The sequence below is a fragment of the Xiphophorus couchianus genome, chromosome 20 (assembly GCF_001444195.1).
Source record: "Xiphophorus couchianus chromosome 20, X_couchianus-1.0, whole genome shotgun sequence".
NCBI classification, from domain to species: Eukaryota; Metazoa; Chordata; class Actinopteri; order Cyprinodontiformes; family Poeciliidae; genus Xiphophorus; species Xiphophorus couchianus.
The window spans coordinates 4814987-4953565 of NC_040247.1; the positions used below are offsets into that span (position 1 = coordinate 4814987).

The following is a 138579-nucleotide window of genomic DNA, read 5'->3' on the forward strand; positions in this document are numbered from 1 at the left end:
ATTTTTAAGCAAAATGTACACAATTGTTTTATCCATATTTGAAAACATGGATATAATTTTGCAGATTTGGAGGTTGCAGACCACTGTCTCAGACTACGGTTTAAACATTTACTGTACGAAATTCCCTGAGCTTCAAAGTGGAATTAAACAACTAGGAAGATTTTATTATTTCTTTTATTTTGTTTTAAATCACTATCCTCTTAAAAATCCAACATGCGTTGCATGGCCGATGTTCCAGGATCCCAACATGTCTCCAGGGCTCCAATAAATTTCCAAACTGTGGTTTAAAATTTAATGGTGCACCTATGATTTTTTTTTAATTTTTGCTTTAAATGGTAACTAGTTATAATGGGTTGATGAAAGATGTAAAAGTTTGAAAACCGATTGATAGACTATCCGTTTCAGCTGTATGGTTTATTTTTAATCCAATGTGATTCAATCACACCTGAAGTTTAGTAATCATTCCCTGCAGATCATCAAAAGCATCAAAGCCTTTGTCTATAAATAAATGGGCTGTTCTGCATCTGGATCTCTAGACTGGCACTGCTGTTCCAGTGCAGAGCCGTGAGAGGCAACAGATCAGACCAACCATAAGGAGAGGGAGTGTCTGGTATAAACCCAGTCTGCTCCGGAGCTCAGTCCGTCCTCACAGCAGCAGCTGCAGGTCTCTCTCTCTGTGGGAACCCTTGGCACACGATGGCAGCGCCAAAGAAAGTCTGTGTGATCGGCTCCGGTAACTGGTGAGTGCAAGCGTTCAGTGTTGCTTTAGTGCAAAAATGTAAAGCTTAAACTGCAGGTGGTGGCTGTTGCTTCAGCACACAGTGAAACGTCTGGTGGAAACACTAAAAAGTGGGAGAACTTGTGCAACTTTAAGAGCCGATAAATCATTAATGAAGTTTATAAACCCACCCGCCTTTTTTCAAGGCTGCAGACTGGACGTTCTCTGAGACTGTTGCTGAGTCAAAGACTCCCCAGCTATAAAATATTTATTAAAGAAGCCACTTTATTAGTCTGCAGAGCATGCTGTATCAGCCGTATAGTGCTGGTGATGTCCCTCAGCCTGTGTGACATTTAGTCAGAGCTGGATGCAACTCTGGAGCTACTTCTTTGTTACAGTTGAAGGTTGAATGACTGTGTAGATATTTAATTTTTTATAACTTCTTTTTCTTAAATCTCACCCAGACTCTCTAAGCCAAACCTCAAATATCTATAATATTAATAATTTATGATCTTTAAATTCTTTAGATAATAAAATGTAGATATTGTAGTACATAAAACAGTTATTTTTCACAAATAGTAGTTTCTCTGTGTCCACTTCAAAGATACCTAATTATGATGTATAATTATTATAGTACACTTTTTAAAATGGTAATTCATTTGAAGTTAAAATGTTATCATTCATTAATAATTACCTCAAGACTCTCAGCTCATTTTCTGAAAGAAAAAAAACATTTAAAGCTTTTAAATTCAATTTACTTAGTTTTTTATTTCAACACATGAAACTAAAGAGGCAGGTGGAGTAGTAAATTATGTATTTATCTGTTGTGTCTTGGGCAGTTCTTCAAGTCAGTGTTGTTTGATGGCTTGAAGAGGAAATAAGTAGTTGTAGCTGTAATTTCCTATTTTAATAGGAACATTAAAAAATGCAAATCTGTTTATTAAAGAGGCTTTATAAAATGTTTTCCCTCTCTCCTGACCTCACCAAAATTTACCTTATGTTGTCTAATGTAAACATATGTCTGCATTTACACTGTTTTAAATTTTTTGAAAAATGAAAGGACAATGGAGTTTCTTTTCCCATCAGTTCATGGTGAAAGTGAAAAGGGGATAAAGCCAGTTAGGGACTAATTTTATTTCAGAAGAACAAAGTCCGCTCTATGGGCTTTAATTAAAACCAACAGTAACAACCGCTTCCACAGAGAAGAAACACGTGACGTGGTGCAGAATAAACATGCATGTGTAGTTTGACCCAGGTCTGAAGTGAGAATTCACTTTTAATTGATACTATGTATTTTATATTGTTTGTTAACTTTGGAAATTTTTATTTAAATGTATTACATTATGAGTTATTTGCTGGTCTGCATTATGGGGCATTTGGTAGCACTGCTGCCTTGAGGAAAGATGGTTCTGGGTTTGAATCTTGACCTGGGGGTTTTCTGCATGGAGTGTGCATGTTCTCCATGTGCTTGCATGGATTCTTCTGAGTACTCCTGCTTTCTATCACAACATCACTTTAGGTTAGTTAGGTTAACTGAAAATAACTTGGCCTTAGGTACACTTTTTAAAAATCCATTAAAAAAATGGGTAAATGTACCGTAGAAATGTAAAGAAAGTTTCTGCTAAGACTTTTAGCAAATTTTTTTCCTGTATTTTCTGCTTTGTCAATGTTTATGAGATGTTCTGTAAAAATAGGGAACATTTTAGTCATTGAACTTTCACCCTAAAAACATTTAGATGTAAGTCAATGAGTCTGTGAGGACACTGGTGTACTGATGACAATTAAAGGGTTTTAAATAACAGAAACGTTTGTGAATGTACTCAGAGATATACTGTAAAAATATCAGTTTTGGATTAACAGAAATGTGCATAAATTAAACATGATGAACGCTAAAAATACATTTTAGAGTCGATGGAAATGTTGGCACAATTAACAAAAAATGTCCTTTGTAATTTTTGAACCATAACCGCTGGAACTAGGCATCTGTCCCTGTAAATATAAATAGATTTAAAAAATAGACGGATGAATGTATACTTTGCTTTTGAAAGCCAATTTTCAAGTTGGAACTGTTTAAACTCCTACATATAACAGTAGGAAATCTCCTCACTACAAATAAACAACCTGAAGTAATTTACTGAATCAGAGTGAGCTATTTGTCTTTTATTCGTGCGCCTCATACAATAATTATTGACAGTTTATTTATACAAAAGCAATAAAATTCCATCAACAACATGATAATAGTGTCTTTTCATGTCAATAGGGGCTCTGCCATTGCCAAGATCGTCGGAGCCAACGCAGCCAAATATGACAAGTTTGACTCCACAGTGAACATGTGGGTGTTTGAGGAGGTGGTGAACGGCCGAAAGCTTTCAGAAATCATCAACACGGACCATGAAAATGTGAAGTACCTGCCTGGTCATAAGCTGCCTCATAATGTGGTGAGCATGACAGCCGACTGGCTAATTATGGGGGCGGGGGGCTAGTCAAAGGGATTTCTACATTTGTCTTCACTGTACAACTGAAATTCCCTCTCTATCCTTTACCAGGTGGCCGTTCCAGACTTGGCTGAAACTGTGAAAGGAGCCGATATCCTGATTTTCGTGGTTCCTCACCAGTTCATTGGAAAAGTGTGCGACACCATCAAAGAGCACATAAAAAAGGATTCTATTGGAATGTCTCTCATCAAGGTCTGTCAAACCTTTTAGAGCAAACGTTTTCACAGACGGGACTCTTAAGACTTGGTGCGCCTTTTTCTGCTACAATTCTGAATGACACAGAGATTATGAAGAGATTGTTCTTTTAAATTAAAGCTAAGTAATACCAAATATCAAGATGCCTTTTTTAACAAATTTTATTTGTTCATTGCTTGCCAATAAATGTCCCTAAAACTCACACATCTATGTCAAGAAGTGTAACATATATATATTTTTTTTATCACTTTAACTCTCTAGGCATTTTCTCAGTAAACACAGTAAAGATTCAGGCCTCCTCTCCATTTTATTTGCATGATGATTTTTTTTTGCTTCAGGGTGTAGACGCAGGCCCAGAGGGTCTGAAGCTGATCTCTGAGGTCATCCGGGAGAAACTCGGCATCACCATGACGGTCCTCATGGGTGCAAACCTCGCTAATGAGGTTGCTGATGAGAAGTTCTGTGAAACAACTATTGGTACTGATTTTATTATTTTAAACAGCCTGAATCAAGACGTTTACATTTTTGTTACACCCATTGTACTATTTCTTGTGTTTTATATGTTTTTTCTTATATCACCCGCTGTAAAAGCTCTTTGGTTAACCTAACTAATATTGTAAAGAGTTATACAAATAAATGTATTATTATTTTGTAACCAAAAATCTTGGGCACGTTAAAATTCAGCAATTCCACAAAGCAACATGAGTTGCTCCTGTATCATTACATATTTTTTTATCACCCTGGCACATGATTATTCAAATATTTTGTCGTTTTGATATTTCAAATTTCAAATGATTCTGAATAAAGAAGTTTGCTGAAACTTAATGCTGCATCTCTTACGTTGTCTGTGTTACTTCAGGGTGCAAAGACAAAGCATACGGACCACTGCTGAAGGAGCTGATGCAGACTAACAACTTCCGTGTGACTGTGGTGGAAGAGGCTGATGTGGTGGAGATCTGTGGTGCACTCAAGGTTAATCCTGTGGTAAAATACATTGTTTTATTTGACTGGTGCATAAAAGACACATTGGAGAGAAATCTCTTTTAAATCCTCCCAGAACATCGTGGCAGTAGGAGCGGGTTTCTGTGACGGCCTCGGGTTTGGCGACAACACCAAAGCTGCAGTGATCCGCCTCGGCCTGATGGAGATGATCTCCTTCGCAAAGGTCTTCTGCTCAAACTGCCCCGTCAAGCCTGCCATCTTCCTGGAGAGCTGCGGCGTCGCTGACCTCATCACCACCTGCTACGGGGGGCGCAATCGAAAGATCGGAGAGGCGTTTGCAAAAACGGGAAAAGTATGGAGCAGCTTTCTCAACTCTGATTGTCTTCTGACAATAAGATAATGCAACAATATGCTGTTTAGAGCTTGGAGCAGCTGGAGGTTGAGCTGCTGAACGGCCAGAAGCCTCAAGGTCCAGGAACAGCCATTGAAGTTAATGTAATATTGAAACAGAAGAACATGGTGGACAGGTAAGTTTGTCTTTAGAAGATGAGGTACTCACAGGGAAATTTAAAAGCTACAGAATCACAAGTAATGAAGGAATCAGCTAATTGCACTCAATGTGTGACTGTACAATACAGAGTTTAATAGAGAGCATGCATGAGACTTTACAGTAATATTTATGGAACAGAAATTGTGCTTTTTTGTTTCAGATGGAAAAACTCAGCTCAGTTCTTCTAGCATTAATATTTATGCCCAGTATTAATAAAAAACAACATACATTTTCCACAATTTTTTCAGTTCATATTGTGGTATATTAATTCCTTTTTTTTTAAAGAACAGCTAAAACATAGCAATAGCCTGCGCTGCATCCATTGTAATAATGTCAAACTGTTTCATCTCTATTAAAATAAAACTCCCTTCTGTTCTTTCACTTTCTCCATTCAGGTTTCCTCTTTTCACTGCTGTATATGAGATCTGCTTCAATGGCCAGCCAGTCACAGAGTTCATCAAGTGTTTGCAAAACCACCCCGAGCACATGTGAAAGACTCAAACCAGGACCCATGGATGGACTGATGTATGGACAGACTATAACCAAGGTGTTAACATGGTGTTGAAAAGTTTGGTCTGATTTTCCCTTCCAGCAATCGCTTCTTGGTCTACCACTAGAAAAACGAAAAGAGACAAATGGACTTCATTTGCCCTTTTCCTACCTGAACTGCTAACAGAAGCATTTTTCAGGTTTTGGTTTTAACTGATTGTTAAAATATTGTACGGAGGATTTGAGTCTTAAACGTTTTTTTTGTCTTATATTGGCAGATACACTAACAATAACCAGAGTTTTATAAAACATAACAAATATCCCTTTTCTTTATAAGCTTCCAATGATACAGAGACAAGAGGACACAAACCACTCACATTAAGTATTTTTCTCAATAACAAACAATGAAAGTGCCCAAAAATTTTGCATTGTGTATTTTAGAATAAATAATTTTAATCTTGATAGCTTTGTGTTTCTTGCTGGTGTGTGCCTGCAGGCATGATGCACTCGTACACACTGGAGGAGTAGCCTCACTGTAACCGGACCTGATTTCAGCCCTGCTGCCACTTTAAACTCTTCACCTTTACCATTTTCTTGAGCGTTGAGATCATGCCTTCGTTTAGTGCATGGTTAGTCTCAGTCTTAAGCCTCATAAGTGAATTTCTGCGCTGTTCACATTGCTAACCCTGAATCTCCTTGAGTATTTCAAGGGACAATTGTTCCTTGAGGTACCAATCAAAGTATCCTTCTTCTGTCTACACAAATCATTTGTCACTGGCAGCTCATTTCCTCTAACCTTGACGATGGCTCTTCACATAGCCTTTGTTGCAAGACTCCTAATTCATACATCGCCAGATAATTGGAAATGTATTTCAGCATGATTTGTGTTTTTTTTTATTATCATTCTATAATTTAGCATCTTTCTTGCTCACTGTGGTGGTGAAATCAGTTGCTACTTATTTAACGGTCTCTCTCTGTATGACCCCTCGAATAGTTACTGAGTCAAGTGCCCTGTGAGATCTCTAATAATAACCCAACCCAAAGGAGCAAATGTCCATCTATAATTAGAGCAGACAGCTGCCTCATGCACATTTGTTAACAGAAATAGAGGGATTTTCCCCTCATTGTTTCTCTCAAAACAATTTATGTACAATTTCAATATATGTGAGATTTCTATTTAAAAATAGCAATGTACTACTACACATTTGGCGGGAAATTTTACACTTTTTTTTTTAATGCAAACAGAATACGTTACAATTTCTGTCTGTAATACAATTCTTGACCACTTGGGGGTGCGAGCACATCAATCATAGTCTACGACAACCCATCGTCATCCTTTTATGACTTTAATGCAGTAGTTGCTAAGATAACTTATCAGGCGGATCAAAAAAACAGAAGTTGCTGACGCATATTTGAATAATTCAAAACTTAAAATATAACAACAGCTTGACTGCCGGAGCTAAAGTGAGGTGAGCTGAGAAGGAATCCATGCATGCACTGCGCCCAGCGGGGAGGAGAGACTCGCCTCACTTCCTCAATTCTTGTTCTGGTCTCCGGGCGGCAGCAAAAGATCCGGAAAGTTAGCCGCAAACACCCAAACACAACCGGAAGATAGGCGGTGGTAGCTTCAGAACTAAGAAAAATAATGCTTCTCTTTTGAGTATATTTAAGACCCGTGACAAAAATATAGGTAAAAATAAATATGGCTGCTGCCCAGTGCCAGCTTTATTATATGAGGCCTTGACCAGAATTTGAATCTGGGAGACCCACTTCCCACCAACTACCAGAGCACCACTGGGCTGCTTAATACTATCCATCTGTGAAAACAATACATTTAACATAATTTATATTACAGCTTACCAATGAGACAACAAATACTTAGCTTTGTATGCATTACTTCACTACACAATCGTTTTAATAATTGTTTAATTTACTATTTATAGCATATTGAATACATTTTCAGTTGAATAAAAGAGTAAAAGTTATTTCTCTAACTTCTCATTTGGGCTTGCAGTTGTACCTGGTATGTAATGTTTAAAAACAAATATGTTACAATTGAGAAGAAGAGGTTGAATTTAATTTATTATACTTTTAAAGAACTCAATATTAAAATGGTTATCTATTATTGAGATGTGTTTGTGGGGTCTGTACAGTGGTCAGGCACCTGCCCCATAAAATTACACTACAAGTAAATTTGTCATGATATGAATTTAAATATGAAACAGATTTACGTTTTTCATTTGAAACAATTAAAAAATACATAAAGTTTTTCAATATCAGAACAAATAAAAGTAGACTCTTTCTTTATAAAACATATAAACCTTTAATTGCCAGACCTATAAACATTCAGGAGCAGAATCTAGTTAAAATGAGTTTCTAATTATAACAACTTTTATATCTTCTTATAATGAGATCTCCATCTCATTAAATCAAAATAGGTTCTGGTTTAAATGACAAAGGGCGAAACAGCAAAACGGCAATTTATGGGATATTTGAGATTCGCCCTGAGAAGATGGAAAGCCCCTTTAAGCCTTTTTTGAAATCATAATCTATCAGTTTTTCAGCATGAGTTGTTACGAAGGTACTCATCTCGTTATAACAAGACATCCTGTATTTATTTTCTAGCTCTAGATGTGAAATGTTTTCATGAGATATACATAAACTGTGAGAAAATAACTTGTTTGGGGATCCTATGGTGCGTTCTATTTGTAGCCAGAACTCAGATATTCCTATTTCTAGGTAAATAAAAAAAATCAACTGGAATGTCTCCCCGAAGTTGAACTTCGGGAAAATTGCACAATTTTATTTTAACACTAACTTCGCGATCCAATATGCAGAGTTGTATCAACAATGTAGCTACTACGCCCCAGTTTTAGCCAGAAGTCGGTCGATAAAAAAACATCTGCAACACACCCCGCAAATCCTCCACTAACCAGACTTCCCACTCAGAGCCGTTAGCTGGGGTCTGACGTCATTTCCAGCTTCAAGTTCAAGTGTAAAGGTATCTGGAATTCACCATTAGCACCAGCTTTGTTTGATTTTACCTCAGGCGGGATAATTCTTTCATTTTCTTTATTAATGTAGTGTTTTTAACAGTTTTCTTTCACTCGCGACCTGTCGTGGCAATGAGTAAAATAAATGTGTTCGTATTTTAATGATCTCCAAACGCCCCCATCTTGATTTGAAAGTCCTCGCCGGAAGTTTGGGCGTACTGCGGCGGGCTTGATGTCGGTGCGGTAAAGTTGAGTGTAGCGAGTCAAACAAGTGGCGCTGGGAGGGAAGTGGAGACGTCCAACGCGGTTAACGTGCCGTCTCTTTCAGTTGAGAAACCACTTTCCTCCGAGCATCCGGGGACGGGAAGGCGGTGAAAAATGGCTGCTCTCTCAGCCTGGTTCTGGAACGAGAGGTTCTGGCTACCGCACAACGTAACCTGGGCGGATCTGGCGGACCCTGCTCCCGGGGTGGAGTATCCCAAAGCTGGACACTTGTTGGCTGCTTTACCGCTGGCTCTCGGGATTTTTATTGTCAGGATAATCTTCGAAAGGTTCGTATTGTCCAACACGACTTGTTGGAGTGAAAGTAAAGCTCTCCAATTGTTCTGTTGCGCGTTTTTTTGTCCATCAGCGGATGATGATGGATTAGCTAACTGGTGGGAGGATCAGTATCTTTCTGGAAGTTAAATAAGAGATTCTTTAATTATCTTAGGTAAAATAACAGCAGTTTTGTTGTCTCTAAATTATGTTTTTCACACTTTTTGAAGACTATCTTACGAGCGGTTGGCAATAAATAAGTAAAATAAAGTGTAATAATAGCTTTCTAGTTCGAAAGCTATTATTGATTATCACGTGTCTTAAGTTGATTCATATTAAAGGAAGTGCCAACGCTGGTCAGGTTTACATCACATGTGAAGTTAGAGAGCCTATAGAGAGTGTCCTCTATCCTGATTAGGATAAAGGACACCGTCCTTGTGACGGTCCAGCCTCGTGGATTCGTAAGACACTTTCTGTAACACACACACACACCACAATTTTCTACATATTTGAACGCCAGCCAGTTACTGAGTTTGCCAAAAAAACTTATTATAACCTGAAGGATTTTTTAATTTTAAAACCAAGGCTTGTATTGACTATAGCCCCACAAGTGACACGTTAACCATTTTATTGCCAACCAAGCCTTCTTTTAAGGCAAACTTTACTACTTTATTATAGTTAAGAAAACATTTCCCACATGCTTTTTGTGGGCTATCTACTGAATCTTTAGGTGTGTGTTGTAAACTCATTCAGTCTCAAAGCTGAAGGGAGCAGTTTCACCAGATGACAGAGGTCAAACTTAACAGCATCAAGTGTAAAAACTGAGGGTGATCGATGTTGATGGGAACTGACGCTCCCTAGCAGGAACAGGAAACCCACTAGTAACAGAAAATCTAAAACTGAATGCCCTGAACCTTTGGTTTCATTGGTGGTCATCAGCATGGTTAGTATCATTGTGCAAGAGTATCTGACAACTTGTTCACTTTCTTTTTATTTTTGAATGTGGTCAGGATTAGACCAATTTTTCATTCACTAGTTGAATGTTTTTTTTCCTTTGTCTGTATTCATGATGTAGCTTAAGCAGGTAAACTGTAGTTGACATTTTGTTAAGCAAATTATGGTAGCCTTTTGACCTAAAAAGGTGAGATATTTGTTTCACTCTGCTGGTTAGTGCAAGATACAAGAATAGCTCTGTGTAAAAGTCATAAATTCTCCATTATTTATTTGTTTTGCTCTCAAAATGCCAGGCATCACTGTAGACATTTAAAGGGGTCTTGGACACTGTTTATTCAGGCTTATTTGTGTTTTTTAGACACTGACTACTTTTTCAATCATTTTCAGCCTATTTCTGGACTACTTTTGAAAAATAACACAAATTCACAAATGTAAATTGCGTTTTACTAACCAAAAATGATTTCTGAAGCTTTCAGGCCCTGTCTCTGGTCTTCAGAATCATTATTGCTTTTCATATTCCTTTATTTAATCAGGTAAACCCCATTGAGATCTAGATCTCAGTTTCAAGAGGGACCTGAAACAAACTTCACACCCCGTCGGGGAATCGAACCCCGGTCTCCCGCGTGACAGGCGGGGATACTCACCACTATTCTAACGAGGAGATTATACCGCTTTTAGCGGTTCACTGATTGATGAGATTGATTTTCTTAATTTTGGGTGATCAGCGATCGGTCGATACTTACATGTGAAACAAATCTTATCTAATCTCTGCAATGGTCTGAAAATCAGCTGCTTTACAGACAGACAGGCCCGCCCACCAGGTCACATCTGCATTGTGTGGTTAACAATTATTATCCCACTGTTGCCAACTTAATGACTTTGTCACTTTTTTAGGCACCAAAAAGTTCAGTATTGGCCAAATTCAGAATTGGCAGTTCAGTTTGTTTTTTAAAAATCTGTGATCAGCTTCAAAGTTGCAGTCACTGCACCACCTCTAACTGTTTTTTTTTATTATTATTATTATTTTGATTAAAGACATGACGGATTTTCTGACGTTGTTTATCTGATGTGCATAATTTTTAAGCCTGACACTTTAACTTCTGTCCTTCATCTACATTTTTGAAGACTGAATAGCTACTGTTCAAGGTCCCTTTAAAGAGGACAATAAAGTCTCGGTCCTCAGAAGTAAAGTACGTAGAAATTAAATGACTAACAACTATAAGTGGCCCAGCTTCCAGAAATTCCTAGCATCCATAGAATGCGTCATATCTGACCGAACTGATGAAGGAGAAAACGCCACAACCCACAGCACTCCGTCATGCTGGTACAGGACACCATGAAGCAGCTTTAAAGTTTCTGACGCCATGCACAGTGAGTCAGAGGTCCTCTAGAAGAACAAAGGGGACAGTTCACCAAGATTAGGGCCAGTGATTTATTATTGCACTGTTTTGTTTTTGGCTTACTTCTATTGTATTTGATCGTAATTGTGACGCCTTAATTTTATTTTTTGACACGAGGTTTCAGAGTCAGACTCTGAATGAAAATATAGATTTTCACCCCCGCCATCAACCATTAAAGTGTACTTTGGGATACGTTGTAATGTTTTATGAAAACAAGATACAAGTTAGAGAAATATGATATGCTACATAATTTTGTGCTTAATTTCTGGTTGGATGCAAATGTCCTGCATATATAAAAGAAAACTAGGGATGCACCGATCCAATTTTTTCACTTCCGATGCTGATTTTTGAGGTTTAGTGCTGGTTCTAAAGGATTTTATAAAGAAAAATAGCTCTGAATTGACTGAAAGTATTTCTTTTTTTGAACACATACAAAATTGTACAAAATTAAACACTTATTTATAATTCTGCACCAGTACAACACACTTCAATGTTCCAATAACTTCACAAGCTTGGTCAAACATGTAAAAACGACTTTAATTTGTTCAGTCAGTGCGAGTAGGAATACAACAGTCAATGTAAAATAAATAGAGAAACTGAAACTGATGAAAACAATAGGTCCACTGTCTTTGTCAGATGTATAAACTACAACAGTCTTTCAAAAGGTTCAAATCTAAATATGATGTATAAAACGAGAAAGCTTGATGTTGCTCAGAGCATGAAGTGTAGAATTAAACTGAATAATTTTGCTTTTATGGATCGGACACATTTGGTTGAATATACGAGTATTGAAATAAGGAACAAACGTTTAAATGTTATGTAACTTTTGATCCAGTAGTTTCCTTCATTGCTCATTTTCCACTTCTTTCAAAATGCAAATTTTCCTGAACCAGTTCCCAGAGTCTTTGCTCTATTTCAAACCTCTGCTGGCATGTTGGTGGTCAAACCATTCATTCAGGTGGAAATGAAGATGATTGAACCAAAAACAATCTCAAAGGGTTTCTTGTTTCATAGTATTGAATTTCTGTTTTAACTAGTGGTGTGACAACCAACACCAGGAAGTCCTTTTCTGCTTTTGCAGATTACATGGAGAAACATCCAGGAACTAGCCTGAGCTTCTCGAAGCTTTTCAGAACAACAGGTAGGGCAGATTGACATGGTCCAGGTTTTTAAACATCGCTGTAATGCCGGTGTAGAGCCAACTACATTGTTTGTGCCTTTATCTGCTTTAATCCAGCTGTGGTCAAGTGACTGTAAATAAGAAGCAATCAGATATTAGAGGCGTAAAAGGACCGAGATGTTCAAGTGTTCAGTAAGATGCACTTGGCTGTTCGCCATCTGTCTCAGGTGCCAGACTCCTGATGTGAAGGTGTGTTCAAGGAGAATGTGGTCCGATGCTGGAGGGTGTTATCAGAGAGCGATCACTTTCTGTTGATGCCGACACCTCAGAGATCAAACTGACTCATTCATTCCTTCATTTATTTATTTATCAGCACAATACATGACAGCACAGCTTCGGTTGCTACACGACACTATACAGAGTACATAAGGCGTCCTGCTGTTGCCAGGATGTATACTCTTAGGGCTGCTACCAATTATTTTAACGATTAATCAATTTATTGGATGAAAAATGGCGCGATCCTCAGATTTTTCATTTAACCACGCAAGTCCTTATTTCTACAATAGACTAAATACATTAAAAATACAATAAACAAATTATTTCAGTTCCTTTTTAAATAGGAAATTAAACCTTTATAACATTTCATTAGTGTAGGCTTTATCAGTAGCACAGAATGCATCAGCAGCTAGAAAAAGTACTTCAAGCGTGTGAAAAGCTCAGACATTTCTGCTTGAATTAACATGAATGCAATGTTGGGCTTCAGCTAATGATTATTTTAGTAATCAATTATTCTTGCAATTATTCAAACAATTAATTAGATAAAAACCTGGCAAATTGTGCAGATTTTTTTTATTTAGCCACTTAAGCTTTTTTTTTATTATTTTTTACACAATTTCTTTTAAGTACATTAAAAATGCAAATAAATAATTGAGTTTCTTTTTTTTTTTTGAATGAACATTTCTACAGTGCAGGGCTTCAGCTAAAGAGTATTGTAGTAATTGATTATTTTTGATAAATTGATTAATCGGATTAAAAAACCCAGTGGAGATTTTTTTATTTAGCAATTTAAGCCTTTTTATAATGTTTGACATACATTAAAAAGGCAACAAGAGCAAAACAAGTAATTTAGTTCTTTTAGAAAAATAAAGATTTTATGCCTAAAATGCAATAAAATGGCATTCCTTTACCATTTGTAGCTAAGTATGCATCTGCAGCTAAAAAATATTTCTAACATCACCATGTGAAAAGCTCAGCCCTTTCTAATTTAATTAACATGCTACACTGTAGTGCTAATCTATATTTTTTTGACTGACCAAATATTTGACAGCAAAAGGTCCTTAATAGATTTTTTTTGTTACAGAATTTGAGTCAGGTGAAGGTAAAACTGCAAAATGTATATTTTTTGTGCAGTTTTGGCTTAATCACAGCTCTGACTGCGTTGTGCTTTCAGCAAATGCCATTTATTTTGAGTCTGTATACTCCAGTTAACAATTAATTGATCAGTTAACAATTATATAAATAATCTCTTAATCTGATTAATTGTTTCAGCCCTACATGCACACATACAAATCTGCTTATACACCTGCATTAATAGAGTGCAGAGCCTCTCTTTCAGTTATGTCAGGTTTTTGAACAGTTTTAGGAATCCAAGTTCCTTACACCGTAGTAATCATTATTCTTTCATCCGCCCAGTTCTCAGTATCTAACCTTTGAACAGCACACACAGCATCAACTGTGCATATAAATTTTATTGCATTCAGCAGCTTTGTCAAAGTAACACCCACAGTGAATTAACTGTCGGAAACAACACTTTGATTCCACCTCCTTTATTGTCTCTCATAGCACAGTATTTACTTTACCACCAGTCCTGCAGCAGTGAGCACACATAGTGTAAAAAGTTTTGTTTCTCTTCAGTATTGCTCTCAAAGCTCAGTTTTCCATCTTGTGGTTATGATGGCATTTCTCAAAGACGATACAATTCACTCTTGTCAGTGAGCCGTAAATGTAACATTAGACCCCTTGATGCAACTTGTTGGAGCCGAGTCAGTTGTGGACTTTCTGCTTGTAAAGCACAGTTTGCGAGGGTCAGGCTTGTTGCACCTATGAGCCGACAGCAGCGAGAGTCATGCCACTGAGTTGTCGGGCTCGGTGCATCAGAACAGGTTCGACTAGGCGGAGGCCTTTGAGTCTGCAATGTGTTCACCTTGCTGAAACAATGCAGCGAAACATGTTTATGAAAGAACAGCCAGGAAAACACAGGAAAGCAGTATCCATCTCCACCCGTGTGAAAGTGGTTGCACAACATGCAGTCATTACGTTGTTAAGAATTTGAATTTCACTTGGGCTGCAACTAATGATTATTTTAGTAGTCAATTACGGTATTCTGATGATTAATCAGAAACAAAAAGTGACATATTCTGCAGATTTTTCATTTAGCCACTTTTAAAAGCCATTTTAATAAAATATTAGAAATCCATTAAAAGATGCAAGTGAACAAATAATTCATTTTTAAAAATTGTGTTCCCCAAAATATAGCATTCCTTTAGTGAACGCTTGATCATTTGTAGCAAAGGATGCAGCTAAAACAATACTTCTGACATCAACATGTGAAAAGCTCATACCTTTCTGCCCGACTTAACATCAATACAATACAGTGTAGGGCTGATCTGTTGACTACTTTTTGGATTAACCAATTAATAACTGGATAGTAAAAGTTGCTGAATAGGATATTTTTATTACAGAATTTAAATCAGGTGAAGCTAAAACTATACATTTGAGTTCTGGGTCGAACAGATTTACAAAGGTTTTTTTTTTATATCTTAAATGCAGAATGTATATTTTTTGTACAACTTTAGCTTAAATGCTACTCTGAGTATGTTCTTTCTGTTTTTTGTGTCTGCAGACTTAATGATTAATCTATGACTGATTAACGATTATTACAATAATCGATTAATCCCTGATATTTATCCTTGATATGTATTGTCTTGGTTTATTAAGTGAATTCCCATTTTATGTGCAGGGATTTTGCTCCTTAAAAGATATCTCTGCGCAGAACCCCTTCCCCTCAGCCTGTTCATTCTTTTTTTATATATATACACTTTATTTTTATTTGTTTTTAAACATACAAGTACATGAAATCAAACATGAGGACTAGGGCAGGTAGCAGGCAGTCATACTGATGAACATTACAATTTCACAGATATTTCACTGTATGGAGTCACAAAGAGGGAAACTCCCAGGAGTCTGTCCGAGTGATGCGGAGTCACAAACATTAACTGTTATACACCTTTGGCAATAAAATGATCCCATTTTTCCCAAAGTTTCTCTCCTTTCTCCTTTTTGCGCCGTATTGTAACAGTCAACATTTCCATATTGTGGATCAGGTTTATGATATTCACAAGAAGCTAGGGGGTCTAGGTTGGAGCCAACAGCCAGTTCATTCTTGTTGATCTTAATCATTGCTTTGCTCCTGGCTCTGACTTTGTAGATGTGCGCAGCCAAGCTTCCTTGTGTGTACATACTCTAATAAGCCGTGTCACGGCTTTCAAGTGCCACAAACTGAGATTACACGTTTCCAGACTTCCTCATCCTTCAGCAGGTTTTTCACCTTATCCAGGAAGTGAGTGTATATACTTAAAACAGAATTCAATTGTTATGCATCTAAACACTTTTCCCATGCCTTGTTCAGTCACTTGTTTCAGTGTATTTTTTTATCTTCTGGAAATGTAGAATATGGGTAGAAATATTTTAAAATCAGATGAACTTGATTAAAAAATGAAGTTGTGGGATATGAGTTGAGCCAAGCTGTCAAACTGGAAACTGTCCCAGTGTCAGGGTAGGCTCCGTGTAAACAGACCACACCAAGCTTCTCGGTTGGTCACAGCCGTTGTGTATGTTGGTGGGGGTCAGTTTCTGAGAAGGAGCAGGGCTGTTTGGACATTTCACATAAATAGATTAACTTATGTCTTTTTCAGTTTCCTTCATCCTGTTGCTGTCTTCTACTTATTAGGGCTGCGTGCTTCAACTTTCATCGGATTTATGCTTAAGTCATCTTCGTTCCTTTCAGAAATGTGAAGGACCTGTCCAGACAAGAATCGAGGTTGTTGCCCATCCATGGGGTTGAGTAACAATTTAATAGAGATTGTTGGAAAGCTGACTTGTGGTGCCAGTTCAGGGTGAATCAGACTTGCACAACTCATCCCGTTCAGCACCTTATCGTTATGGAGCTTACAGGTGGATCAAAAAGTCAAGCGCGCTAGCTGCAGGGTGGACTGTGCTTCTTAAAGCTTTGAACAGTAAAACTTAGATTGCGCTGAGTAATGTTTAACATCATCATAACAGTGAAACCCATCTGTCCAACCTAAAAAAATGGTTTGGTTTTGTTTGCACCTTGAGTTATCGGTATGTTACACAGCTGAGGCATTTTATGTGTTGCATGGACTCAAACTGCAGTCAACATTAACTTGACTAACCAGGGGTCTGCTATATTTTAATCTTTTTTTATTGCATAGAAATCCCAAACAGGTGATTTGTAACCTTCAACTTTTAATGGTTATAGGTGGAATCCATACTGTCGATTGACATGTGTAACAATTACATAAAGCGCTGCATTTTATGGGCATGTTTGTCATTTTTGCTTTGAACGTTACCTCAAGATAAAACAAACAATGTCTGATAAAGTAAATTAAGTTCTTGTAAAGTGAGTGGCAGTGAAAACGGGAAGAACCAGAAGTGTAAAAAGTAACTTGACGTCATTTTAACGGCAAAGACTTTTGGTTCCCTCTGATTTTTCTCATTATGCAGCGCAGCCTGCTGCAGGTTTGCATTATACACATCAGGTGATGGAAAATTACAGCTGTAGCTAACAATTATTTTTGTGGTCAATTATTCTGGCGATTAATCAGATAAAAATTTTTCATGTTCTGCAGACTTTTCATTTAACCACTTAAGCTTATTTTATAAAATATTAGAAATATGTTTAAACATTCAAATAAATAATTGAGTTGCTCTTTTAAATAAGAAAAAAATATTTTCTTGGCTAAAATGCAATAGCACAGCATTCCTTTATTGTTTCCAACATCAAAAGCTGGACTCATAATCAGTACAGTGTAGGTCTAATCTGTTGATTAGTTTTTTCTATTAATAATTAATAAAACAGTGGTTAATAGGAGTTTTTTTTTTTTTTTTTTTTTACAAATTGTGAACCAAGTGAAGCTAAAAGTGCCACTCTCTGAGTTCTGTGTTGAACAAATTTACATGAATTTTTTTTTATCTTAAATATAAAATGTATGTCTTTTTGTGCGATTTTGGGCAAAGTCCTGCCCAAAATTGAGCGTTGCTCTTTCATCAAATTACCTTTTTTTTAATCTGCACACTGCAGTTAAAGATCAATCGATTGCTAAATTAGTTGGCTATGATTTTGATAAATGATTAATTATGATTAATCTGATTATTCCTTTCAACCCTAGACAATCAAAACGTAAATGTAACTGGTAGAATAAATGAGCACTATAATAGAACAAAATGTCAGTGTTCGGTGAACAAACTGGATCCCAAACTAAGTTTAAACCCAGCAGCATTTAGGAGTCACTTTTACAAACCACGTTATTGCAAAAAATGAAAAACCTGAACAATTAATTAAATTTATTTAATTTATTTCTCTTTTGAACGGTTACACATGCTACACAAATTAAGAGAGGAAAGAAAATCTCATTTTATGACTTTTTGTTTTGTCCTGTATAAAGTGATTTTCATTTGGTATCTTTTTTTCAGAGTCCTGTGGAAACGAAATGGAAAAACTCTGCTGTGCAAGCTTTAGTTTTCACTAAATTAAAATATTCTTTTGCATTTTTCAGAGACACGATTAGGCAAATCAATGACTGAGTACATTTTGACTATAACATGAGAGCGGCCTGAAAATAATTTGATTGTTAAATCAACCAACATCCTGCAGGAATAACCTCCAGAATAGTTCACACAAGTAAAATGTTTTCAAACGTTCGTCTTTTAACGTAAAAAGAGAAAAAAAAGATTTATTTTTGTGTCATTAAAATTAAGTCTCCACTTTATGGTTGTAAAGAAGTCTGATTGCAGATTGTGACATGAAAAGAGGTGAATATTGCAAATGTTGAAGTTTTTTAATGAATCTTGTTTTGCAGTGAAATTTGTTTTATTTCAGTTTTAACGAAGCTTGTTACGTCATCTGTCCTGCTTCATTATTAACTTGCACTTGCCCGTTTCTGGAGGGCCTGCACGCTGTTTTACTGCAAGAATTTCACTCCGAGACCAAAGTCTGTCTCTGTTTGACTTCTGTCGTTTACTGTGGAACTTTCCCATTACATTCAGCTTACAACAGTAACGTTATGATCAAAAATAAATATGATCGGCATTAAGCTTGGAAAGAATATCCAGCAGTAGTCCAGCTGCACATGAGCTCACCTGTTGAATGTTTATTTCAGGTTGTGTAGTCAAATCTTCAAAGCACAACTTCCCTGATTCAAGGCAAATTAACATCCCTTCCTCGTTGAATGAAAGTCAAGCAGTGATGCAGGTATTAAGTTCTGTTTGCATGTTTTACGATCAGCTAGTGACTTTTTCTTTCTGGTTAATGTCACAGATTTATCGCCAGTGTCTGCGCCCGAGGTCTCCACATTCAGCCAGGTGCTGGAAGGAGAGCTCAGCCCAACGCGGTGCTGGAGAAGGTGTTCACCTCCATCACAAAGGTTGGTTTCTGGATTCAAAAGAAGAGCCTGGTGCAATTTAAGCTCTCAAATCTGCAGTTCCCATTTATAATTTGTGTAATTTCCCTTTTCCCTTTACGCTCAGGAGGCCTTTGGTTTTAAATTGGTTATTTATCTTAGATTTTATTAATCAAATTACTTCCTACAGCATGCTCTTTTCAGTCTCAAGTTTTCTAAAATACATGGGTAAAATAAACAGAACATAAAAATAATATCTAGAAAACAAAAATAAAGTTTCATTCCAATAAGAAACTAAACTTAAACTAGCTGTAACACCACTGTTTCCTTGTTAGCTTAAAACAATATATATATATAAAAAAAACATAGTTATGGCTTTGCTATTTACTGATTACATTGAATTTAATCAGTTCAGAACATCTGTTTCAGATTGTTTGTTATTTTTAAAACCTTTTGGACTGCATAATCGGCATCATATTATGACAGCAACTAACAATTATTTTAGCAATTGATTATTCTGACGGTTAATTGGATGAAATATGGGCACATTCTGCAGATTTTTCATCGATCCACTGAAGCCTTTTTACACAACATAGAAATACATTGAAAGATGCAAGTACGCATATTAAAATAATTTTTCTGTAAAAAAAAAAGACACATTTCATTGTCTAAAATACAATAACATGGCATTCCTTGGGCAAATGCTTGATCATTTGTAGAAAAGGTGCATCTGCAGCTAGAAAAGTACTGTCTACTAATCTGTTTATTTTTTGATTAATAAAAACTGTATTTGTTTGCACAGTTTTAGTTTTATTACTGTTCCCACTGTACTGTTTTTTTTTCATCAAAGAAGCAATTATTAGAGTCTGAGTGCTCCAGTTAACTATTATTTCAATAATTGATAATCATGATTAATTTGATTCATCATTTCAGCCTTGGATCATAGATTTTTTGTGTATGTTTGTATACATATACTTTATACTTTATTATCTATTTTTAATGTGTGCCTCTATTTCCCCTTTACTTTGCTGCTGAAACACTAAAGGTTTTCCTCTGAGGAACAAAGAAAGGATTATTCTAATCTAATCTAAACTCTGAGGCACATTATGAACTACCAGTACATTCAGTAGTTCAATAATGTCCCTGGATTTTCCTTTCTTTGTTTCTTTCCTTTTTTTTTTTTGGCTCAAACTCCTCATTCCACACTAATTTGATTGTTGTTTTTTCCACCCTCTGGTGACAGAATCCAGACTCGCGGCATCTGGATGGCCTGTCCAAGCAGCTGGACTGGGAGGTGCGAAAAGTCCAGCGTTGGTTCAGGCACCGCAGGAATCAGGATAAACCCAGCACACACACTAAGTTCTGCGAGAGCATGTAGGTTTAACGTTAACTTGAGTGGAGGCTTGTTCCTGTTTAAATGCGTTGGTGGATTTTTAACGTTTTTTTTTCTCTGTTTTTGTTTCTAGGTGGAGGTTTTCATTTTATTTGGGGATATTTATTTATGGGTTCCAGTTTCTGTGGCAGGTAGCTCACCAACTTTGGATGTCACTATAAATCCATTGTTAATCCAGCATTACAAGCGTCTGTTTGCTGATGGGCCTTTAATTGTTTTTCTGTCTCCAGTGTCCGTGGATGTGGGATACGCGGCATTGTTGGTACAATTACCCCTATCAGGTATGATGCAGTACTCATATATTAACCATATTAGTCTAATATTTTGTAGGACCAGACATCAGCTGTGTTGTGACTCAGAGGTTTAGTTGCTGTTTACCCATGAAAAGATGTCTGGCTCAGTCTCTGGCTTCTGATGTCTACACAACATAGGAGGATAACAGGCCACATTTCCTCAGATACACACTGATTGTTGTTTTATTTTGGATATTTAAAATGTCTACCAGTAGCACTGTGGAGTTTTCTGTTCTAAATTAAAGTCTTTGAGGGGGTGAATTTGCATTATCATGACAACAATATATTATTTGAAAACGGTCTCAAAACAACATTATTTATTGGCTTATTGCCATAAGTTTTGGAACAATTTATCGTCCAGTAAAATGTATAATTGTGAGAAACCTAAGTGTGCTTGCATTATTATGCCATTATCATATTAGTTGAAAATTATCTCAAAACGACATAATAATGCAAGTACACATTGTCAAAATCAGTGTCCTTTAATTTTTAAAGGATACTGGAACTAGAAGACTTTTTAAATATCCCAAAAAAAAACAAATAAAGTCTCTTAACAAAATTGCCTTTCATAAAGCATTAATCATTAGGCTCAGACAGGGAAAATAAGCAAAAGTTCATGTAAACAAAAAGTGCAAACTAACAACAAAAACACTCCATTTAAATAACTCAACCAGCGTTTCTCTGGCCTGCTACTCGTCTTGGGACTCATAAAACACTCTTCAGTACGAGACGAATCCAGTGTCTCCGCACGTCTTTAAAAAGTCTTAAATTCATATTTTCTGCTAGGCTTAGTATTGACTTTTTTTCTCCTCCCATACCATTCTAAATAAAGTTTTACCGCTATCCTAACCAGCCATCAAACTGGGACAGCTTTATCTGCTTACCTTCATTCCACTGCCTCTCCTTGAATGCATGCCACTCTCATAAAATGCTGTAAGACAACTTTCAAATATGTTCTTGTTGTTTCCTTTTAGATGAGATTAAAACGGCTTGTTTATGTCTCGGGTAGGACGGACAAAACATGACCAGATTCTCGGTACTGAATCTGGTACTGGCCAGAAATCTCTCTTTCTTTGTGTTTTTGTGCTGAATCAACATCATCAGTGTTCGTGGCTGATGGTTGTGTTGCTGTTTGTCACTCAGTACGGCCATTAGGGTTGGGCTTTATGGCAATGTAAACCGCAAGTCGTCGGAAAAATGTTATTGTGCTGCGTTATCTGTCGCCTGGGGCATCTGCCGATGTTTAATGGCCGACCTTCACTCCTCTGAACTGAAATGAATCTGAACGAACCAGATTCATCTATTCGCTTCACAATAATGGTTTTATTTGGTTTGCTGCACTTTAAGCAAGAAGCTAGTTTTATTGTGAACGAGGGAGGAGTTAAATGGTAATAAATCCTTAGAAATGCAACGGTCAGGTTTTTCTGGGCCAATACTGATGACCTACTGGTTTCTCTCAGGCAGGGTTGTCAAACTCATTTTCATTTTGATCAATATTAAAATAAGAAATGTTCTTAAAAGGCTGCTTGTACCAGAATGTATTGATAAAACCTATTATCAAACTGTTAAAAATATTAATAAATTTCGGATTGCATTCGATATGCACTTTTGAAAATGAAATTGTTTTTGTGATTCTTTTGTTTTGCAATTAAAATCACCAATTTTGTGGTTAGAAATGTATCCAACATATTTTGCAATATGCTTGTGTACGACTGTAAATATGATTTTTTTGTGACTCACCTTATCGAGTGTAACTTTACTTCAAGTAAAACTGAGGCAGCAGTATAGTAGAAGTAATAAATACTGCCACCTACAGGTGGAAGTTAGTAACTGAAACCCGATGTTTTTGATGTTTTTGACTATTCTTGCGGAAAATTTGTAATAAACGCACAACTTTGGATGGCTGCAAAAAAACGCGAATATCTGATGATTTCGTGTTTAATTTTTGCAATCGCAAAATTATGAAAAGGGAATTAATGTAATTTAACAGCAAACAGATAAAAACGTCTGTGGTTTGATTGATAAAAATAATATTTAAGCTCACAACTGCTATTTTGAAGGTTCTAATACTTATAAAAGGCTACAGAAGGCCGAATTTGCTCTAGGGAATAAAATGTTTTTAGGGAATAAAACCAGGAAACTGTGCTGCAGGTTCTATTACAGAATTAGAAGTTTTAAAGGAATTGTCAGATTATCCTCTACATGTTTTGAAGCACTTATCCCTAACTATTTTTGTGATTTTACTAATTAGAAAAGGTGCATTGAGTGCAGTTTGTTTTTCTGCAGAACCCAGTAAAACCAGCTGAAGCTGCTTTCAGATCGGCTCTCTGATCTCTGATCTCTGTCTCTCCAGGTCATGACTCCAGGTCTTTATCACTACTACGTGACTGAGCTGGCCTTCTACTGGTCACTTATGTTTTCCCAGTTCACGGACATAAAACGGAAGGTGAGTGTAACTCAGATTGAGTTTCTGCCTGTTAGTCAGACTGCAGAAGATCCTCTCCAGGGCCACTCCCTTTTAGACATTTGTCAATATGTCTATTGTTCCTCATTTAGCTGGAGCAGAGAATGCATGAAAGAGTGCACATGATGCAACACTTTTTTTCTTCAGCTGTATATGTTAGCATTATGGTGTCCTGGGAGACTTCAAAGTGTGTTTTATAGTTTCTGTGTTAGGTTAGCTTTAGATGGGAGGTCACATGTGGGGGTTTTTCCCTCTAAAGGGGCGTGGTGTGACTCCTACCACTCAGTCTGTGAATGCTCTGTGTTTTCAGTGTGTCATGTGATTGCAGGATGGAGCAGGCCTGAGTCTGTCAGAATTGCAGAAATTCCTCAGAATGCCAGAGCTGTAGATGTTTTCTGCAGAAGATTACTGAATTGTGATTTTGTTTAACTTGGTCTTATTTGCTGTTTTTGCTGATTTAACTCTTGTTTGTTACTGGATGCTCAGAGGAGGCAGCTACAACGTCTGCTTAGGGAGCTTCTTGATTAGATGTTTATTTTTATGTCCACATCCTTTATCGTTGTGGGAAATTCTAAAATCCCGTCTTCACTATTTCTTTAACGTTTGTTTAAATCATAAATTTAATGTGCAGATATTAAACTAAGATATATTCCCATGCAAAATGATTCTGATATGAGTGACTTACAAACTCCAGGTAATAATGGGAATTATATTTCCAGTATTGTTTGTTAGTTTTGTCTAGGATTACTTGCCTAAACTTCCAAAATGTGCGTCCTTTGTTTAGGCCATGCTCTTAAATCACTGCTTGTGGGTGTAATAACAAGATTACTCAGCAGTTTTGTCAGAGGCATGAGTCTAAAAATAACATTTAATCACATTACGTTGTACCTTTCTCCTCTTCATCTTTGAAATGATTATGATGAAGACATTTGTAAAAAAAAATGTAATCACTTTAATCACAAAAAATATGAACAATGGATGCATTGATTGCTGTTTTGTGACTGATCACCGATCTTAGTAATAATAATAGTAGTAATAATTTTCTTCATATAATATGTAATAATAGTATATGATATATAATCAGCATATATGTAAATGTGTGTGTGTGTGTGAGTGTGTTCTGTGACCTTGAACACTGATCACTGTCTCCTCGCTGTTTTATTCTCAGGACTTCCTCATCATGTTCATCCATCACCTAGCAACAGTGAGCCTCATTAGCTTTTCCTACGCCAACAACATGGCTCGCGTGGGGAGCCTGGTGCTGTGTGTCCATGATGCCTCTGACTTCCTGCTGGAGGTCAGTAATGATCATAAACAATCTGGAAACACTCATGAGATTATAAATAATGGTCTCTGCTGTGCTTCATTTTACATCTAATCAGAAATAAGCATCATATGTGTAGTTTTAGTAACTACATGTAGTAAAAATATACCTTTTATTTTTTTTTATTTACCTTTGTAGCTCACTATAAGTGGTTTCTTTTGTATGATAATGTGATCATGCATATGACACGTGTGAATGTCATGGGAAAAATGAGACACTTCAATCCTCTGGAGTCCTGAAACATTTCCTGCATGTTTGCAAAAAATATGCCAGGAAAAAAAGGAATATAGGCAACAAATTACTGCACATTTACAAAGTTGCACTTGAAGAAACCACAAGTTGCACAATAACATCGTTTTGGTAGGTGGACCAAAGTAGAGGCTGTTTGTTTTAGATATTTCTGTATGTGGAGTCAGGTACAGCTTTTCAGCTTCCAATAACGACGAGTTCTGAGTTGTTTTTGTCTTGACTGGAATTCACCCTGACTGCATATTTTTAAAACCTCTTATATTTGGAGCAAACATTCCTTACCATCTTATCATAATGTTTGATTTCTGTTGTCTTTGTTCTCCAACAGGCAGCCAAGATGGCAAACTACTCCAAATACCAGCGGTTGTGTGACTCCCTCTTCATTGTGTTCAGTGTGGTGTTCTTTATCACACGGCTTATTATATTTCCAGTATGGTGAGTATTTTCAGCCAGTCAGACTTAATATTTGGTTTGGTTTTAGTGACACATTCATGAACTATGGTTTGGAGTTTCACCAGAACATGAAACACTTTTCGGGAAACCATTTTGGAGATTTTGTGTTTGATTTGAGCCTTTGGATTTCAGGGAACGATAAAATTTAAACCACATATCATTGAATTTCTTGGTCAGAACTCCAGTCCGTTGGCCTAGAAAGTCCAGTTTGTTTGAGGAGGTGTGAATGTGCAATCGATAAAAAAGTGAACCCTAGTCCACCAAAACATCTTGGTCTTGGTTGAGTTGAAGTGAACTCTGATGCGGTATGAATGCACATATGATTGCCAAGCCTCCAAAAGCAGGAAGTGGACTACAGCACAGGGCATTCTGGGTAAATGGAACCAAAACAAATTCAAGAGCCTATCGTTAGAAATGACTTGTGGTCTTTTAATAAATGCGATATTCTGCCCTCTAAAATATTACGACACTCATTACGATATTTTGATGGATGTTGAGCTCATGTTTTCTTCAGCAGTTCTTGGTGCAGCACCCCCATAGGCGAGGGGAGAGAACAGCACCAGCTGAAACTTTAACTAATACTGCAACTTCGGTCCCCTTTTGAAATACGTCTATTGAACTATCAGGAGTAAAAACACGCTTATATTCGGGTTGACCTTTAGCTACAAAGGCTTTTTAGGTGATTGCGTTTCTTTGACAGAGCACTAAAAGTTGCAGCTCTGCCTCCACAGAGAGGCCAACAATAGGGAACCTGTCATTGGCAGAAGTAACCTGAGCAGCTATATTCAATGTCTTGGTGTGAATGAATGAGTGGTGAAGCTACCTAGACTGAAATCCAAACCTTTCCGGGGGGGAGATGGGTCTGTCTTTGCTAGGTGTTCTTTTTCTGTATAATGGATTATCTTTCTGGGTTTCCAGGGTCCTGAACTCTACTATGTTTGAGAGCTGGGCCATCATTGGACCCTACCCGTCCTGGTGGGTCTTCAATGTCTTGCTGCTTCTCCTCCAAGTGATGCACATCTTCTGGGCTTACCTCATATTCCGCATAGCTTTCAAAGCTATTATGCGAGGAAAGGTGAGATCAGTCTCAAAAGTTTGATTTTTTTTTTTCTACGGTTTGTCAAATCCAAAGCAAAAGCAGTTTTTTGTGGCTTTGTTATGAAAATCTGAGTAACCAGGAGGTTGGTGGCATCTGTTGACCTTACATAGATTTGGTCCAGAACAGGGGTCTACAACCTACAGCTCTAGGGCCACAAGTGGACCTTCCAAAATGTCTCTTGATAACTTTGGCTAAAAATGAAAAAGAACCAGCTATTGTTTCTAAATTTTGATATAATAACAAACTTGGGTTTTTAACAGTTTTTCAGTTTATTCCTACAATATTCCACAAAGACTAACACTAAGCATACTAGTAATATGCTTTTATATATTTTTTTCTTGTCATTAGGTTGAAACCTGTTTTTTTTTTTTTTACATAAGTTTTTGTCCGACAGGAAATCCTATCCATCCTCTTTTTGCTAAATTTTATGTTTCTTTATCAAAACAGAAAAACAAGGTCTCTGCACATTCCTAAAGTCTTAAATTCACATATTTAAATGTAAGGCCTTAAATTGTCTTAAATTAATCAAAAAACAATAAGTTGGCCTTAAATATCACAGGTCTTAAATTGTGTTGTGGCAGGACTATTGAATTTTATTCTATCTAGTTTTGTTTTCTCTTGAGGATCTTTGTTGTTAAAACGCCAACATCTTTTCTGCTTTCTGTGACTCAACTCAGCGCTAACTAGCTGCTAATTGCTAGCTGGCGAAGGTAAAGCAAGCTAGCTTTTTTACGTCCATTAATTTTTTGTACATTTCTGTTGTAATATGGGTCTTAAATTCCATTAAAATGTTCTTAAAAAGTCTTATATTGAAGTTGGTAAAACTTGCAGAAAGCCTGAAAAAGCTTCAAAAATGACAAGTTTCCTATTGTAGATATTTATCTAAATAGGTTTTTCAAAAGAAAACATGTGACATTTGCTGCACTTGATGGTTTAGAGAACAAAATGGCTCTTTTGATTGTGAATTTTACAGACCCCTTCTCTAAACTCAGTACTTATGTTCTGACTTGTCACCACCTGTTAGTTTCACTTCACTGTATTTGACATGAAGTGTTTTGCAGATTTTTTTTGCTCCTGTAACAGTATCACAGATGAACAGATAAAAAGTCCCATCTGCGTTTTTCCACAGAAAGCTGATTGCTATTTTTGGTGATAGATTTGTTGCCTCCCCTTCTCTCTGAATTTTCCCATCTGCCCCTGACTCTCGTCTCGTTCTCCCTGCAGATGATCCCCCTCCCCCTCTCCAGAATCAGAGTGGGAGATCCCGTCTTTCTCTCTATCTTTGTCCAGTGACCCCCACCACTCCGCCCTCCTACTCCGCTGCTCTCACTTTTCTACATCTGCTCTGTCTGCTTGACAACTTTGCCATCTCTCTGTGTTTGGCTGTAAGTTTCCATCCACTTTCCCTGCCCTTTTCTCTCAAGTCTTAATCTCATCTCTCCTGTTTGTTCCAACAAGTTTAAGTGTGGCTGTAGTGTCGCTTGCAGTGGGAGGAGAGTTGTAAAATGATGAGTAATGTGGTTATGGTGTCATGAATGTCAGGTATGTCCAACTGTTTCCAATTAGTCAGGAGTGTGTTGTTGAAATTGTCCAACAACACCCTCCTGTGGCAATTAAGGGTGTTGTGAGCAGTTCAATCAAGAAGTCTTTTTCTTTTTTTTTTGTCCAGGCCAGTAAAAGATTTAGGGGGCACATCAATAAATATATTTCTAAATTATAAATTCTCCTCTTTTTTTTAATAGAAATGATACATTTAATTATTTGGAATTTTATACATTTATTTGCAGTTCTATAAATTTGTTATTATTATTTATAATATGTTTCTCTGGGGTGGCCAAAATGTTTTGGGAGGAGGGTGCCACTGCTCTGATGCTTTCTTAAGTAAAACTTAATGCAGCAAATAAAACAATAAGTCAGACCAATGGCTACCAGCGGGAAAATTCACATTGTAGTGATACTTAACCTATTTTTTTCATATTGGTTTTAATATTGGATTCTGCCTTCTGTCCCAAAGGTGTGTAATGATGTCCGTAGCGACATTGAGAGCAGCTCTGAAGAAGAATCTCACAGCCCAACTGAAGGCCTGAAGGCCTCCACTCACACCCCGAAGGGAGAAAACGGCACCAACGGCCATTGTGCTGCGGCCAGAGCCCGAACTCAGAACCACAGTAGCTGGTGACGAGGAACCCACAGCGCCCCCTGCAGCCTCCAAAGAGCTATGTCTGCCTGACCTGCGAGGCTCTCTCCCACTTTATATTAACACTGACAGCGCACAGATTTGAGAATCGGTGGATGGATGTGCAGACACTGACAGCGTTGTGCGGAAATCGAATCATGTGATTTGCGTAGCCTTATTTTTCCAGGCAGTGGGTTTAATGAGTTTGACTGCAGAGATTGGTTAGTTTCAACGTTCTCTCCCAGTTTTATTGGTCAGAGGAACTTAGTTATTTTTATCCTGAAGGGTTTATTCACAACAGTTTGCACAGAGCCACCATTCCACAGCAGGTATCACTCAAATAAAGATGAACATTTGTGACAGCTGAGCTTTTGTCAGCTCTGAAAAACAGAAAACCTGTTGAATGAGTAGCAGGAAGTTGGCAGTTCTGCAAAATGATGTGAACTTACTTTTCAACAATGTCTGGCTACTTTGTAACTGTTTTAACTACTTCTTCCAAGACCAATCGTGTATGAGATTTTCACAGCCAGGTGTGTGAATCTTGAAAAGGATGACTTGAGTGCTTTGTAGAAATGTATTTCCAAATATATTCTGTTGTTTGATGATGTCTCTTTTAATGCAGAACTGTGATAAATTGTCACACTTTTATTTAAGGCATTTTTATACAATACAAACTTGAAATTATGCTCTGCAGATGTGACAAAGGCCAAATATATTCTCTACCATTGTTTGGTTAAATTTTATACAACAAAAGAAAAACTAAATCTGTGTGGGAATAGATAAACATTCGGGGAGGAATCCTTCTCTTCACCATTGAGACGGATTAGAGGAACGGGAAACGTCCAGTAGGAGTAACAGTGCAGTCCAGGTGACGTCAGTCTTTGATGATTGCAGTGTCCTGGTTCTCTGCAGCCAGTTTCAGCTGTTTCTGCTTCACCCAGTATCGGTGTCCTCGCATCACACACAGGTAGCCTCCGTATGCCGTCAGCAGCATCATTGAGGTAGAAAAGGCGCGGTAACCGATATCAGCCAGACGCTTTGCCGTCACCATGATGATGATCCTGAAGGAGAGGAGAAGTTGGATCAGCTTCAGCAACTGGGTTTAACTCGACTGGTACATTCAGAGGCTGAAGTTTGGACATTTAAGATAATTACAAGTATGTTTTTATATGGAAATACTGGAAGCATCTATGTTTTATAAAAGTACACAACCTGGACTGAAAAGTAAAAAAATCAGTCATCTGTCAATAAAGATGACAAATTGATAAGTGGATTAGTTAGAGGCAAAAAGCTTATAACTGCTTAAATACTTATAACTATACACTTCATAAAATGATCAGAAACATTTTCTATATACACAAAATAATTTCTCTCAAACATTGTTCACAAACCTGTGATGTGTTTTAGATCTTAGAGTTCAGCTCAAGAAAAATGAGAGCAACGAAAGTGCTGCGTTAGGTTTCTGTTCAGTGTAGAATAATCAGACATTTTACAAATTACACACACGAAACTAGATTTAAAAAAAATACGTTTTCTTAAAAATAAAATTTCAGTGCTCTTTTAAAAGAAAGTGTGCTTTTTAAAATCTCTTATGTTTTTAAGTTATTTATTCCATTCACTTTACACCCAATTGAAATGCATTTTAGAAATTAAATTAAATTTTTCTACAGATATGTCGACTATCACAAAAAAATGGTGTTTAATAGTGAAATTACACAGATTATGGATCTGGTGACAGACGTATCCAAATCAAACAACATATTTACTCTTAAACGCTCACTGCTCAAGACTGTTTTTGGATAAATGGATAGAAAATCTTTGTGTTTTCTTACCTTTTTATCCAACAAAAAGTAAACGCAACAAACGGTAGTTTCTTTGCTTCAATGTCAACATAAGAATCCAGATATCTAGCCGTTTGCTAACTAACCTTCGTATTCCATAAAATGCGGAAACTGGTACTTGTCTTGTAAAAACTGGCAGACAGCAGAGCGCCACCACCCGGTCAGGAGGTCATATTACACTACTCGAACTATTTAACTCCCTACTTCTTCCCCTCAGAAAGCGGTTCTGAAGCACTCATTCAGCACTCGGGGGAGTTTTTAACATGACCTGGACGTCTGATGCCTTATATCAACATAAAACATATGCAGAAGTTATAATTTACAATTTTCTGCTTGAAAACAAAGCAACAAGGCAGAGCTATCGAGTAAAGTACAATCCGGTTTTCAAAATAAAACCACGTCATTCAAAATTTTGAATTTTAAATTTTAAAATCCCCTAAATTAAAATGTTAAGATTGGATATACTTACCAAAATCCGTGTTTAATTTTTTTCTTAACTTAGTGATAAAAAAATTTTTACAACTGAAAAATTGATAACAGAGCACGTTTGATCACATATAACACATAAAGTGCTAAAATTAATATATATTTACAAGAAAAACTAGATACACCCCAACAATAACACATTAATCATTTAAAGTCTAAGACTTAAAAATATTGCATTTATTTTCAATTTAATATTGGCCGTCTGGAGGTCATAAACAGTAATGACAAGTATAAAACTATCTTTATTGATATTGGAAAATCGGGTTCGGCTATTTAAAATAAAACAATGAAATGGACATTTCAGTTTATAAATAAAACATCTTGCATTTGAATTCTGATTAAAGTTAAAAAGTGATAAATGAAACTAACTCTACTAAGCATCAGATTTTAAAACTGTAAAAGTCGCTTTGAGTGTTTTGCACTCATTCACCTGTAGAATGAGTGAAAAGAAACACCATAGGTAAATATAACGGTGAATATTTTAGCTACCGTTTTCTTTACGTCTTCAAATGGCCGCGCCCACAGCAGGCGTGAAAATAAGAAGAAAAACTAGTGGAACCCATTTACGACATTTCCACCCGGAATCTTTTCTCAAGCACACACGTTACGATGGCAACATGTCCGAATCTTAAAGGTCCTGACAACGCAGTAAACGACCCCGGTGCTGCTCCGTACGGAAACTTTATAAACTATTACAGCTTTAACCCTCCGGAAAACCGCTTGAGTCTGATCCCAGCAACGCTCCTGCAGGATTTGGGCTACAGGGACGGAGGGGACGAGCCCACGCTCATCCTGGACGTGGGGTGCAACTCAGGGGTGCGAAATGACACACTTCCTGTTTATGTTACTTAAAATGCTCGTGGTGATAATAGCAGTCTTCTTGGAGTGACTAAATTATACGTGCGGTGCTATACTGCCTTTTTTTGAAGTTCCTGTTTCTACTTTGTCACTTTAGTGTATTTATGTTTGGTGCTGTAATGTAAAGTTAGACTAGTTGAATGTATATTTTTAATCTATACTGCAACGCCCCACCATGCTTCATAACATAGACCAATAACTAAAGCTGCAACCAACGATTATTGTAGTCTTAGATTAAGTTATCAATTATTCTGATTATTAATCAATTATTCGAGCAAAAACTAATTCTGCGGATTTTTCATTTAAGCGTATTCCATATATTAGGTTACATAAAAATGCAAGTAAATAATTCATTTCCTTTATTAATAAGAAAACAAACATTTTGGTGCCAGAATGCAGCACATTGCATTCATGCTTGATTATTTGTTGTAAAGAAAGCATCTGCAGCGGGGAAAAAATGTTTCTAACATCAACATGTGAAAAGTTCAGCTTTTTCTGCTTTGCTTAACATCAACGGTGTCATACTGATCTTTTGATTATTTTTTGGATTAACCGATGATTGGATTGCAAAAGGTGCTTAGTAGGAGTTTTTCTTTTCTTTTGCAGAATTTGAACCAGGTGAATCTAAAACTATGAAACATATTTACTAATAGTTTTTGTTTAATCTTAAATGCAAAATGTAAATATTTTTGTGCTATTTTGGCTTAATTACTCTTGAGTATTTTCTTTGAGGAAATTGCCTTTTTTATTAATCAAACAGAATTGACTAAATTTTGTTCTATTTTTTCCCCATGTTGATATCTAGAATTTCTTTTTAAAGTTTTGGATCTGTGATAATCTACACATTCCTTCCCAACAACATATCCGACTACTTTGTTTAATTAAAACATTGCATTCTTTGTTTATTGTTGAGTAGGTAAAATAATTTATTCTTTTTTGACCCTCTATTTCTTTTGACTTCATGATTTTGGCCTATGTGGCAAATAGTTACGACACCCCTGGTGTAAACTAAATTTTAAGCAGAAAAGGAAACCTCCTTTGATATTGTCTGAACAATAACTCAGTTCCTCCTGTGTGAACACCAGGACCTGAGTGTGGCCATCTACAAGCATCTTGTCCAGGAACCAGAGGAGAGCACAGTTCAGCTTCTGGGGTTTGACTTGGATGAAACTCTTATTGAGCGCGCAGAGCAGACCAACCCTCTCCACAGCAACATCTCCTTCATCCAGCTGGACATCACTGAGGAAACCAACCAGCTGCATGACTTCCTCAGCCAGCACAGCTGCTCCCACTTCCACCTGTGTCTGTGCCTGGCCGTCACCATGTGGGTCCACCTGAACCACGGAGACTCGGGCCTGCTGCAGCTGCTGTCGCGCCTCGCCGCCATCAGCACCCACCTCCTGCTGGAGGCTCAGCCCTGGAAGTGTTACCGCTCTGCAGCCCGCCGCCTCAGGAAGCTGGGCCGCTCGGACTTCGATCACTTTAAGACCCTGAAGATCCGCGGCGACGTTGCAGAACACGCCACGGCGCATTTGGAGAGACACTGCGGCATGGAGCTCATGCGGAGCTTCGGCAGCACCGCATGGGACCGGAAGCTGCTGCTTTTTAGACGCAGATGAGTTTTAAGGATTTTTTATGACTTTTAAAACCCCAGTTCTTTGAGATGTAAACAAACAAAACCAAGGTTAACAGTTTCCGCCTTAAACGCAACAAATTCTATGTAATTTAACAGAAAAAAAAAACAATCTTATTGGGGAACATTGAAAAAATGTGGTATAAGTGTACCATGTCGTTTTATGATGGGAGTAAGCAATGCAGAATTACTCACTACAATCAAGTGACTCTGACTGACTCCCAATACGTTTTTTGTCACATCTTCCAAAACCATACACTGATTTCATTATCAAGACATATCTGCCAGGGGATATATATAAATAATTTCAACGGTATTACTTAAAAATAGAACACAGTGAAGACGGTAATAAAAAACAATTAGAAAATATTTATTTCAAAAATACTTTGTTCATCCCAACAGTAAATTAAATGTAACTAATTTCATTAAGGAGTTGTGGTTGGTGATGCTGTGGGCAAGAAGGATCTCCTTTAGCAGTCAGTCTTCTAATAAATATGAAGAAACCAAAGACAAAATTAAATTCATTAATTTTTTAGAATGCTAGAGAGAAACTAAATGTTGGAACTCATGAAATTTACTTCAGAGTTGCTGCAGATGCCGACAAAGAATGTCCTGTAGAAAACAGTCTTACAGCGACTCTGAAGAATCCTCAATCGTGTATAATTTTCTAAACTTTATGAAGTCACTATATTCCCCAAAACAGAACCAGCCTTCTTATCCCATTGTTTAGTCTTAAGAAAAATAAAACCAATCTAGATGCTGTTCTGCATAAAAGCATATCAAATGATCTACTTTTATTAATGACAAACAGTTATTTTTCATCATTTTAATTACAGAATACTAAAAATAACATTACATAAAATGTCTTTTTAAAAGAAACCATTGAATATTACAAAGGTTGTAAATCTTGTAAAGTTAGGATATAAAATCTTTGAACTGTGGTGTATAATTGAAAAAGAAAAATAAATTTCATAAAATGTATATATTAACTGTTCTACTACATTAAAAAAAGATGAGATGGGGACACAAAATGCAGACAGACGAGATGAGTGGACACCGCCATTACTGCGGTGAGCTCTCCTTTCAAAGGAAGCAAGGACCAGAGATGCACAGCACAAACCACAACCGGCTCTAGTTCTCCAATTAAGCTCATTCAAGGGAAAAAAGGAAAGGGGAAACAATTTACAACACAACTGAGCTTGAAAGACGGCAAAAAAAAAAAAAGTGACTTGGTGACTGCTCCCATTATTCACACACATCTCGACTAAACTGGCCTTGGTTCCATTAAAATACTTTTTTTTTTCTGTCCTCGAAAGGTTCACACTGTACAGAAAAGAAAAAAAAAACAATCATCCCAATGAAGCAAGGGAATCTGATCAGGCATCTTTCAAGCTCTTTACACAACCAACACTATTTTCTACTGTACAAGCCACCAAGCAGATTCACCAAAAGCAATTATGACGTCAACATTGAAGGAAGTGAGAGACACTACGTGAGGGGAAACATGCATTATTCAACAGTGTGCTTTCTTTCTTGCTCTTCTATGGTGTCACTTTATCATCAGCCCTTGTTTTATTTCTGAAAAAGTAAGAAAAATGGACATTCAGAACCCGATTCCCCCCCTTCATGTCGGAGAAAAGCTGAGGGGAGGGTTTGCTTTTCCAAAACAAGTTTCAAAGTTTCAAGATATGGTTTTAAATTATGCTTTTCCTGTGAAGCAGTTAGTGGTTTCTGTGAGGGAACGTGATATGAGAAGGGAACAGATGACCAAAAAAACCAAACAAATATAATAAAAAACGGACATCTGAGACACACTTTAGGAGGAGGAGAGGCATGTTACCAGCAGAACTACTTGTTTTGGCTGGTCTGCTGCTCAAAGCTTCATAATGCTGTTCAGGTTCAGAAAAGTCCCCCTGAGTTAGTGCACAGAGTCTGGCGCCCGGAGGCCCGCTGGTTTAGAAACCCACATGAAGAAGAGTTGAGAAAAAAAAGGTATTTTGAATCAGACCAAGCTTAGAAATCGCTTTGGAGAAGGTAAGCCTGACTTGAGTTTGCGGTGGATGTTAGTGTGGAGGAACGGTCAGGCTTAGCTGCCCGAGTCCAGTTGTTTCTCCAAAAGCTCTGAGAAGTAGGTTTGTTTTCTTTTTTTTTTTTCAATAGATGTGCGCTTCGTATTGCCCAACCGGAAGACGGGCTTGCACCGTCCCTTCGAGTCTTGATCCGAACAGCGGTCCTGATTCAGGAAGTGGTCAGTTCTGCCCAACAGGCCAGTGGCTTGGGACCCGGTCGAGTGCTGGTGTAGTACGTTACGCCGGCTGTGCGTCGGTCGGTCGGTCAGGCAGACAGGTAAGACAGGCAGGTGGGCTGCAACGCGGCGGGGAAAGGGGCGGGGTTAGATCAAAGGAGCCGTGTCCATCAGGCCTTTGATTGGGTCCAGGCTGGCAAAGAACCGGACGTCCCGGTCCTTATCAGACTGCAGAGCCATAACGGTTTCTTCCAACTTGTCCGAGTAGGGACAGCCTGGTTCCTTAAAGTAAGCTGAACACAAAAACACTCGGTTAGTAGGAAGAAAAGCTGTAAAGGTGACCTGTTACGCTTCCTTGAACAGGTTAGGATCTGTCTATGTGAGATACAAAACATTCTTAATAATGAGATTTTAGTCTGGTCGCTGCTATAGAGCCTCCTGTCACTTTAAACCCAAATAAACTGCTGCCAGACACAACCCCCAACGCAACATTTACACTTGCATGAGAAAACAGCTGCAAACAAATGTGCAATTATATAACCATACATCTGTGAAAAGCATTAGTAGAGACTCCTGCACGACCAACAAGAATACAGTAAGTGGGTTGTGGATGGTTGGCCAACAACAAAACATTTTTGTTTTCTAGCAGCCATTAACTGTGTTCCCATCACCACATAATTGTGCAATTTGATGTTTTGAAAATAAATACTTAATGGGGATATGGAAATTTTGAAAAAAAAAAAATCTTGTTTTTTGATTAAGTAAAAGTTTTGTTGATAGGTTGAAGTGGTTTCTGTAGCCATATCAAAATTCAGTCATTGATCCAAAAAAATAAAAAATTAAATGTTGTTGTAGCTCATTAATTAAAAATTCTTTAAAATTGGCTTATTTTGCTAAATTGTAATGAAAACACTTTTCACATCTCATGATTAACAACCGAATGTTGCCGCGCCCGCAAACCACGAAAAAGAAGACAGGAAGTGGTTGGAGTATCATGGCGTGACATGTTTTTTTTATTTACATGAACAAACTTATTCATGTGTGATTTTAATCAAGTTTTTTTTTTAATTTAAAGGCAACACTGAAAATGTGGGATTCTTTTTTTTTTTTTATCATTTGTGGAATTTGAAAAAGTTTTGTTGGAGATCCATTTGGGTTGCTAGGTAACGGAGCAGAGACTCACTAATTGGAAGGTTTTTGAAATGGCTAATTTTCCAGACACCAAATAACAAATTTGTTGCCCAAAAATGGCCGGGTGTTTGTTTGTACCTCAAATGGAGGTGTAAAATGTGCAGAAAGTGAATTTTGCATAGTAGTTACTCTTTAAACTTATCGTTTGTCGAATCATTGAGCTCATCTTCAAGTTACCTTTCTCCATGATGCTCTGCCGTAAAGCCTTGGCCACCAGAACGCGGACGTTGGCCACCGGGTCGGCAGAGAGGCTCAGTAGGCTGGGCAGGAGGTGCTGGCTGAACTGATCCATGGGCATGCAGTCCTCCTCCACAATGGCCTTCAGCAAAAACACATAAACACTCAGACTGAGCTGCAACAAGCACCCAGGGAAAAGGTATTTATGACGCAAAGATGTGACAAGAACAGAAACAATCTAATCAGACCGGTTAATCGACAAATGGCTTTCTGCCAGAGTTTTACGGTCAAAACACATTCTCATCCGACTAGAGATTATACAACACTGACATGACATAAAACAACTATTATGGTGTAAAAAAATCAACTATTTTACAATAAAAAAAGGCAGCAAAAGTTATAGAAATATTAAAATAAGTGGAGAAATGTACAGACCTGGCAGATAAAAGCAAATGCCTGCCTGCCCACCCATTTGGGACAGTGGCAGAACCTGACTGAGAGTTCGTTGATGAAGGTCAGACCAAGTTCATCGGCCCCGCATGCATAAAGCTTCTGCAGGATCTCCACTACCTGAGAGCACAAAGCAAAAAACGAGCAGTCAGTCTACGCTTACCGGGAAGAAACAAGCATTTTATAGAAGAGAATTAGGAACACTGGAAGGAAAAAAAATGCTGAAGAGAAAAAAATAGCAAAAAAATTAATTCTGAAGAATTTTGAGAAAATAAGAATTTGAGAAGCAAGATTCAAGTCAGAATTTTGAGGGTTAAAATGGAAAAAACACAATTCTGAGGAAAACATACAGAAATCAATAGGGGAAAGTTAAAAGACAAACAGCAAAAAAACACAATTCCCAAAGGGGGGAAAACACAATTTCCATGTGAAACAAGAAATATTGAAAAATAACAGAACTTTGAGGAAAAAATAGAGAAAAAATACAGAAATCTCAGTTTTACAGTAAAAATAGAGAAAAAATAATTACTGAAGAGAAAAAAAATTATTCCACAGGAGAAAATTTAAAAAACACAAAAGAAAATCCAGATTTTCACAAAAAAAAAATCAGAAATTTTTTTGTCAATTATTTTTTTCAGAAGAAAATTTTGAGAACAAAATTCTAAAATAGAATTTGAAGAAAAAAAAAGTCTGAATTTTGAGGTTCAGAAACATAATTTGTTCCCACTAAATCTCATCTGTAGCTTTCCACAGATGAACGCTACAGATGCAAATTGTTAGAATTTGCAACGTAAAATCTGCTGCTCACATAACAAATATGACCAATATATCAATATCTGAACATTTTACATCTCAAATTTATTTTCTTCTAAAATACTTTTCAAACTCTTCTATGAACTCACCAGTTTATAGGAGATCCACCTGACCTCTGACACTTTGTCAGAGCAAAGCGTGAGTGCTATCTGTCTGAGGTAGTCGTAGACGTCGTAGTGGCTGTACAACTCTATGATTAGGATCAGCTGCCTGGACACAGACACAGACAAAAGGTAAATATAGTCAACTAAAAAGCAGAAAAGAACAGCACATTATGACAAATAATAAAACATAAATCAAAGCAAACTTACTCTGCCAACTCGTATCTGAATCTCCAGTTGCGGCTGTTGTCCGTCACCATGAACTCCTGCAACTGGTACAGATACTCCCTCCTCTTGTCTGCATGCAGCAGCTGCAGGAAGTACAAACCAGCTTCGTTAGCAGAGATTTAATGAGTACTTGGCGTCAATTTTCCATCAGTTGAACCAGAGCTGTTACCTTCAGGAAGTCATACAGGTGTTTAAGCACACCGATGCGAACCTCGTCCAGGTCTTTGAGGAAACCGTTGAAGATGGGCACCAGATCCGCCGCCGTCAGCTGATCGCCGAGAATGACCGCCAGTTCATGGATGGAGAAGGCCAGAGTACGCCGCACCTTCCACTGAGCAAGAAAAAGACCAAAAAACGTTGTAATTTTGCTGAAAACCTTAAGCAATGTTTAGTAAACATCTAGTATAATTTTGAGGAAAGCTGCAATTTAACGCGATGCAGCAGTTAAATGTCGTTGCGTTTAAATCTGGTGTGACTGGTCTGTCAAAATAACACATTTTACTGGACGATAAATTGTCCCAGAAGTTGCAGCAATAAACAATAATTTTGCAGTTTGGAGACCATTTCCAAATAAAGGTAATTGCATAATAATGCAAATAACATTCAAACTTTAAATTCTAGTGAACATTTAACATTGAAACTGAAAGACATTTTAAATATCCAATATAAACAAAAAAACAACAGAAAGAACAAATAAAATTAATTAATAAGTCTCTGTAAACAAAATTGTGTTTTTAATAGAGTTAGCTGACACCAAAGCACCAAACTGAAGACTTTTATCATCCAGTTTTTGGTAAAAAGAGAAAAAAAGAAAATAAACAATAAATCATCCAATGGAAATTATTAAGTTTGTTTCAATTCATCATGCTATTAATTGATTTATTGCGACAGGCCAAGCTGCGACCCTCAGGCTTCTAAACTTGTCATTTGGTTTTTTTCTTGTTGCAGTAAAAATCACCATTAAACATTTTACAAAGTAAAAAAAACCAATATGGTTAAAGAATGTTTCTACATTTCCACCCATTTGTGCAATTTTCCCCCAACTTCAATCCAGCAGAACTAAAGTTTTATGGCTTAATAACTGAAAACAGTCTCAGACCTTTTAGCCTATCCCAACTAAATGACCAGAATTTTAATTTATAAAGAACACAAAGTGCACTCTTACTGCATAAAAGCCAGTTTATGAGCAAAATGACAACAGAAGCAGGCTGAATCTGCCTTTTCCAACAATATCTATCAAAGAAAAAATATAATAGAAATACTTTTTAAAACAGAATCCCCACGTTTCAAGCAAAAACCTTAATATTTAGGCTAAAAAACTGCTGTTAAGGGCCAACTGTGGAAAAATAAAATCCAAGTGAAGGATTCAATGGTAAGTCAGGCGTTTCACACAATGGATCTGTCAGAGAAACGACTTGGGGCATGTAAAGACAACACCGGCATCTATTTGTCCCAACATGTCCTCCAACTGTTCAACTTGAGGAAAAGCCTGTAAAGCTGCCCTGACTTTTAAAGTTGTCAGGATGGAATCAGCAGCAGTGAGAGTGAGAATAGAAATATTGCATTAACAGAAGGACTGGACGACGTTAGGAGGGCGTAACAACAGGACCTGCGACTATTAAATAATTAAAATGCTCTATTAAAGGAAACATGGACTCCAGACAACAAGTAGTCCAACTACTGAAAAAAACAAGATTTCACTGGAAAAGTTGAATGTTGTAGTTACTTTATGAATTGCTCAGTTTAACACACATTTTCCTTGTAAAACTTTCTATAAAGAATTTTAACCACGTGAAGCTAAAACTATGCCACAATGTTATTTTTTTTAACATTTAAATGGAAAATCTTTTTTTTTGTACAATTTTGGCTTAATTACTGCTCCAACCTTGTCCTTTCAGTAAATTGCCTTTTGAGTTCATATGCTCCAGTTAACAATGAATCGATTACTAAATTAGTGAACGATTATTTCAATAATTGATTCAGCTCGATTAATTGTTTCAGCCCTAGTTTCAAGTATCACTTTCCTGCAGAAACTGTCTTGTTAACGCCTCAAAACACCGTCCTTATGACTCAGAAAAGCTAAGTTATGTCAAAGAAAAATAGGAATTGTAAGAATCAGGCTAACGAATGTATGGGACGATGCTATTCAAGCTAATTTCTCAAAATCTGAAGTTGCACAGTTCATAAACCGTTAAAGAATTGGGTTTTTTTTGGACAAAATACTTAATCCACACTAAAAATGTAAATATCCCTTTAATATAATCTAATGCACAACATCCTAAAAAGTTCTCCCTCCCCAGGTATCCTAAAAAAAAACCCTATCTTTTTTCTTTTAGACAAAAACCTGCATCATCACATCTGTTAAAAAGTTAACAGCCATCTGATTGGCTGCTCAAACAGCTGCTTAAACATAAAAACCTCCCACTGAGATAAAATCTAGGCTGTAAATAATCATCTCTACCAGACTCTTGGGCCGATTTCCTACCTGAACATCACTGGCCAGCGTTTCATACGTGTCCTTGAGGCAATGCCAGTTCTGCCGGCCGAGCGTGAGCGCCACGCCGGGCAGGCTGAAGGCACAGTGTTTGGCTATCTCTGTGTCCACCGTCTGCGCCCGGGCCGGGTCCGTCATGGAGAGGTACTGATCCAACAGCTGCTGGGGTATAACGTTCTGCAAATACGGCACAGAGAGAGTAACATTTAAAAAAAATAATCATGTAAAAGAGAGAATGTGTGGAATATTTACAGGCCGGTGTATTTAAACTGACCTGGATTTTCGGTTTGTCCTCGGACACTCGGGTTTGTATCACCTCTACCTCCTCTATCTCTATGGGTTCATCTGATTCAGACTCCTGGGAAAAATGAAATGAAATGAAAATGGTTTGTTCCATACAGTTATGGAACAAACCAAGCTGACTACATGCAAAAAACACTTCAAATTAAAGGTGCAGCTAACATTTACTTTAGTAATCCATTATTCTGATGACAAATCAAATGATCGGATAAAACAATATTGGCACATTTCGCAAATTTCTTACTTAATTACTGCAAATAAAAAAAGAAAAGAAGGAAGGGGGAAAAATTAATGAAATTTGGAAGGAAGAAAGGAAAGAAGGATGGAAGAAAAAATAAAAGGAACAAAATTCAGAAGGAAGGGAGGGAAGGATGTTTGGAAAGATGGAAGTAAGGAAGAAAGGAAGGAAAGAAGGAACAAATAAGGAAAGTAAGATATGAAGGAATAAAGAAAGAAGGAAGTTCAGAAGGCAGGAAAGCAGAAAGAAAAAAAAAGGAAGGAAAGATTTGGTATGAAAAAAAAGGTTTCATTTTTTAAATGATGTCGCCCAAAAACCATTTCTTATCTACATCTGACCAAATGTTAACAATCTGAAGCGTGTCTTACTGGTGCTGGAGAGTCAGGAGAAGACTCCTCTTCCTCTTCCTCTTCCTCCTCCTCCTCCGGCTCTGTCTGTGTCTGCTCATCTTCTTGCTCTTGGACCGGACTCGGCTCTGTGGCTGGAGGAGTTTCTGCCGTTTGCTCCTCCTCTGTGCTGGTTTCCTCGGTTTCATGCGGCTGAATCTCTGTGGATTTGTCCTCCAGCGGGCTTTCGGGGTTGGATTCTAGTAGTTCGTCTTGCTGTTCAGTTGGGTTGTTTTCTGTTGGGCTGTCAAGCTGTGCAGCCTTTAGAGCCGCTGACAATACTTGAACTTGAGCTGAGCAGTAAACCACATCTGTAATTAAATCTGCATTCCCAGAAATCTCACCGTACACATTCTGGCATCAAACACTCACCTTGTACATCTGGATCATCAATGTGAGGTTGCAAACAATCCAAAACCTTCTGGATCTGATCACTGGTAGCTTTGCCATGGCTGTATTTAGACTCTGAACAGTTTTCTTCTGGTTCCTCTTCTTCTACCTTTTTCTCCGTCCCTTCCTCTGATGTCTGACAGTTTAGCATCTCCAGTTCTTCGCTGATGTCAGGTAGAGGTTCTCTCCAGTAGATGAAAGAGTTAAAGCTGTCGTCGGCCTGCTCCGTCTCTTTTGTGTTTTTAGCATTGTTTGTAACCAGGGGGCTGTCTCGGCTGTCTGTCACAGCCGAGCCGGGAACAGAAAAATGGCCGTCTTCGAAGTGGTTCAAGTCCTCGCAGTCTGGCGTCGCCACGTGCTCCGGCGATGGCGTGGCCCGGCCGTCCTGGTTGGGAGGCGTGTGTGTGATGGTTCTGTCTTTGTGGCAGCTGCTAATGTCGGAACAGTTCAGGGAGTTCAGAGAGCAGCTGCTGCAAAGAAACACAAGTTCAGAAACAACCAGTGCTTCCTATTTTGGTAACTTTACAAACAAAGTTATAACTGAAGTAAACAGTCCGGTTCATTTGGGGAGGTGTGAATTCGCAATCAAACTCAAAAAAGCTCAGTTTGGTTCTAGTGAACTCTGGTGTGGTTCAAATACATGTTTGAAGACCAAACTGACTGGAAACCACTCCAAAAGCAGGAAGCAAACTATAATTCTGTGTAAATACAATCAAATCGAAATAATCCAAGTCTAGCCCTTGTGGAAGAAATGGGAAATTGGTATTTCACCAGTGACGAAAGAGAAATCCTACAACGCGTAAAATTGAACGCCAGAAATGGTGCAACACTGAGCACAAAGAAGTTGCGCTCCATGTCTTCTTCAAAGGTTTTCAGTGATTTTTGATACAGCGCCGCCACAGGTGAGGAAGTGAACAATTGTTGTCAAACAATCCAATTAGTTTGGATTGTTTGACAAAGCCAACCGCACCGGATGATAATGTAACAAATATTGCAATTTTGGTTCCCAGTCAAAAGGATTCTAATGAACTATCAGGTGTGAAACCCCCCCCAAAAATCTATATAAGCAAGACTGCTTTGGTAAAAACAGAGTTTCATTTGTATAAACAATAAAATTTGTCTCGGTCTATTTTTTTGGTAATGAAACTTAACGCAGAGGAATAAAAGAACAGGCTGTTCGTCATGTCTCATTAATAACTGTGATTCATTCAACCAATGACTAAGCTGCAGCTTCCTCAGCCAAGAGGACATCCGATCTTGTCTGTCTGATGCAAAAATGTGACAAATTTGTGCATGATAAACTATTACCACACACATTTCCTAAAAAAAACAACTTTATAACTCATCACTCATATCTGCTTTCTACTAATAAGTAGAAAGCAAATTTTACAAGTTCCCTGTAGAAACCAACAGTCCCTACAATTGAGGTATCCACGAAACATAGCCGAATTATTCTCGCAAATCTTTGTCAGCATCTACAGGAATCTTAACTCTGATCTTAATGAATAATAATTAATAATAATTGGACAATAATTACAGCTTTTATGGATTGTTTTATTAGAATAGAACAGGGTCAAAAAGGGATTGCTTTGTGCTACACTGACCCTCCTGGTGTGGGTTGTATTATATAAAAGGCACCACTAATCTGGAACAAACTTCCAGAAAACTGCACAACAGCTGAAACACTGAGTTCCTTTAAATGAAGGCTAAAACCCCACCTGTGTAGAGTTACTTTTTGACCATTTTAACATGTTGAACAATATTAATTAGGACCAGGACTTTAAAATGTTTATTTTTATTTATTAATTACATAGATTTCAACTTGTTAAAGATGTAATAGCAATTAACCACTTTCTTTTTTTTTTTTTTAAACATCAAAGGTTCCAGCTGGGACTTTTACGCGGTTCTGGTACGCCTATAAATCTGACGCATCAACATCATCCATAAATAATGTTGGACAACAAAGTCGCTTCCCTTGGCTCACTGCGGGTTAATTTTTCATTAAAAAAAGAAAACAATATGATGGGATGCTGAAAAATAATATTGTGTTCAAGTTGTGCTAACAAGAGTTAGCCTGTCAGCAAAGCTTCAATAGGTGAAGCTTCTCAACGCTAAACCTGTTGCAGCAGCATTTCTTCAAAGAAGTACCATAAATGACCCTAGGTTCCTGAAATACTTGAAACATTACAACAACCCCTTGAACAAATCTGAGGGTTGGATGACCTAAATAACAGATCAAAAAGAGGAAATCTCTGTTGTTAAGCTTATATGTCTATTTTTTCAATAGTTTAGCAGCAAAAAGGTTAAATGAATTGAAAATGCTGTTTAAATTGTCGATATATAGTTTGATTAAAATGTAACTAATTGTGATTGTCACCACTAGTTTCAATACATCTAAATCAATCAGTAATCTGAAGGAATGACACTCAAACATCAGAGCTCCAAGACAGTTAATCTCTTTACTTAAAAGCGATTGTTTGTTACAGATTAAATAACTCGCTGTAAGACTTCCTGTTGTCCTATAGAAACATCTTTTCTATACAGCATTGTGCTGATGAGACGGAAACTAAAGCTGCCATCCAATCCGTGGCTCCTGATTAAGCAGTTATAAAGGGAAAGCAGTGCTTCTTTTCAAACACAAACAAAACAACGCCTTTTCCTTCGATGGAGCGTTAAAGTTGGATGGAGAACTTCTTAAGCAACTTGAAGCTATGAATAAAAGTGGTTTTGAAAGAAGTTACGCGACCACTGCTTTGCAACATGTTGAAATGACCGGTTTTGCTCAAATGTAGACATTTTGGAAAGCTTTTAGAACAAACATGACACCGAACACCTACATGTGATAAAGAGTCATTATAATAAAAGTTCAGTGATGGTCTTACTTGTCCGTTGTACACCTGGGGACCTCTGGAAGAGCACCATCTTCCCTGAAATGAAGGCCTGTGCTGGAGGGGTTGGCAAAGGTGGAGATGAATCTCCCCAGAGACTGAAAGGCAGCCTGTCGCACCTGAAGGTGGAAAAGTTTGTTTTTACAAGACTTAATGAGTTAAGAAACCACATTATTAGAAAAAGTTTTATTTGATGATAAAATCATTTTAAATGGCTCCATTTCCTATCTTTTTAATTTTAACTGTCAGAATAAATGTCCCAATCATTTCGACGCAATCATTTACAGCGCATACATTTCTCACAGTTTGTGAGTCTTACCCAACGTGATTGGTCACTGATGAGGTTGATGAACAACGGGGACAGTTTTGAGCGCCGCACCTCTGGAGAGGTGGAGTTGGAGACGGTCATGAAGCACTCGGCACACGCTTTCCTGATGCCCCAAAGGCTGTCAGAGCACAGGTTGAAGAACTTCGGCATCTGCGTTAAAAACATAAAACAAACTGAGATTTTTGACTGCAGAGAGATTTATTGATTTTAAAAACCAGTACGAAAATAAATGTTGTAAAACATATTCTGAAGTTTCTCACCAGAAGTTTTTCTGTTGCTTCCTGACCAACAATAGAGCAAAATTCCCCAAAATTCCCTGCACACACCTGTAACAAGCATGATGGGGAGAAAATACGGTGAAACACTTCAGACAAAATTTAATAGTTTAAGTATGCTTTGCTGAAATGTACTGTGATTATTATGAGCTGCCCTCTAATCAATTCCAAATTTGTGCGTGGGGGCATAATTAAAATAGAATTACAAAGAGATCCAAAAAAATACTTGGCAATGTTTAACCACATTTGCAGCCCCGACACCAACTGGCACCAGTTAGACAGAATTAACATTCCAGAGGGGAAACAACGGCGTAGTGTCAGCAAAGCCCGCTGGACGAAACAGAACTGAGGTTGATTCACAGACTGATTGAATTCACACTGACAGAGCAACACAAACAGAATTAAACTTGACCTCACATGCCTGCTGTCTGAGCCGTGCTTTAGGCTGCAACATAACTAACCTAAAGGTCATCTTCAGATTTCTGAATGTGAGAAAGGAAAGGTTTTACCTTGCGCACTTGGAAGAGTCTGGCGTCGCTGCAGAGGTCGCAGAAGCGTGGCAGCAGCAGATGCTCCACTGTGTCTTTGCTCAACATGGTGACAACTTTACACATGATCTGTGTGACAGAACGAAAGCAGATCGGGAACTCAAGTAAAAGGAGGTCAATAAAAGTAATCTAAATCAAACTGGGTTTGATTTAGATTACGCATTGATACTCTTTAATTGATACTCTTTAATGATAACATAAGAAAGAAGAAATGGGTCAAATGAATAAATGTTTCTTACAGCAACTGCCTCAATTTTGTAGTCATCATCACTGCTTGGTTCTGTCAACTCAAGCAGAACAGGACAAACTTTGGTCTCCATGTCAGCTTTAGAGATGAGGCCCTGCTCCAACAAAACCAGCAGCGCTGCCTGACTCGTCTTCCGCACCTGCAAACGATGAATGGGTCAATTGTTAAGTCAACATGCAAAAACACAAATGCTCCATTTTTAAAATCCCCAAAACATACTTAATTGTACTTAAAATGCTTTGCTTAGTTTTACAGTCCACCTAAAGAAGTGATTTATTTGAAACCTACCTGGTTATTTGGATCTGTAAGATACCGGACTACAATGGGTACCAAATATCTTGAGAAGGCGGCTGGGAAATTCGGCCGACTCTCGTGCAAAAACATGGCAATGTTAGGAACTTGCTCCATCAGCTCCGATCGCACAGTGGGCTCTAAGCACACACATCACAGCGTCAATTTAATAAACCAAATAAAAACAAGGCAGCTGAAACAAAAAAAAAAATGACAAGAAAATACATCTACCTCCATCCTCTGACATTCTGGCAATTGTCTCCATGACACTGATAAAGTCATTTTCATTGTCACTGAACTCTCGAAGCACATCAAGCAGGCCACGCGCCACGATCTGCCTAGAAAGCAATAGCTCCAAGTTAGTGGTATGCCTGCCAATACCTACAAGGGTCAAGTTCGCAAAGCATAACATGCAGCTCCGAAAGCAATGGCAAGTACATTCCACACGCATCTACTTCAAAATAAGAGGATGGCTTAGTCCTGCACGTCAGAGCATAAAAAGCATGAAGACAACAGCTGGAATCAGTACTTGCAGGGCCACATGAGACAAAAACAAAGGACTTTAGAACTGTGGGGTTATTTATGAAAGCTGCATCAGGCAAAAACAGACTTAAGAACATAACTATCTTTAAAATTAAAGAAATTCTACATATAAAGACAGAGGGTTAAGGAAGCATTCAAACAGTTTTCTGACATTCTTTCACTGAAATTCATTTCAGTAAATCTTCAAAACAAAGTATTGCTATAACATAATTTCACTATCTAACCTAATGAAATTTATGATTTGGACCATGAACATTATTTTTTTATTGCTGCACAACTTCCTAGTAATGACTGACTCCGGTTAATATCCTTTCCATGTAAATACTGATTTATTTGCTGACGTCTCCTTGTTGCAAAGACGCCAAAATTATGCTGCAGATACAAAAAGATTTTTAAAAATTTGTTTGCCTTTAACTAATGCATATTTTTACTATTCAAATTTTTTAGAGAACACAAGTGAGAATCATTTGATGAAAACAGAAATACTGCTTTATGAGGAATATTTGTTACTTCTGATAAAATAAAAAGTGACGACGGTCTTCCCTTTTTAAGAGGGAGAATTGTCTGAGAATTTGTTTGATTCTCAGACAAATATTAGATCGTTTTCTCTCTAAAACTATATCAGCAGCAAACAGGTGAAGCACAGGTTGCAAAAGAGGTAGTGATCTTAATGTTTGACCTGTTTTTAGAGGACAGGAGGATTAGCCGCCTGAACACAGAACTCAACTTACCTGTTGAATGTATTTTCGCTGAAGGCGTACTTCTCTAACCTTCCCAGAGGAGTTAGGTTGTCTTGTCCAGCATCGAGGAATGCTGTGATACGAATGCCATCACAATCTGCAGCATAATCATCAAATCCAACTGTGGGTGGAAAACATTTGATTTTGTTGTAAGCTAGATCAAAGTCAAGAAAAATTTATATAACAGCAGTCTCGTGATGTTATAAAAAGTTTTATGTCAGAGATAAAGTCCATGATTTTCTTGAGCATGAATATTCAGCAATTTAATAAGATATACTTGTGTTTAATTCATTTGGCTGATGTAAATTAGACATGTTAGGCTGTAAAACTGCAATGATAGCATACTATCCATGCTAAAAAGTTGTCCAAAAACAAAAAGAACCTCTAGGCAGAATAAAATTCATTGTGATTTTTTTTAAATAGGAGTGTCTATATTTTGTCATACAGATTTATTGATATACTTACAATCGTCCAGATCATCATGGCCATCTTCAAAGTATAAAGATAGACCTGCAACAATAAAACAGTAGGTGGGGAGATGGATTTATGCCACTGGATTTATAAACTAAATATAACGTTTGGTGAACAACAGCGTTGCATCAGGTTATACTGGGATGACTGACTGCATTTGATTTTTTTTGTGCCTTCTATTTAAATTTTAACACACTTTATGATTAAAACTTTGGTGCATAAGATAATTTCTCCCAACTCAACATCTAAATTGTCTTCTTTAGCTACATAATTACACTATTGCCTCACTAATTCATATTTTGTTTGATATATTTTAGTATACTTTGATATTACATTTTATATCAAAACATTTTTACCAAACAGAGCTCTTAAAATAAAATTAGGGGTTTTCAGGCCGAAGTTGTTTGGAAGATGTGCAGTTCAAAGGTTCAAAGGATAATTCAATTATGTGACAAGATGATCATGGGATTCAGTATAATATTTAGTAACATTATCGCTATTGAAAAAACTTCACATCCAGTTCATCTCTCTTGTAATAAGAAGTTCAGTCTGCTTATTTATTTTTTAAAACCAATAAAGAAATTACACAGAGAAGATGTATAACCCATATAATTTTCTTGGCTTAATAAAATAATAGTCATGCTTAAAAGTGATCAAATAACCAAAACTGAAAAATATATTGAATCTTAATTGTTTTATCATATATGTCAGCGAGTGCAGTACCACAATAATAAAACAACAATAATTTTGGATGCAGCATTTTATTAGAAGACCAGGTATTCATACTGAAAATTGATAATATATTGGAATAGTTGGATGGACTAACCACCCTTAATACCCACAAGTAATGTATGTTTAGAGCAGCTGAGATTTTAAAACTAATATAGAATTTTAGGAAACTTGGAAAAATGTTGTAGTTTAGCCAATACTGTAATGATATAATCATTAAGATTTTCAGCAAAAAGCACCGTTATTAAATGTTTTCCTACAAATAACATTACAGAGTGACAAGAAGAGAAACCGTTGTGCACCTTACGATTTATTAGTTTTATCGACCAATTACTCGATCTAATTATTTAAAAGAAACCTAATAATGATCTCAAAACTCTGAAATCTCTCTCAAACACACAAAAAAATCTGTAGCCAAGATAAAACATTGATAAAGAAATATTATCTGCATGAGTATTGATACAACTGACTGTGATATGTTTATATACTTTATACCAATTTATGTTCCAAATTACAATGTTTGTCCTTTCTTTTAGACATTTACATGTACAGTATATTGTTATGTACGTAGCCTATTTTACTAATAAAGAACTACTGCTGATGGGACATTTCCTGCATTGACCAACACACTCTAAACCTACTGGATTTTATTAGAGAACAAATAAAAAATACAACTTTTTTTATACCATTCAGTAATCGATAAATCATAACACCAGTAAAGACAAGTTAAAAGAGGAGCCCAGAAAAGGATCCAGGAGGCGAAGCCTGTGTTTACAGCTGTTGAGGCTAAGGAATGTGCTCCAGATTTAAAAACACCCTTAAACTTGGAACGATGTTATGGACCTGGTGTTTTACAACTTAAATAGAAAACGTTGCGATAGATTTTAAGAGAAACAACAATATACCCAACGACCACAAACAAACAATACACTTTGTTATGATATATGGCAGGATTTGTCAGCTTACGGCTGACACCGACTGTGGCTACCCGGCTAACGTTAGCTAAGTTGACTCGATAGCATTTGCTATTACAACAGGTCGAAAATAATCCAAACAAAAGAGATAATCTGTATTTGAATAAAACTAACTCGGTGATTTTATAATACAACATTCTCAATTTGAAAATAAATTTTCAAAGCACGCTTCTGAAATGACCCATTTCGACACTCCTGATTAGCTTTCGTTAGCGAATAGGCTAGTGTTGCTAAGTCTGCTAACACAGGTTGTCCAAGCCCTGCGCTAGAGTCGGCTTTCCTAATCTACCATTACATCAAACAAGTGGTGAAATAGTTACTGCAGTTCAAGTATTACAACTCTGAACAATAAAATGCCACTTTAACTAGAAGAAAAAAATCCAAAAGTTTGTAAGAAAATATGGTTTAAAAAAGTGTTATTACCTGCCATCTTGAGTATCGGCTCGGCTCTGCGGGCTGCCTATCTGCCTTCTAATGCGCTTCCGACGACAGGGGTGCTTTTCATGGCAGGGGTGCCTTTTTCGATACAACACCGTCCGCCGTCCGGTTATGGGCTGTCACTCAAACACGGCAACAAACTACTTCCTGAAAGTACTTCCCAATGCTGCCATTTACCGACTAATTATGTTTTAAACAACTACTGTGACTGTTGTTTTGCAGCTCTGGTACAAACTCGACATAACTGAGCAAAAACTGAGCTTTTCTTTGTGCGCCTTCAAACAAAAAAAGAGAAGCTATAGAGTCATGTGACTATATGTCGTAGTTCAAGATGGAGCCTGCGCGATTCGGCGGCTTCGCAGTTAGCTAGCTAGCTACGTTCAATAATGACAATATTTAATGAAATATGAGGGACTTCGAGACATTTTGATGCGTACAGTGGGATTGTTTGCCTAGGTCGGGATGTCCATTTACAGCTTTTGGTCACTATGAAGCTATAGTGTTTGCAAACAGATACCACCTGAAGAATATTCAGATAAGAGAGAAGAGGAGAAAATTGTACATAATCGCAATCTAATCTCGCTTTAAGATACAACGACATGGCACTGAGAGAGCTGAAAGTTTGTCTCCTTGGGGTAAGTCACGGTGTCGATTTGTTTAATGGTCAGATATATGCATTTGTGATGTTGCAGTTCTGTACTTACGTTTGTAATCAAAACTACAGTCAATATGATCTGACGTGAAGGTTTAGCACGTACATTTTAAACATAATCTTAGGAAATTGATCGTCTTGTATACTATTCAATTTGTCATATGTACTATTCTTATACGTACGATAAGCACCTTGAATTATCAGCCTTTCTACCCAATTAATAGGTTAATGAGAATATCAGGAAAAAAAGAACGAGGACAGTCAACCAGCTAAAAGTACCCTGTCAGTAATCACGGAAATAATTTGTCTGTAGCTTAATTTAAACTACTGACCTTTTTGCCTAAGGAAATAATGTGAACTCACGGTTCCAAGAAGAAAATGCCACAAAATAGCTTTTGTCCATGCTTAATACAAACTCTCTTTGTTCTTCAGGATACTGGAGTTGGAAAATCAAGTATTGTTTGTAGATTTGTGGAGGACAGTTTTGACCCAAATATCAACCCAACTATTGGGTAAGTTTCCCCTGTGGCTTATAATATACTGTCACATTTTTGGTGGCTTTGGGAGAATGCTTTCTTAAATGGTTGCTATTGATTTCAGTAAAAGCTGAAAAGAAGCATTATGTTGACAGGAAATGGGGCTATCTTATTGCCAAACATTTGATAATTATTTTAAAATGATTGTTTGCCAAAATCTTTAAATATTCAAGTTTTTTGTTTCTTATTAAATGCAAACTAGGTCTACTTTGTGTTTTTAAATAGAATTTTGACATGTAATTAAGAAAATAACTTAATAAGAATATTAATAAAAATATCCCAAAACTATTATCCATCAATCCACTGTGTTTATAGTTACAACAACTTTTAATTTCTATTTGGCATCAATAGAATATTTTTGAATTGAATTGAATTAAATTTATCTGCGATCAGGCCATAAAAGTCATAGCCTGAAAAGAGAAATCCAGATGTCTCTCTTCCCAGCATCACTTTTCATGTCATTTTGTGGAATTTCAAGATGTTCTTACGTCAGAAAGAAATTAAAGTCCCTCTAGTGTGTTCATGTGTCTGCTACAGGCTCTCCACCCAGTTGAATAACCTTGTATAACCTCAAAAAGGCGTCCTGACGAGATGCCTGAAACACTTGAGCTTACCCGTTTCGATGCAGACGACCAACATCATCCCACTTGGATGAGACATCTCTTACCTACTCTCTAGTCTGAGCCTGACTTCTCCCCAGACACAGCTGATTTCAGCCATTTGTGTCCAGCATCTTGCTCTGTCATTCATGAATCACATCTCATACCATAAGTCAGGGCTGGAATGTAGATGGACCAGAATATTGAGACATTTGGTTTTCGACTCTGCTCGTTCTTTATCGCAACAGATCACAGCAATGCCCTCATTAAGGGCAGCTATCCAGCATCATTATTCATAAAACAAAAGGAGCATTCCATCTTTTCTTTGGCAAAAAAAAAAAAAGGCCTCCAACTTAGATCTGGCTTTAATTCCAGCTACTTAGCAGTCAACTTCCTGTTTAAGATCATGGCTTGAAAATGCAAACACACATGCCAATCAAATAATTGGTGAAAAACAAACACTCTGATCTTCCCAAAACAGCCTCCTCTCTACTACTATACCTTGAGACTCTAAACGGGATCTGGAATACCAGGCAGTTCTAACAGAGTCCAATCCACACTGCAAACAAGATTGAATTTGTGCCAAGAATCCCAAGGTTTTTTGATGTGCGGAAACTGGATACTCTATAAAATCCAACTCTATAATATTCTCCATCTACTAATTATAATTATAGAGTTATAATAATTAAGAGATCAATACCTGTTATGTTTCTAAACATTTACTGAAAATAACAGCACCACTAATACATTTGAAAAGTCACAAAAGGTTTTAAATGCAGGTAAAATAAATGCAATATGATCAACCTAGAAAAATAAAAAAGTAATAAGAAATTAAAGTGTGATGTTAAAATATAGTTTTATTACTTACATATTGATCAGAAATTAAGTAAAAATATTTTAAGTGGGTATAATAAAAAAGTAAAGATGGTATCAACAGTTATCAAACATTTATTGTCTTTATTTTCTTGAGCCTCAAAAATAAACCCATCATAAATTTTCAAATTAATTTAATAATCATCTGCTCACTGTTTCCAACAGTGCGTCATTCATGACCAAGACTGTGCAATACCAAAATGAGATGCATAAATTCCTAATCTGGGACACGGCAGGACAGGAGAGGGTAAGTATTTTTTCATTTAGTTACTCTGAAATTGAAGTATAACAAAATTTCCATGTATTTTTAAAGTAAGTGAAATAGTTATGTAGCTCTAATTCTGTGTGTGAGCCCCTGCAGTTAGCTAATTCTTCTGAAAGGGGGCAACATTTTCCTTTCTATAGAAGGAGGTGTGGAATATTTTCTGTGGTATTTTTTTTTTAATCGGAGAGGGATATTTGTTTTGTTTGAAAGCCAAATACAAATCTACCATATTTTGTATTTTGATGCTTCTGATACGTGTTTGTCTCAAATTGATGTCACTCCTGACACAAACTTGACTTTTGTTCATATATAAGTGCATTTCTTTTCTTAAAATATTTTCTTGGAGTCGATAGAAGACATATAGAATAAAAGCGAATCCACACTGAAAGTGAAACCAGCCCAGTGACAGTGTTTTTGTGTGAAAGGAGCAGCTTTCTCCTTTGACTCACTGTCTAACTCCTGTCTCTCTGTGCCTTAGATATCCAACATCACTTCCCTTTTTCCTCTGAACTTCCCTGTCTCAAGCTCAACCTTCTGCTATTGTAATGTTTTGTCCCCTGCGTCAGCGCTCTCCGCAGAGCTGAGATAAGATACGGCTCGTCTTTTATCCTCCTTCCCTCTGGAGGATTCCTCTTCCTTGTGCTCTTCAGGGGACATCCGTGCAGACCTATTTAAGATAAGACCGGAGGATGAACTCAGCGTCTCAGCCCTGTGGCGTGTGCTGCTGTTTCTGGTGTATCTTATCTCACGCTTTCTGCCACTCTACATCAGACTATCCCGTTTTTGTTTTTTACTTTTTAATTAGGGCTGCAAATAACAATTATTTGAGGGAGCGATGATTCTATCACTACTTCTGATGATTAATTGAATAACTAGATAAAAAAAATTTGCTGCATTCTGCAGATTTGTACAAAATAGTAAAAATACATAAGCAAGTAAATCAGTTCCTTGTTTGAATAAGAAAATAAAGATTTTCTTGCCTGAAATGCAGTAACATAGCATCCCTCTAGTGCATATACAGTCATTTGTAGCAAAGGATGCAGGATGTTTCAGCCCCATTTATTATGCACCACCATTTCAACCTCTTGATTGCTTAACAAGTCCATATCTATAAATGTAAAAAAGTCAAATGCACCATGTGCTCTTGGGTTCCTGTTTCTACAAAGCGGCTGTGGTATCTAAAGGCCTTGTTTTCTAATCTCTTTGAAGCTTTGGCCCATCAAAATCTGACAAATTGCAAGAAAGGAATACAAAACCAGCTGAAACATAAATACAGCAAGGGAAGTCTCTGAGATTCCCCAAGTTCAGCATCCATATCTTAAAATCAGATCAGGCATCAAGCGACAACTGATCCCAACTGTAACCCACCAAGCTTACGCCTCTGACTGCCCTGTTTCACAGAAATCAAGCGAAGTGAAGCTTCACATCCACTTGGAAAAAGAAAGTCCCTTTCGTACACCCAGCTTGTGGTTTCAACTATTAATCAGCTCTGCCAGGGTATCACTGTAGTTGTTTTTTTTTTTTTTGCTTCTGTGTGGCCAGACGTCTGGCCTCGGTGTGATTGCTCTTTGGGTTCAGGCGGCGATCGACCACACAGGTCTTGCTGTGGCGAAGCCCGAGCACTCGCCAGCGAAACAGACAGAGCTCTGCTCAGTGCCTCTGCCAAAAAATCCCAAGCTGGATTCCTGCTGCTAGACTTTAGGCCAGTAACAACTGTAATTATGGGGAATGTGTGCTTTTCTGAGGTAACATTGTCACTCCAAGACGAATGGTTTGTTTTGTTCTATTGTGAAGGAAAACCGAATTGCCGTACAGGCTGGGTCAGCCAGGATTTTGAGTTTCTGGGTCGTTGCTTTACAAATAAATATCATTAGCTGATGTGTGACACTTGAATTTATCAGCTGCAGAGTTACCCGTTGAAACCAGAAGTTTACATACATAGGATAAAAAGATTTTAAAAAATTATCACTGTCTGAAGGAAAATAAGACCAAACTTCACTTGTTTTAGGTCAGTTGAAATTGCTAAATGTCAGAATAATGAGAAAATATGTCACAGATTCATTTATTAATGTCATCATACATATTTTTAAGTACTTAATTACATTGCCTTTTAGCTGTTTGACTTCGATCATGCTTTTAGGATCTCCTTTCCCAAGTTTCTCACAATAGTTTGTTGAAGTTCCTCTTGACAGAACTGGTGTAAGTGAGTCAGGTTTGTAGTTTAGATATTAGACTGATAGCAATATGTTGAAAATGAACAAATATTTTTAAATTTCTTTTCACTTTTTATTTACAAGATCAAAAAACAAGTCATTGTTTTGCTGGATGCTTCAACAGCCAAAAGAATACTTAAAAAAAACTCTACTTACTGTATTAAAAGTTTTCTTTCAAGTACCAGTAGTTTAATGCTGTAATGCTGAAAGTAGATGATATCTACCAACAATATGTGAGAAACTATAAACAAATCAGTCTTGTATTTCAGTAGCTTAATCTCACACATGCAACAGAAAAATAGTAATTTCCTTTAAAGAAATTCAAACACTACTGAGCTGGCTTATTAATGAGGTCAGGTCTGAGCTGGGGAGAGTTTTTTTCTTTAAAATCCAGAACCCGGTAAATCAGAGTTTACACATTCTGCACAGGTTGCTCTGATCAAGGAGTTTCTCCATGATGCTTTTGGTTTAGATCAAATGTGTGATCATTCATAAATGTCTACTTGTTAACATATTTTGACACTTTCTGCTCCTTTTCCCCTTGATAACATCTGAATGTGTAAGGAGAAAGGACTTGCACTGCTTGATTTTTAAAAACGCATCTTTTTTGTGTCGATCAGAGTTTTATTTCACTTGCTACTGTCCAGCTTAGTGATGTCATTTCTGCATCAGAGTCTATGAAAAACCACAATCTGTAGGAGGTAATCGTGTAAAACTGTGCAGTTATACTGAACTGATATATTTAGCATTCATATATCACGAAATGAATGACTGGAAGGAAATGAAGGTCTTCACTGATGCGTCAGCGTCGATTGTTTGTAATAGGATTATTTACAGTCGCATTCTTCATTCTAAATCCTTCTCACATTTCATTGGATTTTAAGCTATTTTCAGGATTGATGATGTCTGAATATAAAAAAGGTTTAAGCAGAGATTAAACTCACTGCACAGTTTAGACTCATCATTTATGTTGCTTCCCTTTCAAAGGTCCACACAGTATTGTTTATTTATTTTTTCAAACGTTTCTCAATCTTCCCATAGTTTCGTGCTCTGGCGCCGATGTACTACAGAGGTTCAGCGGCGGCCATTATTGTCTATGACATCACAAAAGAGGTGATTTTAACTTTTCTTTTTTCAACTAATTAGCTTTTTACATTCATTACATTTGTGCGAAAAGAAATAAAAGTTCTTTAAGAGAAAAAAATCTTGCAAACAATAACATTTTTATAATTAATTTGTGCATTTTGACATGAGAGTGGCACCAATCTGGTTCTTGTTTATAAAAAAAAATAATGCTTCAGTTTTCCTGTTGTCAGTGGAGATTGAACTTTATGCACCTCTCCATGCATTCTTTCATTTATAATAACATATTTCTTGTCTCATCAGGATTCCTTCCAAACTCTGAAGAACTGGGTGAAAGAGCTTCGCCAGCATGGACCTCCTAATATAGTGGTCGCCATTGCTGGCAACAAATGTGACCTGTTAGACTCCAGGTGAACTTTTGCTTGATCTTATAGTTATGTTTTGAAGTTATCTGATGGTTATTACTCCCAATTCACAGCAACAAAGAAAGGGGGGCAATCAAATTTCAGAAAACACTCGACTTTTCCTTCAAAATGATGCAAAAGGGATTTTGTTAATTTATTTCACTGTTATCTTCTTGAACATTGATAAACACTCTTCCTTCTCTATCTGTTAAATTGTGAAATCTTCTGTGTAATCAGAAAAATAAGTGATGCTTAGTGAGAGAATTGGTTTACAGGTTGCTAAACATTGTTTCTAATATATCTCGTATGTTTACAGAGAAGTGCCAGAAAAAGATGCCAAGGACTATGCTGATTCCATCCATGCAATCTTTGTGGAAACCAGCGCCAAGAACGCCATAAACATCAACGAGGTGTTTGTAGAGATAAGTGAGTTTCTGCTCTTCACCTCAGCATAACTCCTCATATAATTATTATTTTTTGTATCTAAAAGCAGATACCTTTTTGAATAATTTAAGATTTTTTATTAAAAAATGTTTCAAGAGTTTTAAGTCAGTGTAAATAAGTCAACAAGTAAAACAAAAGTGAAATATTTTCTTTTTGATCCGTTAAAAATATATTCGCAGTCTGATATCCATTTAATTTGGATTTTACATGACAGATTAACACAATGTACCACATAATTGCAAAGTGGAAAGTAAACAATTTATGGCTTTCATTTTTTCTTCAAATAAATCTAATTAGTGTGGTGTGTATTTGTCTTTAGTTCCTCTTAGTACTCAGATGGATGTATGGATCAGTGAACATTAATTTAGTTCAGATTCTCCACTTGATGTAGATCTTGATGTTAATTTGCTCATTCTAACATGAATTTGTTTTTATCTAAGCCAGTTGTCTCCAAACGTTTTGTTGTATGGGCCAAAATTGTCAAGATAGAGTGGCCGGGCCCTAAAAATTTTTTTAAATGCTCAAAATGAATTTAATGTGCTATACATCAATTAAAAGCAGTAGTTGGATATTTGTAGAAAATGTATGTGCAAATTATTGCAGATCAAAGCACAAATAAGGATTTTCAAAGTTCAATAACTTGATTTTAAAGACATTTGGGTACAAAGTCTGCTTTCAAATTAAAGTCTAATTTATGGTCAATTACAAAAAAATAAGACCAAGATGTGGTTATTAAAGAAAAATACTTTGCTTTGTGCTCTTCATCTTTACTATTGTAAAAGTGAACAAAGACTCTTCCTGCATCAATCATCTGTGCTGGTGGAAAGTGGGGGTCCTCTAATGGCCCATGGGCCACACTTTGAACATCCCTGATCTAAACCAATAGTTGTTCTGCTAGGAGGTAACCTTTAACCTCAGTATTTTAACAGATTTTCTTCCATAATCTTTTTCTTTGCTATGTGTTATCAGAGCAACATCCCTGCTACTTCTGATGAAAAACATCCCCACATCATGATGCTGTCACCATCTTGTTTCGCAGTTTGGTTGTGTATTCAGGATGGTTTGCCGTGGTGGTTTTACTCCAGATGTAGTATTTTACATGCAAGCTAAAAATGTACATTTCAGTCTCATTTTACTAGAGCACCATGCGGCTCTTTGCTTTGCCTGTACGTTGAGGTGGACGGTCATATTTGTTTGAACAGTGCTCTCTCAACAAAGCCTGGGATATTTTTTGGAAACCTATCCTTTATATTGAGATTAAACTAAACACTATTTAAATAACTCTATTTAACTAATTAGTAGGATTCTGATGTCAGATCTTTTCCACTGCAAAACTACACAATACACAAATACACAAGAATTTACTTTCTTCCACTTTGTAATTCTGCGCTACTGATTATTGGTTTATTACATACAATCTCTCACAAAATGTGAAGGCTCATATCAACGTGTTTATGTGTTTCCTTGCAGGTAAGAGGATCCCTGTTGCTGACAGTGCAGCAGCAACATCAGGCAAAAGTTTCAAATTGGGACGGCAGGTCTCAGAGTCTCGAAGGACATGCTGCTGATAATTTTGGTGGCTGAACTCAACGTGACCTAAGAACTAAACGTTACCCACCCCACTATTCTCCTGGTGTGCTTCAGCTTAAAGACACAACACATTACAAAATGTTTTTTCAAAAACCCCAACAAACACTCATATCTGGTCACTGCAGCATGACTCGGACAGCAGCAGCCAAGACCTTTTTTTTTTTTCCAAACATCATGATTCATATTAAAACTGACTGAGAAAGAACTTTTCAGGTTTTAAACCAAACATTAATACCTTAAAGGTGATATGTGAAGCTTTCCAGTGTTCTTCATGGAAGTCATTTATACTTGTACACTTGTACATTTGTAAAAAACAAAAAAAATAACATTTTCTGTCAGCAAAAAAGAAAAAAAGATGCATTGAAGTAAAGTTCTAAGTTATTTTTTTTTAGATAAAAAATAATCTCAGCTTCATGAAGGATCTCCTCTTTGACGTTTATATGTGATTTATTTATATGCTCCTTTTATTGCCTGATTTTTTTACTTCTTTTTTTTTTTGTTCCAGACAAAGCAACCCTGCTCCCCAAACCCACCTCACGTTCTCTAGATGCAAACAACAATCATGCAGAAAACAATGCAGAAATGAAATATGTGTGGGAGCCTACTTCCTTTACACTGAGGGAATACTTCAACATTTTGGTTGAAATGTAATGGGACATTTACACTTTGGTAAATGTCCCATTACTTGATGAAGTTTAATAAGTCTCAACTATGTTATGTACGTTGTCCAGCGTGTGGACTAAAATTAGTGTTAGTTTACTGATGCATTATTAGGACAAAAGCAGGCTAACCTGTGTTAAAAACATCTGAAGTTAGTGTGCATGCCTGTTAGAAGTCCTTATTTGAATTGCTGTTATTCTTCTGTCTTTGGCTCTGAAGAGTAGTCTCTTTGGCACTTGTAAGGTTCCAGGGAATAATATGTTATTACTATAATTTAACCTCTTTGATCAGAAGAACCTCACATTCAGCAGCTCTGTGTTTAATCAGGGCTTTAAACAGTGGCTAATTATTCTGTGTTAACGCTGCCATCTCCTGCCATCTGTTCTGCATTTCCTCATTATAGTCACAGAAGACGCCCTCCGCTTCACATGCCCGTGCTAACTGTTCATCCTTCTTTTACTTTCCAAACTGTTTAATGGGGAAAGCAGTTTTTTTTCACTGATTCTTTAATTGTCCAATAAAGATGTTTTCATCCTTCCTTTTTTTTAACCTAATCAGCACTGCCTTGCATGTCCAAGTGCTGTTTTACTACTTGGCTTGTGATGAAAATACTGAGATCTGGAAACGAGGCCTCGTTTAAAGAAAACTTTTATTTTAGAGCTCTGATCTCATGTTAGAAGTGAGAAAGCTTCATCAGACGTGGTTTTGTGTTAACAATGTTGACCCCTCACTGAACTTGAACTCTGTATTTGACCTTAATTGAGTGTGAGCTTGGATTTTCTTTTTCTTTTTTTTTTTTTTTTTACTTTTTGTGCCTCATTCTTCTTTAACACAAGGGCCTTGATTCTTGCTTCAATTGTACACAATATGATTTTTGGAGCCGTTTCTTGTCCTCTATATGAATTTAATTCTGAGTTGCAGTGGAAGAGTTATTCAGCCTTTCTTCTAGCATGAACTGGACTTTTTGTCTTTGTATGTCCACAATTTGCTTTTTAGATCCAGTTGAAAATTCAACTGAAAGAGAACAAATGTTGGAATATTGAGACTGAAGTTCAAACTGCCTTTTTTTCCTTTACTATCAGTGTAAACCCCTCTTTCTCCTTCTCCAAGAGTTTAAGTAGATGCTGTATTATGGCGTTTGGTCAATGTTTTGCTCAGACATACAACAACCTTCACACTTAATGGCACTGCTGTTGTAGAAGGAATAATTCTCATTTTTGTTGCATTTTTTTTTGTCACAGATCCAGTTGTTTTAAACAATTTTTTCTCTGACTTATACTTAATTTGCAGGTTTAAATAAGCAATTATTTTGTTCTAGCTATTTTCTAACTTGTGAAGACCTGAGAACCTGAAACAACACTTCTAGTTGTCTTGTTTGTCTAAATCACAACTTCGGCAAATATATAGAAAAGGGACAGCACTTTAGTAGCATAAACGCTGCACTTTGGTAAATGTCCCATCACTTGATGAAGTTTAATAAGTCCCAACTATTATATGTACCTGGATTTTTATTTCATTTTTATCTCTTATTTTTAAGATTTTGGTGCCAAAGCCATTTTAGCACATTTACCCATCTTGACTGTTGATGTGATATGATTTACAGTTTCCTTATAACCCATATCTTTTTTCTGATTATTTCAACGGCGTGACATTAATAATGCACCAGTTTAGATTTTTTCGTTGAAATTAACAAAAAGTCTTGGGCTGGCCCTAGGAATCTGATCAGTCTGTAACATGTACATGTAGTGTGCATGCCTACATGTACACATGTAGGCATGTATGTACACATGCCTACATGTGTACACATGTATACAGATAATGTATACATTATCTGTATTACATTACAGATAATGTAATAATTACAGATATTACATTATCTGTAATAATGTAGATATTACACACAATCCTTACTCTTTATTTCCCATTGTTTGTGCAAACACAATATCTCTGTACACCACATTGAGTACATATATCAACAGTGTAGCTACTATATTTAGCTTTTCATTTTTTCATATTGATTGTAGCAAAATGCCTAAGACTTGTTTGCAGTGTAAGGCCAAATATGTGAAAAGGGATTTTTTTTTTTTTACTAATAAAACTGATTAAAAAAAAGAATGAGTATGTTCTTTTTTTAATTGTAGTTGTTCATACTCAACAGAAATGTCTCCCTTAGCCTTTGGAATACAGTAAGAATGTTGTCAGCGGTTTATTGTGTTTAGTTTTCTGCCAGCTGCCAAGCTATATATATAAAATATAATATGACACTTGAGATGCGTGGTTAAGTGGCCGAAGGCTTTCAACACACTTTAAGTCATGGGGAAAAGTCAAAGCAACTATAGTGCTCTCGACTTATTAATACCCATAATAAAAATGTCTAAAAACCTTTTAAATAAATTAATTATTTATCGCAATAGCACAACTTCACATCAACAGATGCATATTCTGGAGTCTTTCAACACTAAGCTCAATGACTATCCTCCTTACTGTGCAACAGGTGGAAAAATAAACTTGGATCCGGCTCTAGGCAATTGCAGACAAGATTAATGCACTTCTTTTTTAGTCATTATGATGTCGAACCATTGCAACAAAGTATTGCTTCTTTTTTTTTCACAATTGGGACTGATTAGCATTTCAACAGCTCAAATAATACCTGAACTTTGACCCCAAATCCCAGGAGAACTGAAAAGGCTTCAGGGTATCAGAGAGAAGGAGGAAGTTCAAACCATCTCTTTAACTGATCGTATTTCTGACTCCTTCGTCTCTCTGCCCGACTTTCAGACAAATTAGCTGCAAAAGCAAATGAGGTGGATTAGCAGTACTTGGTAACAAGTGATGTTGTCATCCAGGACATGTTACTGTTACCTGGAAATGGAGCTGCTAGCATGTCAACCAGCAACTGGGTTCATCAAATTTGTTGCAAGACTGACTGCTGCTGGAGATCTTTCCTTCTCCGCAGCATCACCATCCACAACAACTCCCGGAAGATGCTTGGATGACATGAATTACAACTTTTCTTTTCCTTTGGGATTTTCAATTGCATGCAATCTAAATGCCACATTCTCTTGTCTTTCCCATTTTGAAGAGTGGCAGAGAGAAATATACTCTTGTATCTTGTCATATTTTTTTGCCCCAGTGAAACAGAAAGTAACGTTCTTTATATGTTCTCCTTCACTGCAAAAACACAAATATTAACCAGTATTTTATCCAGTTTCTAGTGGGCATATCTTGTTACACTTGAAATAAGAAAAAACACAGTAGTGGCTATTCAGCAAGACACAGGAGCTTATTTTAAGTCAATCATTCTTGAATATTAATTAAAATAAATCAGGTCCACTGACAGATTTTTTCACTTATAACATTGGAAAAAGTTCTGCTATGAGTGAAAAATTCTACCAGCAGTTTTAGTACTTTTATGAATATTCAAGAATTATTGACTTCAAACAAGCTTCAATATCTTGCTGAAAAGTTACTTGTAAGTTTGTTGGAACAATGTTAGTGAAATAAAACAATCTAAATCTTTTTCTGCATTTAAAAGAAATAGAAAATTACTATGATGAAGTGATATGGGGTTGAATAAGCTCATGGTTTGTTGTGTATTTTTTTGTATATTTAAAATACGTTTTGATAGTCTTCTGAGGTGAATAGCTAATTTAGTTTATGTGAATATTGGGCATTCACAGTACAAACCAAAAGTTTGGACACACCTTTTAATTCACTGAGTTTCCTTTATTTTCATGACTATTGACATTGTAGATTCACACTGAAGGCATCAAAACTATGAATAACACATTTGGAAATATGAACTAAACAAAAAAGTGTAAAACAACTGAAAATAGCCCTTATATTCTAGTTTCTTCAAAGTAGCAACCTTTTGCTGTGATTACTGCTTTGCACACACTCTGCATTTTCTTGATGAGCTTCAAGAGGTAGTCACCTGAAATGGTTTTCACTTCATAGGTGAGCCCTGTCAGGTTAATAAGTGGGATTTCTTGCCTTATAAATAGTCACGAAAATAAAGAAAACCCATTGAATTAGAAGGTGTGTCCAAACGTTTGGTCTGTACTGTATAAGTTTATATTTTGTCTCTGCTCTTTTAGTTGCCACATTAACTATGTTTATTATTAAGTAAATGAAATAATAAATAAAATGAAAAATGAATGAAAATATTTCTTGTGCTACACTTCACAGTGCAATTATTTGTCCTGTCATTGTGGTTAAATAAAAAAGTTATGCTGTTTTATTATTTGAATGCTATGCATTCTATATTTTTCTTAAGTTAAAAATATTCACTGATTTATTAACATGCTGAATTAAAGACAGAAGTTGCAGCAGCACACTACAGAGTCTGTTTCAGCACTGAGGGTGACAGGGTGTAAACAGGTGTTTCATTCTGAAGCTGAAACCTGCACCTATCTGTTTGTTGGGTTCAGATTTCCTAAAGCCCCCAGCAGGGTGAAGGGCCCCCCCAGCCTTGGGTCCTCCCCAGGCCGGCATCACCCCTCCCCAGCCGGGCGGCTATGCAGAGGCAGTGACGTCACTAGGCTGACTCCCTTCCTGCTGCATCACAGCAGCCTTTAGCAGCTCTGGTAGTACTTGTGACCGCGGGGGACGGAATATACACCGCTAGTTCACAGAAAACAGCAGCCTTTAGCAGGTTTAACAACATCCTAACACGGGGCTAGGTGTCAGGAAGTGGTTGCAGTGCGATAACCCCGCTCCAGTTGTTGGGATATGGCCAGGCCGGAACAGGTTCTGCTCTTGGAGCCTCAGCACGAACTGAAATTCAGAGGTAAGAGGGGAGGGCCCCGGCTGTGGACGAGAGGAGGGGAGGGGGAGCTTCCTCTGCCAGCATGAAAATGGGGGGCAGTCCAGTGTAGGAATAACCAAAACGGAGAGAGGCTGCAGAACAGTTGTATTTTGACAGTATTGCTCTGTAAAGACCCAAGGCTTTTCTGAAAGGACTCATGCTAGGTGATCTGCTAGCTGGACTAGCTTTCGACGGTGAAGTTAGCTGGGCCTTGTCGCTCATTTTTTCTGCAGCAATCATATTTAAGAGTTAATGCATGAAACGCACACCTGTTAGCTTATAGAAGGTATTATTAATCTCTTGTGCGTAATAAGGCTTTGTGAAATGGTAAAAATGCTATACTCCACAGCTAAATCACCTCTAGCAATGATAGCTTAGTAGCATTAGCCTGCTCTCTGATTGGCCAGCCAGCTGTCATCTAATGACTTGACTGCACACAGGACGGGGACACTGGGCAGCTTCTGCTGTTTAACATCATTACCATTTACTGTTGAGGGTTCAGCAACAGTAGCAAACATCGTAGCTACGCTTGTATTGGGTTTAGAGATATCACGTTTAGGCCCAAATAATATTACATAAACTCTCATTGTACTCTACTTCAGCATGTTGCAGCAGAGTAAAAAGCTCTGACACAGCTCCAAATATTAAACTTTGGCTCTTGAAATGCACAAAGAGATAAGTTGATTTCTCAAGAAAATAAACTACTCAGACAATGATAGATATTTATAAGAGACACAGAAAAAAAGTTTTGAATAGTTATATCCACCATGTAATTGTGAAATATTTGCTTGAATGGGTTTAATGAATGATTCAAATCATTCATTAAATGATGTATTAATTATGTAATAATTAGGGATTGTTTTAGTTAGCATAAAAAATGCAAAAAGTTGAAATTTTAATGTGTTAAAAAGAAACATAAAGTCTAATCACGCTCCTATGCAATTCAATACTCAATCTTCAGTTAGATGAATTAAAATATCAATGAAAATGTTTAATTATTGCTACATTTGTCTTTTTGCACTAGCACTTATTGCAATTTTGTTGAGGACGTATTTAATGCACATCTTATTTTATCAACTACACAAAGTAATGTATGTCATGTATTTTCAATGTACAGGTGATTAGGATTTCAGAAATATGCAAAGATTTACAGATAATCATCATTCTTGATTAGCAATGATGACTCCAAACAAAGGAGACAATGGAGAATTTTAGAGTGAAAATGTGACTAACAGGCATTAAGTCTTATTAATGATATTCTTGGTATATCAGTTTTTAAGTCTGCAACACATCTGGTCAAAATTGTTTTAAATAACACAGTGGCAACTTTACCACATGCATGAAGAAAAAAATTGTTGTTTCACTTTTGCTGGGATCTTGTTATCACTTGAGCCACATGCCAGGTCGGGGTAACCGAAACCGAAGAAGAGGTGAAATGCGAGGTCATGTAATGGAATAAAATAGTCTATCTGTGTTTTGCAACTTCTTTATTCTTTTGACAGTCTCTCCTCTTAGCCTGAGGTCAGCTTATTTTTTCAACCTGGATGTGAATATAAAAAACATCACGATTTTATTTATTAAAAAAAAGTCCAAGTTTTGACTTTTGCACAACTTTTACCACACACTAAAATCTATCACACTATCATATTTTTGGCTCGAAGCAACCTCTCACATAGTTTACTTATTGGACACTAGTTTGTAGGACATGTATACAGTGTTGTACAAAAGCTGTAAAGCCTTAAACATAACCTTTTTTGTGGTTTAGCTAGTCACAATCATTATTTAAAGTGGCACTATTTTTGTTGATGCATTTGACATCAGCTTGCAAGGTATTTTCTTATTTGTTTGTGCTTACAGCCTCCCAGATGTAATGCCAGGGAGTAAAAACAGCAACCACTCCTACAAAGCCGCTTTTTATTTCTTTCTGCAGTTTTAATTGTTTTTTATAATTGTGGGCAACAATGTAATCCTATAAGTCTTTAAACCTTTGCACATGACTTTGCTGTTTTTTTATTTAATTGTGTTAATCTATGGTTCTGCACAAGACAGAAAGATTTCAGTCTTAGCACATGAGGTAATAACCACAAATCACATGCTCATAATTAATCCCTAAGTAGTTCTGTAGGCACACAGTGTGAAAACCCCGTGAATAAAGTTTAGACCGTTTAGCTTTGTTAATGACCTCTTGATTAAATATCTTAAATAATTAAGAAATGAACTTTCTCACCTTTGAACAGTTTTATTGTCAGCACAAACATTAATAATAATCCAAGGAAAAAAGTATTCGACTGTAAGATCTAGTTATGTATTATGTTTTCGTAAATATAATCTTTTCATAAGTCTTCAGCTTTTATTTATGGTTTTCATAAATTGGATTAGACCCAAAGTTACTTCCAGGAAGAAGTAGATCAGGTGTTACAGTATTTTGGATTGTTTCATTAAAGTTTATTTTTAGATGTCAAACCAAGATTATGAAGGTGTGAATTTACCTTTTGTCTTTGCTCAGAAAACAAAGGGAAGTATCAGTAGTTGATGTTTGCTGATCTGAAACTTTATCTTAAATCTGGTCTATGTCCATGTTTTTATCACTAAAAGTTTGCTTTACTCAGTTTCAAATTTTATACTCCGAGTAGCTGCCTCTATAGATAAAATATATTTGATTTGAGCAATAGGAGTAATTTATACTTGTTAATTAGGAAAACAAATAGTATTTTGTTAGCCGTAACATTTTTCACAACATAGAAGATCTGCAGACAGGGATTACTGTTGATATAATATATTAATTTTGTGTTGGCTACAAATAAACAAATAAGGATTTTATTACAAATATGTATATTTTAAAATAGTCTTCTAGAAGTTAAACATTACATTTAAAAACTGTTAGCCTGTAAACTGTATGTATGATCTTGCTATTTCATCTGCTTTCAAGTTTTAATCATAGATTTTTTTTATTGTTGCTTAGTCAATTATGAATTGTCTTTATCACTGTTATTTCGGGAGGGACTCATTTCAGTTTGTTAGTTCTCTGCCAATGTAGAAAACATTTCAACAAATACAATGCTATTTGTGCAGAAGGTGAAAGAAACATTCAGTATGCTGATAAGTTTCCAAGGAGACGTTGTTTGTTTTTGCTTTGTATTGTATTCATTTCAATGCTGCTTTTGTCCAATCGGAGCAAAAATTGGACAAACACATTTTTTTGATGAATTTAGTATGCTATGTTTCAGAATGAGAAAAACGAATCGTATTCACCCTAGTGGAAATAATTCTGAATTAGCATGATTATTATCTGATATAGCATGAAAACATATTCCTGTTAAGCACAGAAAAGTTGTTAGGACTAATTAACACAATTAAAGTTGAAACTCGTTAATGAAAAATACTCCACTGTTTTTTGATACTGTGGAAACCTTTTTTAAAGCACAGGGTTGCCTCTGACAACGATCAGAATATGTTCAACAGCTGGCCTCTTATTAAAACTAATAAGAAGCCAGGAATTTAGTACCCATTAGCTATTTTTTTCATATAGCTAATCCATAGATAAGCTAACACTTAGAAGTAGTAGTGTCCTTTATGGAAGCATTAATTTTGGATTCAGGTGGGCAAACCAGATTCAATGTAAACAAGGATCTGGTTTGTACAAAACGTTTAGTTTGTTTTGTAAAGGATCCAGCCAGTGAAAATGTATCCAGCAACAGGCCTGTTTTGTTTCTGTTTCTGGTTATATTTCATCATATTTTTTGTTTTATTCAGCAGAGTATGTTCCCACAGCTGCTCTACTTGTCAGCTTCCATGTGAGCACAACATTTGTTAATGTTTACTTATTATTAGTGCTAAATCCTTACCTACTGAACAGAGAAGTAAAAGAAGGGGGCTCACACTGCTGTGCTGTTATCAGTGGTGTTATTTTTATGTCTTCAGCTGTATTTTGACTTTTGACTGCGACAGGAGTTGCTGATAGATTATTACAGTTCATGATTCCCTTTAAATTTGACAAATAAGTTGGTCTTATTATTAACTTTGCCATGTATCCCTTTCTGGTGCTATATGATTTTTATGCTGCCTCTGCTTTTATATAATACAGGAAAAATCAGAGTAATTCAACTTGGTAAACTTGAATACTAAATAAAATCGTATTTCTTTGTGAAGGATGCATTAATGTCTGTTTTGACATTCATACTGTTCCGAAAGTGTTGTTTACTAAATTGTATATTTCTGTTTTATTTTAATTAAATTGATACCAGATTACTAGTAATCCACATTTTTGCTTTGTTATAGTTATGAATCTTGTGTAAATGGATGAGAAAAAGAGCATGAAGGGCCTGAAAGCTTTCTGTCAACCCCACATTTATCAGGATGTAAACTGTAATTTGACTCAAATTTTATTTATTCATGAAATTTTTATTTGTGTTTGCAAGGCCCTATTAAGTCCTTGAGGGTTTCCACGAAGGGTCATTTATTTCAGCTTTAAATTAACAACACAAGGTCTTTAAAGCATTTCAAGCTTGAGTCAGCCATCTTGCATTATTTACACAATATGGGACCAGTATACAAACTAAATGTGATGAGTTTTCTCTGCCAAATGAAACTGCTGTTTGTCATCATTTTTGAGATTTCATTGCCCCCAGCTTTAATACTTTAAATTACATTCAATTTCAAATCTTTTGCAAATAACAGGAATTTCTGTCTGTTCTACATTTAGGATTTAACTTTGTTACGAGAACAATGTTAATCCTGTTTAGCAATCTATATGAATAATTAATTAAATCTTCGCCAACCCTTTTAGATTAAGCGCTGTTTTTTTTTTTTCATGGACTCTTGTTTTCTGCGATATTGACAAATCTGTGCAACCTAATGCAGCTGGCCTTGGAGAGCCTTGTAGAGATGTGGGCTGCATCTATAATGATGCCTGTAGTTAATTGAAGCCAAAGTGCGTTAGCTGTCCTGTTTTTAGGTTTCACGATAAAAGAAGAATGTGATTTAGATTTATTTTTTCTGGATTACAGATACTTTTCAGTCCAGTTTATTAAAGCATGCATTTGTTTGAAATGGTTTTTTGTTATTTGATTGTTTTTCTCTTGCTGGTGTTTCCCCTGTAGCAGTAAATGATGGATGTATACTTTGATGAATCTTGATCATTTGCTTAGACTCAGGTTTTTTTTTTTTACTGTGTAGCTTAAAGACGTTCCGAACCTTTTGAGTTTGCGTGCCAGTTACAGTTTATTCTCCATCTGTCTTTTTTGATTTGTCTTGCTTTTCTAGCATTTGGCATTGCAGTAGTCTGACCAAGGAGTGGTATAAACCCGTTTGTGTGGTCGCTCAAATCATAACATCCCTAGCTATAAAATAAAAAGAATCTCTCTGCAGGTTTAGTTTATGTGTTTCTTCCCGAAAATTATTTCTCTCTTTTCTATTTTCTCTTATTTTTCCCAACCATTAAGATTACGTAAAGTTCATATTTTTACTGGTCTCTTCTGTTTACTTTTCTCTCAGGTCCGTTTTCAGACGTGGTCACCACAAATCTTAAGCTCTCCAACCCGACAGACAGGAATGTATGTTTTAAGGTCAAGACGACAGCGCCCCGCCGGTACTGTGTGCGGCCTAACAGCGGCATCATTGATGCAGGCACCTCAATCAATGTCTCTGGTAAGGATAAGTTAGTAGTACTGACTTGTTTGTTAGATTTTCCTTCAAGTTTCAGTGAACCCCAGCGTTTTTTTGTCTCTGGAACGTAACTCCAAATTTGCTTATTCTTGGATTTTTTTCGTAGTAAATCAAAATAAAATGGAGCGTAAGAAGATGAAATATGTAGGTGGAATTTATTGGCTGGTGTTTGCAAAGCAGCGGGTCCAAGAACACCATTTATTTTCCTTGCTACTGATTGGCTGTGCACTCAGGAGTGGGTGTTAGCTTATGTAGTTGTTCAAAGATGGCTTCAACTGTGCATATGTAACTTTATTTTATTTATTTGTTAAAATGTGTTAAAATGATTGTTATATCATGACCGTAGTTTGAGACAGGTAATCTGTGAAAAAAATTTACTTTTCTGCCTTCTGCCAGTGCTAACTAGAAACAACCAATCAGAGCCAGGAGGTGGATTTTAGTGCCGTCAATCAAACTTGTGTATGTGCTGCTGGGAGCCACTGCAGTTCATTGACTAGGATTAAAATATTGGATATTTAGTCAGTAACTATAAAATAATATAACACACCAGCATCTAATTATACAGCTCTTTGGATTGTCACAAGATTTGTTTTCCCAAGGATTTTCTCAAAAAAGCCAGGTAGTACAGCGAGTTCTACCAGACTGCTTTTCTACTCACTCTGTAGTAAAGAGACGAATGTTTCCATACTGTGACACCCCAACCAGATGCTCATTTTACAGCTTCCCCTATCTGGTGTCAACAACCCTAGACTGAGTTACTGCTGCTTGCTGTCAACAGTAGGTGACAAGCTGAGTCCCATCTCAGCTGCCATCAATTATTACCCTTATTAGGCTGAAAAGGGTCATCTTGGAGTCACAAAACAGGATTTCTTGCCTTAGAATGGAATTTTGTTGGCAAACTTAAAGGTGTGCTCTGTAACCAGTTTCTTTTTCCAGCAAGTACTCGGGCTTATATGGTGTTTTTAAAGCACTGCAGTTGACAGAACCATGAAATGTGGATTCTTGCATTTGAGTAAATGTACCTATTAAAAACAGAGCACATTGTTTTGATGGATACATCCAGATGGATTTAAGGTCTTTCATGCCTTTAAAAGTAAAAATAGTAAAATATTATCTATACTGACTATCTCAAATCATATTTGGCTAGACTTGTTTTACTAAATTTAATTGAAATTGTTGCTCCTTATGCTTTCTTTGTTTTAAAAAAGTCTAGGTTTAGCTCAGGATCTACATCGCTTGTTGCTTTTGGTGGCGATTTGGTACTAAAACACATAAAATCCAATTAAGCCTATTAATGTAAAGTCATAAGAGCTGCTGTGGGTTTGCAACATTTAGAAAATTGGAAACATCTGAATTCTAACATTTCACTTAATCTATATATTGAGTAATTTAGCAGTAAAAAATGTTTTGAATTGAGAAAGTTACTTATTTTCTCAAAATATGGTGTACAATTAAAATGCAATTAAGTGAGATTAATTATTTGCAGACTAATCCCAAGTAATTAAGTTAGAAATGTAATCCACTGAGCTGTTTGTGGATGCTGCTTGTGTGTCAGATTTATAGGTGCACCAGAAACATGCAAATAAAAATAAATAACATTTATGTAAGCGATTAATTACATTTAAACAGGTTGAAATGTATCAAAAATAATTAATCAAAATTAATGCATTAAAGTCCAAGCCCTAATATAATTATATATACTGCTTTGCTGTAACTATATGCTGAGTTTGACTGCGACCACAAGAATGTTGTTCATGACTGGTGTTAACATCTTCTAAATGGAAAAGTAGAACTTGACCATGTAAAAACATCCTTCATATCCACAACTATTAAAATGTATGTAACTCATTGTGAATGTTTTTATGACACAGTATAGGCTGCTCTGGATAGTGTTATCATTTCATTAGCTTGTCCTTACATTTATTTCCTGTGGGCTTTTTGTTTTGACTGAACCAGAGACTGATTCATCTGTCCAAGCTGAAATCTGAGTAGATATATACTCAATATATCAGCTCAAAAGTCTCCGAGTTATGTCTGATGTTTTCTAATAATCAGAGGGCGTACTAGCTCCATTTCAAGTCAAATATATTTTCATAACAAAGTTCAACGTATAAAGTGGAAGCCGATGACTTGTAGGTTATTTCTGTGTAGTCTCAGCACTTATTTCCCTTTCAGATTTAATTGACTAGGACAGTCTCAGAAGCACATAATCAGGGGAGTAAAGGCATTGTGCCCTTAGAAATCTGAATACATTTGGAGAGTTTGCTTTCACATTCTTGTTAGTTTTGTCTTCAGGTCAATGAAGACCTCTGTTCTTTGTCAAAAAGAACAGAGCTTTTTGACAAAGCTCTGTTCTTTAATCTCACACTGTATGCAACGTCTTTTGTAGATTTGATTTTCTGTTCACAAGTTTTTGCTTTGAACACAAATCTAAACCAAAGTAATGCTATTTGGACTGTGAGCTGACGAGACCAGCTGATGCACAGTATTTGGTCCATGTGTCTGAATTCAATCTGAATCTGAAATGAAACAAAACCGATTACGGTCTTTTTTGTGTTTTCAGAAATAGATTTTCTCTCTCTCTGTGACCGTTTGTAATTTTATTGCATACCCAGGGTATTGGAACACAAACAAATGAAAAGTGGCAGAGTCCTTATTCAATGCAAAAATTAAAATACAAAATCACTTTATCTATCCCAAAGGGAAATTAAACATTGTCATAACTCGTATCATCCAAGTATCTACAGAATGTTTTTGTGGATGGTGATGCTATGAGCAGGAAGCATTTTAGATAGCAGTCAGTCTTGCAACATATGTGAAGAGGCCTCTGAGTGAAGTATGTTAGTGCATGAAGGTTCATGACTGTCATAACATGCTAACACCTCAATTTCCAAGCACTAAATGCTTGGAAATTGTCTTGTTGGGTTGACAACTCAAGAACTTCTTCCTGTCATACTTCAAAATAAGACTCCTTAAAAAGTTTTAAATCTGGGAAACATCTTAAACGTATTTTACTAGACAGAATAAGAAAACTAGCATTCATGGAAGACCTGGTTATGCTCTTTAATGTTGTTTGATGTTTATCTTCTGTTTATCTTAGCTTCCAGGCGTAAAATCTTTACGTCTGAATGAATTGATTTGTGAATTAGACAACTATCTAACAAAATACTGCATTGTTTCAGTTGTCAGAAAGGGGAAAAGTGTTTTCTGTGCACCAGTTTCAGATTTTACAGACTTGTTGATGCAAATAAACCACTTTATGTCGGTCAGTTTCCACTTGTATAGACGTTCTGATTTAAGAGTTTATCCGTATAAATCTCTACACTAAGACATCACGTTATAGCAGCACTGTTTTCTTTTACTTTTGAATGCAGCTGCGATTTCAGTCTGTTTTGCCAAAACGTACATAACTTTTGATTTGAAACGTATCTCTTCATCTGCTGTTAAATAAACTCAAAAGAATATAAGTTGTATATCTTTTTTTACATCTTCTACTTTAGCTCAGGAGGTCAACTTACGTCATTGTGGAGTATTGAATATTAATTATACACGTAAACCATTCTGTTGATGCTTTTTTAGGGCTTCTTTTCAGGGTTGTTGTTTACCCAGCTGCTTTTGCTGTGCTTATTATATTTAGCTCCTGAGAGTTTCATAAAGTGCTAGTTCTGGCATTAGACTAGAGCAATAAATAACACAACTTAAAAAAGAAGCTCTTTTTGAGGTTTTATGACATTTTCTCATCTCAAACAATCTTTTTAACACTCTCCATTGTTACTCTAAAAAGCATTCATACTTTCCTGCCTCCATTCTCTGGTGTTGTCCCAGCGGACCCAAGCTAGATGGTTGTGCAAATTGGGTCTGACTGAAACAGGACATTCTCAATCTGTTCATGCCGTCTGTTTCTGATTTGCAATGTTGAGCCACATTGATTGCTGAAATGGTGCACAACTCTGCTCTTGGGAGCATTGGCATGTGCCATATATGAAAGTCATGCTGATATCCAGACCAGCTTTGAATATAGGTCATTTGTTTTCAGTGAAATTATAATAAAAATAATAATTTAAAAAATCCCACAAACATAGTGGATGTAGTCAGAAATATGGCTTCTGATTACATCCTGATTTAAAAGTTGGAGTCAAGGGAGGTAAATTATCCTCCATTTATAACCATTTTCATCTTTCCAGACCTCCGTTTGACGACACGAGTAAGTGATTACTGTAAATCATTTTTACAGCTTTAAAATACCTTCTCGGTGACATCAAATACTAGGAGGACTGATAAAGCGAGGGGCTGAGGAGAAATATTCTCCACACCTGCTTTTTGTTAGGGCAATATGTAATGTTTGGAAAGAAAAAGGCTTTAAAGTTGTTAGAAAGATTAGCCCCAGGGGTATCTGTTGGTCCATCACTGTATCATCATCATGGTAACAGAAACCAGTCATATTCACCACTTTTTCCATGTTGTACAAGTAGTCACAAAGCCTTTGACTTTTATGTAGACATGATGGACATTTCAAGCTGTAACAAATGCTGCCTGCGGTTCAGTTTTATCTGTTGATGCAAAAATAAATTCTATTTTTGATTTCCATGAGGCTGAGGGTGATAAATAAACTAAAGGCGTGAAAACAATACTCATACTCTGTGGGAGGAAAGGGTTCAGCATTACTTTGTTTTTCTTCCTTTCCTTTTACTTTTTTGAATAAACATTTTTATAAAAAGGAGAAAATAAGACAAAAATGTATCTTTGTTTTTATTAACCCACGAAACTAACATACACCATGCTGTGACTTTGGTCAGACAATAGAAACTAAAAAAGTAAAGCAATAAAATGTAAGAAAATAAATATAGTAATGGTAAGAAAGTACAATGGTTATAATTTTAAATAGTTTGTACATATCTAAGGTTTAGGGCAGGTACTTTAAAAAACATTTTTTTTTTACGAACTTTACATCTTATTTGTGTGACAAATAATGACATGTTGGAAATTGTGGTTCTGTGCACTTGAGGTTAGATTTAAATAATTTTAGAATCATTAATATTTTTAAACTCAAACTCGGTTCATAAAATTTTGATGCATTTATTTAGCAGGGAAAAGACAGATATTTCTGTCTAATCTGTCAAACATTGACAATAAAAAAAACTGTCCCATTTCATCTGCTGTCAGATTTATTGGTTGCATCACTATTCATAGGAAGGGATTTTTAAATCAAGCACAGTTATGTTTTATATTCAAAAAATGTTGCCAGTTCAAATAAAAGAAAATGAAAAATTATTATATTGAAAACAACTGTGTCTTTCTTCTTTCATCTCCAACCAAAATTCTTTTCAGATTTACTGCTGTGGCTTAAAAAAATTCCCTAAAGCAAATCTGAAATATATTGTGACTCACATAAGCTAGAGTAATGTTTTGCTCATTTTTTCTGTCACTGATTGTCCTTTTGTTTTTCAGTCATGTTGCAACCCTTTGAATACGACCCAAATGAAAAAAGTAAGCACAAGTTTATGGTCCAGTCCATGCTAGCACCTCCTGACATGACTGACATGGAGGGAGTGGTAAGTGTTTCTAATCATTCTTTGGTTGTAGTTTGGGAATATTTGCTCAAATACTGTCTGTATATCTAAACTATTTCTGCATTTTTTTTGTTCTGCAAACGTGGAAAACACATTAAAAACACTTAAACCATTACAGTATCATTTTTGTTTCTGGCTGGCATTCTCACTATCTTCATTAAGATAAAAAAGATTCTGAAGTTTTCCTAGTCATAATGTTTTTGCCGATTGTTTACACTGCTGTAGTGTAATCAATAGGCAAAATATCTAATATCTAGAAAAACAGACAAGGACACTAAACTGGTTTTATGTATTAAACTTTTCAAAAGCTAAAGAATTTTGAAGATTTAGTTCTTACTGTCAGAAGAAGTGGAATCTTGTTAAGACATCTGTTTTTACTTTGAGAGTTTTAAATATTTAAACGTTTTCTATATGATAACTTAAGTATTTGGTTTATCTTGATAAATAAAGCATTAATGTGTGATTATCTAAACTTTTATCTTATATTTACTAAAAGTGTATGACTATATTTAAAATGATGGAGTATCCATGTTCATCTTTCAAGTTGAAGACTTGTTACCCTTCTCTCACAGTAAAAAGTGAAATTCTATAGAAATCTGTAGGGATTTGACTTACTTCTATCTTTTTATGTTTTCACACCGTTAAACAAGGTCCTTCATTTTCCATCAAGCTGTGCTAAATTGTCAACTTTATTCCACGGAGGGAAAATTGTGACTCAGATCTGCCAAACTTTTCTAAATCTTACTCTTCAAACTGAACAAGTATGCCAGTATGAACATGTCTGTCATTTTTATTGTTAGGCTCAACAAATATAAAAGCAAAAAAAAAAATCTGTGACATTGTGGATTTTCAAACCTTTGCTGTGGTAGATTTGATTGGTTTCTCACGCAAGTATGACTCAAAATTAAGGAAATCGCGGCCGATTTATCTGTTCATTCAAACTTAGCAGAAGCGCTAAATTGAAAATTAGCTCCACTGTTAGCGCATTAGCAGAAGTGTGTCAACCATTGCAAATTATGATTTTAATACTAAGATTAAATATGTGCTTTTCATAAACAAAACACAAATTTTGTTTACCAGTTCTGAGCATCATGAACTGGTTCAAATAAATACAAATATCTATTATTAATGTCACTGTTATTGGTTATTAATAATACCAATATTAATCTATTTTTTTGTTTTTGTTATGGTACATATATATATATATTTTATTTTAAATCTGTCTAATATATTATTGGTAAAATAAGTGATTTTTAACAGTCTGTGTGGTTAATTTTGCTAATGTAATATTTCTTGTGCTGCTGGCTGTTCATTATAACTCTGGTTATTTATCATATTAATTGTTTAATAAGCCTAAAGGCTTATTAAAGAGAGCTTATTAGGAGACATGTGTTATCTAATAACTCAAGTTTCTTACCAATGACTTTATAATAAAAACATTCCCTATATTTTTCTGTCTGCAGTGGAAAGAAGCAAAGCCAGAGGAGTTGATGGACTCTAAGCTGAGATGTGTTTTTGAGATGCCAATGGAGAATGAAAAAACGGTGAGCTCTTGTACTTTTTGCTTTGCTTTATTGTGCATGCTGATTGTGTCACTACATATAATTCAAACTGTTGTACTACGGTATAGTTTTATTTAACATTTCTACAACATTTAATATATACTTTTACAAGGAGAGGCTGCTTATTTATTTTCTTTTTGCCCTCTCAGGTTTCTTTTTCAAAATTACAAGTTTTGGTTGTCAATTATTTTTCCATTTCCTCTTGTGTTTCTTCACCTTTTCTTACAACAACCATACTTTAACTCAAACAGCCTTTAAGAAAGTCACTTTGTTTTAGTCTTACATGTAGTTTATTTTTGTTGTGGTTCTTCCTTGGCCACCTGATTCCGTTCAGCTGTATACACAGCATTTCATCAGAGATAGCAGCTTAGCCTAACAGCTTCTTGCACACAAGGAGCAAAAACAACCTTCAGTAGTTGTTTTGAATTAGTTTTGACCTACATGAGACATTTGCTGGGCTCCCAGTAGGGGCTGTGTGCCATGGAGTGTTTAAGGCAGACATAATGGTGATGGAAACCAGCTTGATCCTCTTATGAAAGGCGAACTCCTCTAAAAAGGTGTCTGTGTCTTTCTACCGTTGTAAGTGAACAGTGTTAAAGTTCCCAAATGTAAACAGATGGTTCTAACTTTGTGCCAGGCGACTTAGATGTTGTTGGGAATCTCAGTGTAAACATTTTAGCAGCAGTTTACTGATTGCATCAACTCTCCGTAACCCACTTACAGCATGATATGGAGTCCAACAAGATGTCGTCGAGCTTGCTGAAGTCAGAGTCATCTGCGCTGCCTGTGAAGTCGCTGAGCTCCACCCTGGACGACGGAGAAGTAAAAAAGATTATGGAGGAGTGCAAGAGGCTGCAGATGGAGGCTCAGAGGCTACGGGAAGAAAACAAACAGATTAGAGTGAGTAAAACAGCTCAAAAGACAAGAATTACTTCATTCCTTCTCGTCCTCCTTGATTCTCTTGTCCATTTCTCAAAGGCTCACTAGTCAATAGATAGACAGGAAACTTCAGTTTGTTCAATTCAAACAATACTTTATTGAGCCCAAGGGGAAATTAAATAAAGTTTAAAAATGCTTGGCTAAAAGGTTGTTTTAATTGTGGTTTAAAATTTATTCTTTGTTTTGAAGACTGGGACATCCAGTCTAAATAATGAACATTGTTGGTTTTTCAAACCAGAGTGTCAAATGATAAAATATGTTTGGATGCTTCTGATCAACGAGCTCAGTTATTTAAAGGATTTAAAGTTGGTTTCAAACTCTGAACTCCATTTATGTTAAGTCTCTCCAAATTTATCTTAGTTTTTTTTAAACATTTCTAAGGAAAACTGCTTGACATCCATCCTTCCATCAAGATTATTTTAAATAAGATCTTGGCTAGCATTAGATCAGCTAAAGGGATCTTTTAGATCTGTCTTATGTTCTTTTTTGTTTTTAAGAGAGAGTTTTTCAACTTTTATTAATGACATTATCAATCCAAGAAATGACATGTTGTGTGTATATATATATATATATATAACTCTTTTACACAACATTAGAAACACATTAAAAGATAGAAATAAACAAATAATTCAATTGCTTTTTAAATAAGAAAATAATTTATTGCCTAAAATGCAATAACATAGTATTCCTTAAGTGTATGTTTTATTATTTGCAGCAAAGGATGCATCAGCAGCTAAAAAAAAAAAGCTTCTAACATCAATATATGAAAAGTTTGGCCCTTTCTTTTTGACTGATTATTTTTTGAATTCACTAACTAATAAATGGAGAGAGTTTTTTTAATAATGTGAATCAGGTGAAACTAAAACTATGCCACTTGATGAGTTTTGGGTAGAACATATTTTCAGACAAACGTTTCTTTTCTTAAATTCAAAATCTACATATTTTTTCTACAATTTTGTGTATGTTGCTCCCTCAGAAAATGGCTTTGTTTGCGTCTGTACACTCAAAATAATGATTAATCAATAACTAAACTAGTTATTTCAACAATCGATTAATAAAGATTAATAAAGATTAATCTGATTAATCCGACTAATTGTTTCAGCCCCAGTCTTGAGTGTCTGAGAAATCATGAAAGCAACTTAATAAGCCTAAATGTTCTCATGTGTGCTGCGTATAAAACCAAACGGCGGAAATTAATCCTGTATCCTAAATGAAAGACAGATTGAACAAATAAACTTTTCATCAAAAGTTTATATGACTTCAATAAACCGTCATTTTGGTACTGATTAATAATCACGGTAAAGTAAAGCAAATGAATTGGCTTGTTGAGTCAAAGAAAGCGGAGAGCCCTCCACCCTTCGACAGCTATTCAAAGCCCAGTTTTGCAATAAGTAATTTAAATCAATGAGCCTGCTATCAGTCACAACTATCGATGAGGTAAGTTTTGAAAAGGAGTTTTGTAAAAGTCGGGCTGGGCATGAGTCACACACGCTCCCACCAGGCTGCCAAGAAAGAGTCGGCCTCCTCTCTAACATCACCACCATCCCTCCCTTTAAGGTTTTGCCAGAGGCAGAGTGATTGTTGGCTGGTCCTGCGGCTCAGATTAAACTAACAGAGCGCCTCGACCCCGCCCCACCCGCTGCTGGGAAATGAAGTGTGTTAAAGCCTGGCGCCTTGTGTGTTCCTCAGGGGATTGGTTCGGATGAAACTTTAAGCAGATCCTATTTCTTTGAGCTGATAAATAAACTCTTTTCTAGGGCTGGGCGATATGACTTGAAAAAATATCAGATCTTTTCCAGAATGAAAGTTACAGAAAATATTTTCAAAAAGTGGTTTTCATTTTAATAATTCTTTCTGTCAGTTGTCCGACAGAGTATTAGGGCCGGATTACGAGAATTTTTGTTTAATTCTGAGAATATACTAGGGGTAATAGGGGCGATATGGACTTAAATTTTTATCACAATATTTTTTGGTGATAATGTGACCATAAGAACTATTTATTATTTCTTTTTTACCTAACTGTATGGCTGTGACTACATCAATCATACCTCCGAAAACATGAAAAACATGTCGATTCATAATACATTTCTTTAGGACACCAATCACTTAAAGAAGTGTGAATTAAATGCACACAGTAACTGCATTTAAACATATTTTAAATTTTATTGATATTTATTGATTCTGTTGTTGAACAGTGGAGAAAATAAACTAGCAATATGGACAGTTTTGGAGGCTTTTAAATATTGTTAATTGACATTTTATTGCGACAATGATGCACCAAAATTCATCAAAATTTATCACGATAAATGATGAACGGTGCAATAAATGTCCACCCCAGTCATAATATTAGCAGAAAAACTGTCTAACCGGACATTTTTTTAACCTCTTCCTCTGTTTCTCTTCCTTCTCCGACCCGATGCAGGAAGATGATGGTTACCGGATGAGGAAGAGCAACATCATGTCATCCCAGCATGCCTCAGGCTCCATGAAGAGGGAGGAAGGTTTGAGTGCCCGCTCCGTGGCCCTCATCCTGCTCTTCTTCATCGTCGGCGTCATTGTGGGGAAGTTGGTGTTGTAGAGCACAACACTTCGGTCAGCCGCAGCATGCTTTCATGGTGGATGAAAATACACACAGGAGCTGGGATTTTTGGATCAGAATGCCATATTTGCTGGTTGGGGTGGGTGGGGGTGGGGTGGGGCGGTACTAGTTTTGATTCAGTCCCATTTATGTAAAAAGTTTAAATTTAAAAGGGTAATCTATGAGAGAAAAAGAGGGAAAAAAATGACTCATCTTAAGAACAAACACCTCTGTAATCATCGCATAATCCTTCTGGCCTTCTTCCCAAAGTTTCATGTATTCAGATGATTTGTTTCAGGGGTTTGTGGGGAAACAGATTCATAATTTAACTGGTAATTCAGTTCAGTGAGTCTTCTAACAACGAGCGAGATAGCGTCGATGCGACCGGTCAGATTGCTGCTGTGCGAATGTCGTTTTATTTGATTAGACTGACTTTCTTTTTCTAATTGATGCACGCCAGAGCCAATCTTCTCCGACATGTGACGACTCCACCGCACAGTAAATCCTGCTTTTCCTTCCGGTGGAACCCTGTTTTTAAAGGAAGGGAGGACCCAAAAGGTCAGGGGTCACGCACAGGGCTACAACAGTCTTCTCCAGTCTAAGGCTTTGTAAAATCTCGTCTTTGATTGTGGAACAGCTTTGATGTGTGTAAGAAACACTACAACGGGTGTTTTATTTCCTCATGCCCTTTTTTTTTTGTTTTGTTGCCCTAATTTATTCCCGCCACCTGTCAATCACTGCTCACCACATCCTCACTTGTCAGAGGAGGATGTTTGCATGCATTCACACGAGTGTTGCATCTGAACTTTTGAATCTAATTTAATTGCTTTTGTCATTTGACTGTAGATTTGCACAATTTAATTGCTGTTTTTTTCTCCTTCTTTCTCCTTTGTCCTTTTTTCTTGCAGTTCTTTTGTTTTATGTTATATATATTTTTTCTTTGGTTGGAGGTAAAGCAGTCAAAAGTATTTCAGCAAACTGAAGTGACGTTTGGATCGTTTCTGTAAATCGATATGAAAGCTTTGCCTTGTGACCTGTTGGGGCAAGTTATTCTCAGGCCAAGATGGAGGTACAATTACAGTACATAATAGACTGAAGGAGATCAAATGGCTTTCCCTGACATCAGCAGGATCAGGGTCCTGAATGTGAGGGGGAAACTACTTTTTTCAGCTCTTGTTTTCCTCCTTCTCATTGTGACATTTGTTGACATTCTGTCTTATTTCTGGCAAATTGCATGTTAAAAAAACAAAAAAATACACGCCTTTGTTGAGTTTTTTGTTTAGTTATTTTTGTGAATTCATCTCTGCATTGCATCACGAACATTGTAATGCACTAAACTGAAAAGGATCACTGATTCTTCTGCAGCTGATTTGCAGGGAATGAATGCAGTCGGGCTATAACTTGGGGGACCATGTTCACAAATCATCTTCAAATTCATATTCTGTGGTAGACGAGTGTCTTTTTTTAGTTGTCATTCTTTGAAGGAAAAATAAGCAGCTGGTGATATTTATCTTCATCTGTACAAATGAAATAATCAGAAAAAGGTTGACAAAAACTTTCTTTCAGTTCACATTTGCTGAGAAATAAAGAAAATGTCAGAAATGTTCTATTTTTTTCTTCTGTTGAGTGGAGGGAAAGTTAGTATGGATCTGATTGGTTAGTAAGTAAGTGGAAATAAACATGAGTTTGTGTTTTTACTGTATCTCTGAGGTTTTTGGGTTGAGGATCACTTTCTGCTTTGAAGGGAGGGCAGAGCAGACTGGAGCTACAGTTCAGTCTCTAGTGTTTCCACAAAGTTGTTCTTTAGTTCTATCCAGTTTGGAGCGTCCAAATGTTTGGCACTTTTAAAAACACCAGATTATAACTTGGTAATCAAATGTGTAAATTTGACTGATGCTGTAAATTTCACTGTATGGAACTGACCAAATAAAGCAGTTATGTGTGAACACTAACGGATTCGGGCCTGGTTGTAAGATGTTCTATGCTGAACCTTCCTGAAGTCTCCGAACATCACCGTGATCATTGTAAGCACTCAAACTGTTTTGTATGTATATAAATAAAAAGTCTATCTGAGAAGAGGATTAAAATTCTTAGTGGAGTAGTCTGGTGTAAAACAAACAAAAAAAAACAAAAAAATCCAACCCGACCTGGTTGGACTATGTAGCATCTTAATAAATTAAATGAATAAAGCTTCTTCCTAAATGTGTGAAGTTATTTTCTGTTAAACATTGAAGCTTTATTACTGACTCAGAACACCAGAAAATAATTTTTAGTTTAAAAAAAAGTTATGTGAAGAGAGATTATTATGGGATTAGAGAGACACAGCACTTAAAGAAAGTTTGCTGAGTAACAGTACTAAGTGAGCTCAAAATGTTTTTCTAAGCTTATTTTTTATTGTGATTGATAAAACTCATGAAACACTGAGCCAGGTTTTGCTGGAGGTTTCTTCCTGTTAAAATCATATTTTGACAGCATTTTTTTTAGAATCATTTATTTTGGAATTTTTTAGTTACATCATTTTTAAATAAGATTTAAGGACAATTATTTTCTCCAAAGGAAATGCTTTTTATTTCTTTTTATTATCCATTGCAAGGTACCCCTCAGCTGAAAAAAAAAAGAATAATTGAATTAATTAACTTTTTAGTAAAGTTTTAATTTATTGACATGCACCTGTAAACATCGATATCCCTGGAATTAGATTAATGTGTTTATGCATGCAGGTCTCCACACAGGTTTATCACAAAGGCAACAGATGTCCAAACCCACCATTTATTCTATAAAATCACAGATAATCAAACGCTGGAATATGTTTCTTTTCATACTAGAGATCAAATTCTGTTAAATTTAATCAAAACATTTCAAAGTGCTTAAAAAAAGGAGAAAATTACAAAAAATCATTATAATCTACAAAAATAGAAAAATGATACAAGCACATAACATTCAACAGGTATTACACTGAGAGTCAATAAGAAAGATGGATATAAATTGTATGTCCTTTTAAACAGGTTTGTAGCTTAGATTTGAAGACGGCAACAAATTCATACTAACATATTTAATATTCATTTTTTTAAAACTACAATGAAAATGAGTTTTTGTTGAATTTGAAGAATGGTTGATCCCTGATCCAGCTTTGGTAGCTAATGTTCATAATGTCAGCTAGTTTCAGGAGTCTTAATTCTTAATTAATGGAAATAAAACATAGTTTTTGAGGACTTAGGAAACTCCAAATATGTGAATATAGCATGCAATTTAAAAAATGAGAGTAAGGAGTAAAAATTAACAGATCATTAACTGACTTCCCCCAGTGACTTGCAGCCAGTACCATTTGTGCCCACGCCGCCGCTCTGCTGGTTGTTCCTTCTTGTTTGATTTGGCAGAACCACAATCTGCAGTGGATTTAATGGTAAAATATTTACAGCTGCAAGCAAATTAATCACAGCTTAAAACTTTACTCAGTCAGTTGTGGTTTTAAGAAAAAATAAATTCCTGTAAATCACTCAGTGTTATTGCATGAGTAGCAACCACACAATGTTTCTGTGTGTACCTCCTGGATGAAGGCAGCACAGCTGAGGTTGGGTCAGGAAACTGCCCTTCTGGGCCAGTAGCTCCTCGGCTGTTTGGCTTGGCTTGACTAGAGCACAGCTGCAAACCCAGTAAGCTACCAAGATTACTTTATGCTCTTATATTCAATTTGGAACGAATCTATTTTCAAAGAAATTGCTGGAGAATGCTTGAAATTACTGAGAAGATGAAAACGATGGGTTTGTGGTTTAAGTCTCACTTAAAGGAAAAGTATGAGTTTCAAAATTTAAGCCTGTGACTTTGACAGAAGATTGTAACCATGGTAAAACATAACATTTGAACAAGGTTAAACAAACAATATGTAATATGCAAATTGCAATAATTGTGGCTTCTGGACGTGTTTTTTTATTTTTTTTTATTTTTTACTCTGCATAAAACCCGGTCACCCAGGTTTATACATACACTTCAAAAACACAAAATCTCACCAAATATTTTTGTCTACTTTATAGCTCAAATAACTCAGTGCACTTGAAATGAGACAAAACTAACTTACAAGTAACGTCAGCAAGAAATAGGAGCTTATATTAAGTCAATAAATTCTTGAATATTGACAAAAAAGGACTAGTTCCAATGGCAGATTATTTTACATATAAGAAAAACGTCTAGTTATAAGTGAAAATATCTGCCAGTGAAACTAGTACTTTTTTGTTTTGTCAATATTAAGATTGATTTAAGACAAGTTCTTATGTCTTGCTGAAAAGTTACTTGCTGTTTAGTTTTGTGTTATTTCAAGTGTATGAAGATATTTGCACTTGAAATTAGACCAAAGATACTTTGTGTATTTGCACTGTAATATTTATCCAACACTACAAAAGCACAAAATCTTAACATGTTAACTTTTTTATTTATTTTATTTTATTTTATTTGTATTTTTTTCTCCTCCTGATGTTGCAGGTTTTTTACTCAAGCTTATTTATAATGGACAAAAGTGAAAAATCAATCAAATATAAATGACAAGAAAAAAGAAAATATTATCAATAATTTTTGTACGGGCACCTTTGATTAATTTTGTCAGATGTTTCAGATGGCCAAAATAAATAAATAAAAAAACATTACAGTACCTGGAGTGCAATAAGTTCAAATCTAAGAAAGGACAAACATCCAGTTAAAATATTTAATCTGTGAGTTGTGCTGATACAATATCTGATTTCTTTTAAATCATTTTCTATGCAGGAATCTGAGCGACCCAGAGGAAATCACAAGCTTTTGAAGCCGATTTGCATTTTATAGCAGCTGCAGAAAAATACATTTAATATATATTTTTACCTATAATGAAATGAAAAAGTCTAAACTTTCAGCTTGTTGGTGTGATAGATGAGGAGTTCATCTTGAAAAAGCAGAAAAGAATGCAGCGCTGGTTCTGTTCAGTTGGTTCAGTGAGTATGAGCATGAGGTCATGACAGAAAGGAGCCCGCTTTCTGTTTGGCCTGAGATCAAGGAAAACTCTTTTGCTGCTCTACGCTGCAGCTCTGCGGCCAGCAGGACAGAAGGTTGTTGTTTAAATAGAAACTCAATTGTTTGAACTAAGCCAACCGAGTTGTGGCTCGTGTTTTCTTTTTTTGATGCAGCTGCAGCTCATATTCTTATAGAAATAATGGGATTTTCTAAACCGAGCCTGAAATGTTGAATGAGTGGGAGAAGTTGGAAGTTACCCATACTACCGCAGTGAAATCATCTCAGTCATGTCTGTGAGCATTAACTGCACATGTAAGATTTTCTTGGGAATGTTGGAGAAGCGACCAGAAGAAAGCCTGTCCAAAGTCAGCAGTCGGCCCTTCTTTTACTAGAACATTTGTCAAACTAAACCACTAAACTATTTGTGGTTTGGAAACTTGGTTTGACTGAAAAAAAAAACTTTTGGAATCTTGCTTTGATTTTTTAAGACCAAAAAATGTGTTCCTGGAGTCAAAATAAAGGCACTCCAGCATCATAAGAAACAATTTCTAAACAAAAAAACTGATGAGGAGCAGAGATTTACAACAACTTTGTGAACTCCTCAACTGGCCCTTCATAAAAGTTTCCCTCTTACATTATTTTTCTTTTGATTGACATCATTTTGGATCACACTTCTAGCCTGGATGGTTTCAAATGGAGGAATTTTGGCCAGTTTTCTCATGTATTACCACATCTGTCTCTTAATATTTCTGTTAGTCTTTTAATGGTTGGCACTTACAAAATCCTGCAGTATCACATTTTATGCCTAAAAGGAGTCATTTTGTCTTCACTTTCTCCCATGACTTAAGTGAAACAGCTCACCTGACATTTATTCTCCACAGGCTAGATGTAAGCAGTTAGATGGTAAGCATTTGCTCTGTCAGTGTTACCTTTGGATGGAGCGCTGCTGGCTGATTCCCCAGTTTCCAGTATTTATGTTAAGCTAAGCTAACTGGCTGCTGGCTGCAGATGCACCTTCAGCAGACAGATTTGAAAATGGTATTAATCTTCTCACTATCTGGGGTCCAATCGTCTGATGATTGTGTGTCTCTGTGGTCAGTGACCACAGTGTTGGACAGAGACTGGTGCAGCCTGCGAGTATAACTAGCAAACACCAAAAACAAGACTTCCTGCACAACAGGACATTCATTTGGTTGGCTTTAAAGTAGCATTGCATCAATCAACACAGAACATCACTGTGAAATGGTGGTTGTATAATCTTTTAATTTTTGTTTTATCTTTGTTCTCTACCTATTTCATTAAACGTTGACCCAATCTTAAACCTGTAATAAATATCTATATATATTTAGTCTCAGCAACATTAATCTAGTTATTGATAGTTTGATTCTATGCTTTCTGCTAAAGCTAGGAAAGTTATTTTGCTGTTATTGAGGTCTTGAATGAGCCTCATGGCTCAAACTGGCGCTACGCGTATCCAATGATTATTTATTACTGATGGGCACAAAAGACAAAGAAGGAAGGGGAGAGTCGTGCTGCAGCACACTGCAAAAGATAAAGATTTTCTGTTTATTAAGTTTTCAAAAATAAAGCTTTTTGTAAAAAACAAAAATGTGGATTTAGAAATGTGACTTAGATTAAAAACTGTTGTGTCAGTTATCTTAATAAAAGGTGTTACTCTACAATACTTTACACAGTTAAAGAAAAGGCACACCATTTTATTGGCTGTCATTCGTATTTCATTAAATGCATTTTTTTTTTTTTTTTACAAATATCTAGTTCTTTAAAGATGCTGGATCATATAAAATAGACGTTTTTGAGTTTTGCATCATGTTATAATGTTATTTCCTCATCCAAATCATACCTGTAGTGTCGCCTTGATTCTTTCATGCATGTTTAAGAAATCATTTAATCTCCATGACAACCATTCAGCTGTGCAAAACGCCTGGTTGGACTTAGCTGCGCCTTTGAGAACAAAGTGCCTTTATTTACTATATGTTGCTTGATCTGTACTGTGTCCTAAATAAAATGTATTGTTATTGTATTATGGCTTCTGCTATGACGTGTAAAAGAAGTAACTTAAATTTTAATAACAGGTTTTAAGCAGGGGAGCTCCGATTGCAATTTTCTGATATTGATTTTATTGTCTGAAAAGTCAGACACTGTTTTTCCAAGTAAGGATCAGCTGATTGCCCGCCTCCCAAAATTAAAAAAAAACAGGCCAGTTGATCATTACACACCAAGTTTGAAGAGTTACCTCTGTTACAAAACATTTGAACCAAATTGTGCCTATTTAGCATAACATGGGCTGCATCTGGGATCATAATTTATGATTGTTTCTGTACTCAACACATCAGCAGGGAACTGTTTGTACCACTTACAAACAGAATGTCCACTCTATTACTTGTGATTTAAAAAGCAGACACATCCTGCTCAAAATGAGCCTTTAATTTATAACTCAATCCTCTCATTATTGAGCGGATTGAGTTATAAATCTCTCGTGCGACAGAGATCATCTTTGTTTTTTGCGACACAAAAAACAAAGATGACGACATTATTTGGAGTGAAAACATGAAGACAGCCGTGCCTGGTGTTTGTCATTTAATTTTCATTTATACAAATCTGAAACTAGATCTATAAGCTCACAATTTGTGAGCTAACTGGCTTCAAATGCAGCCTACTCAAAATTAATTTAAAAATGGTGAATGAAAAGAGGAAATCTGTTACTTTGGTGTAAAGCCAAACCCACAGCGCTGTATGATGTAATCAATTGATTTGTGAGTGTGCTTTATATTTTCCTAAATGCAGTTAATAAGCCACCGGGTTTGATTGCTAACAGGTTGGCATCGTGTTCCTCTCTGCCTTTTTGGTGTGCAACAGAAACCACAAACAGACCCCAGCGCAGCGATTTCCCCAGCCTGCAACCGTCCAGATGGATCCGTGTGGTTGCTTTTGGATTCAGTGAAAGGGAATCGGGATTTATCCAGGATCATGATTGGCTTAATTACAAAGTCTGTGCATTGTTGAACAGATAAATGGCGCTCACCCAGTCTCTGTTTTTCTTCCAATCAGTCTTCGTTTCGCTCTATGTTGGCTTGGGGTCAGTATGGGGGGTACAGACCTGTATCCTCCATCCGAGCCTGAAGGATGACCTCATGGGGCCAGCAGCTGCCATCACCATTTTCACAGGAGTTAATGGAAACAGCATGTATCCTCCGAACACTCTTTCTTTCTTCTGCTCTTTCTTTCTTTCTTTCTTTCTTTCTTTATTTCTTGTGTTCTTTCTTTCTTTCTTTCTTTCTTTCTTTGGGGATATAGAAACTACTTTTCCTATGTTTCTTGAATGTAAGCAACTTGCACCATTGTTTATTTTATTGGAATATAATTTTTTTTAAATGTGCAGAGCATAAATGTGGCTTTTATATTTGGTGCAGTCTATGCAAAAAAACAAGCCACTAAGTGGAAATAGTTCCATTTTCTGATTGGACAAGCAACGTTTTCAATTTATAATCGTAGAATAAATAAGATAAACGATGTTACAGAGCCAAAAGGTTGACAGACTGTTCACTTTGTCGGTTAAATACAGAGTAAAAACTAAACTTCTGGGTTTTTTTTTTCAATGACGAGTCCCCTGAGGAAGTTTTTCTTGCAGTAGAGATTTAACAGTGTTGTGTGTTCTGTATTTGATGGACAGTTGGTATTTAACTGTGTGCTATGTAAATAAAACTTTGATGTCATAATGTAGATTCACTGAAAAATGTGTTGCTAAAATCAAATCGATCTTTGTTTATTCATCTAATTCATTAAAAAAACCACCATTTAATTTTCTCAAGATGTTTTGAACGCTAGAGCGAAAACTGTGACAGTAGATTACTAAGGCTGCACATTTTCCTGCAGGACAGGGACAAATCTCCACCTGATTTCTAAGATTTTTCAAAAAGAATAATCTATTTTGTGACTTGCATGGTCCAGAACAATTCATTCCAGGGTCAACTATTTTCATTTTACATAACATTTTTCATAAATAGTCTGCTCCATTCACCAGTATGTTTCATTACAAATAACTAAAAGATGTCTGTGCTTCTCTTCTATGTAGTCAGGGAGTAATTTGTGTATATCTCTGCTGTGAAGAAGTAAACTATAGGATTGCAAAGATCAATCAGGCATTATTTTAAGCTAATAAAAAATACTAATTGAAAAGATAAGAGGCAAAAATGTTAGTATTTCTTGGAATATGCAGGATTTTTGCATCACATAGACTGTTGTTATTTAACTATAGCAGAATGATCAAATTCTCACTCATATACAGCTGAATCATTATAGGGGGCATTTCAAAAACGATAATAATAAAAAAATAAAGAGCGTAGTGAAAAATTACCATAGAAACATGGAAGTTATCTTTGATTCTAAAAATCTAAAGAACTTTTGTGATGGATTTTTTTTTCGAGACACGGCAGTGAGTTAGACTAAAAACAATCTTCATTTTGTGGAAGCAGGTGTCAGTATGTTATTAATACAGGTCTGTTCACAACTCTTGACTTGCCTTAGCCATAACACTGCACGAGTTTTATTTCCCTCCACTAGCTCTCCTCGGCTCATTTCTTCCCAGACTGGCTGCAAAGACTGTTTTCTGTGCTGACAGCTGTCTGATGTCCCTTTCTGTGTGTTTTCAGGAGAATTTGCACTGGGTTGTCTTTGGAATAATTTGCAGGCCAGATATGACAGGTATTTATTAAATGCCAGTACATTAACTCACTATCTGGGCTCTGAATCAGGCTAAAGACGACAACGTGCAGATGAAGTTCACTTCAATTTTCTGGTTCTTCTTGAAATAAAGCAGCTGCATCAGGAAATGTTTCAAACAAAGCTTCGCTATTGCTGTTGCGAGTGTGGTCGGTCCACCTCTTTGGTCAAGAATAAATATTTCAGCAGTTACTGAGCAGATTGTCAGTGATTACTGAAGGCTGAACCCTCTAGAGCCTTGTGTATATCCTGTGTGGACGTATAAAAATGTTACACACAACAGTTCTCACGCAAACTTTGGGGAAAACAAGACCTGAAAGTGGACAAGCAGGGCTGCAAAGTGGAAGGCTTTTATGAAATTGTCCAAACACTCCCATAAGCTCTAATTTGGGCTTTGTCAGCTGTCTGTGCTAAACTGTAAAATGTTTACTTTACAGGACCAAAATCCATGTATTTCCTCTACAGTTACTGTGCTATCATTGAAAGGTTAGAATAATATAATAAAATAATGTGAAGGCCTAAATCAAACTTGCACCTTCAGTGCAGTATAACTGGTTTATATTAGCAGTCACAATAACTTTAAACGGTTGATTCAAAGGCAACAAATTCACTGTCTTACCGGTTGGAAAGGATAGAGAATCCTTTTTGTCTTGATTGTCTCCACTAATAACTGAAGTGAAACTTGCGGCCATGTTTGTGCTCCACCTCTAACAATATCCTTTTATTATGTGCCTGAAATCAAAACAGTCTTTACACTCTTATTCTCCTATTAAAGTATCAGGAAAAATAAATCACCGGCTCATTTCCACATGGCAGCACCGATATAAACGTTTTCCAAATTCTTTTAAAAAGTATAAATCTTACTAGTGTCATGTGGCATGCATATGTATTGAATCTCTGAAGGTCAAAATTGTGAACAAACACCTTTGTACTCCAGTTGCAGCTACAAATCTTTTAGCTTTAGATCAGTCAGGCTGGATGAAAAAACATTTGTGAACAGAAATTGTTGAGCTCTGCTACAGATTCTCAATTGGATTTAGATTTGGACTTCGACTGAGCTACTTTAACACCGGGCTTTGCTTGGATCTGAAACACTCCAGCATTTAGGAATTTTTCTGTGGAATGTAACAGCAACTTTTTTGTCTGTGGAAAATTTGAATATCTGCATATTTTTCCACAGAGAATGTCTAAATAAATTTGAAAGAACATAAAATAGAAACTTGACAAACTACACCAGAAACAATCTACACTGCAAAAACACAAAATATTGCCAAGTATTGTTGGTTTAGTTGATAGTGTAAATATCTTAATGCACTTGAAATAAGGCGAAGCTAACTTCCAAGTAACTTTTCAGCAAGGCATAGGAGATTGTTTTAAGTAAATAATTCCTTAATATTGATAAAAAAAATACCAGTTCCACTGGAAGAATATTTCACTTCTGGGAAAATATCTATACATAAGTAAAATAATCTTCCGGTGTACCAATAGTCAGGACTTACCCACTTAAAACAAGCTCTTATCTTACAGAAAAATTACTTGTAAGTTAGTTTCGGCTTAATTCAAGTGTATTAAGATATTTGCATTACAAAACAGACAGAAAAGCTTGTAAGATTTTATGTTTTTGCAGTGCATGAGTGCCACTCATTTTTGCTGACAGTGATTGGCAGATAAGGAAAACAGTAGATGTCATCATCTGTGATACTGCTAAGACAGTTTCCATTATCTGTATGGAAACAATTTTCTCAAGAGAGAAACTTGTATGAACAAACAACCTTGAGATCATGTTTGAAATAACAAATAAACCCCACGTGTTATTAAAAGTCCTTTTTAATTGACATACAAAATATTAAATGACAAGGGAACCATTTTAGCAAAAAAATGATCTTTTGTGTAAATATACAAAATAAATGGTAAAAAATAAATACTCATTTGATTAGATTACTTTGCTGGTAGAAAGGCATCAAGATAAAATAGCATTTCAGTCCACAGTGTCTGTGGATCAGTGACGGTGATTATCTAGCTACTAGTCTTTAGGCAATGAAGAATAAAAAATGTTCTGTACAAACTGAATTGGTTATGGTGTCTCCTGGTAAATGTGAATTAAGATAATATGCATCTCTTAAATTTTAATGTGGAAATGACTCATGTCAGTATTAGTATTTTTTTTTATTATTACACCTCAAACATTCTTAGATTTTCAAGAATGCAGTTGAGCCATCGGAGGAAAACATCTGCACAATCCAAACCAAAGCTAAAATGTATGGAGGTCCAAAAGTGCCATACTCCATTAATAAATATGTCATTTAATCAATATCTGGGTGTCATTAATTCTTGAAATATATACACAAATAATCCTTATTTACATGATTAAATAGATCAGTAACTAGGAAAGCTATAAATCTACTTGCCTTTTACATAGTTATTTTTTGTTGAGTCTTGTCCAGAAAACCTAATTTGCAGGCTAAACCATGATTTCTGCTTCTTGTGGCGATATTTCAAACAAAAAAGTTTAAATGCAGCATCTGAGATTTATATTCAGGATTAATGGAAACTCAATAATCTATCCAAACAACCAGAAAAACAATTTCTGCCATCTAATGAATTTGAGTGCATTCAGTGGCTCTATTACAATCTCTTTTTATAACAAGACATGGGAAAAATGTGAAAGTGAAATAATCTGTCAATGGAACTAATACTTTTTCATCAATATTAATGAATTATTGACTTTAAACAAGCTCCTGTGTCTTGCCTTGCTGAAAAGCTACATGTAAGTTAGTTTTGTCTTATTTCGAGTGTACTAAGATATTTGCACTAGAAATCTGGAATAATTATTTCAGAATTTATTTATTTAATGGATTATGGCACTTTTGGATAAATATTGTCAAAGATACTTTCCCATCTTCTTTCAATTCATTCTCGAATGGGGTCTTGTTGAACAGGTTAGTCTTTTACTCATAAGGTGGCATCTGAGTTCAAGATGTGAAAAATCTTTCAGCGTTTTTTAAACGTCCCCTGATTCTTGTTTCAGCTCTAGTCTTTAAAGGGAACAGATGATTTCAGCTGCCAAACAGCCATCTCCGCCTTGAGCTGAGAACCAGGTTTGATTTGTGAGAACGTCTCTAGTAAACAACAAGCCAGCTGCACAGTGCGGATCCAAACACCAGTAGCACCAGGTTCTCCAGACCTGCTGTCCCACTGGCTAACTGTAATTGCCTGCTATTAAAAGTTGAGAAGGAGGGGTGTGTCTCCCCCCCATTGCAAAGTACCATGGGAGCCTGAAAGGAGGTGGGCCGCCTTAATGGTCCATCTGGATTGGACCCGTCAGTCGGTCTCTCTCCTGTGAATAACAGCGGGCGTTTTCTGTGGTCCAGCTCCATCTTGAAGAGCTCATACTCCTTATGTGGCAGCTTGATGCCCAGCATAGGACATCCATTTGTGGGGGTCAAGTCCTGCTCCACACCGACCCTCCACTCTCCCGCTCGTCCACACTTTCCCGGTCTTGTGCTGTTCAGCAGCTTGGAAGTGGACTCGTCCATGGCCGTGACTCTCACCTGCGTTACCTTGAAGACGAACTCAGAGGCTCCTGAGAGTTTGGACGAGGGGTTTCCCTGAGCGAAGTGCCCCCAGGCTCTCAGGTTGAACGTGGGCTGTGAGCAGGCAGAGTCCAAGTAGTGACGGTAGATGCCTTCCCAGGCGTGCTGGCTTGGGTTAAAGGTGAAGTCTCGGGTGAGGAAGAGAACGTTGGGTCGGGTTTCACAGCGCAGGCTGACCCAGTGGCCTGCCAGAGACAGAGGAACTGCAGGACCGCGGGGTAACACAGGGGGGCGCTGCTCTGAGGATCGGTACACCAGGGCACACACAGGGCAGGGATGGATGTGATGCTGTAAAAAGACAGAGACAGGTGAGAAGCTTTGATGATTTTAATAACTGTTTTTATAAAAAATTGTTTAACCTTAGAGAAATTAGTGCTTTGATCTGTCTGATGACAGCAATTAAGATGCAAACTTGACTACATAAAATAAACTACATAAATAAGAGGGTTTGCTATTAAATGTGTTTCAAGTTTACATTTACACTAAAACAAATCTAAACTTGTTTTAGTGCAAATCATAAATGCCATCACTGTCAAAACAAACCAAACCCTTTAAGCAATCTGTTCCCACGTTCACCTGTGGTGGCGCTGCACCAAGAACTACTGAAGGAAACGACATGAAAACCTCTGAAGAAAACACTGAGCACAACTTCCTTTTTCACAAAAAGTAAACAAAAATGGAGTAGCATCAGATTTTAGCGATTGTAGGATTTCTCCTTTGTCTTTGTTAAAAAACCACGAGAGCTAGTCTAACACTAGCGAGAGAAAGCCATTTCTCACATTTGTTTTGGTTGTACCCAGAGTTCCCAGCACTATAGTTTGTTTCTTGCTTTTGAAGTGGTCTCTGGTTCACTTGCAAATGCATTCGAACACTTCGACCGACCTGAGACCTAGGTTTTACAGTATGTGGTTGTGGTCTGCATCACAGTTTGATTGTGCATTCACACCTCCCCAAAAGAACCGGACTTTCTAGGCAAACAAACTGAAGTGTAATTAAAGCGGACTAAACAGGGCTGATGTGAACACACCTAAATCTTTGGCCATTTTAGTTGTTACTTGTTAAGTTATCTAGTACTGCACTAGTACTCAGGGGCGTCGCCAGGAATCTTGGGCCACATGACAAAAAATGTAATTGGAATTGTCCTAACTTTTTCCCTCTATATGCCCTGCTAGCACTACTTCAGCTGATCTGCTCATTGGACAGTCTTGAGATCATCAATCAATGATTCTTATTAATCTCACCATGGCGTTCTGCAGAGGCTGCTGGTACCCTGTGGGTCTGTGTTGGATTCTTTGGGCCCAGTCTGTGTGAATATCCCCTAAAAACAGCTCCTGAACCTTCCCTCCACGGCTGCGATGCTGCGTTTCCACGCGTACCAGACCCATCTCCATCACAGAGAAGCCCATGGCTGCCAGACACGCCCTGCCTGCGCGGGTGTTGTACAGCTCAAACAGCTTTCCCGGCACCGCTTCATTGAGGCTCAGGCTCATGCAGGTTGGAGGCAGCCTGGAGGCCAGCCTCTGCTTGGCTGCCACGCTGTGAACCACAATCCCCACTCTGCTGAGATGGTGCTGTGCCTCGGTGGCCCCACGGGTGATCCAGGAGGCCTGGAGCAGACGGATCTTGCCTCTGATCATCAGGGAGTAGGCCGGGTCTTCACAGCTGCTCTCAGTGTAGTAGTGCTGCAGTGCCTGGAAGTGACGGTTGGAATGAAAGGTGTAGGATCGGGTGAGGAACTCTGGACCGGGCCGAACTTCACATCTAAACACATGGCAGAAATCAAGTTAGCCTTTAGAGAATAGCTTTAAGTTGATGTTTTGCATCTCTCAAGGGGTCATTTTTCAAGTTTCCATTTAATTTTAACCATTGTATGTGTTAGAGGTTAGAGCAACCTTTCTAGACTTAAACATATTTTATTGTCATTTCACAAAGACACAACAGTGAATTTGGGAACAAAATGTTGTTGCTTGGGTACCGTAATAGATAGAAGAAATACTGACAAACAATAATTCTTACTAAATGCATATAGATATATTAAAGTGTTATTGGTGCAGAAAAAAAAAATCTAGAATAAATATACAAATAATATATTTCTGAACATATATAACTTAGCATTTAGCATAATGTCTTAGGCATTAAACGAGATCACATTTTGCACGTTTTTATACTTCCTGCTGGGTTTCAAATGCTTCTAAAAAAAACCTGCCCAAATGCTTAAAACACACCCAACTTTAGTTTTTTGGCGTCTCTAAAATGAGCTAATACAGCGACTGCACTGTAACCGTTACCGAGCAACCTCAGCCGCAGCCCGTTGCCTAGCAACCCAAGCAGAGCTAGAGAACCTTTGGTCAGCTGGTTTTACCATTGCGCTGCACAACAGCTGCTGGAAAAGTCAAATGTTTTGTTGTTGACTCACCATCCAGGAACCACTTGCTGCACTTTTGTTGGTTGTGAAAGAGGCTCTACTAATGCTTTACGGTTGTATAATTGTGCATCGTTTTGCAAACATTTTCACGTGGGAGTATAAAGGATTGAGTTAGGGGGCGTGGCCGGCAGGGACTTAATTGGATTTAAAGTGACAGGAGGCCCTAAAACAGCTAATTCTGAAAGGAGCTCAAAATAGGGGAAGCTGATCAGATTCAAATCTCATTAAGTAAGAATAATTCTGTACAAATTGTACAGATTTTTCCATCTCTTTAAAGATCTTTTTTTCCTTTTTTAATAATTGTTCTTGCTTTCTAGCTAACACAAAATGATGAGTTTTATTTTTCAGAATAAAACTCAAACCACACCAAAATTAGGACTAATTAGGATAAATTGGGACGATGTGAATATGTAAAGAAAAAAAAACAAAAATGAGTTACATGGGTATTCAACACATTTCTGCTGTTTTATTTGAAAGAGGATGCCATTCTAGCAGATGTTTTGTGCTGTGAGAACTTTATGAACATTTATACCTTGTTGACACCCATGTCCCATCCAGTTTGGGAGGGATATCTGCTGTGATTTTTACTTCGTACTCCGTCCTCTGGTTTTGACAGCGTTCCAAGGGGAGGTTCTCGGTTTGATTAGAAGAGGATGTGAAGTGACCAGTGGGTACCTCCCAAAGTTTACTCCTTGTTCCTGCTACAATTACAGCTGCTGCTGCAAAGAAGAAGAAGAGGGCAGTCATTAAAATTCGTAAATAACAACAGTTGTTTAATAAACACTGAGGCTCCATCATGGTAAATTCCAGTCTGATTTGGGATATGGGCTGATGATTATCCACCTCCATCATTTGAAATTGAAGCTAAATATTTACATTTCTCCCAGTTACACCTAAACATGAGTCTGGCTGAGTGCAAACTGTTACAGGACTGGTAATTTTGATACATTATTCATGCAAAGAGAGCCAAGATGGTACTATGGAAGCCATATATAAATGTTGGCTTCAGTGAACATTTCTTCTCCACAGCTGCAACACATTTCTTGTATCTGGATTTGTTCTGTGGTAGGAAATGTGTGTGAACTGCATGCTTTCTGTATTTGTGTTTTTTAATAGACAAACAGCAGGCCGACTGAGCCAAACACATGTGGATGATATGATTTAAAGTAACAAAGAAATTCTTATGATGATGAATGTTTCTTTCCCAAAAGCTGACACTGAATTCAACTAAAAGCCCTTTTTCACTCTTCAGCAGTTTCGGCGCTCACACATCTGCAGCCTGTCTGTCATTGGAAGTATTTTTGGAATAAAAACCTGCGTGATGTCGGAGCAAGGTTGAGTACTGACGTCTGGTTTCAGACAAAAAGTATGGCTCTATTTTCAAATGAAAAGAAAATGCAAATAATTTCTAAGAGAAGTAGAAATTTCTGCTGGAATGTAATTTTTTAAACTTGCTACCAAGTTACTTAAAAAAAGATGATTTAAGTTAGTATAATTTGTTTTTGTTTTTCAGATATTTGTCTTGGTTTAAGCCACAACTTCCCACAGATCAATTTGGTGTTCTTTGGTCAAACGCAGAAACCAACAAACAGGGCCGACCAAGTGGAAAGTATGCACAGCTGAATTTTCTTTAGAAGAAGCCTAAGATGGGGGCTGACTGATGGGCATTTATTAACCTTGTTAATGTCAAACGAAGGATATTTTTTGTTCCTTTCACTCTTGGAATGCTGCTTCCCACATGCCGACCACAACCACAGACATGTGTGCAGCACAGTTGTTCTCCAGGCTCGGCCCACCTGATCTGAACACACACACACACACATTCACCCCAACACACACACTCACTCACATATTGAGTTATTCAAGCTGTAACAGTCACGGACCACAGATCCAGGTTTTAACCGAAAGCCCATGTGTCCTCCATGCAGCAGCCTGTCAATTTGTTGTAAAAATTATGGCCTATCTTTGGCATCCATGGTTTTGGAACATGCTTAGTAATTTCTTGCATGAGGTGATGTGTTTGCTTGTGCTGCATGTGGTTATTACTAATGAACGTAGCTGGTCAGTTGAACCCTGGAGACTATTCATGTTCAATTATTATGTAATGCTTCATGTAAGTCCTCCATCCAGTCTGTTTTTTTGTGGTGGCTGCATTTGACGTGCTGCCTAGTTAGCCTCCAACACACACACATTCAGAAAAAGCCTCGGATACGGACACATGGGTGTTTTTAAAGCATTTTTAAATTGCTTTTTGAGGTCACTTGTCATTCAGCTTCTTCCCTTCCTCCGATCTCTTCCCGACATATGGTTGCATTTACTTATAAAATGCTCATAAAAGCAGATCTTACTCAATTGCTCATTGTGGTGAATCTTCTAGAAAGAAGACCATTCTAACCACAAGTTAGCTGATGGCTTAGTACATCCAGTATGATAATGTCCAGCCCCTTCAGGCACCAGAGGGACTATTTGATTTGATTTGCTTCCTACACATGCAGTGGGATATCATTAAATTTACCCTTCAGTTTGGGCCACTGAGTTCTTTTTCTGCCATGGGGTCTAAAACGTGCCACGCAGTTCGCACCTCCGTGTCACAGAGCAGATCTTGATTTTCTGAAAGCAGATTTAACTTATCTTTGCTCTAAGAGCTAGTGTAAAAAGTGAAAATCAAACTGATTCATCTGGGATTTTACATAAAGAAGATAAGTGGGGATAATTAGGTTTTGAATACATTTTAACAGTGTGGTCAGAGAGGTGTTTAGTAAGATTTATAACTCAGTAAAAGAAATCAAGACAAAGCATTAGAGAGGAGCTGAAGTTATTAACTCATTAAATTAGTTTAAGGTCAGCATAGTGTCTGTGAAAGACATAGTCAACATGTAAAAATGCTGCCTAACCTTTTTAGGTTATGTGTATTTAAAATAAAGTGAATTATGATGTACCTAATTAACTTTTTATTGATTTTAAAGTCTGTTAAACATTTTTAATAATCAAATTTGAACTGATGATATTTTCTCCATGTAAAACATTTGAGAAACTGCATATATAAATCGTAGGATTTTATTGTCAAGTTCTTGATTTTATGCAGCTTAGAGCTTGGTAATTATGTTTATTTATTTGATCAAATATTTAATTTTTGCAGTTTTCAGTTGTTGAATTGTTGTTTTTTTTAAAATTGTGGTCAGAAAATGTATGTTTTCATGAATAAAACTGTATAAATGCAAATCATTAGTCACAATGACACTGACCATCGTCTTCATAGAAAGACAGAGTGTCTTCAGTCAACCATCACCTTGAAGAATATTGAATTAATATGAGTTACAACAACATTTAATTTCCCTTTGGGATCAATAAAGTATCATTGAATTGAATTGTATGAAAATGTAATACAGTGATTTCATCCAAGCAATGTTTCGCCTACATGGTGTTGATTTTGGATTTATTCAATTTATACTCAGCAAAATATTTAATGTGAACACATTCTGAAAGAATGGCTTTTTTGCATTTGAGAATAAAACACATCTTGTTTAACTAGCTGGGAATATTTATTGTATTCATATCCATTTAAATTGATTTATGTGGTGCTATTCTGCTTTCCAAGAGCTTTGTGGTAAAAACCACAATCCCCTCTTTTTTAAAGCACACAATCATACAGCACATGTTGTTCTTGTGTTGTACGCTGATTACAAAGCCATACTGTAAACACACTCAAACAGCTATAAATCCATCTGCGTTGACCATATAACATGTGGATCAGGTAAAGCTGAGACAGATTAATCAACTTTAATTATGACCAAAGCTGTTAGCTGGTTTTGCAAATGAGAACCAGAGTTATTTGTGACAGTGAGATCAGTGGGAGGGTGCACCAGTTCAACACAAGTCCATGCTTCACGTCAGCTCAGTGTGAACAGCTGGACAACACACTCCTGATCCTGAACTTCTGCCAATAAACAATAATTCAGTCCAAGCTGTCTTCCTGTAATACTTCAGGCCTCCCACCAGGGGTCAGTGCTGCAGCCTGCAGCTGTGTGTGGTCTGGACGGTCAGTCTGTCATCAACAACACTGCTGCTGCCTCCGGCCCGTATTACATCTGAGTGATGTCCAGCCAAGGTAATCTACCTGTCTTTGAGTTCCTGCATTCATTCAGGGTCTATAAACGCACACACAAACAGACACCCACCCACCCACCCACCCACACTCACACACATGCACACTGTTTGGATAAAACGCACTGCACACACTGATTTACTGTACCCTGTAAAAGGATAGCATTTATATAAAAAAAAAAAGCCTCTGTTTGTTTGTTTGTATTTGTGATTACGGTTTGGCAGCCGTGGCCCTCCTCTCTGCTGGTCAAACACGAAGCTTTATGTGCAATCCTCCGAAAACAAGAAACAGATCCAGAGAATTTGGAATTAAAACCTGCATGGAATCAAGTGCTTGGCATGAGAGTCCACTTCAGCCTTCATTCAGAGAGTGGGACATCTTTATTTGACCCATTATGAAGCCTTCTGTCAGGTAAAAAAAAAGAGTTGGGTTTCCCATTATAAATTCAGTTATGTCAAAATAAATGTTCACATATCAAGGTGTAATCTTTTCTCCCATTTGTCTCTGATTGAAGTCATTTAAAAAACAAAAATGAACATTCTTTCATTCATTAAACAAAATGATTTAATGGTGCAAAATGTTCATTCTAACTTAAGAAAATGTTTGGACACCATACACCCTAATAGCAAGTGTTAAAGTTTTGTTAAAGGGGCTGTATTATGTATGTTCTACGCACATAGTGTCATTTTACAGCACAGTCAAGAAACTGTTACCTTAATTTATTATAAAAAAAACTATATATACCTATATTATATATGACTTAAAAGAAACCTGACTCCATAATTTAATGCCCTGAAATTGGGCCTCTATGCCTTTTAAAACTCTTGCTCTTTCTGAAACTTCTGCAAGTCATCATAACATTGCTCCTCTATTAACTATTTAACAATGTTTTTACCAACTTTGTAGCTCCTATAATGAGCTCAGAAGATGCACAGTGCCAGCAGGTGTTTGCTAATTGCTGCCGGCTAGTCTTAAGGAGTTGAGTGGGGACGTCACAGGGGAGTGGTGCTCTGTGAGGCAGAAGCCCGGAAGATTGGAAACTGCGTCTCAAAGGTGTGGTTCGGTTTTCCCAGGCGTTTTAGACAGCTGAATGGTTTAATGGAGATTAAATGATTTCTCAAACATGCATGAAAGAATCAAGGTAACACTCCAGGTAAGTTTTTGATGAAAGAATAACGTTATAGCATGATGTAAATCTCAAAAAAGTTTATTTTACATGATACTGCCCCTTTAAAGATCCAAATTCTCAGGCTGTCGTTGGATCTCTTAATTTTTCACTTGAATGTTTGTTTTCCCTAAAATAATGACCATAACCATTCCCCCATCCCAGCTGCATTTCTGAACCCTCCAAACTGTCCATGAAACAACTGCGCCCTGTTGGATCTCTTCCTCCTCCTCCTCCTCTTTCTCCTCCTCCTCCTCCTCCTTCTCCTCTCTGATGAAAAAGCCACAATTTTTTACGCCTCATTTCTCCTGGATGAATGTCAGATTCCTCCCCTGTTTCCCCCTCGTCTTTTGTTTCTTTTGTTTCTGTCTCTCGGTGTCTGTCTGTGGTTGATGAGGTGAATGAAGTTAGTTAGAAGGATAATGGCTGGACGTGAGAGGAGTGAGACATCTCGGTGCGCTGGATCGACAAGATTAGTGAGGTGCATGTGTGCGTTTTTCCTCAGTAGAAGAATTAAATGCTACAGTAGCCCAGAGATGCACATATTTCTGTTGAGTGCTGCCTATTATTCACAGCTTGCAGCTGCTCTTTTATGCTCTTGAACCCTCAGAGCTGTCCTGCAGACCTTGGATGAGTGTTGCTGAGTATATAATTCCCAAACATTGAAGATTGTGTTACCTTAGAATAAAACCATCCACCGTCAGAAGCTAATCTCTAGAAATTTGCAGGAAGAGCAAATTTACACAAAATAACATCTACATATTATGTATGATCAAACTAGTACAAGTGATACAACATGTGAAAAACAATTGATTTTCACTCTTCTAATATAAGCAATAATTATTTTAGCTATATTATTTTCTTCATTGGTGAGTGTGGAAGATTTGGCCTAGCATAGTCTGCTTGACTTTTATGTGAATCAATGAAAAGGACTCAAACCTCATTTTACTGTAAAATATATAAATGTTACTTTAATTAGGAGCCTGGACATTTTTTTAACTCCTTTAGATTTGAATTTTATCTACCGAGTAGCAATTTCTTTACTCCCCATTCAGCACTGACATAAAGGAGAAAATGCATTTTTTATGAGCAGTTCAAGAAAATCTGAGTTTATACTCATGAAAAACATAAAAAATAAAGATGAAATAAATTAAATAAATAAATTGTGAAGCCATAAATCAGCTATACATTGCTAACAGATACTTTCTTTGAATGGTAACACTAAATGATTAAGCATTGCCTTATGCCCATTGGGATGGACATTCAGCTTTGAAAGAATCCTACAATTTAACAATAAAAAATATTTTCAAAATAACTACAAATACTACCACTGGAAATCCCTACAATTATACTGAAAGCAATTTTATTAGGCTACCATGAACTTAAATGTATGTTTTTGATATAAAATAGAAACTTGCTCCCCCTCTGGTTTTAGGAAAAAGCTTATCTTTAATGCCTGAATCTCACATGTCCAGTTAAGATTTAGATCTTCATGTCATTGGTCAATTAGAAACTAATCAGATGCAAGAATCATTCAAATGAAAAAATCCCTTAATTTTCTTTATTGGTTTAAGCCCAGAAATATCATGTCCATTAAAGTGGACGTACGGTCTGAAGGATGGAGGCTGTAATCATTCATCTGCTGCAGCTTTGATATAGTTTAGTGCTGAAGTGTAAAGGGAGAGAAGATGCTCCTTTTTTGTATTTATCTTGGTTACTTTATACTTATTGAGACACATAATCACTATTTGTTACAGAATGCTTCCTTATGGAAGCATTATATATGCATATATTTATCGCAGTAGTATAATTTCACATTTAATTCATATGAAAGTTCATCTTTCAGTTTTTTTAGGCTAAAAAAATGTTTTCTGTAAAAACTATGAATTACAGCAACACCCGTAGCAATTCCTGTAAAATAAATGTAACTGGAGCAATTGTACTTTAACTGTTTGAAGGTAATTAGGAACTTTTGAATATTATTTTATGATGTCCTGTGTCCTTTGAATATGAATAATACAAGTCAATTTCTCTTAGCCACTCTACAAAATGGGAAAGACAAGATTACATGGCATTAAATTAAGGCAAATGTGTGTTCTTGAATGGATACAAGAAAATAGACATAAGCATATCTATAGTCAGAAGAATAATCAAAAGTAAACAACTGTAAGTGTGACAAACAAGGCTTACAGTGATAAAGGGTTTTATTATGAGTTTTGTTTTATCTTAATGCAAATGTCCCAATAAAAGTAAAAAGTTGATGTGGATGTAACTAATCTCAGCATTTCTGGACTCAAACATTCTGGTGTCACTGCTCATATACTGACACCGTCTTGTGAAAAAAATATAATTTAGACTAAACTATGCTGTCGTCTTAGCCCCAAATAAATGATTTTGCCGACTAAACAAAATCTAACTGTGAGTGAGAGCAAACCAAACAAAATAATCATCTCATTTGGGTCACAAATATGAGTTTCCAAGACAAACATTCCACAACTAGTTCTCTGGCGACTTGAAATGTCTGAAACAATGGCATAATTTTGACAAAAACAAGTTTATTTATTTGGTCTCTGAATCAGCTTCTGATTTTATTTGTTTTTATGTCCACAAATGGGTAAATAATTATCCATACTGGTGCAGTCTCATTGCGACTTGAAGAATTTGACAAGAGTGGAAACATTTTTTTTATGTATTTTGAGGATGCTAAGTGGATATGCTTGGAGATGAATTTGTCTCCTCTGTTATTTTCTCTTAAATGTTTAATCTAACAGTCAGGAATTTTAAAGCAGCGTTTTAAAAATGAACGTTAATTACTGTATTATAAATGACAGTCTTTCGTAAATGAGTTAAACAAAAGCACTGATATAAAGAAAAAAAAATCTAATTTGTTTTACACTTTGACTAGTGAGTTACCCATCAACACCATCAGGTAAGGAGAGAAGGTTTACCAGTACCTGCTGCTCCAACTCCCCGCCACAATTGTCGCCACAGTCAAGCGAAGGTCAGGTTGATTTAAAGAACACAAGGTCCGTTTGTTATTCTAAGGCCTCTCCCCTCTCCCCAGCCGTCTTCCTTATTTCTGCCTCCACCCCCCCCCCATATGATCTGCTGCAGACCTGCAGCATCACTCTGTCCTCAGGGCAGAGCAAGGACAACTACTGTTGTCTTTTCATCACCGCATAAGCGCCTTAATCCAACAGCCTTGTTTATTTAGATAAGAGATCTACGGGAGTTTGCTTGGTTGAGTTGCTCTGTAGTTTGTGAACTTTGAATTAAACAACAGGCAAAAGTTTTGTGTCTAAAGCCAGCACATCCACTCATTTCAGTTTTCTCAGAGTTTTTGCTGAAATTTAATCGAAAGAATTTGTGAGTAACGAACTGGAGTAAATCTTATAATAAAGCGGCACCTGATATTGTGGATGTAGTTGACGGTTCACCGTTGGAGACAGTGTTCAAGTTAGAAGGAGACATAATCTGAAGTTTCCTTCCAGTAAAAATATTTAAAACTTGTTCAAGTTTACATCTGCAACACCACCTTCTTTGGATTGTTTATTTTTCAGCGTTTACTCAGAATTAACATTACATCTGTTAAAAATCAAACGGTCCGGCACTCTGACATCTGTGACCCATTAATTTAATTTCAATCCAGGTCGGTTAGAGTGATTTGCTCAGAGCGAGCAACCATAACCTCGCCCGTCTCCTCAGCCAAACCTGAATTGTGACAAAGAAAACAGGCCACAGATACCAGTCTGCCACTGAAGCAGTGCAAGACGGCGGAGCAGAGCACCACTGAGCTGTTAAATGATGATTAGAAGCAGACAGATGCTTCCTCCTGTCTGCATCCAGCCGCCTGTAACACTAACTTTCCCTGGTGTTACCGGCAACGTTGCGTCTCTGGGTGATCGGCTGCAGCCTGCGGCGGTGTTGGAAATGTCTGCCTCCTGTTTTTCTAACCATTACCATAATGGTAACATTAGTTCCAGGGCCACGCTTCTCTGCTCCCAGGGAACCATTGTTTAAACGCACCGAACGGCTCAGCCAAGAAGACTCCTCCTGTGGCCTCGGATCGCACTGAGCTTTGAAGACACACACTGTGACAGAGAGGGAAACACAGGCTGGCCATTCATGAGACTAATGTCAGCATCAGTTGTGGTTTTAGCTTTAAACTGGGTGATCCACAGTTGTGAATTACATAATGACTTCCTTGCAATTATGAATTCATCTGCTCTGTCACACTGCGCTGCCATCTGTTTTGTAAGCCGCAATAATCCCACAGATTTTAGCTGATTGCTCACATGAGACAATCTTTGTTTTCACACAAGAGATTCTTTGGTTTGCAGAGAGAAAGCTGCGCCTGTTGGATTAACAACAAGGGTTTGCATGTAATAAATGTAAAGTTTATATTTGACTGAAAAAAAATTGATCCTTTGCATCTTTAGCCTTGCAGTGAAATGTAAATCTGGACTCACCTGGAAGGAGCAGCAGGACTCCCCTCAGCAGGTGACTGAGCCGTCCGCTTGACATGTTTTCTGCTTCTCACGCAAACTGCTCAAAAAATAGAAACTTTCACCTGTTGGAAATCCAAAATCAAAGAGACATTCCTGTCACCAAGAGATGAGAGAGCGGAAAAAAAAAGAAAAAAAAAAGAACAAGACAAAAGCTCAAACATGAGAAATCCAATATTCCCTCAGAAACTGATAAAACTTTGGTCCCTTCTACCTCCTTGTCTTGGCTTCCATACTTTGATTTGCAAAATCAGTTTTTCTTCTCCATGCAGGTGTTTTCCTTTGGCTGACGAGAGGAGCAAAGATTTCTGATCTGCTCCACTCGATGTATGTACAGCGAGTGTGTCTGTGCACGTGAGCGGGGTGGACCTTCTGTGTGTGTGTGCTCCTGTCTCACTCTTATAGTTTTGGGCTGAGAGGAGGGAGCAGACAGGGAGACAGAAAGGGAGGGCAGACAGAGAAAGTTGTAGTGTGTTTGGAGGAGGAGGGGGAGCAGCAGGGGTTCAGCTTCAGAGTGAAGTGAAGGGCTGACGAGCTTTTAGGAAGGTGCAAAACGGCAGTGCAGCAACCCAGGAGTGAAATGCCTGTAACTTCATTACTCACCATTTTGAGACAGTCAGTACCTAATCATGATGTAAGTTTTCATGTTATTTGCATTTTATTCACTTTTCAGATCCATTTGTGACTGGAACAGCCACAAATAATAATAAAATATCAATAATACGGTTTTAATGAAACAGATGGATTAATAAGTGATAATTTTCTTCATTAATTTGAAGATTGACTGTCTCTGAGTTTATAGTGGCAGCTTTTTCCCATCTGTGTGTTCAGTGGACTGACTCATTCATTTTACTTTTAGGAGTAGCTTTACTATGCTGTATTTTTAATTTTTTACTTTAGTTATTTATTTTCTTACAAAGCACCTCTACTCTTACTTGAATAAAATTCCTGGATACTCTGCCCACTGTGAGTAACTTCACTGAATGAAAGTCAAGCTTTGTTTAATCTAACATTCACCAGATACACACTTACAGCTTTTATCAAAGTTTCATAAGTTTTATGTTGAAAGAAATCGATTTGAAAAAAAAAATATATATAAATAGAGATTTTGTCAGATTTTTTTAGTTTTTTAATTTTGCTAGAAAATAAATTATTTCATCTTAAAATACCAAAAATTTCACATCAATTTATATTTTGCTCCATCTGATGTTGCAATGATTGACGTTTGGATTCAGTACTTCAATTGCCTTTCTACCAAATACTGTTTTTTTTACTTTTATTTCAGTCATTTCTCGAAAGGCTATTTTTCTTACTTTAACTAGAATAAAAATATGTTGAAGTAGTGTTACTCTTATTTGTGTAAAATTTAAGGGTATTTACCCAAGGACCATACATACATAAGTAGAAAAGCTAGCTAGGTGCAGAGGAATAAACTGTTAGCATTGCAGCATTTAGTAGGTATATTTAGTGGGAATGTGTATCATATGATGTTGTTTTTTTATTTTTTACATAATTCCCCCACCCCAGCAATCACCCAATGTTACTTTATGTGGCTAATTACTTTATTATATTTAGGAAAAAAAGAACAAACATAGCTCAGCTTCTATAAGTTAAATAATTGACAAATATGTCTATCCCATAAATGTATTAAAATCTATCCACTGCCTTCTGCTTAAGTCAACAGCTCATAAAAGTCGCTCCACAGTGACACTCTTCAGTGTCCCACATGTGCAAAGGAAAGGAAGGGTCCCAGGAGACTTTCCTGGTTTTATTTGCTTTTAATGAGAAGAGGGAAGATATTTGGTCCATTAGTAATGAGCCTAATTCTTGATTCCATTAATGGTGTCCATTAATAAGCCTGTTTTGAGCTTAAAATGATTTTGATAATCATGGAAAAGTCAGAGGATCCAAATTCAGAGCAGAAAAAGTCAAGCACATGTAAGAAAAAAGGTTTTATTACAACAACAGGGTGAAATAGTTGCAGACTCAAATAAAAGTCAGTTAGAAATCTTAACAGGGGTCAGCCAAACAAAACTGCCAACTGGGATGGAGTAAGACAATAAAACAGTTACAGAAAGGCTAAAAGATCCTGGAGTGAGACATTGAAACATTGTAGCTTAGCACTGGAAATAAACTGCATGGAGTTGCATTCAAACAAGATCCAAAGTGAGAACTAACTGGATTTAAATAAATATAACTTACGTCACTTCCAACGTCCTTCATGGGTCTCAACATGATTAAGTGACATAGCTCCAAGAGTGAATATGATTCTTCTTAAGGCCATATTCTGTGCTGCTGCATTGTTATACTTTGTTCTGTTGTTGCTAATTTGATTGTTGGAGAAACCAACCTGCAGAGTTTTGAACATTATTAAACATCTCCATCAGACCGAAGATATTACAGCTATCAAAAATGAAAGGAATAATCAAAACTGAAAATGAGAATACATTTTCATTAATTGAAATAAATAAAAACAGTAATTAATTGGGAAAACTATAACTAACTGGAACTATACTATGCGTTTATAAAACTAAAAAAATACTGAAATTAGAGACATAATATCCTTCATTTTTGTGTTTATGAATCTATTTTGAACTGATATGAAATTTACTTTCGAATTTTTTCCCACACAGGCATCTTATGTCAGCTGTCGGCAAATCACAGCACTCTGTACTCTGTAGTCTGAAAGATTTTTGATACCACTTTTCAAAAAGTAGACACCATTTTAAAAAATCAATGGTATTCACAAATGATTTTGTGATACAATACTCTGGCCTTTTTGAATTCTGCACCTAAAAGTTTAACAAAGTATGAAAAAACTAAAACTTCCACTATAAGTAATAAAAACCAAACAATATTTAACCTATAATAACTAAAGAAAAATAGCAAACACGAGAACAAAAACCAAAAACCAAAAAAACTATTATAACCCAGAATCAGACAGTGGTAAGGTGTAAAATAAAAACTGAAAATTAAACTAAGTGCTATGAGAATTTATTATATATATACTGTTGACTAAAACGCAAATTTTGAACAAAATTCAATTCAATAGTAAGGCAAAGAAAAAAGCAATACAGTGAAAGTCACAGAATATCACGCCCAGAAATTAGTGCTCTTTCTGTAGGATTTATGATGAGGGAAACTTCCTGTAAGCTAGAAGAAGTTGTAATAAATCCTGTTTTTTACAAACTAATCCCATGTAAGTGAGTTGTATTTTTGTTTTGCAGTCTAACTGTATTTCTTCTCTATTGTCTGTTTTGGTAATCACACACTCATATAAACATATATATATATATATATATATATGTAAACAGAGATATAAACATCTGTGCAAATCCCTGGTACTTGTTGAATTGTTCATCGGAGCAGTCATACAAAGATTAGCACATGACTACAAGAAGTGTTTGATGCTTGCACTCAAAGTGAACTGGGATTATTTCTAAAACCAGTGGTTCTGTCTGTTTTGAGGTGCATGAGGTTTTGCCCCGAAATCCTTTAACAAACACATCCAACCCTCTCAGTGTGTAAGTTCTGATAAGCCTCAGTTCCAGTTGAGTGATTGGATGTAGCCCACATAATTCATGCAAAGCATCATGGGTTGTTGGAAAAAAGCAACAAAATCATGGGGGTCAGAGAAAAATTCATTTTCCTGTTTGATGAATAAAATACATGCATACGATCACAAAATCTGATGCACATATGCACACATTTCACACAAACCTGCATTACGCCACATTAGGACGGCTAACGCACAGTCCAGTGTCACTGAATCACACTACACACGTGATCTGTTGACACTGCTGACCACTGGAGAAGTAAAAAAAAAGGGTTTCAAGTCTCCAGCCAAACCAAACCTGGCAACTCATCTACGAAGAGTGGGCCGACTGGAGCGTTGGCACTCGGTCAAGGCTGCACACATTCCCAACACCATTACACATACACACAGCTAATGGTCAGTGCAACTGGACGCAGTAATTTTACCACCAGAACTGTTTTATATGGCACATTTGGAATACATCATCTTGCTTATTTTAATATTTTTGTGCCAGTTGTCATTCTGCCTAAAGATTTTCTTCCTGACTTCTTAAAAATACTAAACCAGTTTCTCACAACCTTTACACCACATTCTCATTAGACCTAAGAACGACATTAACAGGTAAAGAGGACACAAATGTAAGTTTTTTAAAATAGGTTTTATGTTGTATGTTTGTGTCATTTTATCACTTTTCTGAAAAAATATATTTTAGTATCTAAAACCTCTGTCAAAAACATCCTGCGAAAAATTAATTAAGAGATTCGCATTCGGAATGGAAAATAACTTCCAGGCCTTAAAATAGGAGACGGCTCCTACTGATGTTCGCTTTGTCCTTTTGACTGTTCTAAAAATTAGTTTTCTGGATGATTTCAATACTTTTAATGTCACAATTGTTGAATTTACACATTCTCTATTCAAATATGTGGGAGAAAGTGATGAACAAGTCATTTGTAGTTAGACTGTGTCACACATTGAATGATGGAAACAGTGGAGACGTACAAAACTACAAGCACAAATTAGCTGGATCTCTGTTTAATTAGGTCAAAAAATGTAAAAGTAGAATAGAATGCAGTAGTTTATATGCTTTCATTATTTCGGACAAATCAATATTAATAAGAACAAGAGTACATATACATACACATTTAAACACATACACACAAAAAAATTACAATTTTGCAACACTAGTCATTTTAGCTACTGTGCTTTTTTGAAAAGAAGTGAGAAGTTCACACTTTTATAGAATAGAATAGAATAGAATAGAATAGAATAGAATTTCCCCAAAGGAAATTTGTCTTGGGCAAAATGCTGCAAACAAAAGACAACCCCCCCCAAAAACATTCAGAATATCAATGCAAAATCTATTAAATTACTTCAGATTTGTATTTAGTTGTAGGAATCAGTTTTCAATTTGACATTAACATTGTTGTATTTATTTGTCAAAACAATCAAATTTAGTTAATCATGATAATGATAAAAAACAGATTCCAAAATGCTTTCAAAATGAACAACTTCATCATCCAGCTCAACAAAATCTGAGTTTGTAGGGTTCATACCATTAGGATTAATCAATCCAGAGATTAAGTTACTAAAGAATGTATTGCTGTTGTTGTTTTATTAATTCAGAAGTTATTTGTGATTAAACCCACATGCAACCCACTGACCTCTTAGATCTCCCACTGGATCAGATTACAAAAATAGCTTCATAAGATTTGTATTTCAGTGTGTAAGAAGGAAACCTCTTGTTTGGCCACTTTTCCTTTGAGCATTGTTTTCCCTGCTGCCAAATGTCCCGGCTATAATCTGAGTGGAGCCTAATCTGATTTCTGATCAGTGCCGGTGGCTAAGTGCTAACTTGCTGTGACAGACTCCTCAGAGGGCGAAGAAGAGGATCTCTGATCTCAGATCTGACAGCTGGCTCCCTCCGGAGGACACCGCCTGAGGTCCCAGCAGCTTTCATCCACTGAGGGTCCTCCCGGGAATGCATAAACACGCAACACACACACATTTTAGGTCACACAGATAGCTTTGAGTGCACCGATGATGATGAAAATTCATGATTTCACAATTTCTTTCCCTCTGTGCAACACACGTTCTCATGTTTCCACATAAACCTCCATAAACAAACACTCACAGACTACTGGGCTCGGCCCGCTGGCACAAGAGCGCTCGGGCTGGCATGAGGCACTGAAGAGTACACAGCCAGCACTATTTTATAATCAAATAATTTCTCAATCTTGTAACCTATACCCCTCCACTGAGCGTGAGCTATCAACCTCGGTGGGCTCTGTGTGTGGTGGGTGTTTTCTTGGGAACAAATCCTACGCCTCAGTTCACACACACGCACACGCACACCCCCTCCATGTTCACATGGAGTGCATATATACACACAACCTGAGGCTGCATTCGTTGATGCTGGTGGGAGTCTTCAGCGCCCTCAGTAGGGCTGTGAGCTGATGTGCATCAGACATTTTCTTCTGTCTTTTCCTCTATGTTCACATTTTACTGTTTTATATCTAAAATCAATAAAACATACATCCACATATCTAAATTGTAAAAACTTTCACTGTGGGCCTGTTGTGGTTGAATTTATGTCCTTGTGTGATTCTTAAACATCAACACCATAAAAGCTAATGACATGGTAATAAATGGCGCTGCCACTGAACAGGTGGGCAGTCATAATTAATGGGGAGTTGTTCTTAATAAAACTCTCTGAGCTACATTCTGTTGCTGCAACATAAAAAGGTACAACAATGGCTGAACTATTTAAGGAAACTGGGTGTTTTTAAATTGTCAGTATTATGTATTTTCCAAGCATTTTGTGCCATTTTATAACACAAGCAAATAACTAAATTACATTCAGTTGTTATAGAAACTGCTGCATATATCAAACATGACATACAGGACATTTAACTTCACAATTTAAAGTTTTAAAATTGGGACTCTGTCTCTTTAAGAACCTCCTGCTCTTTCTCACACTCCACATTCAGCACGTCCTCACAACTACGTGTCTCCATTAAAACTACAAGATTCTCTTTTGTATCTGCTGCTATTGTTATGATTAATCACATAAAATCAGAAGCTATGTTGACAGTATTGTTGTGCATTACAATAAGTTGATCCTGTGTTGGTTAATGCATAGGCTGCAAATGAATTTTCTTTTGGGGCAACAAGACGACTACTGACTAGGACTATGTGGCAAGACAGGTGAGAGGTTTGAGAAAAGTGATGTATGTATTTTATTAATAACTTTGAGGCAAGTCTACATTCCTCATTGAATCTATTTTCTTGGATAGGCACCATAGTTGAGATTCCTCTGTTTATTTTGCTAAAACACAGGAATAGTGCAGGTATACTGCTTTAGTCGTATGTCATAATAATCTTGTTGAGAGACAATGAAGGACATTTAAATTCATGAGCACCCTGCATACCGTTTTTGCTTTTTTTGTTGTGTATAATAAAGGCAGTATAACAAATGTAGACTATTTAATCTTTAAAAACTATATTAAGAAGATTAGTTGAAGCTACACTTGACACAACACAAGAAAAGCATGCAAAACCATCTTATGTAACTGTTTTAAGGGTAGAGAATAGCACAGAATTATCAACCAAATTAAACAAACTCAAATTTTATTTTTCATATATTTGCAAACCTAATGAAAAATATGATGTTCCTGATATAATTTTCTGCCAGAAGGGTGTGGTACATGAGCAGAATGGGAGTTAGATTGGCCTAATTCTGATCTCCATGCTTTATTCTGATTAATGTCGGGATTGCATTCAAAGCACAGTTTCACTTTTACAACTTTTCTTATTTTGTGAGCCTTAATAGCAGTAAAAATTCTTAGTTCTTGAAATAATAATAAAAAAAACAACAGAAGAAGAAACTTAAATATTAAGTTAAGTCCTTTGAGAAAAATGTTTTGCACATAATTTTCAGGAACAAAAGTGTAATCAGTATGAATTTCTTTGTATATAGTTAATAGGAAATTATTGATGGCAAGCAAATTTCTGACATATTTTCCAATTTACAAACTGGTCCCACTTTGATTAAATAAACAAATACTGTATTACACTTTAAAAAGATAAAACCACTAAGATTAACTTATGTTAAAAAGTTATAATTTTTCAGAAAATACATAAAAACAAGCAAGGATTCAAATTTATCCTCCTTCCACTTCTATTTTAGATAAGATAGTCTTTCCTTTCTGACTTTCAAACACACAGACACTGAAACCTTCATCTGACAGCTGCTCATTAATCATCACACATTCATCTGCTTCTTATCTATGAGATGCATACCTCCAGAAAAAGACAGAGACCCGCATCTCTTGCACAGTATTCTTTACCGTTTGTCCACATAACCACAACGTGCTGAGAAACTCAAGCTTTCACCCGTGAGCTAAACCATGCACGACACTTTTTGGAGCTTTGGCTATGCTGACAACGCTGGGTGGCGTAACCAGGTGAGGTCTGAGATACGACGATGTTTTGATGTTTTCTAAATGTGCTGATGGGAAGATAGGCACTCTGTTTGTGTCTGATGTTGTAATCGCACCCTTCAGAAGATGTCTAAACACGTTACAGTGTAATAAAGAGGAGGAATGCAGTGATGTCTGTTATCGCCGCCACTATCTGGGAACACGCAAACACTGTGACCAGGGAAAAGTCCTCTAGCATTGCATCAAGCTTCCTGCAATACTGTGGAAGGTTTCCAAGCAGTGTAAGTAGGTCTTAAAGGTCCACAGCAAATCTTATGCTTAAGATCTAGTTAAGTGTATTATGTTTGTAGAGACAGATGTGCTCATAAGCTTATATGCCCTGACAGAAGATTGAATTTTTTGTCACCTTTTCTTATATATATACAGTACAGACCAAAAGTTTGGACACACCTTTCTAATTCATTGGGTTTTCTTTATTTTCATGACTATTTATAAGGCAAGAAATCCCACTTATTAACCTAACAGGGCACAACTATGAAGTGAAAACCATTTCAGGTGACTACCTCTTGAAGCTCATCAAGAAAATGCAGAGTGTGTGCAAAGCAGTAATCACAGCAAAAGGTTGCTACTTTGAAGAAACTAGAATATAAGGGCTATTTTCAGTTGTTTTACACTTTTTTGTTTAGTGCATATTTCCACATGTGTTATTCATAGTTTTGATGCCTTCAGTGTGAATCTACAATGTCAATAGTCATGAAAATAAAGGAAACTCATTGAATTAAAAGGTGTGTCCAAACTTTTGGTTTGTACTGTATATACAGTATATATATATATATATATATATATATATATATATATATATATATATATATATTAATAATGGGTAGTGGATGGTAATCAAGAAATTGCGTCTGGGCTTTCTAACACATAACGATGACAGAAACTACCAAAATAACACACTCAAAAGTTGATACATCAGTTTAAATGCTAGCTGAAAGTAACTGTCCTGATCTGTTTGCTTGAAATCAGTGTGTGTGCTTAAGAAATCTGTTATTTTGTAAGATCCAGAGAGAACCCTGCATGTTTCATTCAGTGCTGCAGAATAATAGGGAAAATGAAAGAATTATCAAAGGATCTACAAGAAAAAGTTAGTTGGGCTTTACAAAACAGGAAGAGGATGAACAAAGATACCCAAGGAATTGGGAATGTCAAGAAGATTTGCCCCGTGTTTGTGTCTGATGCTGTAATCCTACCCTGCTGAAGGTGTCTAAACATGTTACAGCGTTATAAAGACGAGGAATGTCGTGATGGCTGTTATAGCCGCCACTACCTGGAAACATGCAAACACAACGCAAGGAGTACCATTTAAAAAATAAAGTATCTATCTATCTATCTATCTATCTATCTATCTATCTATCTATCTATCTATCTATCTATCTATCTATCTATCTATCTATCTATCTATCTATCTATCTATCTATCTATCTATCTATCTATCTATCTATCTATCTATCTATCTATCTATCTATCTATCTATCTATCTATCTATCTATCTATCTATCTATCTACTTTGAGTTATTCTGCCATATTTCTCATCAGAATTTCTTCTTCTATGGTGTTTTATGTGTTCTTAATGTACAAGCTTCTCTGCAGGCTTCCAAGCTTAATGAAGCTGCTATGATTGGTCATTAGTGTAAATTAATTATTCCAACAAAGATACAGGAATGTTCATTTATCAGTAATATATAAAATGTAGCCAAAAGCTGCGTAGTGATGCCAACACTTTGTTTATACTAGTTCTTTTACACTGAAATCAGTCAAAATAGTTTAAAACTACAACAAAAATGATCAAAAAGTTTGGCAGAGCAAAAAGCTGACAAACAAATAATGAAACTGTCACAAATTGATTTTTGTCAAGGCCGAATAATCCTTGTTCCTATAAAACAACGTGTTGTCTCATCATTATCATTTTAAGGTATCTTCATGTAAAGCATCATCAGCTTTGATGTTTGCTCTTTCAACACACATACAGGCAAAAACACAAAGGTTCACATTATCCTATGTCGGTCAAGCATAGTTTCAAACACGCACAATAACAGCTTCCAAGCCAAACACTGTGAAACATACTGTAGGTATGTAGATACTGTAGATAGGGCAGTTAAGTGTATTTCTGTCTGTGTGATCTGTGTGTGTGTGGGGGCGTGCGGGTGTGTGTGTGTGTGTGTGTGTTAGTGGAAAGTGTTTTATTCCACTGAGCGTGTGAGCCAGATGAGTGTCTCTGGCACAAATGTGCACAGTAGAGAAAAATATTCAGAAGCACTGATTGCTGACAGATGATTGTCAACCACAAGCTTATTTATTCTCTGAGCGGCTGGTTGCCATAACTGCTCCTCTGTCACTCCAATTCTGTGAAGTTTCCATCTCAATAATTACACTCAAACACGTCAGATTTTTTTTTTACTTTTAGAGAAGTCACCACTCCTTTTACAAAACACTCTTTTATAAAAGAGTGTTTTTATAAAACACTCTGCAAAGAAAGAGATTTTTTTTTTTTTTAACCAAAAAACAGAGACTAGTATCGCACAACAGGAGGTATGTTTAGTTTTTCTGTTAATATTTAATTATCTGTGTTTGGAGAAACCCTTTTTTTCTGCACAGACACACCCTTTACCTGGTAGTTTTCAATGTTTTAATTTATTTTGTGGTGTTAGTTAAATTTTTTTCTTTAGGAGAGACTTTTCTTTTTCTCAAACGATTGTTGCCCTCAAAAGTTAATTCAATTATTTAAAGAAATAAAATGCTCTCTCTGAAATTATGGCAGCAGTGAAGTAACAACGAAGAACAATTTTGACCAAAATGGGTTCCATGGTTCAACTGTCTTGTCTGGCTGGTGTTGGGAAAAAAAAGATATAGAGTGGGGCTTCTGTGTTTGCATGTCTCCAGTGTTGTATTTCCAAAGATCAAAATACATGTCTTTTGTCATTTTTCAAGGTCTATGCTTCATCTTGGATCTACGGCCTTGCTCATTCTCAAACAAGAGCAAACATAGGTTTTTCAAGCACATTGTCTCTGTTTACTCCTCAGGCTCTGTCTACATGCATGAATCAAAAATCACATCAAAGAACAATGGCAACAGCAAGCAACTATTGAAAAGAAAATACAGAAACTCACTCAGGAACTGATCAGCTGCTGCACAGACGTACATTCTTGATAGTAAAGCATAACACTCAAAGGAAGACAAAGGCAAAGCAAACGGAGACACATGCAGATATGATCTTCATTTCACAGAACCGTTTGGGAATGCACTACAGTATAAGCTTCACAGCACTGAGACTAAATATGTAAATGCACATTGCTATCGACTTTACACATATGCTCCCCAACTATGACAAAAATGCATTTGCTTTGCTATGCAGATGCTCTGGCTGCACTGATGAAGATTCACTTACTTAATGATGCTAAATAGTCAAAGCAGCCCCATCTGACACACTCTGGGCTTCTTTCTGATCAATTCAGTATTATTTGACTAGTGAGAGGAGTGTGTACTTTGAACTAATGTTTACAGATCATTAAAGAAAACAAGACAATAAGACAGCAATGCTAATTAAACTGCAACATTTTCTAAAATATGATCCGTAGCAACTTAGTCGTTAGCGGAGACAAATACAGACACCTGTAGTCTAACAGATTATATTTTTACATTGAAACCAGCTTTTTCCACTCTATGATTCATGCCCTTATGCTTAACCAATTTCCATGCAGATACCTTGTAATTCCATTGAACATTTCCTGAAGCCAGAGTACCAACGGAATATCTTTCTTAAATAAAGCTATTCACTTCAAAAGTAATGAAAAGCATAAATGAAAACACTTTTAATTTGAATGTATAGCTGCTGCTAAAATATCTGACTGTGGAACAACATGTATAGCACCATGTCAACATAATGAAAGAGGATAAGAGGATGCGTGGCACCCTGGTCCATCACTCAACATTGTGCTAAAAGTGTCTTTTGGTATGTGGCGTCTCTCTATATGTGTTATTTTCCATCTTAGAGAAGAGATAAAAGGTGGTTAAGGAATAATCTTTATACAAGAAAGCATAAAAATGCGCCCATCCTCTTAGAAATTTTCCCAGCAGAGCTCCAGGTTTGTTGTTCTGAAATGTATAATCATCATATCTTAACTGGAGTTAAGCCACTGTGAAATAACTAAGATTTTATCCTCTATGCAACATTACAAAACTAAATACCATTTTCCCCACTATTATTTTAATCTTTAAACAAGTCTGTGCATGGATTACACATGTGTTTTAATTTATACCAAGTAATGTTTTCTTGATTTATGCTGCTTTACGCAAACACCCTGCACTCTGTAATCATATTCCTGAGTAGAAAACCAACTTGTGTGCAAAGACTTGCTTGGACAGCTTCCAGGCTATGATTCAGATAAATGTGTTTTTGCAAAAATAATCTATAATAACTCTATTATTACCTTTAACTTGCAGCTGCATTATAGAGGACTTCTTTAGCATGTGGTAAAAAAAAAAAATTAATAGTTGAAGTTCTTATTTTTAAACTGAATGAGCGACCCAAACCCAGGTAAGGGTGAGGGGTCGTGTCTATGACAGATGTGGAGTCACATCTGGTTGGTATATTGAACAAAATGGAGCTAATGGGGTGAGAGGGTGAAGGTTCGAGCCTGGCAGATGTCAGAACAGGCTGCGTTTGTTATTGACATAGCTGCCATTTTGGATCTTCTTTTCATCCATCAGCCAGAATTGACCAAAGATCCCCACCGCTTTGTAATCTGACCCAGATGATGGATCTCCTGTAGCAAGGGGGAATGCGAAGGAAACACTTTAAAAAGAGAAACACTCCCCATTCTGTGGACGTTGTCATCTGGATCCATAAAAGCTGCCCTCCAAATCTGCCCACATATTATTTTACTTGACCTCAGCCGGCAGAAGAGATTTCGTCTTGAGCTGCAAATGAGAACCTGACATAAAAAAGTCTAGTTGGATTGAATCCACAGGCAGAGGAAGACCTTAAACGGCCTAACTGGAGATGTTGACACCACCTGCTCTCTGCCACTGTTGATTTATGATCAATGCACCACAAATTCATCACATTTTCTTCTGCATCAGCCTCCCACAAAGCAGCAGAGGTAGATTATTATGCTACACATGCAGCACACATTTAGAAATTACAAACGCCACATCTTGGATTGGAGAATGTTTGTTTCATTTGTGTTGCCTAGCTTTTACAGATAGCTGTTGTAAATTAATATATACTTTGGTCAACCATGCAATAGGTTGACCCAGGTATTTTGGCTGAAAGGGGGTCAGTCGCTGTTTGAACGTCACACTCTTCAGTTTATAACTGGTTTCTTGTCTGTGCATGAACGTGGTGAAAGGGGAAAGGAGGGAGGGAGAGAGAGATGCAGCGACGGCGGTCTCATGACTTGTCACATTCCACTGGGGGTCTTTGCAAGGTCTCTTAGTCTCAGTTTGAGAGATTAGAGAAAGACACGAAGAGGCCGGCTGAGGTGAGAGCTGATCTCGACCACAGATATCACCTCTAAGGGCAACGCCAGGCGTTTCATGATGTTGTCCTGCTTTAGAGCCTGTTTTTACAGTTATACAGCAACAAGTGCTCAGCAGGTTTTCATAAAGGATGTTTAACAGCTGTATCTCTAAAGAAATGAGAGCATAATGAAATTAAAGCTGCTTCTTAATGTGATTATTTGTCAGAAATGGGAATTCTATAGTATCTCTTTCTGCCAACATTTGTAAATAAAAAATGCATACAATATTATGCTTCTTTGTTCATTACATTTTTTGCACAAAATCCTTCTTAGATAATAAGATTTTCGTTTGCTGAATTCTGCCTATTTTGACATCCTTTCAGAAGGAGCCTTTTTAGGGCCCCTTGTCACTTCAAATCCAAATAAGCTGCTGGCCAACTCAACGTCAACACCAGGGTTTGAAAATGGCTGACAAGAGATGTGCAATTATATAGCTGTACATCTTTCAAAAGCATTAGTAGAGCCTCCTGCACAACCATCAAGAATGTAGAAAGTGGTTTCTTGATTGTAAGTCAAAAGCAAAACTCTTGCTGAGAAAACATGCTGGAGCTGAGCTGGGGTTGCATCTGAAGCCATCAGTGTTGACCAGTTTGATCATTGGATGGACAACATACCTCTAATCAAACACCATCCACTGCAACTGAGCAATAAAACTGTTCCAATCTGGACTCTGCTGTTTTAAACTATTTCCTTCTCAAACTCCACGAGCGACGCTCCTTCAGATTGACTGCTTGAGTTTGGAAAACAAACCCACCCTGTCCTTTGGCTTTTTTTTGTTCTCAGCAGGAGATAAACGGCCCAAAGAGAGATTGTTGTCTTACTCTTATATTGAATTTTTAAGCTGTAAGGGTCATGGTAAAGGAAAAAAAAAAAGGCAGTTGCAGCCCCTTCAAGCTTTGACTTGTCCCCCCTTTGAAAACAGCATGTGTTTGCTTTGAAACACCTCTGGATTGCACATCTCTTGTCTGATTGTAATCATCATTGCCTCCATTTTGTGCCACTCAAAGTCTGTAATTTAGTTGGAGATATTGATGCTGACTGATGTGGTGAGAGGCAGCTAAGGTTGGACAGATAAGCTTTGGGGACAGGCAGGAGAGAGGAGACAAAGTGTGCAGGCTGACTCTCCCTCTCTCTTTCTCTCTCTCTGTCTAAATTCATACCTGCAGACAGGTGCTCGGCAGGGTGGAACGTGCATCAGAGAGGTGGAAAACGAGAGGAGAGGGAGGAGTGGGAATGACAAAGACCTTCAGAGGGGATCAAAGAAGGTCACACTATTCCTGCACCCCCTCCCTCCTCGCTCTCCCTCCTCCACTGATCTGGAAACGATAGATTTCATTCCTGCGTTTTGCTCCTGTGGAGGGGAAGCGGTGTCAGATTGTCTGGGTGGGGCCCTGAGGATGTGATGGGTAACTAAGATCAAAATGAAGGACTTGTTTTGATCATTATAATAGTCAACAGGGAACAATGTCATGCTGGCTAGCCGGAGGGGTATATATGTCTTATATTGGCTCGAAAAGCAAAAACCTGGACTAATATACTCAAGCAGAACAATTGTGTCTCACTATTAACAACTTTAGAAAAAACGTTAATAGTAAAACTAATAAAGGACTTTTAAAAACTAAAGCCAAAGGAGTAATAGGGAGACACTAAAAAAATAAAAATAAAAAGACAAAATATTATAATATGGCAATATGAGAATAAAGTTGAAATAATACAAGAAAACATTTTTAATAATGTGAGCACATAGTCATAATATTTTGAGAATAAAGTCATAGTATTACAAGAATAAAGTAATAAGACTATAAGAATAAACTTGCAGGAGAATAAAGTCATAATATTGCTAGAATAAAGTCGCTCAACAAAACAGAAATAATATGAGAATAAAGTTGAATGAAGGTAAAATCAGAATGACAGGAAAATAGTCATAATATTTCAAAAATAAAGTCATAATACTAAGAGTATATAGTTGTAATATTATGACTTTATTCTCATTTTATTTTTTAATTTTCTTAGCATGGCCATAATAGACCATAGTAGTTATAACTCAGCTGTATAATTGTATTAGTAAATTTAACACTTGCTCACTAAGCTTACCATTTTCATTTGTTATTAATTGGTACATTTCACATTTTTGGCTTGTGGACTTTGACTTTGACACATGTGCAGTAGCTGGAACACACCTTCTTAGAATCAGTAACAAAATCTGAAAGTTATTTCAATTAGCAACATTCTCTTCCTCTTTTTTACCTGCTTTGCTCCAGCTGCTCTAGTGAGGTACGTTGAACCTCACTAGAACAATAGGCATCCTATTTCAACTTTCTAAATAATAATTCTTGCTGACAGGTTTGCGCAGCCATAATTCTCATCAGCGTAGTCTTTAGAGCTGTTGGATGAAATGTATTTATGGCTTCAGCCTCTTTATGATTTTGTACTGTAAAGGAATAATGACCTGCCAAGCAGAGGTGGAGCCCCTGGCCATCATTTACTCTGCTGTTGCACCTTGGAGACACGCAGCCACGATATGGGACAGAAGGCATGCAGGAATTAGATTACACCAGAAATTTAGTGGTCCTTCAAAAGAATAGGCTCCCTTGTTGGCTAGGTTTACCCCTTTTTCAGCAAAGTGGCCCTAACTTATGTCTGTAGCAACAAATGGCAAAAACAGGTCAAACGGAGGAGTGAGTGAACCAAAATGAAATCAAGTGTTGAGGTGGTTTGTGGGGCACAGTGAGGGCCTGACATGTTGGCTCTCACATTTCTGCGTTTTTGAAAAGACTCTGCTGTAGGTTCAGCTAAAAAGAGGGAACGGCTGATGTTTAATTACCTGCTGAGATGTGGTTTGGATTGAAGCAGGTCTTGTGACAGCATGTCTTTCTTCCTGATGAGGAAATTATAGCATACAGGCAGGCTCATATTCCCATGATTTGCATCTAGGGCACCTCACCTGCTCCCATTCCTCTCTGTGAAGTGAAATTATGCAGTAAATACATTTCTTCTCATCAGAAGTGAAGTGGGATTCTCTTTTACTGCTGCCCAGAGGATCAGGAGGATTTTAAAAAGCGCATGAGAAATATTTTGATTGCCTTTTATAAAATTGCCCTACAATTTAGATAGATTGAAAGTGTAGACTCTTTGCATTACCGTATTTTGCATCGGTAGTCCCAAAGCTTTGCCAGAAAGATCAAAAAGCGTGTTGGCTGTGTGTTTGCATGGGTGTGTATGTGGATGCAGAAAGGGCACATACAGGGCAGGGAGGATTATAAGGCCGGCCTTGATAACACACAGGTGGCTGATCTTGGGGTTTAGTGTCTGAAGCTGTCCCTAAATCCACCACTTCCTACTCTGCACTCACACAGCTAGACAAACACCAATCCTGTCCGGAGAGTTCATGCAATATCATGACAGAGCTCAGGTTACCATCCGGTTGAGCAGCTTAAGGCTTGTGCCGAGGTTGGAATGGGATGAAATAGATAGTCGGTGTAAAATTCTGCCAGTTTGTGAAGAGGTGGGGCATTATTAATGGAGGGGCTTTGTGTTTAACTGCCTCAGGATTCCTGTTTGACCCAAAGTTTAACAGGCTGTTGCTGGAGAGATGAATAGCGCCATTAATGAGGAAGAAGTGGGAAAATAGAAGATTTTTAACATGTCTGTAGTGTATTCTTTAGTGACAAGGATTCATCATCAATTTCACACCCAAGTTTTTCCATGTAAGACCCTCATAAAGTGGTGCTGCGGCCAACTGAAAACCCTCTGAGGCGGCTGTTGGTGTTAGCAGCGGGGGCCCGTGAGCGAACAAGTTGACATTTATGGATGAGGCTTTCCACCGACGATACTATCAGGTTTTAAAAGTCGTTCCCAGCAGGGAGCCAGCCCCACTGCGTATGGCATTAAAGGCTGAGCGAAAGGATTCAGCTGACAGAATCTGGGGTGGCTGCGCTGCATTCATGGACTCTGTGTAAACTGCGGCTGTGATGTGCACATCCATCACTGACCGGCGGCGTGCTGGGTTCCAGAATGAGCGCGCATTTGTTACACTGACACGGCCAGCGGGACAAGAGGGGGCTTAGGAGGAGGTCAGGATTAGGAGGGAGAAGGGCAGATTGAGTTGGGGTCAAGATTAGGGTGTCGAGGTTGAGTGGATGAGTTGTGGAGCGGGGGATGGTTCCAGATAAAAAAAGAGATTTTTGTGGCGTGGAAGAAGGATAAGGCTCTTCAGTAATGAAAACTCACTTCTTCCTCTAGAAGTCTTTGCTTCATTGGGGGGAAATTTAAAAGGGGGGAGATTTTGTGTCGAGGATGCAGAAAACTGAAGTTTGGGGATTTCTTTTTAAAAGTACAACAAAACTTTGTGGCAACCTGGTTATAACTGCAAACCTTGCCTTTCTTCAAAAAAAAAAGGTCATATTATTTTTAAATTTAAGGGCTGGGCAATCATTTAATTACTTTTTAAAAATATTTTTGGTTTTTGAAGATTTAATGTTTGGGAAATCTGGATTTTATTTTATTTTTTTTCACCATTGCACTCTTTGAGTTTCAGAACACAGAGGGCGGCCATCTTGTTAGACAAGTGTGTTTACAGCTTCTGCATAGTTAGATTTTGAATTAATGTCAATGCTGATGCAATATTAGTGCCAGACTACAATTTCTTTTTAAATTACAATAAAGGCTGCACATTTAAATAGTTTTTCAAAAATTTAATTACACATAACATCTGCATAGAAAATGACATTTATAATGTCATTTTCTATGACACATGAAAGCTTCTTGGTTTAGACAAAGAATGGGTTCAATAATAGGGTCTCAGCAGAAACTATGATCACAGTAAATATGAATAAATTCATGACAACAAAAGGAAAATGATTGTTTTGTGACTCTATTCTTCTGGGCTTCCCACCCTGTAATCTGGACTAACCAGGTTGTCTGGTGTTGGGTGTCGGAAAAGGGAAGGAGGATATTGACAAGGGACATCAAAGCAAAGACAAGAAAAGATAAAGAGGGGGAGGAAAGGAGTGAGATTAAGGTGATGAAGGAGAAAGTATAGGTCAGGAGCAGAACTGAATGGAAAACATCCCAGGAAAACAGCAGGCCTGAGCTAATTATTTCGTTTTAGACCCAATCAGATGCTGGCATGTAGATATTACTGTCTGCAAGACGGGGAATCTTTGGCACTGCATTCAGGATAAATACAGATAAATCTCTTCCACACATGACACTGATTGTTAACTGTGGGATTCAGACTGTTAGGCAGCACAGGGAGGCCTTTATAATCCCCAGGGCTGATTGCTTTATCACAAATACCATCTGTGAGTCAGTAGGATGTCCAGTGTGTCATACACAGAGACAGTCAGGCTTTCCTCCGGCAGGCAAACCCTGCAATCACAGATAATGATTTCCATTTGCTAGCTTCAGGCAGAGAGAACATTTTTGTCCATCTCAGCACAAGTTGTGTCCCCACTCTGATCCAGAAATAGCTCCAAGCCTTCATCCAGTGATCGCTGAAAGATTACGGCTCCCAAATCTACCTGTTGATTTATGAATATGTACATGTTGTTAATAAGGCATGCAAATGCTATTTTAATAAGCAATATGACATGCATGCTTGCACTCAAATAGGTTCTGTCCAACAGTTTTGATTCATTACTTATTTCTTTTGGTTCAGAGCAGTTAAATATTGAGACATGCTTCCAGAAAACTTGGCCAATGGTAATCCGGCGCACAAAACCAAAGGCTGTGATAGGATTTCAGGAGTTTTATTACGCTGTTGTCAGAGGTAGCACTGAAGAGAATATAAGAAGCCTCAAGGCTCCAGCAGTAATTACCACAAGCTCTCTGAAGACCAGAGAAGCTGCACACCCTAAAAATGGATTACTGTAAACGTGAGGAGACATGACGCAGTTAAAAAAAAAAAATCTGACTCTGGGTCTGGATAAAAGTTAGGTAATTTCATACTGGTGATCTCAACTTTTCAAACAATTTCTTGTCAAGTGGCTTTGATCAACATTTGATTTGTTTTTGAAGAAACTTCAGAAGTTTTCTAGGAACTTTTGAATCATATTCGGGTGTATATTTCAGAGTAATGTGTACTAGTTTTTTGTAAAGTGACTTAACTTTTACTTATAAAACATTTAGATTTAAAATGGCTCTTAAACTCACAAGATAAAATTAGACTTTCACAAATGGAGAGTTTTGGTTAAATCTATGGAAGATAACACAAAGTAAGAAACATTTGTGTAATTCAGTACTAATAGGGTATTTATCAAAATGGAAGAATGATGCTCTTATCTAGTTTAGTACAGTCATATTCAACAAATTAAAATATTATTGAAAACTTAATTTATGTCAGTAACTCAATTCACTTAGTGAGACACATTATTTAGATGAATTACACACAGGTTGGTGTTTTCAAGGCTTTTTTCTGTTAATTATGATCATTTACTGCTTAAAATGAATGCAAATATGATATTAAAATTTAGAATATTACATCCGATGAAAAAAATGAATTAATAAAGAAATTTGACCTTAATGAAAATTATGTTAAATACCTCTAAATTTGACAAGAATTTTTTTTATTGGAACTTATTGATTGCAATAAGTTGTAAATAGTCTTTATGTTAAATGACTTTCACTTTTGTCTTTCATTTCATCGCTTTCCTTACCGCATTTCTTAGGAGCTAAAGTCTAAAGAAACTTGTTTTTCTTTAAGGAGAATAATTTTCTTTTTGTTCACCCGTGACCCTGCAAGGATAAGCAGGTATAGAAAAAGAAGAGAAGACAAGAAAAGATGTTAATGAGGGAAAAATTATAGAAAGAAGAGATGGAATCGATGTGAAATAAGGGAAATAATGACTGAAACCTGGAGATAAGTGGAAAGGAGAAATGGAAAAATGAGAAGACGTAGCGAAGAAGACACTGCGGAAAAAAATTAAGAAAAAAAGGAAGTGAGAGAGAAAAAGATTTGAATCCGTTTGAGATGTTTCTGTTCTGTCATGTCGCTGAAGCCAAACATCCACTTCTAAACATCTGTTGGATTTCTCCTGCACTTTTACCATCTTTTCACTCACGGTCCCCCTAACTTTCTTTCTCAGTCGATCTGTCTGACTAAACCATCTGACGATCTCTCCCACGTAAGGTTTTTATCTTGTTCTCCCATATACCAGACCTTTGACCCAGAGGGAGGAAGAAGAGGAGGCCATTTAAGGCTGAAAGTGAAGAGGAGGTTAAAAATATATGAGAAGAGTCTGCCCCGCGTAAAGGAGACTGAAGGATCCTCACATATTTCTCCAAACACAACAGTGTCTGGCTGTGATGTGTGGTTATTGTGGACCATAGCTTTGCTGATTCAGAGATGATCTCATGCTCCTCTGGCAGTAGATTATCTTCCAACAATCCTTAATAGCATCTCAAATTCTTGTTTTTCTGGACGAATGAGGCACAAAAAACTAATGCTATCCAGAACAAACATTTCTGGGTGATGTATCATTGGAGAAAATGCTTCGCTTTATTACATCACATAAATATGGTCAGCTATCTCGAAAGTCCTAAAAGTGTAAAAAGATTTTTTGTCATTTTGCAATTTTTTTAGAAATGAGGCTAACTGTAACCAGAAAAAACAGAAAACATTATATGGATAGGGTTTTTTTTTGCAGGCAAATGCAACACAAATATGCTTTTTTCAGTGTAGTCTGAATGGTCCTAGTCTGATCTTTTCACCTCCCAAGATCATATGTTGCAAGGATTCTGAAACCACATAGGGTGTCAGCATCATATGTGTTTCATTTGTTTTATCCGACTTTTACGTCATAATTCTGCACCAGAAAAAGCCAGACATGGTAAATCAGGACGTCAACAATGACTGAAAATTATATTTGTGGAGTTATAATAGAAATCAGTGACATTGAAGCGCATCCAAACAGACTTCCCTACAGAAGTTGCAGTCAATACTCCAGAAAAAAAACATTGCTATTAGTCGTTATTTCTTTTTATGAGCTTCTCCTGTTTTGTTATGATCCTGTGATGATACTGTCGGGTCTAATTGCTGATTAAATTTTAAAACTGATCCACAAATGGATCCTTCCATTATTGCTTCTCTAAACATAGCACTACAAGTGACTTCAACTTTCTTCTTCTGCGCATGTGGGTAACTTTGAGGATGTAAACTATTCAAACATAAGTCTCATTGTGGTGTCATTTAATGATTAGTATATATATATAAGCAATTGGATTTCAATAAAAAATAGAAATTGAGCATCAAGATCTTCTGTAGCTAAATTCTTGTCCAGAAATTCTCCTTCTTGAGCTTCTCCACAACTTTGTGTTTCTTGGTTTTCATGGTATTGTTTTGTTCACTAATAGTTTTTAAGCAATCTGTTGACTTATGATGGCAATTAGTTGGAGTAAATTTTGTGTGCACTTTGCGTTCCTGTATATTTCAAACTTTTATCATTTTTTTTCAAAAGTTCTTAACAGTCTTTCTCTGCCTTTTCCCTCTTTTTCAGTTGTTGAGCTTCTCAACTCATACCAGGTCCTTGAAGTCAGACATCAACATTTACATATGTTTGCACAAACAAAGTTCATAGCTTTTTCTGTGGCCACACCTTAGCTCTGGAATGATTTAATTTTTATATGTTACCCATATATATTTTTTAGCTGCGACAGACTGGCGACCTGTCCAGGGTGTACCCCGCCTCTCGCCCGGAACGTAGCTGGAGATGGGCACCAGCAACCCTCCCGACCCCATTAGGGACAAGGGTGAACGGAAAATGGATGGATGGATGGATGGATATATTTTTTAGCTATTTCAAGATGGAAACATGGAGAAGCAAATATTATCACACACACACCAAATGTAGCACATGTTTGTTGGCTGACACTTGTGGTTTCAACAGACTATTGCTGCTTAAGCAATTTTGCCACACCTGAAAGAGCTGTGGCAGCATAAAGAGCTGAAAGCACCAACATCAAACTGTAATTTTTTCAGCAACTTTGGAACTTCAATGTTTGTGTGGCGATTCTCTTTGCATCACGTTTTGTTTTTTCTTCATCCAGAGTCATGAAACATTAAGCCAGAAACGTGTTTTGCATGTGATGTATCATGTTACCTAAAGTCTAATTTATATTGTTAATCCCTAGACTGACATAAACAGTGGCTACATGCAACGTTTCACACCATTGGTGTATAAAGTACACGGTGAAACATCTTGACTTGAAACTAACACCAAAGGCTTGCAATCATAATTCCTTACACTATAAAAGCTGTTTTTCACTCATTTTAAGACAGTTTTGTAACTTTTTTGTCAGGCTTCCTGAAAAGGGAGTTGGACAGAGAGTAAAAAATATGTGAGTTTCATGGGAGAAATAACAGGAGATGAGCACCAGGAGAAACACAAACCGTTAGAGGCCATAAATCCGTTGTTATTTAGGAACAAAAAGTTATGCTTTGACTGCTAAACTAAAGAAAATGATCAATGGCTTCAGTCTCAGTGACTTAACTGAGGTTTACAGAATTTCCTTTTCTTTTGTATATTGAAGTCCATTTCTTCTTCTTAACCTCATTTGACATTATTGAAGCATCTGTTATCATTATTACCAAAAAGTACATCTTGGTTTGGGGTGAACAGAATTTAAACACATGCAATTCTGACATCTGAACATCAGTTTTCTAACAGTGGATAAGTGTAGCAAAATTAGAGGTATAAACAGTTGAAAACAGAAGCTTACATACCCGAATACGAAGACAGACCTTATTTTTTCTCCATCCGAAGTTAAATCAGACCAAATTTTTCTGATTTTCTTTGCTGGAAGTGAAGGTGTTGTTTTTTTCTTTTTTTTTTAAAGGTGCCTGTTGGAAGTTTGGAGACATAACGAGGCTCAAAGGAAAATGTTTTCAATTTCAGGTTCTGAAAATAATGTGCCAAGATCTGATTTGCGTATCTCTGCTTTTACGAGATTTTCACTGAAAGAATGTTTGAATCAGTTGGTTAAATTATAGTGTGAGATTTTAAGTTAGCTAGAGTTACCTAAATTATTGCTAGTTGCTAAATGCCACAATAATTTATTTATCAGTCTACAAAATTATATAAGAACAATTACTGTGTATTTTGCATAGGCTGTCTCAGTGACTATTGTTGCCTATAGTCAAATGTAAACAAAAGAAAATACAGTTATATTTTATTAGCATGCCATGAGCATCCAAACTCTAAAAAAAACCTTATTACCACAAAATCTGAGCTACAGGGATCAAACAAATGCTGAACAAAAGTGACTTGAGGATGGAGCTTTGAGGAACCCCATTTGTGATGTTTATATAATTTACTTAAAAATAGCAAAATGACAAAGTAGAACTGGTGTTCACAGTATTACTGAGATATAGTAGAAAATCCTACCCACTTTTCCAGTCTATCAGAATGTTGTGATCATGTGTTGACAAAAAGACTTAAATCACAAATACAGAGAAACCAATGTCAGAATTTCCACCTTTTATGGCGATCAATAAATTTGTTGTAAATCTATTCATACTGGTTGTTTTGTTCGGTTTAATCCCCCACTTCTTTTTAGCTGTTCTCCGTTTGATGAAAAGCTCTTCAGACCTTCGTACGCCTCCAACACTTTAGCTAATCAGCTCCACAGTTGTTTTAGGTCTCGTCCCAACCCAGTGCGGCCTCCCCAGTCCTGTCAGGCATGCAGTCTAATAATAGCTGGGCCAGGTAGCTTAGCCTTGTGGAATGTTACAATGTGTCCCAGGGCATCTCAACCCCCCCCAGTGGGAGAGTGTGAGTGGGTGAGACACCCAGTGTGTGGGGACAGCAGTAGTATGTTGCATAAGCTCTGAACATTTTTGGAATCATAACAAATTCAGTGAAAACATGAAGCTAAGCCACCTTTTTATTGTATATTATTTTATACACTTTATATCTTTTTAAAGTCCATTTTGGTATTAAATAGAATTATGTCCAGACTGTACACACAAGCACGAAGTGTACAGCCTGGACAGACACACAACGCAGCTGTGACGTTGCTCATACTTAAACCTTTTACATACATTCATCCTTTCCTCCGTCTTCCTCTCTCTCTGCGGCCGGCCAGTGAAAGTGGACAGAGTGATTCATATGCCCAGCAGAAGGAATGCATAAGAGCTCCACTTAATGCTTTGTTTTGATTATTGATTCTATATTGCATTGTGTTTCTGTGTTTGTAATGATGTAAAGCACTTTGAAATGTCTTGCTGCAGAAATGTGCTATACAAATAAAATTTGATTGATTGATTGATGTACTTCCCTTTGGATGCTTTCCACACACGGCAACAGGTGTAGCAATGCGGGAAAATACGTGGCAGTGAGGAAGCCCTTGTTAACGTTGGCACCAGACTCTCAGCTGCTTCACATTGCTCCACTGCGTAGTTATGACCAGTTATACTGGAGAAGGGACAGAATCATGTCTAGTGTGAGATTTGAGTAAATCAGACTACAACTCCAATATAAAACATTAGATTTTTGAGCTTGCAGTTTAGCTGCAGTGTAGCACAGCAAAACTTTCATTTAATTCACTCCCTTTCACCTTTCTATTTATTTTGTAATGATGTATTACTATTTGGACTTTGCAACAAAGCTTTTACAATCTTGAACTTATTTTGCACATCTTTTGACTAAAAGTAAACAGAGAAAAAGTCTCTAAAGTCTACATAACGGTTGGTTACAACATAATGCACTATGTAGTGACCAAGTGGACTGTTCTAACACATTCTAGGTTTTGACCCTGTGAAATTTACTCAGAAGAAAATTTGACATCAACTGTACTGGAAAATGTAGACTTTCTTGAGTTCGTAGCCCAATTTGGTAGACACATTTCTTAAAATTTTAAGACAATTGTAAGGAACTAATTTGGTGTATAAAGACTTACAAATACAAGCCTTAAATTGTTTCTCAGGCTTTCAGAGAATCCCATCTAGCTCAGGCGTTTTCCTCAAGTAGACAATCCAAATCAGCAGATTTAGGAACAGCAATTACTTTTTCATCTACTATTGAACACATATGTCCAAAAAGACATGTATTCCTGCTGGGCAATGTCCTCAACACCCCAGGTTTGTGTGTGAGTGTGTATTCATGCCTGTTTTTCATTGCTCCGGTACAAATTAACAGGGAATGTTTGACCCAAATCCTACAGATTATACAACAATTGTCCCTGATACTGACCAAATGAATATGAATGTCTGAATTGGAAGAAAAAATTGAATAATAAGTGTTTTAGCTAAGTTTTGAGGCGTTCTAACTAACCTTAATCAAGAGAAGTTTGGTCTAATTTAAATTCAGGCAGTGGAAAAACAATTGTGTTGTTTTATTCTGTGTATGCAAATATCTGGGTTCATATATGTATTTATGAATTTATTTTTCTTCTGTGGTGAAACCTGGTATTAGAGTGCAAGTAGTTTGTGTTTGCTTTGAGCAATCACACATGTAATCAGTTATGTGGAACCAAAGGAATGCAGCTGTGTCTTATCCAGACATCTGTCTCTCTATCTATACGTACATGCATGTGTGTTTGTGAGCAGGAGTTTAATTTTTCCATCTTCAAAAGGAGTCTTTATAGATCCAGCTGTTGTATGACTATAGTGAGTTTATTATTATTATTAGTGAAGGCATTATATTTATTACTGTAGTAGTTAACCACACACGCCCACACACACAGAGAGAGAGAGAGATGGAGGGAGAGAGTTTGTTTTACCACAAAACTTCACAATAGTAAATATTATGAAAAAAACATATCATAAAGAAAATTCTGTCGTATTTTTAATGACTGGATTTTACTGTATTCAGCTTTACTTAAGTATAAATTATACTTTTGCATTTACACTTGCATGCATTATGGTTTCCCTGTTTTTAGGAAGCTGATTAGACAAACCTTTGTTTTATGTCAGCATGAACAAAATTTATATGCAGAAGGGAAGGAACTGAGGAGCAGGTGCATAGATTTGTCTCTTACCGAAGTATACAGACATTTTCAAAAATATTTATCCATTTCTGCAGTTTTTACAAAGTGCAAGCCATAAATTTCCGATGTTTTGTCTTTAGCCGTCTTCTGAATTCATGTTTAAAGAAACCAAACTAATTCACTGCAGCTTGGCTTTCCAGACAGGTTAGCGTAACAAAACGGATTCAGAACCAGAACCAGGTCCAATCTTTGATTAGCCTGCTTGGTGTGTGTGTTTTTTTTTTCTAACTCTAAAAGTGATATCCAACCAGGCCACCTGCAAGCTGAGCTAATCTACGAATTATCTGTTTACATAAGAGGCTTTGGATCGCTTTACGATTAGTGTTTGCGCTGTGGAGGTACAGGCAGGATGCCAAATAAGCTTAATTGTGTCTTTTTTTTTTTTTTACATGATGTAAATAATTTCATTAGGAGATGTGAGCAAACATACAAAGACTATTTTAGGACAGCTGTTTGTGTTTAGGTTTCTACTGCACATAGATTTCCCTTTAGAATAGAGAAATATTTGTATAGAAATAGCTCATTGTACTCACGTAAAAGCAAACAAAACAAAAATATTAAATGTTTTACTTTTTCCATTTACAAGTGACTTCACAGGAATAAATATAGTGTTTTGTTTCTTAAAGATTCAACAAGTAAGTTGTTAAACAGCACCATTTTCATGTACAGGTTTTCAGGGATAAAATCAAGATTCTTAAAAAAAGTTCTGTATTCAGAATATCTGAATTACTGTAAAAGAAAACATAATGTGGATCGTCAATATTTGTGGAGGTTAGAGACCACAGCTACCACGAAAAGCTAAGATGCTTATGGTTCCCTCTAAAGTCATTTATAAATACAGATTTTAATAATTCAAATACAAATATACCTTAAAATTGATCAATAGGCACAGTGGAAACTGTCATAGCACTACAGCAAAAACTAATAGTTTAGCCAATCAGTGCCAAGAAAAAGAATGGCGCTCCTGAATTGGCTGCTTTACAAACACCAGCCAATATTTCTTTCAAATGTCTGAGATATGCTCTACAATAAAATTTGCACATAGGCAGAATTTCCACAAATACTTTAGTTACATTCAACAAAAAAATTGCAAATACAATTGTTTTCATTTGATTGTTTAATTACAAAAACATGCTAATGCAGGAATCAATTTAGTTTGTAAGTCTAATACTTGTGCTTTGAGGTCAGATTTAATTGTTTTTAAAGTTTGAGATGCACTATGTTATAACGATAATTAACTCAACACATGCTCAGCAGGTGCAGCTGGCTTATCAGTGACAAAGAGTGTCCGTAACTCCCTCTGTGTCAAATCAAGAATAGAGATTCTCTGCTATCATAGGTATTATCATAGAGATACATCTGTGAAGATGAAGCACATAATAAAAGAATGCCCTGACGAGGTCCTGACTTTTGGAGGAAAAATAGTTGGTTTAACGTGAAGCGGCATTAAGGTCCAGACTTCGAGTCCATGCATTCCTTGACCTGTATGCATGGACAGGTCAACAATCTGCAGCTGCGAGATTCTGGCTCGCTGCTTACTGAGTCAGTCGCATCCTGACTACTTGATGAATAGACCAATAGAAGATGATGAATAACAGAAGAGCGAACAGGCATGGGGCACATCACAGTCTCACTGAGGCCCCAAAACATGCAAGCGGGAGCAGGAAGTTAAAATACGGGTAAAGAAAGAAGCGAAGGGAGATGGTGGGAGATAAAGTGAGACAGTAGAGACAGGTGGAGGAAAAGTGTGTCTTTCCGTGGTGATAAGTGAGGGCGGGAAAGGGGGCGAGTGGGAAGATTAATGTGACAAAGTGTTTGCGAGGGGAGGTGAGCTGACAGAGGAGAGGAGGATTTATGAGCAGTTGAATGAAAATGGACTGAAAATGTAAAGTAAGAGCAGAAAAAAAAGTCTCTGCTGCCACATTCTGTGTGACGACACAAAGCATATTTTACCATGACAGAGGTGAGATTTGAACTTGATGCTGGATTGATTGTGTTACACTTTTTGTTAAGTCGTAGTTTCGAGGCATTTTTACAGCTTAACATTCAGTATGAATTTATTTTTCAAATAGCTAAGTTTTGTTGAACTTGATTGAAGTTTTGACTTAGATTTTTGTTATGGAAACCCACATTTTTAGTCTTATATTTTAGCTTTTTGATAGTAGCAGTTAGTATTTCTAGTGTTTATAAGCATATATATCGATGATAAAGTTAGTTGTTGACTTTACCAGTAAAAGCAGAAAAATTAAATGTGGATAAATAGATAATTCCTGAATGTCTACCTTATGTTGGACGAGTATGTCATATTAGATACCACACAAGATCTATTTTTAAAATTTCAAGTGTAACGGACATTTTTTTTAATCACTTAAACAAGTTATTCTACTGTGGATACCACATGCTGATGAGGTATATCCTACAGTGAAAGTCATTGCAACATTAAATAGCTCTAGTGAAAAAGTGTTATTTCGTCTTCTTTTTTTAATCCTATTTCTTGCTTTTCATGTGCTCTCTATCTGCATAATATTGTGTCTGATGATGCTTGCTGACTGCTTTATGAAATTAAATTAATAACCTCTTTCTTAAAACTTTAAATGTGTAAGAAAGTCAGACTTTTAGCTGCTTCCATTCATAGCAACTACAGCTTGCAAGTGCAATATACTGAGCTGACAGAATTCTTTAGTCTAACTAATTTAGAAAATTGTTCATATTCTCTAAGACATTTGATATTTTACCAGATTCAATCTCAGAAGTGCTTAAAGCAATAGGATTACAACAGTACAACATATATTGCAGCATGTGCACATTTCCATCTTCTGTTACTAGCACAACTGGGCTGACAAAATAACAGCAAAGGCAGAGGTTTGCCTAGCAACCATGAAAACAGATTATCTCAAACAGGAAGACTGTTTGCTGTACTTCTTGGGCTTTAAATCTGCAAAAAGAATCCATTGAAAAGGGATGGAAGAGTGTCAGATTACACATAGAAGCTCCTTTGAAACAGTGCTGAGGACAGATTAAGTTCTCTGTTCAGTCTGTCATCAAAAACACTAGAAAAAGCAGGACGTATTTTGAGGTCTCTTGAAGATGTTTGCAGAGTTTTTCATGCATATCAGAACCATCCTAACACGGCTCTTACTGTCACGATATAGCTTAGCTTGAGGCAAAAAAAACAAAAACAAAAAAACACCTGCCAACTCGACTGTAATCAGTAATAACTTCAGGGCACAACTTTGTGCCACAAAGATCTTCGCACACCCGTGGCAACTTGGCAAGCAATATGTAAGGTTGTAATGCAGGTTGAGATCCAAACGGCTCAACAACAAAGGAAGACTGATTAAAGTTTGGTCCCCATCTGCACACCTGTTCATCCTCTGATATCAAGAAGAATATCCTGTTACTGTTCACAAGCTGTGCAGAGTCTGACCGAGTCATTAAGTCCACAAAAGAAACTCCAGGGATTGTTCGCACACGCAGCTGAATGATCTACCTGGTGTTTGAAGTCAGTTGATGATGGAGAACATGTGCGTCTACCTCCAGAAGTGACTGTTCTGGTTCCACATGAAGAATATCGCACCTAATACCAAGAGGATAGCAGAGGAAGACAGATTAGGTGAGTAAAGATCAGAGGTGGATAAATAAAACAGGAGAGGAACTGTTAAAAAAAATAAAAAATGATGATGGTGGTTTCAAAATAACCAACATTACATATTTGTGATCATATGTTTTCAGTCAGATGACTGAGTTTCTTAGTACTGATATTTCTAGAGAAGGTGTTCAAAGTGTGGTCCGGGGACCATTTGTGACCCTTGGACTGATATTTTGTGATCCCAAACTGTAGTTGAAGAATGATAGAAATTTGCTTATTAAACTTTTTTTTAATCAGAGCAAAATTATTACTGAAATAATTTTCCTACAGTGGAAAATGTTAAGTACAACACAAAGTATTTATATTTTTACAAAAAAAGTTTTATAATAAGTAGAAAGACGTCTAACCAGAGACTCTTACTGAAACGCAGAGTTTGCTGCACACAAATCATCTTTTATTTACTCTATTAAACTCGACTAAATACAGGAAGCGTTTTGAAAGAAAATGACACAAATCCTGGTTTCATAACAGAGAATATATTTGTACAATTGAGCCTAAATGAATTTGAAAACTAGATGCCTTTCTGTTGATACAACAAATTTGCAAAAAATCATTTTAAATGTTTGGATCTAAGATGGATAACTTCCATAAAAAAGGGCTATTTCGTTTGCTTGATTTTAGTTTGTTTTTCCTGGACCTCTTAAATGTCCAAGTTTCACAGACTTGACCTTTCTGTGAACTCTAAGATCTTACACTCTGTAGGTAAAAGAGTGTCTTTGATTCATACTTTGATCCTAGCGAGATGCCATCTTGAAGCTTTTTGTGATTTGATGTTATTAAAGGGTGCTAATGAAATGTCTGTGATCTGCCAGATTAAATTTTTTAAAAATCTATAAAAAAGATCATAACATCATGAGTCAATACCATGACTACATTTTTGCAGCAGCTGTCTGCGTTTTGAGCTGCTGCACTGGCTTGAACATAAACAGGAATAATAAAGAGATATTTTTTATATTTATATGTACAATTATTGGAAAGTAAAATTTAATATAACTTCCCACCACCAGAAGGATAACTGCCGACGGATAACCGTCGCAGGATTTGGTGCTGATCCTCTGTGTAGATGAATTGATGAAAACTGGCCTGCTTTGTCTGAAATAAAATCTCATACTGTAACATAGCTTTTTTTTTCTTGCTGTCAGCTTTGGGCCAGATGTGAAATTATTTATTATCTGCTTGCATCACAGCTCATTCCAGTTGTGGGCATTTCCCTGAGTAACAAGTAAAAAAATATGTGTGACCACATGTGTTTTTCTCAGTCTGTAAACCAAGTCTTTCAGTAATTTGAGAGGAAAATAAAATAGAAAGTATTGGTTCTTTTATTATTCTTTCACCACAAATTTCTACGTAACGTCATGCAGCTTAGGGCGCAGCTGTCCCATGATTTCACATTTTGTTTGATCTAATTTTGGAATAATAAATTTGTAGGATATTAATCTGCTCTCCATAGCCGGTTTAAAATACTCCATCCAGTTCCTTACAGAAGTATTGATACCCTATATTAATCTTTTTGTCAGATTAACACAAACATCAATATATTTTAAGTTTTTAATGTTAGAGCAACAAAAAGCAGTAAAAAGAAAATGACAAAAGGG

At 36.7% G+C, this 138579-nt stretch overlaps 8 protein-coding genes across 14 annotated transcripts; 5 read left to right on the plus strand and 3 right to left on the minus strand.

Moving 5' to 3' along the window:
• Nucleotides 1-600: 600 nt before the first annotated feature.
• LOC114135629 (glycerol-3-phosphate dehydrogenase [NAD(+)], cytoplasmic) lies at nucleotides 601-5851 on the plus strand. Its single transcript, XM_028003072.1, has 8 exons — nucleotides 601-740; nucleotides 2979-3156; nucleotides 3265-3405; nucleotides 3747-3885; nucleotides 4268-4380; nucleotides 4466-4702; nucleotides 4771-4877; nucleotides 5296-5851. Exons 1-8 carry the CDS (start codon nucleotides 697-699, stop codon nucleotides 5390-5392), a joined length of 1056 nt encoding a protein of 351 aa, XP_027858873.1. The 5' UTR covers nucleotides 601-696; the 3' UTR covers nucleotides 5393-5851.
• Nucleotides 5852-8760: 2909 nt separating this feature from the next.
• Nucleotides 8761-29144, plus strand: cers5 (ceramide synthase 5). The gene is made up of 10 exons (XM_028003071.1): nucleotides 8761-8933; nucleotides 19010-19115; nucleotides 20335-20465; nucleotides 20558-20615; nucleotides 20715-20765; nucleotides 23131-23223; nucleotides 24410-24538; nucleotides 25143-25249; nucleotides 26186-26342; nucleotides 28381-29144. The coding sequence occupies exons 1-10, from the start codon at nucleotides 8761-8763 to the stop codon at nucleotides 28543-28545; spliced, it is 1170 nt and encodes a 389-aa protein (XP_027858872.1). The 3' UTR covers nucleotides 28546-29144.
• Nucleotides 29145-29167: 23 nt separating this feature from the next.
• On the minus strand, nucleotides 29168-30535 carry cox14 (cytochrome c oxidase assembly factor COX14). Of its 2 annotated transcripts, none has more exons than XM_028003077.1 (2): nucleotides 29934-29957; nucleotides 29168-29603 (listed from the first exon to the last, which is right to left on the minus strand). In XM_028003077.1, the coding sequence occupies exon 2, from the start codon at nucleotides 29591-29593 to the stop codon at nucleotides 29417-29419; it is 177 nt and encodes a 58-aa protein (XP_027858878.1). In that variant the 5' UTR covers nucleotides 29594-29603; nucleotides 29934-29957; the 3' UTR covers nucleotides 29168-29416. The 2 variants fall into 2 exon arrangements, with proteins under 2 accessions (XP_027858878.1, XP_027858876.1); XM_028003075.1 differs by lacking the exon at nucleotides 29934-29957 and adding an exon at nucleotides 30375-30535 and having other exon boundaries at nucleotides 29173-29603.
• A 271-nt stretch (nucleotides 30536-30806) lies between these two features.
• Nucleotides 30807-34694, plus strand: bcdin3d (BCDIN3 domain containing). The gene is made up of 2 exons (XM_028003073.1): nucleotides 30807-31685; nucleotides 32813-34694. The coding sequence occupies exons 1-2, from the start codon at nucleotides 31479-31481 to the stop codon at nucleotides 33344-33346; spliced, it is 741 nt and encodes a 246-aa protein (XP_027858874.1). The 5' UTR covers nucleotides 30807-31478; the 3' UTR covers nucleotides 33347-34694.
• Nucleotides 34695-34911: 217 nt separating this feature from the next.
• On the minus strand, nucleotides 34912-51099 carry ppp4r1l (protein phosphatase 4, regulatory subunit 1-like). 2 transcript variants are annotated; one of them, XM_028003069.1, is made up of 20 exons: nucleotides 50831-51099; nucleotides 48699-48743; nucleotides 48225-48354; nucleotides 47182-47288; nucleotides 46948-47090; nucleotides 46652-46798; nucleotides 46374-46481; nucleotides 45850-45915; nucleotides 45581-45739; nucleotides 45256-45380; nucleotides 42356-42843; nucleotides 41966-42276; nucleotides 41334-41417; nucleotides 41051-41236; nucleotides 38735-38896; nucleotides 38548-38648; nucleotides 38326-38446; nucleotides 37409-37543; nucleotides 36974-37115; nucleotides 34912-35898 (listed from the first exon to the last, which is right to left on the minus strand). In XM_028003069.1, exons 1-20 carry the CDS (start codon nucleotides 50835-50837, stop codon nucleotides 35753-35755), a joined length of 2913 nt encoding a protein of 970 aa, XP_027858870.1. In that variant the 5' UTR covers nucleotides 50838-51099; the 3' UTR covers nucleotides 34912-35752. The 2 variants fall into 2 exon arrangements, with proteins under 2 accessions (XP_027858870.1, XP_027858871.1); XM_028003070.1 differs by lacking the exons at nucleotides 47182-47288; nucleotides 48699-48743; nucleotides 50831-51099 and having other exon boundaries at nucleotides 48225-48336.
• Nucleotides 51100-51177: 78 nt separating this feature from the next.
• On the plus strand, nucleotides 51178-59812 carry rab22a (RAB22A, member RAS oncogene family). The gene is made up of 7 exons (XM_028003074.1): nucleotides 51178-51480; nucleotides 51930-52009; nucleotides 53671-53752; nucleotides 57025-57096; nucleotides 57370-57476; nucleotides 57787-57896; nucleotides 59385-59812. The coding sequence occupies exons 1-7, from the start codon at nucleotides 51445-51447 to the stop codon at nucleotides 59480-59482; spliced, it is 585 nt and encodes a 194-aa protein (XP_027858875.1). The 5' UTR covers nucleotides 51178-51444; the 3' UTR covers nucleotides 59483-59812.
• Nucleotides 59813-64698: 4886 nt separating this feature from the next.
• On the plus strand, nucleotides 64699-83486 carry vapb (VAMP (vesicle-associated membrane protein)-associated protein B and C). The gene is made up of 6 exons (XM_028003027.1): nucleotides 64699-64953; nucleotides 70465-70617; nucleotides 76084-76187; nucleotides 77669-77749; nucleotides 78491-78667; nucleotides 81129-83486. The coding sequence occupies exons 1-6, from the start codon at nucleotides 64896-64898 to the stop codon at nucleotides 81282-81284; spliced, it is 729 nt and encodes a 242-aa protein (XP_027858828.1). The 5' UTR covers nucleotides 64699-64895; the 3' UTR covers nucleotides 81285-83486.
• A 9324-nt stretch (nucleotides 83487-92810) lies between these two features.
• On the minus strand, nucleotides 92811-107185 carry apcdd1l (adenomatosis polyposis coli down-regulated 1-like). Of its 5 annotated transcripts, none has more exons than XM_028003452.1 (5): nucleotides 107009-107185; nucleotides 106759-106859; nucleotides 97552-97735; nucleotides 95836-96355; nucleotides 92811-94882 (listed from the first exon to the last, which is right to left on the minus strand). In XM_028003452.1, the coding sequence occupies exons 2-5, from the start codon at nucleotides 106811-106813 to the stop codon at nucleotides 94121-94123; spliced, it is 1521 nt and encodes a 506-aa protein (XP_027859253.1). In that variant the 5' UTR covers nucleotides 106814-106859; nucleotides 107009-107185; the 3' UTR covers nucleotides 92811-94120. The 5 variants fall into 5 exon arrangements, with proteins under 5 accessions (XP_027859253.1, XP_027859250.1, XP_027859251.1 ...); XM_028003449.1 differs by having other exon boundaries at nucleotides 97552-97738; nucleotides 107009-107184; XM_028003450.1 differs by having other exon boundaries at nucleotides 97552-97738; nucleotides 106759-106890; nucleotides 107009-107184.
• Nucleotides 107186-138579: the final 31394 nt, after the last annotated feature.

Coding starts and splice junctions, on each gene's coding strand:
- LOC114135629 (XM_028003072.1), top strand. CDS start 697: ATGGCAGCGCCAAAGAAAGTCTGTGTGATCGGCTCCGGTAACTG. Junction 3,157..3,264: donor ATAAGCTGCCTCATAATGTG/GTGAGCATGACA, acceptor ATCCTTTACCAG/GTGGCCGTTCCAGACTTGGC. Junction 4,703..4,770: donor CGTTTGCAAAAACGGGAAAA/GTATGGAGCAGC, acceptor TATGCTGTTTAG/AGCTTGGAGCAGCTGGAGGT.
- cers5 (XM_028003071.1), top strand. CDS start 8,761: ATGGCTGCTCTCTCAGCCTGGTTCTGGAACGAGAGGTTCTGGCTACCG. Junction 19,116..20,334: donor TGTTCACCTCCATCACAAAG/GTTGGTTTCTGG, acceptor CTCTGGTGACAG/AATCCAGACTCGCGGCATCT. Junction 25,250..26,185: donor CTTATTATATTTCCAGTATG/GTGAGTATTTTC, acceptor CTGGGTTTCCAG/GGTCCTGAACTCTACTATGT.
- rab22a (XM_028003074.1), top strand. CDS start 51,445: ATGGCACTGAGAGAGCTGAAAGTTTGTCTCCTTGGG. Junction 51,481..51,929: donor TGAAAGTTTGTCTCCTTGGG/GTAAGTCACGGT, acceptor TTTGTTCTTCAG/GATACTGGAGTTGGAAAATC. Junction 53,753..57,024: donor ACACGGCAGGACAGGAGAGG/GTAAGTATTTTT, acceptor ATCTTCCCATAG/TTTCGTGCTCTGGCGCCGAT.
- vapb (XM_028003027.1), top strand. CDS start 64,896: ATGGCCAGGCCGGAACAGGTTCTGCTCTTGGAGCCTCAGCACGAACTG. Junction 70,618..76,083: donor CACCTCAATCAATGTCTCTG/GTAAGGATAAGT, acceptor TTTGTTTTTCAG/TCATGTTGCAACCCTTTGAA. Junction 78,668..81,128: donor AAGAAAACAAACAGATTAGA/GTGAGTAAAACA, acceptor GACCCGATGCAG/GAAGATGATGGTTACCGGAT.
- bcdin3d (XM_028003073.1), top strand. CDS start 31,479: ATGGCAACATGTCCGAATCTTAAAGGTCCTGACAACGCAGTAAACGAC. Junction 31,686..32,812: donor ACGTGGGGTGCAACTCAGGG/GTGCGAAATGAC, acceptor TGTGAACACCAG/GACCTGAGTGTGGCCATCTA.
- cox14 (XM_028003077.1), bottom strand. CDS start 29,593: ATGGTGACGGCAAAGCGTCTGGCTGATATCGGTTACCGCGCCTTTTCT.
- apcdd1l (XM_028003449.1), bottom strand. CDS start 106,813: ATGTCAAGCGGACGGCTCAGTCACCTGCTGAGGGGAGTCCTGCTGCTC. Junction 97,739..106,758: donor AGTCCTGCTGCTCCTTCCAG/GTGAGTCCAGAT, acceptor TCTTCTTTGCAG/CAGCAGCTGTAATTGTAGCA. Junction 94,883..95,835: donor AGCCTCTGCAGAACGCCATG/GTGAGATTAATA, acceptor GTCTTTTTACAG/CATCACATCCATCCCTGCCC.
- ppp4r1l (XM_028003069.1), bottom strand. Junction 41,237..41,333: donor AGGACAAACCGAAAATCCAG/GTCAGTTTAAAT, acceptor CCGTATTTGCAG/AACGTTATACCCCAGCAGCT. Junction 38,897..41,050: donor CGCTGGCCAGTGATGTTCAG/GTAGGAAATCGG, acceptor TTTCTTGCTCAG/TGGAAGGTGCGGCGTACTCT.